Source organism: Trifolium pratense, linkage group LG7, assembly GCF_020283565.1.
Source record: "Trifolium pratense cultivar HEN17-A07 linkage group LG7, ARS_RC_1.1, whole genome shotgun sequence".
In the NCBI taxonomy this organism is placed as follows: Eukaryota; Viridiplantae; Streptophyta; class Magnoliopsida; order Fabales; family Fabaceae; genus Trifolium; species Trifolium pratense.
Window position 1 is genome coordinate 13,628,841 of NC_060065.1, and position 107,962 is coordinate 13,736,802.

Consider the following 107,962-nt stretch of genomic DNA (forward strand, 5'->3'; position numbering starts at 1 on the left):
TCTATTTTTGTTTCCTTAACATGTGTCATTGGTGCACATCTTAGCATTCTCCTTTGTATATACTCCCTCCCTCCATCCCCAATATAATAAAGTTTGTCCTTAAATATAATATTTTTTAAAAATTTTAGACACATTTATTAATATTTTTTCAAACATAACCCTATTTTACATTAGAATCCAAAAAATCAATTATAAATACATTTTTCACCAACGACAATTTAATAATTGTAATATCCAAAAATATACTCCCTCCAGCCTTATTTATAGGCAAAAGTTGCTTTTTAAATTCATTGAAAAATCAATGTATCTAGCCTATATTTAAGCTAGATACATTGATTTTTCAATGAATCTAAAAAGCAATTTTTGCTTATAAATAAGATCGGAGGGAATATTAATTACACTATCAAATTTTCTTAATATATGTAAAAATATCAATAGAGACTTATAATAATGGTGAGACCTACTTTACTCTTTAATAAATTGAGAGCATATGCCCATCAATCAATAAAAACAAGCCGCATGAGTGGATTTACATGTGGTACCCATAAGAAACTTGTAACAAACTTTTGAATTTGCACATGTGAATTGCATATAGTTTGTTCTTATTGGTTGATGGGCATATACCTTCGATTTATGAAAAGGGTAGATTAGAAAAAATGATAATAAAGAAATATATTAGTGTATATACTCCTATATAGTAATAAGAAATGGACGGGTAGATTTTTTTTTTGAACAAAATGGATATTTATAGCTTATAAGGGATTGTCCTTGTCCAAAGTGACTAGGTGTGAGTGCACAAGTAAGTACACATGCCGACATGGGAACAATTAATTATCATGTGAGATTTTTGAATGGAAAGAAAAACGATTATCATGGAATATGGTTCACTATGAAGTCCAATCGTGGACTATGTTTAATTTAATGATAAATCTCGCTTTTGATAAAATGAAAGAGTTGCAGAAGTGGTGCACGGTGTACCAGTTGTCGATAACTTTATAACGAATAATCACAAAAATTATATTAAGCCTAATTTTTTTTATTTAAAATAAACGATATTCATTCATTCAAATTGATAGAATATATCGATGCAATACAAACTCAAAGTCGCTAAAAACAAAAATGATAAATCTGCGAGCAAACTCACAATATTCATCTATTTTTCTATCATATGTAAATGAAATACTAACTTTATATATAATTCTATTATTTTCAAAATCATTTATATATAATACTAATAAGATTAATGGTTATTTTTCTAACCAAAAAAAAAAAAAAAATTAATGGTTATATATGAATAAATATTTATATATTAATTTTGTTATTAATTAAGAACAGAAAAAATCATTCTTCACTAAAAATTATTAAAACAAAAAATTAATGTCATAAAAATTGACGGCACCATTGAGGAATAGAGCTGTCAAAGGGGTCGGCCCGGTCCGGCCTGACCTAGCCCGGGGGGCCCGGTCATATAAAGGGGCCAGTCCGGCCCGGCCCGTTAACTCCATGGTCAGGCCCACTTAGTCCGGCTCGATAAGCAAAAGCCTACATGGCCCAATGGGTCGTCCCACTAATTTTCATAGTATTTTTTTTTGAAAAAAAAACAAATTCTACTAAATTTATGTTATATTTCTCAACTAAATATCTAAGAAGGTAATTCGTATCCCTATATTTTCTCACATAATTTCTCAAACAACAATGTCTTCCTCTTTATCCTCATCAAACAAACAAACAAATCTCTAACAAATATTCTCATTCTAATCAAATAAGGTTTTCGTGTGATCCGCGTTTTCTATTTTGTCTTATGTTATGGTGAGTTTGTTAATAAAAGATTTTTACAGCTGAAAAATGTCTTATATCATGGTGAGTTTGTTAATAAGATATTGTTGCTATTATGAAAAATTCCCACCAAATTTTTGTATCCTCTTTACATATAGGTATAGATTTCCACCTCGTATCTCAGTATTTTATATCTACTTTTAATATAATGAAATTAATTGCTAGCAAAGTTACTAATTTATCCTTAGTAGGTTTAACCATATTCCAAGTTTTATACCAATCGTTAGTTGGTTCAGTGGTAGCGTTGAACTTGGTAGGGAGAGCCACGGTTCGATCCACCGCAACTGCGATCGGGAGGAGACTGGAACCACTTGATGTCAGAACTGACCTCCTAACCAGATTAAATTGGTGGTGAAAACAAAACAAAAATATTCCAAGTTTTGTATCTTTCATTGTAATTTAAGTAAAAAAAAGAAGAATAAAAAGAATATAGAAAGAATATAAAATAAATACTCCATCCGGTCCTTTTTATAAGAAACACTTTGGAATTTTTATTTGGTCCTTTTTATAAGAAACACTTTGACACAATTCCATTTGTACCTTTATTAAATACAATCAAATAATTCATTATAATGCTAGTGCATTAATTAGATAGACCTATTTCTCATGTTAGTCAAAGGTTAGTTTTGGAATATAACATAAAATATTAGAATCATTAATGAGAAAATTTACCTTCCTTGGTCTGTGTGATTTTGTCAAAGTGTTTCTTATAATAAGGACCGGAGGGAGTACAATAAAAAGAGGATATGCTTAAAATAACAATATTCCAAGTTTTATATCATTCATTGTAATTTCACAAAAAATAAAATGTCTAGAAACTATTTACACACATTGTATGTCTGCATTTATTTTCTTAAGCCATGACAAAGAGAGTTCAGATTTGCTCCATTACCTTATCCTCTATTACCTTTCCAATATCTTGTCCAGATCGTGACACGTGGATAAAAGCTAATCGATGGTGCAAATTAGATTGGAATATCAGATTTTTCTTCTTCCTTTCACAAGTAACCATCATACTTCTCTCTTAATTTTCTTCTTCTCCATCAAAACAAAACACCTCTCAATCTCTCCGCCGCATCTGCATCTCTCTATCATAGTGTCTCACACTCACCGTCGCTGACAAGACGTCTTCCTTCCTCGCCGCCTCGCCGCTGCGGTGTCTCCATGCCACTTCCCCCCTTTTCAATTTTGGTTAAAGATGAAACTGAAGATTGTCATAGAAACCGAAGGCTGCTAGGTTGAAATTGAAGATTGTTTGGTTGTAATTAATTTTAGAGTATAATTTTAAGTTGTAATCTTCCCCTTTTTGTTTACGTTGAATCTTCTGCATTTTTTTTTTTTTTTTTGTATTATCAAATCTTGTATCCTGTGTTATCAAAGCATGGCTGCCTTATTGGTCCTCTTCTTATTCTTATTGTTTTGATATATTTGTATAAAATCTACCCTGTTGCGACAAACCTAATGTAGTTATAAGGAACTTGTTGTTTTTATAAGCAACATGTTGTTCAGAGACACAGTATGTATGTAGGGAAGGAAATATAGCAACAATGGAATTTTGATTTTTTAGTGAGTGAGAATTGTGTTCTGCATAAATTTTTTGCAACAAGTAAGAAGATGAACAGTGGAAGAGGAAACGTATACACAGTTTACAAGTTTCTTTTCTCTCATTTTTTGTTTTTTTTTCCTTACATTTTAAATCTGGATCATTGATTAACTTTTATCCACGTGTCACGATCTGGCAATGTACTAGAAAGGTAATGAAGGATAAGGTAATGGAGCAGATCTGAACTCGATAAACGACAAGGCTAAAGTTAAACATATTGCATTTTTTCTTCGTAATTTATTTCCCCTTTTGTTTTTTAATTTCAGTTATTTATTCAATAAAAATCCAAATGCAAACATTCATATGAACTTTCTAGAAAATTATAACCGAAAGAAAAGATATACATAGATAGATAATATTTGATTTAAATCCAAAATCTATTATAATGTCTAAAACATTATTTTTTATTTATATATTAATATTAAGTTTACATGTGAATAATACTATAATGACGTAGAATTAACATCATTTTAATCATTTAATCACTAATAGGCACAAAGGAAGTCAGGTTCCTAAAGTGTTGTGATAACTTATCCAACAAAACAATATTATATTTGCTAGAAGCAGAATTGTCGGTAGCTGTAATGTTGAGGCAATAGATTATCCCATCGACAATCTTTGTCTCACCGCTGATGACTTTCTCCAACTTTAAGTTCACACCAGTTCGTTTGTCATGCTCGTCAACAGCGTAGTTAGCAATTTCGGTCACATATGGATCGTTAATATTTTTGATAGGATTCCAAACACCCAAGGTAGCTTGATTTCTCACAGTCGTAGAGGCCAAGAGAACAGAAATAAGAAGCACAACATATCGAAGATTCATGATGCTCAAATCACAAATGTTATCTTTTGAAGCTTCACAAAATGTGTTGGTGTTGATTGACATTGGCATGTTGGGCTCTTATTAATATTGTACACGTGTGTCATTTCATAATTATTTTTCCATTTGACTCATATAAAGTAGCTTAATCATATATTGACTAAAATAATCTTGACCAAAAAAAATATTGACCAAAAGAATAAAAAAATATTGACCATCTAGAATGAAATATAGATATTCGAAATGGAGTCCCAAAAGTTACATGTATTTGGTCTTAATTTTAGTCTAGTGACTAGACTTACATTTAAATGTACAGAGACGAATGAAACGGTAGTTTTATACAAGTATTTGAATTAGTGAAGTGATCGGAGTGCAAGCCCTTGACAATCCAACATTCTACTGGCAAAAATTAAAGAAATTTTTGGGATTCATTCTCAAATTTCTGCAAATAAAATGTGATGTCATACTAACTAAGTTAGGTGTTTGCTGAAATTAGGTAGGGAGTTTATCAAATCTTATATTCGCATGAGGCTACATCATCATCAGTGGCGGATCTAGGACCCTGGATCAGGGGGTGCAGATTTTACAGTGGAATTTTTTTTCTTTGTCAAATTGTTTAGTACCTTAAGCTAAATACGTGAAGAATTTGAAATTCAAATTTCGATCCCTATATTACAATGTTCATACCAACTGAATTATGTTTGCAAGAACAAATTTTTTACTTCATCAATATTTTTTATAACACACAATATATATTAGAATTAGGAAATTGAGATTAAATAAAATTATTTAAATTTAGATAAAAAGAGATAATTTTAAATAAATAAAAATATAACAAGATAATCTTCGTAGAGAAAAAAAAAACCAATATATATATATATATATATATATATATATATATATATATATATATATATATATATATATATATATATATATATATAGGGGTTTTCTAACTTAGACCCTAGTTAGGTCTAAGTTAGCAAGGTGCACCTTTTCAATTGGACCAAAATACCATTCTTTTAATTTTTGAAAGAATAGAGCAACAGGGGCATTTCTGTAATTTTACATAAAAAAAAAATAATGACACGCGCCCCCACCTTCTTAAAAATTAATAGACGTGGATCCAGTGTCGCGCGCGTACGGAAGGACCATGGTTACAGACCGTTGATTTCCATCAGACAGCCAAGATGTGATCTCATTAAGGCTGTCTGATTGATCAGACAGCCCAGATCATCCTACCATCCTGTCTGCGCCACACTAGATTATAAGCTGGAGAGAGAAAATTTTACTTTTGAAAAAGGCAGCCACGTGTCAGCATATGACTGGGTCTGCCTGATTTTTTCCATTTTATGCTTTAAACTCGATTATTTCGTCGTAAATTAATTTTTTATTTTTTAATTTTTATACCAAAATTCATAATTTTTTTTTCTCTACAAATAGAGACTTGGTTTGTTTGATTTGGACACCGAAAAAAAAAACGCAATTTTTCACTACTTTAAACTCGATTATTTCGTCGTAAATTAATTTTTTTTTAAAATTTTTTATACCAAAATTCATAATTTTTTTTTTCCTACAAATAGAGATTTGGTTCGTTCGATTTGGACACCGAAAAAAAAAACGCAATTTTTCACTACCTTAATCTCATTTTATTGTTTACTAAATACGTTACGTGTGTGTTCTAAACTCAACCAACCCACTGAAACCATTATACCAGGAAAATAGTAGATAATATTCTGGAACTTTTGGTATATTTTATGAAATTTTTGGAGACCTGAAACTATTTTTAGTTAATTAAATGAGATAAAACGATAATTAAAAACTAATGTTTGCTTCTGAAACCATTTATCTGGTACAATGGTTTCAGAGAGTTGTAATCTGAAACCATTTTGCTGGTAGAATGGTTTCAGTAAGTTGATTATTAGTTATTTGCTTCTGAAACCATTTAGCTTGTAGAATGGTTGCACATAGTTGTATTCTGAAACCATTTTACTGGTAGAATGGTTTCAGTGAGTAATTTATTAATTGTGTTTGCTTCTGAAACCATTTATCTGGTACAATGGTTTCAGAGAGTTGTAATCTGAAACCATTTTGCTGGTAGAATGGTTTCAGTAAGTAGATTATTAGTTATTTGCTTCTGAAACCATTTACCTTGTAGAATGGTTGCACATAGTTGTATTCTGAAACCATTTTACTGGTAGAATGGTTTCAGTGAGTAATTATTTAATTGTGTTTGCTTCTGAAACCATTTATCTGGTAGAATGGTTTCAGAGAGTTGTAAACTGAAACCATTTTGCTGGTAAAATGGTTTCAGTAAGTTGATTATTAGTTATTTGATGAGATTAAGGTAGTGAAAAATTGAGTTTTTTGTTTCTGTGTCCAAATCAAACGAACCAAGTCTCTATTTGAAGAGAAAAAAAAATTATGAATTTTGGTATAAAAAATAAAAAATAAAAAATTAATTTACGACGAAATAATCGAGTTTAAAGTAGTGAAAAATTGTGTTTTTTTTTCGGTGTCCAAATCAAACAAACCAAGTCTCTATTTGTAGAGAAAAAAAAATTATGAATTTTGGTATAAAAATTAAAAAATAAAAAATTAATTTACGACGAAATAATCGAGTTTAAAGTATAAAATGGAAAAAAATAGGCGAGCCACCAGGAAGTGACACGTGTCCCATGCAATGCAAAAAAATTTCTCACTCCCCCGCGCGTGTGTTGCACGCGCCTGTTTTTTGTGGCTTACAGCTTGCCACGTGTCCTGGGGGTGGGAAAAGAAATGGGGGTGCGTGTGAAATAGAGGAAAATTACAGAAGTGCCCTTTTTGCTTTATTGTTTCAAAAATTAAAAAAATGGATATTTTTGTCCAACTCAAAAGGTGCACCTTGCTAATTTAGACCCAACTGGGTCTAAATTAGCAGCCCCCATATATATATATATATATATATATATATATATATATATATATATATATATATAATATTTATCATGAATAGCATGTAGTGGTATAACTTTTCCACAGTTTTAATTAATTATCTTTTTGCTCCAAATTGTCCAAAGTCATTTACCGCCTTAAACTCTCTTCGTGACCACCTCTAAACACAAAGTCATATTTAGTTTACGGATCATTTAGTGGCCCAAGCCCATGACACACACACAAAACCCTAATTGTATAATTTCAAAGAAAGGAGCCGTCACATTTTATTTCTCGTCTTCTTCCACTCTTCTTCTTTTCCAGCGACTTCTTCCATTCATCTTCTTTTTCCATCTTTTGTTATACGTTACTTCTTTTTCTGCAATTGTTATTCCTTTGTGATAGCAATAGTGAATCATGGGTGCAAAAAGAAAATTCCAGGGTGTGCAAACAACAAAAATACAAGATTATATGTACAAATTTTAAAATTTCAGGGTGTGCAAACAACAAAAATACAAGATTATATGTACAAATTTTAAAAGTTCAGGGTGTGCAGCTGCACACCCTCAACTGTGTGTAGATCCGACCCTGATCATCATTAACGATGATTTCATCTCAACAAGAAAAGAAGGTGCAAACATGTGTCATAATGATACATGGTAAATTATTTAATATAGAAATAATAATTCAAAAATCGTGTATTTAACTTTTTCAAAAGTCAAATTGTTATATTTTTTAATGGCAAAATTCAACTTTTCAATTTCCTAACATGTGCCATTAGGACACGCATTAGCAACATCCATATAAAGAACCTCTTAAATTAAAAAGGATGGAAAACCCTAAATGTTGCAAAACAAGGACAAAACGATCAATTTAAAAATGTGGAACGTAAAACCTTAGTTTAAATAAAGTAAGGGACCAAAAATACATTTAACGCAAAATAATATTAATACAATGATTATCTGTCAAGTGTTTTTGTTACATTTTTTTGGGTACAATCTTTCAAGTTGTAAAAACTGAAATACTAAAATAAATTTAATATAAGAAAAAGTACAACCATGGTTGTTTATGGATATCATAAACTATATACCAAGAAATTCCATCCTACAATTCTGGCACAGAGAATTTAGTAAAAGCTACTATTAATAAGTATTGAAAACAAGATCAAGTACAATCAATAGCAATGGTGAAAGATTTCAAACTGATAGATAACATAAAATAACGATCCAAAATGATCCACGAGAGAAAAGAGATTTAAGCTAATTTATTCCACATGCACTAACAACCATCTCATGCTTATTTAAAGATATTTGGGATTTGCTTTGTTGATTCTCATTCTTTTTCTTACTTCCACAACTTGTGAAGATCATCTCATCTATCATTTGTCCTTTTCTTCTAGTCCCACGCTCAAAATTGGAATATCCTCATCAATCGTCGGGCTTATGATTAGCTCCCATATGGAATATACATGACAAATAAAAACTTTAGATAAAAGGAGAGTATATGTATTTAAGCCTTTTATAAAAAAGTGTTATTCTCTAAAAGGATAATCGCAAAAAATATATTTAAGCCTTTTAAAAAAAATTACACGGTTAAATAATCTATTTTTCTAAGCCATATAATTCTATTATTTTCAATATAAATTATTTATATATAAAACTAATATGATTAATTGTTATATATGAATAAATATTTATATATTAACTTTGTTATTAACAACAAATGCAGAAAAAATCGTCCTTCACTAAAAATTATTAAAATAAGTAAGTAATATCATAAAAATTGACGGCACCATTGACGACGATGATAAAATAAATTGTCTAAAAACTATTTACACATTGTATGTCTGCGTTTATTTTTTAAGCCATGACAAACGACAAGGCTAAAGTCAAACATATTATCTTTTTTCTTCTTAATTTATTTCACCTTTTGTTTTTTAATTTCAGTTATTTATTCAATAAAAATCCAAATGCAAACATTCTTATGAACTTTCTAGAAAATTATAACCGTAAGAAAAGATTTGCCGTAACATCCCAACTTTGATAAAAGGGAAAATTATTAGTTAGAGTTATAGACTTATGTTTATTAAAGTGCTTCATATATGAAGGTGATTTATGTTAAATGGTAATTGAAGGACAAGTTGGTAATTTGAGCATGAAGAGTATTTAATTGCCTAACCACTCCAAGATCACTCATTTTCTATCCAATTGATTTCTCAGTATCCATTCCAATACTCCCTCTTCTCTCTCACGCCTACTCCCTCACACTCTAACCATTCTCTTCAATTCAAGCTTTGAACTAAGGAAAGGAAGCATGGATTCTTACATGCAATCATGGTAGCAACTTCTCTAGCCATAAGTAAACAAGGTAACAGACTTACCTTTTCCTTTTCTTTAACATAATCCTTGTAATTTCCCTTTTTAATTATTCAACCAAAATCTGATGAGTACTCCATTCCTTTTGAATTGAGAGCTTGTATGTGAGTTATAGTAGCCAAGGAGTCATGGGTTCATGTTTGAAGCTTGAAGTTTTGAGTGGTGACTTTTGAAAGAGATTGTGTTGAATTTCGTTTTTGGATATACTTTCAGAAAAACAGTAAGTACTCCTTCCCTGTAACTCCAATCGAGTTAATTCTTTAAGTTCTGTAAAGCTAACGAATTTACCCTCGTTGGCATATCAAATTTTATCGGATTCGGAGTTACAATGCATTATGTAGGTGATGTTAAAGTTGAAGATAGGAAACAGGATTTCTGCAGAAAATGTGTTTGGACAGTGCTGCACTTAAAGGTTAACTGCGCCCTCTCTATAACTCGGTTTGAGATTCCGTTTGCTTCTATGGATAGCTAACTCGATTACGGTCGGTATGGTTCCGGTTTTGTGAATTTTCAATAAGGGATGAGGTCTGTATGAATTTTTGAAGTTGATACTCCGATGCAGAATTCTGCAGAAAGGTATGGGTACGGGTTTGAAGCATTTCGATTGAAATTATGCATATCGGCGAGCTCTGGAAATGACAATGGTATTGTTCAAGCGTATTTGCAGGTGGGTTCCCTTAGAGCCTTAAACTCTAGTTAGTTTTAGCTCTATTAGTTTCCCCAAATTATGAATCTTGCATGATAACATAAACATTAGGGTGAATTGTGTATGAGAGGAGCTTAATCCCAAAGCTTCTCTCCGTTTTAATTATGTGATATATGTTGTAATGTTCATGGCTAATAAGTAAAGGGATTGTGATAATGATTTTCTGCAAAACGGATGGAAATTGTAAAAACAAAGTAATGAACTGATAGCCTCGCTAAGCGAAATGGTACTTGCTAGGCGAGAATATCAGCTCAGTACTATGTAGAATTTAAAATTATGAACAAACTCACGTTTTTGAATCCCCTACCTTTTTAGTACATTTTCTGTGAATAATACAAGTATAATAATTAATTAAAATGTTAAGTATACGTTAAGTTAAGATAATCAGGATATCAGGACAAGTTAGCTACTCCAGGGAGGGAAATTCATGGGTAGGATAACAATCAGGATTATTAAGTTAAGTTAAGAAAGTCAATCAATTATGGTGGTTACTTATGTACCACGTTATGGGATTCGTTAGAATCCAATCATGTTATGATTGTGAGCTTCAGCCGTGTCGATGTACATTATTATCGCAGACGGACATGTCAGGCCTCTGAGACCGGCTCACCTCAGAGTGTCTTTGTTATGAATAAAACGAACAAGATAAATAATTTGTGTTACACCTTTATGTATTATGTTATGAAATTATGTTATGTAAATCATGTTTAGAGATTGACTATCAAGATCAAAGAACTATTAGTTCGTCAGTTGCCCCGGTGTAGACACCAATAGTAATTGGGTAGTAGGAATCCACTGAGACGAAGTGACTGTCTCATCCCCCACTTATTTGATTTCAGATAAACAGGTTGATCAAGATATCATGGTGTGCAAGCATGAAGTTCAGATACTTGGATTATGCTAGTTGAGCTGACGTCATGTTATCTTATATTTGTATAAGATTTAGTTTCTTTATGTTTTCAGTTGTTAGCTCAATTTAGTATTAATCTCTTGGATTTTGTAATCCTATTTATGTATTCGGACAATATGTAATGAAAATTTAATGTTTCCCGATTCAGTTATGTATACTCTTATCCATATTCTAGATAAATCGATGTGGGGTGTTATATTTACATAGATAGATAATATTTGATTTAGATCCAAAATCTATTATAATGTCTAAAACATTATTTTTTATTTATATATTAATATTAAGTTTACATGTGAATAATACTATAATGACGTAGAATTAACATCATTTTAATCATTTAATCACTAATAGGCACAAAGGAAGTCAAGTTCCTAAAGTGTTGTGATAACTTATCCAACACAGCAATATTATATTTGCTAGAAGCAGAACTGTCGGTAGCTGTAATGTTGAGACAATAGATTATCCCATCGACAATCTTTGTCTCACCGTTGATGACTTTCTCCAACTTTAAGTTCAAACCAGTTCGCTTGTCATGCTCGTCAACAGCGTAGTTAGCGATTTCGGTCACATATGGATCGTTAATATTTTTGATAGGATTCCAAACACCCAAGGTAGCTTGATTTCTCACAGTCGTAGAGGCCAAGAGAACAGAAATAAGAAGCACAACATATTGAAGATTCATGATGCTCAACTCACAAATGTTATCTTTTGAAGCTTCACAAAATGTGTTGGTGTTGATTGACATTGGCATGTTGGGCTCTTATTAATATTGTACACCTGTGTCATTTCATAATTATTTTTCCATTTGACTCATATAAAGTAGCTTAATCATATATTGACTAAAATAATATTGACCAAAAAAAATATTGACCAAAAGAATAAAAATAAGCTAGCAATCAATAATACTTACCATCTAGAATGAAATATAGATATTCGAAATGGAGTCCCAAAAGTTACATGTATTTGGTCTTAATTTTAGTCTAGTGACTAGACTTACATTTAAATGTACAGAGACGAATGAAACGGTAGTTTTATACAAGTATTTGAATTAGTGAAGTGATCGGAGTGCAAGTCCTTGACAATCCAACATTCTACTGGCTAGAATTAAAGAAAGTTTTTGGGATTCATTCTCAAATTTCTGCAAATAACATGTGATGTCATACTAACTAAGTTAGGTGTTTGCTGAAATTAGGTAGGGAGTTTATCAAATCTTATATTCGCATGAGGCTACATCATCATTAACGATGATTTCATCTCAACAAGAAAAGAAGGTGCAAACAAGTGTCATAATAATACATGGTAAATTATTTAATATAGAAATAATAATTCAAAAATCGTGTATTTAACTTTTTCAAAATTCAAATTGTTATATTTTTTAATGGCGAAATTCAACTTTTCAATTTCTTAACATGTGCCGTTAGGACACGCATTAGCAACATCCATATAAAGAACCTCTTAAATTAAAAAGGATGGAAAACCCTAAATGTTGCAAAACAAGGACAAAACGATCAACTTAAAAATGTGGAACGTAAAACCTTAGTTTAAATAAAGTAAGGGACCAAAAATACATTTAACGCAAAATAATATTAATACAATGATTATCTGTCAAGTGTTTTTGTTACATTTTTTTGGGTACAATCTTTCAAGTTGTAAAAACTGAAATACTAAAATAAATTTAATATAAGAAAGACTACAACCGTAGTTGTTTATGGATATCATAAACTATATACCACGAAATTCCATCCTACAATTCTGGCACAGAGAATTTAGTAAAAGCTACTATTAATAAGTATTGAAAACAAGATCAAGTACAATCAATAGCAATGGTGAAAGATTTCAAACTGATAGATAACATAAAATAACGATCCAAAATGATCCACGAGAGAAAAGATATTTCAGCTAATTTATTCCACATGCACTAACAACCATCTCATGCTTATTTAAAGATATTTGGGATTTGCTTTGTTGATTCTCATTCTTTTTCTTACTTCCACAACTTGTGAAGATCGTCTCATCTATCATTTATCCTTTTCTTCTAGTCTCACGCTCAAGATTGGAATATCCTCATCAATCGTCGGGCTTATGATTAGTTCCCATATGGAATATACATAACAAATAAAAACTTTAGATAAAAGAGAGTATATATATTTAAGCCTTTTAAAAAAAATTTCACGGTTAAATAATCTATTTTTCTAAGCCATATAATTCTATTATTTTCAATATAAATTATTTATATATAAAACTAATATGATTAATGGTTATATATGAATAAATATTTATATATTAACTTTGTTATTAAGAACAAATGCAGAAAAAATCGTCCTTCACTAAAAATTATTAAAATAAGTAAGTAATATCACAAAAAATTGACGGCACCATTGACGACAATGATAAAATAAATTTTCTAAAAACTATTTATATATTGTATGTCTACGTTTATTTTCTTAAGCCATGACAAACGACAAGGTTAAAGTCAAACATATTGTCTTTTTTCTTCTTAATTTATTTCCCCTTTTGTTTTCTAATTTCAGTTATTTATTCAATAAAAATCCAAATGCAAACATTCATATGAACTTTCTAGAAAATTATAACGGTAAGAAAAGATATACATAGATAGATAATATTTGATTTAGATCCAAAATCTATTATAATGTCTAAAACATTATTTTTTATTTATATATTAATATTAAGTTTACATGTGAATAATACTATAATGACGTAGAATTATCATCATTTTAATCATTTAATCACTAATAGGCACAAAGGAAGTCAGGTTCCTAAAGTGTTGTGATAACTTATCCAACACAACAATATTATATTTGCTAGAAGCAGAACTGTCGGTAGCTGTAATGTTGAGGCAATAGATTATCGCATCAACAATCTTTGTCTCACCGCTGATGACTTTCTCCAACTTTAGGTTCAAACCAGTTCGTTTGTCATGCTCGTCAACAGCATAGTTAGCGATTTCGGTCACATATGGATCGTTAATATTTTTGATAGGTTTCCAAACCCCCAAGGTAGCTTGATTTCTCACAGTCGTAGAGGCCAATAGAACAAAAATAAGAAGCACAACATATCGAAGATTCATGATGCTCAACTCACAAATGTTATCTTTTGAAGCTTCACAAAATGTGTTGGTGTTGATTGACATTGGCATGTTGGGCTCTTATTTATATTGTACACATGTGTCATTTCATAATTATTTTTCCATTTGACTCATATAAAGTAGCTTAACAAAAAATAACTTTTCCATTTGAATCATATATTGACTAAAATAATCTTGACCAAAAAAAATATTGACCAAAAGAATAAAAATAAGCTAGCAATCAATAATACTTACCATCTAGAATGAAATATAGATATTTGAAATGGAGTCCCAAAAGTTACATGTATTTGGTCTTAATTTTAGTCTAGTGACTAGACTTACATTTAAATGTATAGAGACGAATGAAACAGTAGTTTTATACAAGTATTTGAATTAGTGAAGTAATCAGAGTGCAAGTCCTTGACAATCCAACATTCTACTGGCTAGAATTAAAGAAAGTTTTTGGGATTCAGTCTCAAATTTCTGCAAATAAAATGTGATGTCCATACTAACTAACTTAGGTGTTTGCTGAAATTAGGTAGGGAGTTTAACAAATCTTATATTCGCATGAGGCTACATCATCATTAACGATGATTTCATCTCAACAAGAAAAGAAGGTGCAAACATGTGTCATAATGATACATGGTAAATTATTTAATATAGAAATAATAATTCAAAAATCGTGTACTTAACTTTTTCAAAAGTCAAATTGTTATATTTTTTAATGGCAAAATTCAACTTTTCAATTTCTTAACATGTGCACTTAGGACACGCATTAACAACATCCATATAAAGAACCTCTTAAATTAAAAAGGATGGAAAACCCTAAATGTTGCAAAACAAGGACAAAACGATCAATTTAAAAATGTGGAACGTAAAACCTTAGTTTAAATAAAGTAAGGGACCAAAAATACATTTAACGCAAAATAATATTAATACAATGATTATCTGTCAAGTGTTTTTGTTACATTTTTTTGGGTACAATCTTTCAAGTTGTAAAAACTGAAATACTAAAATAAATTTAATATAAGTACAACCGTGGTTGTTTATGGATATCATAAACTATATACCACGAAATTCCATCCTACAATTCTGGCATAGAGAATTTAGTAAAAGCTACTATTAATAAGTATTGAAACCAAGATCAAGTACAATCAATAGCAATGGTGAAAGATTTCAAACTGATAGATAACATAAAATATCAATCCAAAATGATCCACGAGAGAAAAGAGATTTCAGCTAATTTATTCCACATGCACTAACAACCATCTCATGCTTATTTAAAGATATTTGGGATTTGCTTTGTTGATTCTCATTCTTTTTCTTACTTCCACAACTTGTGAAGATCGTCTCATCTATCATTTGTCCTTTTCTTCTAGTCTCACGCTCAAGATTGGAATATCCTCATCAATCGTCGGGCTTATGATTAGCTCCCATATGGAATATACATGACAAATAAAAACTTTAGATAAAAGAGAGTATATATATTTAAGCCTTTTAAAAAAAAGTGTTATTCTCTAAAAGAATAATCGCAAAAAATATATTTAAGCCTTTTAAAAAAAATTACACGGTTAAATAATCTATTTTTTAAGCCATATAATTCTATTATTTTCAATATAAATTATTTATATATAAAACTAATATGATTAATGGTTATATATGAATAAATATTTATATATTAAATTTGTTATTAAGAACAAATGCAGAAAAAATCGTCCTTCACTAAAAATTATTAAAATAAGTAAGTAATTTCATAAAAATTGACGGCACCATTGCGACAATGATAAAATAAATTGTCTAAAAACTATTTACACATTGTATGTCTGCGTTTATTTTCTTAAGCCATGACAAACGACAAGGCTAAAGTCAAATATATTGTCTTTTTTCTTCTTAATTTATTTCCCCTTTTGTTTTTTAATTTCAGTTATTTATTCAATAAAAATCCAAATGCAAACATTCATATGAACTTTCTAGAAAATTATAACCGTAAGAAAATATATACATAGATAGATAATATTTGATTTAGATCCAAAATCTATTATAATGTCTAAAACATTATTTTTTATTTATATATTAATATTAAGTTTACATGTGAATAATACTATAATGACGTAGAATTATCATCATTTTAATCATTTAATCACTAATAGGCACAAAGGAAGTCAGGTTCCTAAAGTGTTGTGATAACTTATCCAACACAGCAATATTATATTTGCTAGAAGCAGAATTGTCGGTAGCTGTAATGTTGAGGCAATAGATTATCCCATCAACAATCTTTGTCTCACCGCTGATGACTTTCTCCAACTTTAGGTTCAAACCAGTTCGTTTGTCATGCTCGTCAACAGCGTAGTTAGCGATTTCGGTCACATATGGATCGTTAATATTTTTGATAGGATTCCAAACCCCCAAGGTAGCTTGATTTCTCACAGTCGTAGAGGCCAAGAGAACAAAAATAAGAAGCACAACATATCGAAGATTCATGATGCTCAACTCACAAATGTTATCTTTTGAAGCTTCACAAAATGTGTTGGTGTTGATTGACATTGGCATGTTGGGCTCTTATTTATATTGTACACATGTGTCATTTCATAATTATTTTTCCATTTGACTCATATAAATTAGCTTAATCATATATTGACTAAAATAATCTTGACCAAAAAAAATATTGACCAAAAGAATAAAAATAAGCTAGCAATCAATAATACTTACCATCTAGAATGAAATATAGATATTCGAAATGGAGTCCCAAAAGTTACATCTATTTGGTCTTAATTTTAGTCTAGTGACTAGACTTACATTTAAATGTACAGAGACGAATGAAACGGTAGTTTTATACAAGTATTTGAATTAGTGAAGTAATCAGAGTGCAAGTCCTTGACAATCCAACATTTTACTGGCTAGAATTAAAGAAAGTTTTTGGGATTCAGTCTCAAATTTCTGCAAATAAAATGTGATGTCCATACTAACTAACTTAGGTGTTTGCTGAAATTAGGTAGGGAGTTTAACAAATCTTATATTCGCATGAGGCTACATCATCATTAACGATGATTTCATCTCAACAAGAAAAAAAGGTGCAAACATGTGTCATAATGATACATGGTAAATTATTTAATATAGAAATAATAATTCAAAAATCGTGTATTTAACTTTTTCAAAAGTCAAATTGTTATATTTTTTAATGGCAAAATTCAACTTTTCAATTTCTTAACATGTGCCGTTAGGACACGCATTAGCAACATCCATATAAAGAACCTCTTAAATTAAAAAGGATGGAAAACCCTAAATGTTGCAAAACAAGGAGAAAACGATCAATTTAAAAATGTGGAACGTAAAACCTTAGTTTAAATAAAGTAAGGGACCAAAAATACATTTAACGCAAAATAATATTAATACAACGATTATCTGTCAAGTGTTTTTGTTACATTTTTTTGGGTACAATCTTTCAAGTTGTAAAAACTGAAATACTAAAATAAATTTAATATAAGTACAACCGTGGTTGTTTATGGATATCATAAACTATATACCACGAAATTCCATCCTACAATTCTGGCATAGAGAATTTAGTAAAAGCTACTATTAATAAGTATTGAAACCAAGATCAAGTACAATCAATAGCAATGGTGAAAGATTTCAAACTGATAGATAACATAAAATATCAATCCAAAATGATCCACGAGAGAAAAGAGATTTCAGCTAATTTATTCCACATGCACTAACAACCATCTCATGCTTATTTAAAGATATTTGGGATTTGCTTTGTTGATTCTCATTCTTTTTCTTACTTCCACAACTTGTGAAGATCGTCTCATCTATCATTTGTCCTTTTCTTCTAGTCTCACGCTCAAGATTGGAATATCCTCATCAATCGTCGGGCTTATGATTAGCTCCCATATGTAATATACATGACAAATAAAAACTTTAGATAAAAGAGAGTATATATATTTAAGCCTTTTAAAAAAAAAAAGTGTTATTCTCTAAAAGAATAATCGCAAAAAATATATTTAAGCCTTTTAAAAAAAATTACACGGTTAAATAATCTATTTTTTAAGCCATATAATTCTATTATTTTCAATATAAATTATTTATATATAAAACTAATATGATTAATGGTTATATATGAATAAATATTTATATATTAAATTTGTTATTAAGAACAAATGCAGAAAAAATCGTCCTTCACTAAAAATTATTAAAATAAGTAAGTAATTTCATAAAAATTGACGGCACCATTGCGACAATGATAAAATAAATTGTCTAAAAACTATTTACACATTGTATGTCTGCGTTTATTTTCTTAAGCCATGACAAACGACAAGGCTAAAGTCAAATATATTGTCTTTTTTCTTCTTAATTTATTTCCCCTTTTGTTTTTTAATTTCAGTTATTTATTCAATAAAAATCCAAATGCAAACATTCATATGAACTTTCTAGAAAATTATAACCGTAAGAAAAGATATACATAGATAGATAATATTTGATTTAGATCCAAAATCTATTATAATGTCTAAAACATTATTTTTTATTTATATATTAATATTAAGTTTACATGTGAATAATACTATAATGACGTAGAATTATCATCATTTTAATCATTTAATCACTAATAGGCACAAAGGAAGTCAGGTTCCTAAAGTGTTGTGATAACTTATCCAACACAGCAATATTATATTTGCTAGAAGCAGAATTGTCGGTAGCTGTAATGTTGAGGCAATAGATTATCCCATCAACAATCTTTGTCTCACCGCTGATGACTTTCTCCAACTTTAGGTTCAAACCAGTTCGTTTGTCATGCTCGTCAACAGCGTAGTTAGCGATTTCGGTCACATATGGATCGTTAATATTTTTGATAGGATTCCAAACCCCCAAGGTAGCTTGATTTCTCACAGTCGTAGAGGCCAAGAGAACAAAAATAAGAAGCACAACATATCGAAGATTCATGATGCTCAACTCACAAATGTTATCTTTTGAAGCTTCACAAAATGTGTTGGTGTTGATTGACATTGGCATGTTGGGCTCTTATTTATATTGTACACATGTGTCATTTCATAATTATTTTTCCATTTGACTCATATAAAGTAGCTTAATCATATATTGACTAAAATAATCTTGACCAAAAAAAATATTGACCAAAAGAATAAAAATAAGCTAGCAATCAATAATACTTACCATCTAGAATGAAATATAGATATTCGAAATGGAGTCCCAAAAGTTACATCTATTTGGTCTTAATTTTAGTCTAGTGACTAGACTTACATTTAAATGTACAGAGACGAATGAAACGGTAGTTTTATACAAGTATTTGAATTAGTGAAGTAATCAGAGTGCAAGTCCTTGACAATCCAACATTTTACTGGCTAGAATTAAAGAAAGTTTTTGGGATTCAGTCTCAAATTTCTGCAAATAAAATGTGATGTCCATACTAACTAACTTAGGTGTTTGCTGAAATTAGGTAGGGAGTTTAACAAATCTTATATTCGCATGAGGCTACATCATCATTAACGATGATTTCATCTCAACAAGAAAAAAAGGTGCAAACATGTGTCATAATGATACATGGTAAATTATTTAATATAGAAATAATAATTCAAAAATCGTGTATTTAACTTTTTCAAAAGTCAAATTGTTATATTTTTTAATGGCAAAATTCAACTTTTCAATTTCTTAACATGTGCCCTTAGGACACGCATTAGCAACATCCATATAAAGAACCTCTTAAATTAAAAAGGATGGAAAACCCTAAATGTTGCAAAACAAGGAGAAAACGATCAATTTAAAAATGTGGAACGTAAAACCTTAGTTGAAATAAAGTAAGGGACCAAAAATACATTTAACGCAAAATAATATTAATACAACGATTATCTGTCAAGTGTTTTTGTTACATTTTTTTGGGTACAATCTTTCAAGTTGTAAAAACTGAAATACTAAAATAAATTTAATATAAGTACAACCGTGGTTGTTTATGGATATCATAAACTATATACCACGAAATTCCATCCTACAATTCTGGCATAGAGAATTTAGTAAAAGCTACTATTAATAAGTATTGAAACCAAGATCAAGTACAATCAATAGCAATGGTGAAAGATTTCAAACTGATAGATAACATAAAATATCAATCCAAAATGATCCACGAGAGAAAAGAGATTTCAGCTAATTTATTCCACATGCACTAACAACCATCTCATGCTTATTTAAAGATATTTGGGATTTGCTTTGTTGATTCTCATTCTTTTTCTTACTTCCACAACTTGTGAAGATCGTCTCATCTATCATTTGTCCTTTTCTTCTAGTCTCACGCTCAAGATTGGAATATCCTCATCAATCGTCGGGCTTATGATTAGCTCCCATATGGAATATACATGACAAATAAAAACTTTAGATAAAAGAGAGTATATATATTTAAGCCTTTTAAAAAAAAGTGTTATTCTCTAAAAGAATAATCGCAAAAAATATATTTAAGCCTTTTAAAAAAAATTACACGGTTAAATAATCTATTTTTTAAGCCATATAATTCTATTATTTTCAATATAAATTATTTATATATAAAACTAATATGATTAATGGTTATATATGAATAAATATTTATATATTAAATTTGTTATTAAGAACAAATGCAGAAAAAATCGTCCTTCACTAAAAATTATTAAAATAAGTAAGTAATTTCATAAAAATTGACGGCACCATTGCGACAATGATAAAATAAATTGTCTAAAAACTATTTACACATTGTATGTCTGCGTTTATTTTCTTAAGCCATGACAAACGACAAGGCTAAAGTCAAATATATTGTCTTTTTTCTTCTTAATTTATTTCCCCTTTTGTTTTTTAATTTCAGTTATTTATTCAATAAAAATCCAAATGCAAACATTCATATGAACTTTCTAGAAAATTATAACCGTAAGAAAAGATATACATAGATAGATAATATTTGATTTAGATCCAAAATCTATTATAATGTCTAAAACATTATTTTTTATTTATATATTAATATTAAGTTTACATGTGAATAATACTATAATGACGTAGAATTATCATCATTTTAATCATTTAATCACTAATAGGCACAAAGGAAGTCAGGTTCCTAAAGTGTTGTGATAACTTATCCAACACAGCAATATTATATTTGCTAGAAGCAGAATTGTCGGTAGCTGTAATGTTGAGGCAATAGATTATCCCATCAACAATCTTTGTCTCACCGCTGATGACTTTCTCCAACTTTAGGTTCAAACCAGTTCGTTTGTCATGCTCGTCAACAGCGTAGTTAGCGATTTCGGTCACATATGGATCGTTAATATTTTTGATAGGATTCCAAACCCCCAAGGTAGCTTGATTTCTCACAGTCGTAGAGGCCAAGAGAACAAAAATAAGAAGCACAACATATCGAAGATTCATGATGCTCAACTCACAAATGTTATCTTTTGAAGCTTCACAAAATGTGTTGGTGTTGATTGACATTGGCATGTTGGGCTCTTATTTATATTGTACACATGTGTCATTTCATAATTATTTTTCCATTTGACTCATATAAAGTAGCTTAATCATATATTGACTAAAATAATCTTGACCAAAAAAAATATTGACCAAAAGAATAAAAATAAGCTAGCAATCAATAATACTTACCATCTAGAATGAAATATAGATATTCGAAATGGAGTCCCAAAAGTTACATCTATTTGGTCTTAATTTTAGTCTAGTGACTAGACTTACATTTAAATGTACAGAGACGAATGAAACGGTAGTTTTATACAAGTATTTGAATTAGTGAAGTAATCAGAGTGCAAGTCCTTGACAATCCAACATTTTACTGGCTAGAATTAAAGAAAGTTTTTGGGATTCAGTCTCAAATTTCTGCAAATAAAATGTGATGTCCATACTAACTAACTTAGGTGTTTGCTGAAATTAGGTAGGGAGTTTAACAAATCTTATATTCGCATGAGGCTACATCATCATTAACGATGATTTCATCTCAACAAGAAAAAAAGGTGCAAACATGTGTCATAATGATACATGGTAAATTATTTAATATAGAAATAATAATTCAAAAATCGTGTATTTAACTTTTTCAAAAGTCAAATTGTTATATTTTTTAATGGCAAAATTCAACTTTTCAATTTCTTAACATGTGCCCTTAGGACACGCATTAGCAACATCCATATAAAGAACCTCTTAAATTAAAAAGGATGGAAAACCCTAAATGTTGCAAAACAAGGAGAAAACGATCAATTTAAAAATGTGGAACGTAAAACCTTAGTTGAAATAAAGTAAGGGACCAAAAATACATTTAACGCAAAATAATATTAATACAACGATTATCTGTCAAGTGTTTTTGTTACATTTTTTTGGGTACAATCTTTCAAGTTGTAAAAACTGAAATACTAAAATAAATTTAATATAAGTACAACCGTGGTTGTTTATGGATATCATAAACTATATACCACGAAATTCCATCCTACAATTCTGGCATAGAGAATTTAGTAAAAGCTACTATTAATAAGTATTGAAACCAAGATCAAGTACAATCAATAGCAATGGTGAAAGATTTCAAACTGATAGATAACATAAAATATCAATCCAAAATGATCCACGAGAGAAAAGAGATTTCAGCTAATTTATTCCACATGCACTAACAACCATCTCATGCTTATTTAAAGATATTTGGGATTTGCTTTGTTGATTCTCATTCTTTTTCTTACTTCCACAACTTGTGAAGATCGTCTCATCTATCATTTGTCCTTTTCTTCTAGTCTCACGCTCAAGATTGGAATATCCTCATCAATCGTCGGGCTTATGATTAGCTCCCATATGGAATATACATGACAAATAAAAACTTTAGATAAAAGAGAGTATATATATTTAAGCCTTTTAAAAAAAAAAGTGTTATTCTCTAAAAGAATAATCGCAAAAAATATATTTAAGCCTTTTAAAAAAAATTACACGGTTAAATAATCTATTTTTTAAGCCATATAATTCTATTATTTTCAATATAAATTATTTATATATAAAACTAATATGATTAATGGTTATATATGAATAAATATTTATATATTAAATTTGTTATTAAGAACAAATGCAGAAAAAATCGTCCTTCACTAAAAATTATTAAAATAAGTAAGTAATTTCATAAAAATTGACGGCACCATTGCGACAATGATAAAATAAATTGTCTGAAAACTATTTACACATTGTATGTCTGCGTTTATTTTCTTAAGCCATGACAAACGACAAGGCTAAAGTCAAATATATTGTCTTTTTTCTTCTTAATTTATTTCCCCTTTTGTTTTTTAATTTCAGTTATTTATTCAATAAAAATCCAAATGCAAACATTCATATGAACTTTCTAGAAAATTATAACCGTAAGAAAAGATATACATAGATAGATAATATTTGATTTAGATCCAAAATCTATTATAATGTCTAAAACATTATTTTTTATTTATATATTAATATTAAGTTTACATGTGAATAATACTATAATGACGTAGAATTATCATCATTTTAATCATTTAATCACTAATAGGCACAAAGGAAGTCAGGTTCCTAAAGTGTTGTGATAACTTATCCAACACAGCAATATTATATTTGCTAGAAGCAGAATTGTCGGTAGCTGTAATGTTGAGGCAATAGATTATCCCATCAACAATCTTTGTCTCACCGCTGATGACTTTCTCCAACTTTAGGTTCAAACCAGTTCGTTTGTCATGCTCGTCAACAGCGTAGTTAGCGATTTCGGTCACATATGGATCGTTAATATTTTTGATAGGATTCCAAACCCCCAAGGTAGCTTGATTTCTCACAGTCGTAGAGGCCAAGAGAACAAAAATAAGAAGCACAACATATCGAAGATTCATGATGCTCAACTCACAAATGTTATCTTTTGAAGCTTCACAAAATGTGTTGGTGTTGATTGACATTGGCATGTTAGGCTCTTATTTATATTGTACACATGTGTCATTTCATAATTATTTTTCCATTTGACTCATATAAAGTAGCTTAATCATATATTGACTAAAATAATCTTGACCAAAAAAAATATTGACCAAAAGAATAAAAATAAGCTAGCAATCAATAATACTTACCATCTAGAATGAAATATAGATATTCGAAATGGAGTCCCAAAAGTTACATCTATTTGGTCTTAATTTTAGTCTAGTGACTAGACTTACATTTAAATGTACAGAGACGAATGAAACGGTAGTTTTATACAAGTATTTGAATTAGTGAAGTAATCAGAGTGCAAGTCCTTGACAATCCAACATTTTACTGGCTAGAATTAAAGAAAGTTTTTGGGATTCAGTCTCAAATTTCTGCAAATAAAATGTGATGTCCATACTAACTAACTTAGGTGTTTGCTGAAATTAGGTAGGGAGTTTAACAAATCTTATATTCGCATGAGGCTACATCATCATTAACGATGATTTCATCTCAACAAGAAAAAAAGGTGCAAACATGTGTCATAATGATACATGGTAAATTATTTAATATAGAAATAATAATTCAAAAATCGTGTATTTAACTTTTTCAAAAGTCAAATTGTTATATTTTTTAATGGCAAAATTCAACTTTTCAATTTCTTAACATGTGCCCTTAGGACACGCATTAGCAACATCCATATAAAGAACCTCTTAAATTAAAAAGGATGGAAAACCCTAAATGTTGCAAAACAAGGAGAAAACGATCAATTTAAAAATGTGGAACGTAAAACCTTAGTTGAAATAAAGTAAGGGACCAAAAATACATTTAACGCAAAATAATATTAATACAACGATTATCTGTCAAGTGTTTTTGTTACATTTTTTTGGGTACAATCTTTCAAGTTGTAAAAACTGAAATACTAAAATAAATTTAATATAAGTACAACCGTGGTTGTTTATGGATATCATAAACTATATACCACGAAATTCCATCCTACAATTCTGGCATAGAGAATTTAGTAAAAGCTACTATTAATAAGTATTGAAACCAAGATCAAGTACAATCAATAGCAATGGTGAAAGATTTTAAACTGATAGATAACATAAAATATCAATCCAAAATGATCCACGAGAGAAAAGAGATTTCAGCTAATTTATTCCACATGCACTAACAACCATCTCATGCTTATTTAAAGATATTTGGGATTTGCTTTGTTGATTCTCATTCTTTTTCTTACTTCCACAACTTGTGAAGATCGTCTCATCTATCATTTGTCCTTTTCTTCTAGTCTCACGCTCAAGATTGGAATATCCTCATCAATCGTCGGGCTTATGATTAGCTCCCATATGGAATATACATGACAAATAAAAACTTTAGATAAAAGAGAGTATATATATTTAAGCCTTTTAAAAAAAAAAGTGTTATTCTCTAAAAGAATAATCGCAAAAAATATATTTAAGCCTTTTAAAAAAAATTACACGGTTAAATAATCTATTTTTTAAGCCATATAATTCTATTATTTTCAATATAAATTATTTATATATAAAACTAATATGATTAATGGTTATATATGAATAAATATTTATATATTAAATTTGTTATTAAGAACAAATGCAGAAAAAATCGTCCTTCACTAAAAATTATTAAAATAAGTAAGTAATTTCATAAAAATTGACGGCACCATTGCGACAATGATAAAATAAATTGTCTGAAAACTATTTACACATTGTATGTCTGCGTTTATTTTCTTAAGCCATGACAAACGACAAGGCTAAAGTCAAATATATTGTCTTTTTTCTTCTTAATTTATTTCCCCTTTTGTTTTTTAATTTCAGTTATTTATTCAATAAAAATCCAAATGCAAACATTCATATGAACTTTCTAGAAAATTATAACCGTAAGAAAAGATATACATAGATAGATAATATTTGATTTAGATCCAAAATCTATTATAATGTCTAAAACATTATTTTTTATTTATATATTAATATTAAGTTTACATGTGAATAATACTATAATGACGTAGAATTATCATCATTTTAATCATTTAATCACTAATAGGCACAAAGGAAGTCAGGTTCCTAAAGTGTTGTGATAACTTATCCAACACAGCAATATTATATTTGCTAGAAGCAGAATTGTCGGTAGCTGTAATGTTGAGGCAATAGATTATCCCATCAACAATCTTTGTCTCACCGCTGATGACTTTCTCCAACTTTAGGTTCAAACCAGTTCGTTTGTCATGCTCGTCAACAGCGTAGTTAGCGATTTCGGTCACATATGGATCGTTAATATTTTTGATAGGATTCCAAACCCCCAAGGTAGCTTGATTTCTCACAGTCGTAGAGGCCAAGAGAACAAAAATAAGAAGCACAACATATCGAAGATTCATGATGCTCAACTCACAAATGTTATCTTTTGAAGCTTCACAAAATGTGTTGGTGTTGATTGACATTGGCATGTTAGGCTCTTATTTATATTGTACACATGTGTCATTTCATAATTATTTTTCCATTTGACTCATATAAAGTAGCTTAATCATATATTGACTAAAATAATCTTGACCAAAAAAAATATTGACCAAAAGAATAAAAATAAGCTAGCAATCAATAATACTTACCATCTAGAATGAAATATAGATATTCGAAATGGAGTCCCAAAAGTTACATCTATTTGGTCTTAATTTTAGTCTAGTGACTAGACTTACATTTAAATGTACAGAGACGAATGAAACGGTAGTTTTATACAAGTATTTGAATTAGTGAAGTAATCAGAGTGCAAGTCCTTGACAATCCAACATTTTACTGGCTAGAATTAAAGAAAGTTTTTGGGATTCAGTCTCAAATTTCTGCAAATAAAATGTGATGTCCATACTAACTAACTTAGGTGTTTGCTGAAATTAGGTAGGGAGTTTAACAAATCTTATATTCGCATGAGGCTACATCATCATTAACGATGATTTCATCTCAACAAGAAAAAAAGGTGCAAACATGTGTCATAATGATACATGGTAAATTATTTAATATAGAAATAATAATTCAAAAATCGTGTATTTAACTTTTTCAAAAGTCAAATTGTTATATTTTTTAATGGCAAAATTCAACTTTTCAATTTCTTAACATGTGCCCTTAGGACACGCATTAGCAACATCCATATAAAGAACCTCTTAAATTAAAAAGGATGGAAAACCCTAAATGTTGCAAAACAAGGAGAAAACGATCAATTTAAAAATGTGGAACGTAAAACCTTAGTTGAAATAAAGTAAGGGACCAAAAATACATTTAACGCAAAATAATATTAATACAACGATTATCTGTCAAGTGTTTTTGTTACATTTTTTTGGGTACAATCTTTCAAGTTGTAAAAACTGAAATACTAAAATAAATTTAATATAAGTACAACCGTGGTTGTTTATGGATATCATAAACTATATACCACGAAATTCCATCCTACAATTCTGGCATAGAGAATTTAGTAAAAGCTACTATTAATAAGTATTGAAACCAAGATCAAGTACAATCAATAGCAATGGTGAAAGATTTTAAACTGATAGATAACATAAAATATCAATCCAAAATGATCCACGAGAGAAAAGAGATTTCAGCTAATTTATTCCACATGCACTAACAACCATCTCATGCTTATTTAAAGATATTTGGGATTTGCTTTGTTGATTCTCATTCTTTTTCTTACTTCCACAACTTGTGAAGATCGTCTCATCTATCATTTGTCCTTTTCTTCTAGTCTCACGCTCAAGATTGGAATATCCTCATCAATCGTCGGGCTTATGATTAGCTCCCATATGGAATATACATGACAAATAAAAACTTTAGATAAAAGAGAGTATATATATTTAAGCCTTTTAAAAAAAAAGTGTTATTCTCTAAAAGAATAATCGCAAAAAATATATTTAAGCCTTTTAAAAAAAATTACACGGTTAAATAATCTATTTTTTAAGCCATATAATTCTATTATTTTCAATATAAATTATTTATATATAAAACTAATATGATTAATGGTTATATATGAATAAATATTTATATATTAAATTTGTTATTAAGAACAAATGCAGAAAAAATCGTCCTTCACTAAAAATTATTAAAATAAGTAAGTAATTTCATAAAAATTGACGGCACCATTGCGACAATGATAAAATAAATTGTCTGAAAACTATTTACACATTGTATGTCTGCGTTTATTTTCTTAAGCCATGACAAACGACAAGGCTAAAGTCAAATATATTGTCTTTTTTCTTCTTAATTTATTTCCCCTTTTGTTTTTTAATTTCAGTTATTTATTCAATAAAAATCCAAATGCAAACATTCATATGAACTTTCTAGAAAATTATAACCGTAAGAAAAGATATACATAGATAGATAATATTTGATTTAGATCCAAAATCTATTATAATGTCTAAAACATTATTTTTTATTTATATATTAATATTAAGTTTACATGTGAATAATACTATAATGACGTAGAATTATCATCATTTTAATCATTTAATCACTAATAGGCACAAAGGAAGTCAGGTTCCTAAAGTGTTGTGATAACTTATCCAACACAGCAATATTATATTTGCTAGAAGCAGAATTGTCGGTAGCTGTAATGTTGAGGCAATAGATTATCCCATCAACAATCTTTGTCTCACCGCTGATGACTTTCTCCAACTTTAGGTTCAAACCAGTTCGTTTGTCATGCTCGTCAACAGCGTAGTTAGCGATTTCGGTCACATATGGATCGTTAATATTTTTGATAGGATTCCAAACCCCCAAGGTAGCTTGATTTCTCACAGTCGTAGAGGCCAAGAGAACAAAAATAAGAAGCACAACATATCGAAGATTCATGATGCTCAACTCACAAATGTTATCTTTTGAAGCTTCATAAAATGTGTTGGTGTTGATTGACATTGGCATGTTAGGCTCTTATTTATATTGTACACATGTGTCATTTCATAATTATTTTTCCATTTGACTCATATAAAGTAGCTTAATCATATATTGACTAAAATAATCTTGACCAAAAAAAATATTGACCAAAAGAATAAAAATAAGCTAGCAATCAATAATACTTACCATCTAGAATGAAATATAGATATTCGAAATGGAGTCCCAAAAGTTACATCTATTTGGTCTTAATTTTAGTCTAGTGACTAGACTTACATTTAAATGTACAGAGACGAATGAAACGGTAGTTTTATACAAGTATTTGAATTAGTGAAGTAATCAGAGTGCAAGTCCTTGACAATCCAACATTTTACTGGCTAGAATTAAAGAAAGTTTTTGGGATTCAGTCTCAAATTTCTGCAAATAAAATGTGATGTCCATACTAACTAACTTAGGTGTTTGCTGAAATTAGGTAGGGAGTTTAACAAATCTTATATTCGCATGAGGCTACATCATCATTAACGATGATTTCATCTCAACAAGAAAAAAAGGTGCAAACATGTGTCATAATGATACATGGTAAATTATTTAATATAGAAATAATAATTCAAAAATCGTGTATTTAACTTTTTCAAAAGTCAAATTGTTATATTTTTTAATGGCAAAATTCAACTTTTCAATTTCTTAACATGTGCCCTTAGGACACGCATTAGCAACATCCATATAAAGAACCTCTTAAATTAAAAAGGATGGAAAACCCTAAATGTTGCAAAACAAGGACAAAACGATCAATTTAAAAATGTGGAACGTAAAACCTTAGTTTAAATAATGTAAGGGACCAAAAATACATTTAACGCAAAATAATATTAATACAACGATTATCTGTCAAGTGTTTTTGTTACATTTTTTTGGGTACAATCTTTCAAGTTGTAGAAACTGAAATACTAAAATAAATTTAATATAAGTACAACCGTGGTTGTTTATGGATATCATAAACTATATACCACGAAATTCCATCCTACAATTCTGGCATAGAGAATTTAGTAAAAGCTACTATTAATAAGTATTGAAACCAAGATCAAGTACAATCAATAGCAATGGTGAAAGATTTCAAACTGATAGATAACATAAAATATCAATCCAAAATGATCCACGAGAGAAAAGAGATTTCAGCTAATTTATTCCACATGCACTAACAACCATCTCATGCTTATTTAAAGATATTTGGGATTTGCTTTGTTGATTCTCATTCTTTTTCTTACTTCCACAACTTGTGAAGATCGTCTCATCTATCATTTGTCCTTTTCTTCTAGTCTCACGCTCAAGATTGGAATATCCTCATCAATCGTCGGGCTTATGATTAGCTCCCATATGGAATATACATGACAAATAAAAACTTTAGATAAAAGAGAATATATATATTTAAGCCTTTTAAAAAAAAAAGTGTTATTCTCTAAAAGAATAATCGCAAAAAATATATTTAAGCCTTTTAAAAAAAATTACACGGTTAAATAATCTATTTTTTAAGCCATATAATTCTATTATTTTCAATATAAATTATTTATATATAAAACTAATATGATTAATGGTTATATATGAATAAATATTTATATATTAAATTTGTTATTAAGAACAAATGCAGAAAAAATCGTCCTTCACTAAAAATTATTAAAATAAGTAAGTAATTTCATAAAAATTGACGGCACCATTGCGACAATGATAAAATAAATTGTCTGAAAACTATTTACACATTGTATGTCTGCGTTTATTTTCTTAAGCCATGACAAACGACAAGGCTAAAGTCAAATATATTGTCTTTTTTCTTCTTAATTTATTTCCCCTTTTGTTTTTTAATTTCAGTTATTTATTCAATAAAAATCCAAATGCAAACATTCATATGAACTTTCTAGAAAATTATAACCGTAAGAAAAGATATACATAGATAGATAATATTTGATTTAGATCCAAAATCTATTATAATGTCTAAAACATTATTTTTTATTTATATATTAATATTAAGTTTACATGTGAATAATACTATAATGACGTAGAATTATCATCATTTTAATCATTTAATCACTAATAGGCACAAAGGAAGTCAGGTTCCTAAAGTGTTGTGATAACTTATCCAACACAGCAATATTATATTTGCTAGAAGCAGAATTGTCGGTAGCTGTAATGTTGAGGCAATAGATTATCCCATCAACAATTTTTGTCTCACCGCTGATGACTTTCTCCAACTTTAGGTTCAAACCAGTTCGTTTGTCATGCTCGTCAACAGCGTAGTTAGCGATTTCGGTCACATATGGATCGTTAATATTTTTGATAGGATTCCAAACCCCCAAGGTAGCTTGATTTCTCACAGTCGTAGAGGCCAAGAGAACAAAAATAAGAAGCACAACATATCGAAGATTCATGATGCTCAACTCACAAATGTTATCTTTTGAAGCTTCACAAAATGTGTTGGTGTTGATTGACATTGGCATGTTAGGCTCTTATTTATATTGTACACATGTGTCATTTCATAATTATTTTTCCATTTGACTCATATAAAGTAGCTTAATCATATATTGACTAAAATAATCTTGACCAAAAAAAATATTGACCAAAAGAATAAAAATAAGCTAGCAATCAATAATACTTACCATCTAGAATGAAATATAGATATTCGAAATGGAGTCCCAAAAGTTACATCTATTTGGTCTTAATTTTAGTCTAGTGACTAGACTTACATTTAAATGTACAGAGACGAATGAAACGGTAGTTTTATACAAGTATTTGAATTAGTGAAGTAATCAGAGTGCAAGTCCTTGACAATCCAACATTTTACTGGCTAGAATTAAAGAAAGTTTTTGGGATTCAGTCTCAAATTTCTGCAAATAAAATGTGATGTCCATACTAACTAACTTAGGTGTTTGCTGAAATTAGGTAGGGAGTTTAACAAATCTTATATTCGCATGAGGCTACATCATCATTAACGATGATTTCATCTCAACAAGAAAAAAAGGTGCAAACATGTGTCATAATGATACATGGTAAATTATTTAATATAGAAATAATAATTCAAAAATCGTGTATTTAACTTTTTCAAAAGTCAAATTGTTATATTTTTTAATGGCAAAATTCAACTTTTCAATTTCTTAACATGTGCCCTTAGGACACGCATTAACAACATCCATATAAAGAACCTCTTAAATTAAAAAGGATGGAAAACCCTAAATGTTGCAAAACAAGGAGAAAACGATCAATTTAAAAATGTGGAACGTAAAATGTAACACCCAAACCCGTTATTTAATTAACTCTGCCTTTATAAAATCTTTTTCGAAAATACGCAGCGGAAAAATTGAAAATCTGATTTATAAAGCGCTGGTTTGAATATCACAAACTTCATTCAAAGATAATACTAATACATTTATCTAGTAAAATATTCGAATGAACTAAAAACAAAACCTCGCATCGAACGATGCGTTATTAGTTATACAAAACGGATACTTTTCAAATGAAAGCTTAAGACCAACAGAGTATACTAAGAGGACTACATGCATATACATATAAAAACCCCTTTTTTTCCCGTGTCTCAATCAGAGCAGAGCTTCACCATTGCACTCGGACGAGGCTAACACATTACCTGTCAACCTGGACCCCCAAAGGTCCAGCAATTAACACAAAGCAGAGAGTTAGAAAACATAAACATAAATATAAGTGTGAGTAGTACACTACACACTTCACACGCTATCATACATTTCTAACTCACGCACATACATCGTCAAATACGACTACCAATTAATCATTCATTTACAAACACACCAATCATATAGTTTCACGTCTTCTCGGACACTACCAAAGTGTTCATTTTATGGTCATGACGGACTCTACACTTGTTCATTTTATAGTCATGACGGACTCTACACTTGTTCATTTTATAGTCATGACGGACTCTACTCACATACCAAGTCATGGCAACAATCACAGTATTAAACAATTAGTAAATACCAAAGCTTAACACATACGGAAAACACATCACAATCCAATCAGATATTGTCACATAACAATTATCAAATACATGTGCATTTACCCTAATGCATCTAATGCCAATTATCCAATGTCATGTCATCCCTAGACACGACTAGTGTATGTGGTACCATTTCCACGTTGTTCAGATTTCAGTCATGACGGACTGTTCAGATTATAGTCATGTACGGACTGTTCAGATTATAGTCATGCACGGACTGTTCAGATTATAGTCATGCACGGACTCTACATCAGTTTTACATCATGCAGGATGCTGCTATTCACCCCATTTAAGATGAACCCAGTTTTACATCTTGTTGGATGCGTCGGAACTTACCGAACCACCTTATCTCCCTTGGATAAGCTCAATAACAGTTTTATATCATGTAGGATATGGTTATCATCAACCATCTCTCCCATAAAGAGGAGTCACACAGTTTTATATCATGTTTGGATATGGGCTCCAGATCTCGGATAACATAATCCCATCTTCGGCCACTTTTCATAAACATAGTCCATTTTCATCAATTATTGGAATTCACATGATTCCCATAACACAATTATTCATGAATGCATGATTACTTTTAAACACATCAAATACATGACACTATCTAGCTCGAAGCTATTCATTCACTGATGCGGAAACACAATTCCAACATCTAACACATTAGGATAACACAATATCCTATCACTCCAATCATAATTATTCACATGATAATTATCTGCATAACCATTTTTTATACACATAAGGTTTCATTTACACTTATGTCATAAAACACACATCATTTCCTTAACATTGCAAATTAATGCTAAAACATAAACATAGTCACTTGAACTACAAGTCATTGCATACGCGTGCGAATCATATAACGATTAACAATAAGCATTAACAGCATCAACATGTATCAACAATCATGTAAGGATACCCTTAAACCATGTTACAAGTGCCTAATTACACTTATAAACAATTATCAAAAAGTTGCTGTCACAGTGCTGTTCGCTAAGCGAAGCCGTAGCGAACCTGTAGCGAACTACATCAGAGGGTTACAGGTACATGGCGAACAGGTAGCGAGCTTGCAGCGAGCATGTTCGCTGTAGCGAGCAGGTAGCGAACCACACCAGAAAATATCTGTTCTTGAGTTTTCTAAGGCGGTTTAACCTTGAATCAACTCAAAAATTCATCTAGACATGTTATAAATTCTTATAAACAGCTAATTCAAGCATATATGGTACTTATGAACATTAATTAACACTCACAAACACCCACATACATCACACTTACAAATTCATACCAATTTCTTGCATTTTAAGCAAGTTTAACAAAACATGCAAATCATTGATCAAACATCTACATATACCCACTTTCAACTCCCCAAAGTTGTTTACCTCATCTACCATGAGTTCACTACACATGTTAGGATCAAAAGAATCCAATTTCCATTAAGAAAATCACCCACAAAACCCACAAGAAAATAGAGTGGAAAGAGTTTGGGAATGGAGGAATCGACATCCTCCCCTCTTTCGAATCACTCACGAATATGTAATCTAACTCTCGTACCTTAGCTCGACGAATCCACAAGCTTGCTCTTCTCTTTCTCTCCCACGAGCTCTCCCTCTCCCTCATGAGCTCCTCCTCTTGCTCTTTCTCAAGAATTGCAACTTATGAGACTATTCATGGTTTGACTTTCTACTTATAGCTCTCTCTATTCTCATGGATCAAAGCCCACTTGGCTTAGGCCCAATGCCTATTCCACGCCCAAAGGCCCAAACAACATAACTTCTCGCTCATTAACTTACGTTCTCGCTAAATGATCATTCGCCGCTTAATAATTTAATTATAAATCACGCCCTCGCATAATAAAATAATTAAATAACGAATACTAAATTTTGGGTCGTTACATAAAACCTTAGTTGAAATAAAGTAAGGGACCAAAAATACATTTAACGCAAAATAATATTAATACAACGATTATCTGTCAAGTGTTTTTGTTACATTTTTTTGGGTACAATCTTTCAAGTTGTACAAACTGAAATACTAAAATAAATTTAATATAAGTACAACCGTGGTTGTTTATGGATATCATAAACTATATACCACGAAATTCCATCCTACAATTCTGGCATAGAGAATTTAGTAAAAGCTACTATTAATAAGTATTGAAACCAAGATCAAGTACAATCAATAGCAATGGTGAAAGATTTTAAACTGATAGATAACATAAAATATCAATCCAAAATGATCCACGAGAGAAAAGAGATTTCAGCTAATTTATTCCACATGCACTAACAACCATCTCATGCTTATTTAAAGATATTTGGGATTTGCTTTGTTGATTCTCATTCTTTTTCTTACTTCCACAACTTGTGAAGATCGTCTCATCTATCATTTGTCCTTTTCTTCTAGTCTCACGCTCAAGATTGGAATATCCTCATCAATCGTCGGGCTTATGATTAGCTCCCATATGGAATATACATGACAAATAAAAACTTTAGATAAAAGAGAGTATATATATTTAAGCCTTTTAAAAAAAAAGTGTTATTCTCTAAAAGAATAATCGCAAAAAATATATTTAAGCCTTTTAAAAAAAATTACACGGTTAAATAATCTATTTTTTAAGCCATATAATTCTATTATTTTCAATATAAATTATTTATATATAAAACTAATATGATTAATGGTTATATATGAATAAATATTTATATATTAAATTTGTTATTAAGAACAAATGCAGAAAAAATCGTCCTTCACTAAAAATTATTAAAATAAGTAAGTAATTTCATAAAAATTGACGGCACCATTGCGACAATGATAAAATAAATTGTCTGAAAACTATTTACACATTGTATGTCTGCGTTTATTTTCTTAAGCCATGACAAACGACAAGGCTAAAGTCAAATATATTGTCTTTTTTCTTCTTAATTTATTTCCCCTTTTGTTTTTTAATTTCAGTTATTTATTCAATAAAAATCCAAATGCAAACATTCATATGAACTTTCTAGAAAATTATAACCGTAAGAAAAGATATACATAGATAGATAATATTTGATTTAGATCCAAAATCTATTATAATGTCTAAAACATTATTTTTTATTTATATATTAATATTAAGTTTACATGTGAATAATACTATAATGACGTAGAATTATCATCATTTTAATCATTTAATCACTAATAGGCACAAAGGAAGTCAGGTTCCTAAAGTGTTGTGATAACTTATCCAACACAGCAATATTATATTTGCTAGAAGCAGAATTGTCGGTAGCTGTAATGTTGAGGCAATAGATTATCCCATCAACAATCTTTGTCTCACCGCTGATGACTTTCTCCAACTTTAGGTTCAAACCAGTTCGTTTGTCATGCTCGTCAACAGCGTAGTTAGCGATTTCGGTCACATATGGATCGTTAATATTTTTGATAGGATTCCAAACCCCCAAGGTAGCTTGATTTCTCACAGTCGTAGAGGCCAAGAGAACAAAAATAAGAAGCACAACATATCGAAGATTCATGATGCTCAACTCACAAATGTTATCTTTTGAAGCTTCACAAAATGTGTTGGTGTTGATTGACATTGGCATGTTAGGCTCTTATTTATATTGTACACATGTGTCATTTCATAATTATTTTTCCATTTGACTCATATAAAGTAGCTTAATCATATATTGACTAAAATAATCTTGACCAAAAAAAATATTGACCAAAAGAATAAAAATAAGCTAGCAATCAATAATACTTACCATCTAGAATGAAATATAGATATTCGAAATGGAGTCCCAAAAGTTACATCTATTTGGTCTTAATTTTAGTCTAGTGACTAGACTTACATTTAAATGTACAGAGACGAATGAAACGGTAGTTTTATACAAGTATTTGAATTAGTGAAGTAATCAGAGTGCAAGTCCTTGACAATCCAACATTTTACTGGCTAGAATTAAAGAAAGTTTTTGGGATTCAGTCTCAAATTTCTACAAATAAAATGTGATGTCCATACTAACTAACTTAGGTGTTTGCTGAAATTAGGTAGGGAGTTTAACAAATCTTATATTCGCATGAGGCTACATCATCATTAACGATGATTTCATCTCAACAAGAAAAAAAGGTGCAAACATGTGTCATAATGATACATGGTAAATTATTTAATATAGAAATAATAATTCAAAAATCGTGTATTTAACTTTTTCAAAAGTCAAATTGTTATATTTTTTAATGGCAAAATTCAACTTTTCAATTTCTTAACATGTGCCCTTAGGACACGCATTAGCAACATCCATATAAAGAACCTCTTAAATTAAAAAGGATGGAAAACCCTAAATGTTGCAAAACAAGGACAAAACGATCAATTTAAAAATGTGGAACGTAAAACCTTAGTTTAAATAATGTAAGGGACCAAAAATACATTTAACGCAAAATAATATTAATACAACGATTATCTGTCAAGTGTTTTTGTTACATTTTTTTGGGTACAATCTTTCAAGTTGTAAAAACTGAAATACTAAAATAAATTTAATATAAGTACAACCGTGGTTGTTTATGGATATCATAAACTATATACCACGAAATTCCATCCTACAATTCTGGCACAGAGAATTTAGTAAAAGCTACTATTAATAAGTATTGAAACCAAGATCAAGTACAATCAATAGCAATGGTGAAAGATTTCAAACTGATAGATAACATAAAATATCAATCCAAAATGATCCACGAGAGAAAAGAGATTTCAGCTAATTTATTCCACATGCACTAACTACCATCTCATGCTTATTTAAAGATATTTGGGATTTGCTTTGTTGATTCTCATTCTTTTTCTTACTTCCACAACTTGTGAAGATCGTCTCATCTATCATTTGTCCTTTTCTTCTAGTCTCACGCTCAAGATTGGAATATCCTCATCAATCGTCGGGCTTATGATTAGCTCCCATATGGAATATACATGACAAATAAAAACTTTAGATAAAAGAGAGTATATATATTTAAGCCTTTTAAAAAAAAAAAGTGTTATTCTCTAAAAGAATAATCGCAAAAAATATATTTAAGCCTTTTAAAAAAAATTACACGGTTAAATAATCTATTTTTTAAGCCATATAATTCTATTATTTTCAATATAAATTATTTATATATAAAACTAATATGATTAATGGTTATATATGAATAAATATTTATATATTAAATTTGTTATTAAGAACAAATGCAGAAAAAATCGTCCTTCACTAAAAATTATTAAAATAAGTAAGTAATTTCATAAAAATTGACGGCACCATTGCGACAATGATAAAATAAATTGTCTGAAAACTATTTACACATTGTATGTCTGCGTTTATTTTCTTAAGCCATGACAAACGACAAGGCTAAAGTCAAATATATTGTCTTTTTTCTTCTTAATTTATTTCCCCTTTTGTTTTTTAATTTCAGTTATTTATTCAATAAAAATCCAAATGCAAACATTTATATGAACTTTCTAGAAAATTATAACCGTAAGAAAAGATATACATAGATAGATAATATTTGATTTAGATCCAAAATCTATTATAATGTCTAAAACATTATTTTTTATTTATATATTAATATTAAGTTTACATGTGAATAATACTATAATGACGTAGAATTATCATCATTTTAATCATTTAATCACTAATAGGCACAAAGGAAGTCAGGTTCCTAAAGTGTTGTGATAACTTATCCAACACAGCAATATTATATTTGCTAGAAGCAGAATTGTCGGTAGCTGTAATGTTGAGGCAATAGATTATCCCATCAACAATCTTTGTCTCACCGCTAATGACTTTCTCCAACTTTAGGTTCAAACCAGTTCGTTTGTCATGCTCGTCAACAGCGTAGTTAGCGATTTCGGTCACATATGGATCGTTAATATTTTTGATAGGATTCCAAACCCCCAAGGTAGCTTGATTTCTCACAGTCCTAGAGGCCAAGAGAACAAAAATAAGAAGCACAACATATCGAAGATTCATGATGCTCAACTCACAAATGTTATCTTTTGAAGCTTCACAAAATGTGTTGGTGTTGATTGACATTGGCATGTTAGGCTCTTATTTATATTGTACACATGTGTCATTTCATAATTATTTTTCCATTTGACTCATATAAAGTAGCTTAATCATATATTGACTAAAATAATCTTGACCAAAAAAAATATTGACCAAAAGAATAAAAATAAGCTAGTAATCAATAATACTTACCATCTAGAATGAAATATAGATATTTGAAATGGAGTCCCAAAAGTTACATGTATTTGGTCTTAATTTTAGTCTAGTGACTAGACTTACATTTAAATGTATAGAGACGAATGAAACGGTAGTTTTATACAAGTATTTGAATTAGTGAAGTAATCAGAGTGCAAGTCCTTGACAATCCAACATTTTACTGGCTAGAATTAAAGAAAGTTTTCGGGATTCAGTCTCAAATTTCTGCAAATAAAATGTGATGTTCATACAAACTAACTTAGGTGTTTGCTGAAATTATGTATGGAGTTTAACAAATCTTATATTCGCATGAGGCTATATCATCATTAACGATAATTTCATCTCAACAAGAAAAGAAGGTGCAAACATGTGTCATAATGATACATGGTAAATTATTTAATATAGAAATAATAATTCAAAAATCGTGTATTTAACTTTTTCAAAAGTCAAATTGTTATATTTTTTAATGGCAAAATTCAACTTTTCAATTTCTTAACATGTGCCCTTAGGACACGCATTAGCAACATCCATATAAAGAACCTCTTAAATTAAAAAGGATGGAAAACCCTAAATGTTGCAAAACAAGGACAAAACGATCAATTTAAAAATGTGGAACGTAAAACCTTAGTTTAAATAATGTAAGGGACCAAAAATACATTTAACGCAAAATAATATTAATACAATGATTATCTGTCAAGTGTTTTTGTTACATTTTTTGGGTACAATCTTTCAAGTTGTAAAAACTGAAATACTAAAATAAATTTAATATAAGTATAACCGTGGTTGTTTATGGATATTATAAACTATATACCACGAAATTCCATCCTACAATTCTGGCACAGAGAATTTAGTAAAAGCTACTATTAATAAGTATTGAAAACAAGATCAAGTACAATCAATAGCAATGGTGAAAGATTTCAAACTGATAGATAACATAAAATATTAATCCAAAATGATCCACGAGAGAAAAGAGATTTCAGCTAATTTATTCCACATGCACTAACAACCATCTCATGCTTATTTAAAGATATTTGGGATTTGCTTTGTTGATTCTCATTCTTTTTCTTACTTCCACAACTTGTGAAGATCGTCTCATCTATCATTTGTCCTTTTCTTCTAGTCTCACGCTCAAGATTGGAATATCCTCATCAATCGTCGGGCTTATGATTAGCTCCCATATGGAATATACATGACAAATAAAAACTTTAGATAAAAGAGAGTATATATATTTAAGCCTTTTAAAAAAAAGTGTTATTCTCTAAAAGAATAATTGCAAAAAATATATTTAAGCCTTTTAAAAAAAATTACACGGTTAAATAATCTATTTTTCTAAGCCATATAATTCTATTATTTTCAATATAAATTATTTATATATAAAACTAATATGATTAATGGTTATATATGAATAAATATTTCTATATTAAATTTGTTATTAAGAACAAATGCAGAAAAAATCGTCCTTCACTAAAAATTATTAAAATAAGTAAGTAATATCATAAAAAATGACGGCACCATTGCGACAATGATAAAATAAATTGTCTAAAAACTATTTACACATTGTATGTCTGCGTTTATTTTCTTAAGCCATGACAAACGACAAGGCTAAAGTCAAACATATTGTCTTTTTTCTTCTTAATTTATTTCCCCTTTTGTTTTTTAATTTCAGTTATTTATTCAATAAAAATCCAAATGCAAACATTCATATGAACTTTCTAGAAAATTATAACCGTAAGAAAAGATATACATAGATATATAATATTTGATTTAGATCCAAAATCTATTATAATGTCTAAAACATTATTTTTTTATTTATATATTAATATTAAGTTTACATGTGAATAATACTATAATGACGTAGAATTATCATCATTTTAATCATTTAATCACTAATAGGCACAAAGGAAGTCAAGTTCCTAAAGTGTTGTGATAACTTATCCAACACAACAATATTATATTTGCTAGAAGCAGAACTGTCGGTAGCTGTAATGTTGAGGCAATAGATTATCCCATCGACAATCTTTGTCTCACCGCTGATGACTTTCTCCAACTTTAGGTTCAAACCAGTTCGTTTGTCATGCTCGTCAACAGCGTAGTTAGCGATTTCGGTCACATATGGATCGTTAATATTTTTGATAGGATTCCAAACCCCCAAGGTAGCTTGATTTCTCACAGTCGTAGAGGCCAAGAGAACAAAAATAAGAAGCACAACATATCGAAGATTCATGATGCTCAACTCACAAATGTTATCTTTTGAAGATTCACAAAATGTGTTGGTGTTGATTGATATTGGCATGTTGGGCTCTTATTTATATTGTACACATGTGTCATTTCATAATTATTTTTCCATTTGACTCATATAAATTAGCTTAATCATATATTGACTAAAATAATCTTGACCAAAAAAAATATTGACCAAAAGAATAAAAATAAGCTAGCAATCAATAATACTTACCATCTAGAATGAAATATAGATATTCGAAATGGAGTCCCAAAAGTTACATGTATTTGGTCTTAATTTTAGTCTAGTGACTAGACTTACATTTAAATGTACAGAGACGAATGAAACGGTAGTTTTATACAAGTATTTGAATTAGTGAAGAGTTTGGAGTGCAAGCCCCTGACAATCCAACATTCTACTGGCTAGAATTAAAGAAAGTTTTTGGGATTCATTCTCAAATTTTTGCAAATAAAATGTGATGTCATACTAACTAAGTTAGGTGTTTGCTGAAATTAGGTAGGGAGTTTATCAAATCTTATATTCGCATGAGGCTATGTAACACCCCAACTAAATTGTCTAGAATATTTAGTCGAGATATTAATAATTGAATCTGAGTACATTAAAATTACAGAATAATTAATTGCTTTGCAAATTAACACGAGAATAATGTGATAATCAATACAAAACAGCTTAAATGATAACTGAAATCTAAATAACAGATTAACAAAAACAAAGGAGAAGACGAAGGTCTTCTAATCCAATAATCCAAGCTCAGCTTCGATCATCAGTTCCTGCCTGGTCCTTGCTCTGATTAACCTGTTTACCTAAAAAAAATTGAAAGGCGTGGGATGAGACTACTAAGCCTCAGTGAGCTCCTACTACCCAACTAATGGTGACTACACCGAGGCAACTGAACTAATAGTTCTCTCATTCTAATCTGATCCTGAGTCATAATCCTTATAATCAGTCCCTAACATAATTTCATAATTTTATAACATAACATAAAGCATAATAAATAAATGGTGTAACACAGATTAATTATCTTGTTCGTTTTATCCTCACAGGATCACCCCGAGGTAAGCCGGTCCCGGAGTGTCTGGCCTGGTATTACCGATAATAATATACGTCGGAATACAACATGAGCTTACAGTTCTTATTACATGATTTTGGATTCTGACTGAATCCCCTGACATGGTGCTAATGACCAAGCAACCTGGCATTGGTACTAATGACCAAGCATCCAGATAAATACTAATAAATAATTCATAATCCTGATATTTAATCCTGAACCTGATTGTTTTCCTACCCAAAGAAAAGAAGACCTTCCCGGGGCAATTCTAACTATCCTGAATATCCTGATTCAATTCCTATGTCTACTAATTTTACTACATGTACGAAAGTCCGTAATCGTGGAATTTAGTCACTTATTGTGTTTATAAAATAATTTCCATAACGGAGGACTTTTAGTTGAAATAAATAGTCGTTATAACCTCCCGTACATAAGCCAAAAGGTCTTTCAAAGAAGTACTAAGATGTACCGATTCAAATAGCTTTGCACCGATACATTCCAGTCTTAAGTTTCATGAAAATACAAGTTTACACCGATTCAATAACCCTTGCACCGATGCATCAAGCCCAAGTTTTGAAAATACAAGTTCTGGTTCCATGCATCGGTTCAATAGTGATTGCACCGATGCAAAATCCTCACAGATCTCGGTTTGAACTGGTATATTCACGTGTTGTATCGACACATTTTTCCCAGGTTTTTAAGAACATCCTTGGAGTCTATGCACTGATTCATGCTAATTAGCACACACCGGTTCATAAACCCATAAATGCGTATTTTCATATCAAGGGAAGTATGCATCGATTCAAGTAGTGCATGAACCAGTTCAAATCAGTAGACCTGCATAATTTTACAACATTACCAGTACAATTTCAGCTTATATAATTTCATTGTTCGTTCCAAATTCCACAGATTCCAGTCCAATCAAACATGTGAAGGGCTTGTCCATTTAATTATTAAGATGATTTCATGAGTTATTCCTAAAGTAACTTAACTTTCCTAATATTAACATGCATATTTAAATTTGGGGAAAACTAAGGAACTACTCTATTAATGTGAGAGTTTACTTAAAGGAACCCACCTGAATGAGATTAATCTCAGGAGCTTTAAGAAATGAGCTACTCCACAGAATTTCCAATAACTCAAGATGATGACTATGATGCTAATTTCAAACCCAAAATTCTGCATCTGACCTTTGACTTCAAACACGTCTCTAGGATTCGTTATAGCTCCAAATTTCATGAAATGGGCGTCGAAACGACCGAAATTTCGTTATCTAACCATAGAAACAAACCCCGTACGAAACAGAGGTACAGAGAGTGAACAGTCACCGTTTTAGTGAGACCCTGTCCAGATTACGGGTTTCACATACTGCTTCCAATTCTCAATTTCTATTGTACCATAAAATCACTTGTGAGTTTGAAAACCCATACAGGCAAATCAATGGCAGAATTGGGTCTTTGTAGAGGAATATGGAGCACGAATTTGAGCTAATGAATGGAGGATTGTAATGAAGTTTACCTTGATTGCAGCTCTAAGACTCAAAATTATCCTAGCTTTGACCTCTTGATTTCTGTCCTCCAAAATCATAACCTCTATCCAACTTTTTGTTTTTGCATGTGGGTGAGTCTCAAAATATAATAAACATTATTTAGTTAGATAAAATTTGTTTGGGGTTTTATGGCAAAAAAAACATATATCGTTCATTCAAAGAAAAAAATTGAAGAAAGGGTAGCATTGACATTTCATTTGTATCTTCTTTTCATATGTTTATATGATGATTATAATAATATTATTTTATTAAAATTCTGTATGAAAAGACAAAAATGCCCCTCATTTGATAATGTCTAACAAAAAGAAAAAAGTGAAGAAAGAGTAGTATTGACATTTCATTAGTATCATCTTTTCCTATGTTTATTATATGACTATGCAACTTTAATCTCTCTTTTTCTTTGTCTTTATACTTCTCAAGAATCAAAACACAACTTCTTCTTCTTCCTCTAAAATCAAAATAGTAAAAAAATAAGAAAACAATTAAGTCATGATAAAGTTAGATCTACTCTCTCCTTCTTTCTTTCTCATGTTCTTTGTTTCTTCCAAGTTTTTATTTCTTTTTCTATAATTAATGTATCAAGATCTGTTTGTGTGATTTCACTTCTTCTTTCATCTTCTTCTAGTAATCTTAGTACAAAAATCTATAAAAAAAACAAAACGCCGAGACTAGAAAAACTGTCTACCTCCGGTTAAAATGAAAGGATGAGAAGGTTAAATCAATGTCAGCCAGTAGATTAAATAAATGGTTTAGATTTGTTCTTAATTTTAAGTGAGGCACGTGAGTTTGTTTCCATTCAATTCCTTTACGTTTCTTCTTCTAGTCGGCGTCTCTTCTCATTCTTCTGCAACAACAATGCTACAGTGAACACAATCTTCAAGCATACAAGAAACAACTATGCAATGATAGGATGAAACTCTCTTTTAATATAATATTTCAATGAATGAAGGCTTGAACGAGTTTAGTGTTTTAAGGGGTCAAATTAATCAATTCAATACCTTAACATCCTTCTAATTTTATTCATTTGTTTGCTAATAACATCTAATTTCAATTCATTAAATTTCAATATTCAAGCAACAACAATTTAAATCAACAATAGAAAGATATTCTTTTAACAACCCTTTAATTTGTGAACGTTATCATCTTCGATCGGAGATTATTGGGAAAATCGACGGCAACGGAAACATCAGTACATGTTGCCGACTTGCCGTTAACGGCGGAAATAAGAGAGGAGAAAGGATCTGTATGTTTCGGACTTGGGAGTAGATTGAAGGAATAGAGAGGTAACTTATCTTCCAAGAATCCAAAGAGACATGTTGCTGAAGAATTGGAATTCGGAAGAAACAAGATGAGAATGAGAATGAGAAGGAGAACAGGATTAGATGAATGTGGGTGTTTGATATTAAAATTTAATCACAGCCATTTATTTAATCTAGTGGCTGACATTTAACCCTCTCACCCTCCCATTTTAAAATGGAAAATGCTAAACAGTGCCCCCGAGGCACTGGTTAAAGATGCAAAAATAGTAATTTGACATTGGAGTTTGTGCAGTCAACTCCTCAAAAGTTTAAAAAGTGTTCTTTTCATTTCAAAACTTTCTGTTTTTGGTTTCCTTAACCAGTGCCCCGGGGCACCGGTTAGCATGACCCTTTTAAAATTCATCTCACTTGAAAGTTCTATTTTTCTATTATTTTATGTAAACGAAATACTAACTTTATGTGTAATTCTATTATTTTCAATATCACTTATATATAAAACTAAAACGATTAGTGGTTATATACGAATAAATATTTATATATTAATTTTGTTATTAAGAACAAATCGCAGAAAAAATCATTCTTCACTAAAAATTATTAAAACAAGTAATTAATGTCATAAAAAATAACGGCATCATTGACGACAATGATAAAATAAAATGTCTAGAAACTGATTACACATTGTATGTTTGAGTATATTTTCTTAAGCCTGGACAAATGACAAGGCTAAAGTCAAACATACTATCTATTATCTTCTTAATTTATTTCCCCTTTTCTTTTTAAATTTCAGTTATTTATTCAATAAAAGTCCAAATGCAAACATTCATATGAACTTTCTAGAAAATTATAACCATAAGAAAAGCAATACATAGATAGATAATATTTTATTTAGTGGATTGTTCGGAGACACAGATGAAACAGTAGTTTTATAAATGCATTTGAATTACTGGAGTGTTTGGAGTGCAAGCCCGTGACACTCCAACATTCTACTGACTAGAGTTAAGGAAAGTTTTTGGTATTCGATCTCAAATTTCTACAAATAAAATTATCTCTACCAACTAAGTTAGGTATTTGGTGAAATTAAGCATGGAGTGTATCCAATCCTATAATCTCATGAGGCTACATCATCATTAACGATGATGTCATGTCAATAAGAAGAGATGGAGGTAACATGTGTCATAATGACACATGGTAAATAATTTAATATAGAAATAATAATTCAAAAACCGTGTATTTAACTTAATCATATATTGACTAAAATAATTTTGACCAAAAGAATAAAATAAGCTTGGAATTAATAATACTTACTATCTAGAATGAAATATAGATATTCAAAATGGAGTGCCAAAAGTTAAACGTATTTGGTCTAAATTTTAATTCAAATACATTTAGCTTTAAAACAGATTTTAATTTGCTTATATTTCATTCTACCTCCAGTATAATAAAGAGACAAAATGATGAAATAATATTTTTTTTAAAAGTAGTATAGCGATTAGACTCACATTTAAATGTACGAAGACAAATGAAATTGTAGTTTTATACGTGCATTTTAATTAGTGAAGTGTTCGGAATTCAAATCACTGACACTCCAAATGTTTACCGGCTAGAATTAAAGTAAAGTGTTCAGGGTTCGATCTCCGATTTCTGCAAATAAAATGTGATGTCCCTATCAACTAAGTTAAATTGACGGAGACTCAATTGTAGTGATTATGAAATGGTAATGGAGGGATTGCTGAAATTAGTTATGGAGTGTATCTAATCCTATAAAGTATAGCTTGTTCAAAAAAATCCTATAAAGTATAATCGCAAGAGGCTACATCAACATTAGAAATTCTACTAACATTAAAAAAAGTGCTATAACATGTGTAAAATAACACATGATCACAACTTAATATAGAAATTCTACTTTTAAAATTATAAACATATATATACTCTTATGACAAACATTAGCGACACCCATAACTCTTAAATTAAATAGGGTGGAAAACCCTAAATGTTGCAAAACAAGGATAAAAAAAAATCAATTTAAAAATGTGAAATCTAAAACTTTAATTTAGATAAAATAAGATACCAAAAATACATTTAACGAAAAATACTATTAAATACAATGCTTATCTTTCAAGTTTTTTTTGTTAAAATATTATAGAAAGAGTATTATTCTAATTCTTGATGGATATCGTAATCTATATACCACGAAACCCCATCTTACGATTAGATTGCTCCCTCTGAATATACAATACATGGTTCCTTGTAGCCTTTAAATCCTCCAAATCTTTTGTATTAAAGGTACGCATCCACTTATCTTGTTTAAGCTGCATGATACGCTCATAAGTTGCCAAAACATCACCCCAAACAGTTGAATCATCTGTACTTTTGGCTTTCTCCAATTTAAGTTCTGCAAGTTGGTATAATGTTGTGATAAGTTCTTCCATATCCACAAGATTACCTGTTCTAAGGGATTTCTCGAGTTTTTGTTGTGCAATTTGCTTGTATGTGTTGATGCGTCTTTCTAATCCTCCGCTTGTTATTGAGTCCAGCTTTTGTAATATGTCCATTGCAATTTGTTCTACAAGCTCTGACTCATTCCTGTTCATTTTACCAATTAACTTTGTGTGACCAATTTTAGGACTTACTATATATATATATATATATATATATATATATATATATATATATATATATATATATATATATATATATATTTGCTTGTAATTCTTGTACATATAAAACTTAATTGTTTTGCATTATCAAAAAAAAAAAAAAAACTTAATTGTTTTAATCCTTAACAATATTTTGCTCATGGTAAAATCAGTCAGTAACAAAAATTAATATCAATGTTAGTCTTTGACATTTTTAGATAGGTGATAGATTGATCCCTCTCCTAAATTAGATACTACCACCTCCATTCCTAAATATAATATGCCATTGAAAAAATTGTGGAAATTAAAAAAGTGAATTGTAGTATTAAATTTGTTGACAATTGTTATTGTTTTTACAATTTTATCCTACAAGAAAGATAATGAGTTAATATATTTTTTTCCAGAGTATTTATGACTTATTGTAGAAAAAGATGCTATGTAATTAGGGGTATGTTGGTAAAGAAATAATTAATGCCCTTGGAAATTTGAAAGGGGCCTTATAAAAATAGACAAAGAAAAATATGAAATGGTCTTGTATTTAGGAAAGAAAGTAGTATTATTTTTTGGGCAAACAACTATTTTGGTCCTTAAAAGTATAACTCACTGTCATATTAGTCCTTGAATGTTATAAAATTGCAAACAGATCTACAATATTTTTTTTATTAGTCATTTTGATCCTTAAATATGTTTTTAAGGTCGATTTAGTCCAACTTCAAATAGTTGTGCCAAGTATATTTTGTTTTTTTAGGTTTGGATCTTTAGTCAAACTTTTATCATAAATTTCAAAAAAGTTGTGCCAAGTATATGTTTTTTTTTTAAATAGTTCGGTGGCTTAAAAATTTCATTCTTAAGGTGAATCAACATGTCCTAAATCCAAATTTCAATTCTTATTTATAAAATGCGATGTATTTACCAAATGAGCGAGACTAAAATTAATTTGTCAAACGTGCCAAGTATATACTAACATAGAAAATAGTAATACAGGAAAAGGGAAAAAAAATGGAAAATAGTATTGATTAATTACATTTACATCCAATATTCAAATAGGAGTTTGGGATAGTGCAAAATTACCTTGTGCCCAAGCAATCCCAGCCAGAGAAATTAGCTGCTTCTGCCAAAGCTAGACGCCATGTTTGAACCTTATTCATGTCCCTACGTTTTTCATGCTCTGCCAAAGCAATTGCATAGCTACCCGTCTGATTCCTTACATTTGTTGGGTTAACATGGTAGAAAATTGGCACTAAAATTTGTCCATCATTTTTCTTACATTCCAATATTTTCACAAGCTCATCCAAACACCACCTAGAAGATTCATAATTTTCCGAAAAAATGATTACGGATAATTTTGCATCATTGATTGCTTTAAGAAGTGAAGGTGATATTTCATCACCTCTTTCAAGCTCGTTATCGATGTAAGTTTTGACTTGATTTCTGGTTAAGGCCGCGTAAAGATGGCTCGTGAAAGTGTAGCGAGTGTCCTCACCTCTAAAGCTGAGGAAAACGTCGTGGTTTTGTTGAGGAATTTTGGGTGTAAAAGATGGAGGAGGAATAAAGGAGGCCATGAATTTTGAGATCAAAAGCAAGCTATGGTATGATTTATGGAAGTCTATATGTTGTTTTAAACTTAATTTCAACACCTAAATGTAAAGAAGATGGGACCCTTACGAAGGTCTGAATTTCTAGGCTACTTCGTTATTAGGGAATAAAATGAAATTCACTTCCTTATCTTATTGTTGACATTGACAATAACAATAACTTCAAAAAAAAAAAAAAAAGACATTGACAATAACAATATATTTTGTTTTGAAATTAGAAATTTGGATTCTCTTCATTAAAAAATCTTACATTCACTTGTATTTAGTGCAAAAATAGAGAATTGAAAGAGATACTTGATCACTCATTCTCAAAATATAAGCAAAAATGAGTCAAAGAAATTTGATGTATTTGATTAAAAATTTAGACAAAATATATTCACTTTTTTTTTTTGGGATTCAAATATATTCACTTTTATTGACCATTTTTTGTTTATAGTATAGTAAGTTATAATGACAAAATTAACCTTAAAAATAAATTAAATGTTGGTTAATGTAGAATTTTTAAATGTAGAAAATGTAAATCCATAAATTAAATGTCCTCCATGCATAACGGCAGATATTAATTCTTCAAATTTTATGGGACATAAATAGTTGATAAATTTTCTCTAAGAATTTTAAATTAGAAACTAAAATCAAAACCTAAGTAATTATGTTAAAATTTACGATAACAATATTTTATCTACATAGATAGAGTGATTGTTTTATACTTATATTATATGATGAAAATTATGGTGAAAAAGTAGTCAAAATTCTACGCTTGTCTACATGGACGATAAGAAAATAATATTTTTCAAAATTTACATGCCATAGATACAATAGTAGTTATGAAACCGCGTTAAATATTTGCAAGTCAAGCTTATAAAAATAAAAATTTCAAGTCAACGATCCGAAACCTTTTCATTTTTTGCGGCAGGCGTTGGTGTTGGGTCACACACTTGTATTTATTCGGATAATTCATGGCGAAGCCTTTTTTGTGTAAGAAAGAGTTATGATAGGGCGGATTCTAACGTGGGTCGGTGAAACATGTCTCTCACGCCAACCTCATCATCGCCACACCACTGGCAACCTTCGTCTCCACTTCTTCGGCTGCTGTCTAACCCCCATCTTTATAGCTTCTTGTTTTTTATAACTCTGTTTTCATCATCTTCAAGTTTAGTTTTACATCATCATCTTCAAGTCTTGTCCAATTTTAACGCAAAAATGATAAAACCCAATGATGGGTTTTCTAAATTCAGATCCAGTTTCGTTTAGGTGAAATTAGGGTCTCTTTACCTTAAAACTTAGATAAAAAAACAAGTCTCAAAACGAACAACAACAACTTAGTGGCGGAAGGAAAAAACGCAGGTGGAGAATAAGGGGAAGTAATTACTAGAAAATTTAATACTAAGGTTGTTGCGGTTCAATGAAACACTCAAAATAGTTCTGTAAAAAAAATGAAACTCAAAATAGTTGAAACCCAGAAAAGTTATTGTGAAAATCCAGAAGAAACATTAAACTGCATGTGTATATCTTGTAGTTCATAAGGCAAGAGCTTGGGACTGAACTCACAGTCACAGCGATTGTAACAAAATGAGGGAGAAGATTGAAGAGATGAGGCGGTGAATCAAAAGGTTGAAGAAAGTGAAGTTGGGGTGTTGATTAATTGAGAATTTTTTTTTTTATAAATGAATGAATTGCGACTTTTTTAACCAACACATGGTTAATTATTAATTAATAATAATAATAATAATAATAATAATAATAATAATAATAATAATAATAATAATAATTAGTAAACGTACTGTAGCAACAATTTGCAGGTATCACATTGCAGCCGTTCTTTTATTTTTGAACACATCTAATGATTGAAAGTCACTCTTCATAGGTGAGAGATATGACTAGCTATCCCACGCTAGAATCCGCCTTATGATAGTTCGTTAAACATAAGCAAAACATTTACTTTTGTAGATACAGTTTAGCCAATTTTATGACTTATCTTATTATTTTAAGGAAAAGTCCGGCCAAATACAAATTTTAAAAGTTCTAAAAAAAATTAGTATTTTTTTGTTGTCAAGAAAAAATAAGCACTTTTTTTTTGTTACATTTTTATTTTAGTGAAGAAAAATAATGTATAAGGAGCATGAGATAAAGTTTAAAATAATCAACTTTATTTCAATTTGCACCTACTTTTATTGATGGTCTACCCATCGAATCCACACCGCGCCAATTTTTCTATTATTATTATTTTTTTTTTTGCATCGTTTCTCATCACAATTTTTGTGTGCTCATGAGTCATTGTTCACCTGGCTTGCCAATTTTATATTAGAGTTAGATAAATTAAACTACAGAAGCATAAGAAAGAGGATTAGAGGAGGCTCGCATGCATTGCGAGGTGTGCGACGGTATAGGGCCTCAAAATTTTGAGGGTCTCATCTCAAAAATTTGAGGTCCTATAATATTACTTATATATTACCTATAAAATATCATATGTATATTAATAGATTAATTTTTAGGTCATAAAATAATAGTTATATATTGTTAATGTTCATAAATATCATGAGTATATATCAATATATTAGTTATCTATACTTGTAAATATAGTTCTAGTCCATTTTAATCTTTGCATAAAATTTAATCTTAGATTATGATGTTCCTTTTTGACGTTATATTCAAAGATAATTATTTTGTATTTCTTGTTCCATTTAATTTAATGTAAGATTTAATATTGATAATTTATATGTTTACAAGAATTTTTTTTTTATATTATATGCAATTTAAATTGATAATTTTTTTAATTTTTTTTTATTAAGGGGTCACTTTTATATTTTGCACAGAGCCTCCTAAAACTCGGAGACGCCCTGAAGAGGATAGCATAAGCTTAAGCTTATGTGCAGGTTCTGATGGTCAAAATCTTGATTAGAGGTTGTAAGAAGCAAAACTTGTAAGAAAAATTGCTAACTTATCAAACCTTTGAACATAAATCCTTCACACAAAAATTTCATGTTATATTTCCCACATAAAGTACATAGTTTAATCAATCAAGGTTTAAGTTTTCAAAAAAAAAAAAAATTAACAGTCCAAGCAAGGTGGCATTTTATCATTATTGTATGCATAGGTACTAGAAAATAAAGGTATAGAATTGAAATAGATAAAGCGAAAACCCCCCATGCTTAAACTAAACTAAGCATTGTCCCCGGTGTTTGTAAGCAAAGAACAAAATGAAAATCGAAAATAAAATATAAGGGATTATGTACTCTCACTTGAACTTGCCTTTCTTCTTTGATTATCCTTGATGCTTATTGGTTTGGTTGGGGGGGGGGGGGTTGTGATGGTTTGATTTTGTGGAGTGTGGTTTGTGAGGAAGATAAAGGCAAGCTTTTTTTTTTTTTGTTGTTTAATTTTTATTTTTTTTTGGTTGTTTAATTTGATAGGATAGTAGTTGGCGCCGTCTACGGTGCGCACCCTTGATAGGCCGCGCACGGTGCGCATGCAAAAAAAACCGGATATTTCGGGAATATTCCATCACCGCATGTTTTTGTAAATTTAATAATAGTTACACTATTACAGGGTTAATGTCGGTATTTGACATCAATCTCAACTTTACCTTTCCAAAAATAACATGAAAAATTAGCAACAATTCTCACTGAAACTTGCAATTGCAATCGTTCGTTGAAGATCGACCGCAGAACAATGAATAACCAAGTTCGTGGTGAGGTCGTTGGTGACGCTGATGGTGCTGTTAGTGGCGAAGTTCGTGGTGAAGTCGTTGGTGACGCTGATGGTGCTGTTAGTGGCGAAGTTCGTGGTGAAGTCGTTGGTGACGCTGATGGTGCTGTTAGTGGCGAAGTTCGTGGTGAAGTCGTTGGTGACGCTGATGGTGCTGTTAGTGGCGAAGTTCGTGGTGCCGTCGACGGTGGTGTTGCTGGTGTCAGTTCAGCGCGCGATGAAGTAATGGATGCTTACTTTGTAAGTGCTAGTATGTATTTGTGCTTTTAACCGATAGTATATATTTGTTGTATTTTATATTGATGTAGTCATTTATTTATTTTTTAGCAAGCATTGAACGAGTTAACACAAGAGAATCCTTCTTATAGAGAACATTGTAGAGGTGATGAGGATAATATTGGAGACAATGACATTGGGTTTGATGCAGAAGATGACAATGTTGGTCACTCTGCAGATCATGATTATAATGATTATAATGATTATGAGGAAGATGATGAAAGCTTGGGGGGTGAACTTGACGGTGATGAAAGTTATTCTGATACCGACAATGAGTGGGAACATTTGGATGAAAGTGGGAACACGGTTGCCAACGATTTGGATGAAAATTCAGATATCGACAATGAGTGGACACATTTGGATGAAAATGCAGAGCAATTAGTCATAATTGATGGTGAGGAGGATGTTGTAAAGATTGATATGTTTAACTTGCACAATGAAGACGTTTCTAAGTTGCGATTTGGTAATTTGGAAGTTGCATACAAATTTTACTGTTGGTTTGCAAAGATGAACGGTTTTGCTGTTCGCAAAGGGCAAGATGTTAGAAATAAAGATGGAGTTCTTGTTCAAAAAACATTCGTTTGTAACCTAGAAGGCTACAGGAAAGACCGTCGCGATTTAACTGAAGTGACGCGCAAGCGTGGTCCGAAACACGAAACCAGGTGTGGTTGCAGTGCAAGACTTCGAGTGCATATTGATATAATTTCGGGTCTCTGGTACATTACTATTTTCAGTTTTGAGCACAATCATTATATGTTGACGGAGAAGCACTGTGGGCTATTGGTAGCACATAGGAAACTTACAAAATCAGATCAGATTCAAATTAAGAACTATGGTCAAGCTGGGATAAAGGTTGCTCAAATGATCGGTGCGTTTGCCAATGCTGCGGGAGGGTATGATAAGGTAGGGTTTTTGAAGAAGGATTTGCACAATCAAATTCAAAGACAAAGAAAAGAAACGTCTTCTGATGCTAAAGGTGCTGTTAAGTACCTTCTAGGTCTTAGGACTAAAGATCCATTGATGTTCGTTGCACACACGGTCGATGCTTGTGGTAGGTTGCAAAGATTATTTTGGTGTGATGGAGAAAGCCAAAAGAATTATGAGGTTTTTGGTGATGTGTTGGCATTCGATGCTACATATAACAAAAATAAATACAGGTGCCCGTTTGTTGTATTTTCCGGTGTCAACCACCATAATCAGACAATTATCTTTGCCACTGCTGTAGTTTCTAATGAGGTTGAAGGCACATATGTGTGGTTGTTGGAGCAATTTTTGCTTGCGATGAAAGGCAAGGCCCCTGTTTCTGTAATAACAGACGGTGATGTAGCTATGAGGAATGCAATAAGGAGAGTATGTCCTAATAGTTATCATAGGTTATGTGCTTGGCATCTTCTTCGAAATGCCATGTCTAACATTGGTAACCTAGAGTTCATTCCATACTTGAAAAAATGCATGCTTGGCGATAACGATGTTTGGAAATTTGAGAAACTGTGGAATGAAATGATAGATAAGTTTGGGCTTCAAGACAACAGTTGGATCAAAGAATTGTACCAGAAAAAGAAGATGTGGTCAACAGCCCATATTAGGGGGCATTTTTTTGCAGGAATACGAACGACGTCGCGGTGTGAAGCATTTCACAGTCACATGGGTCAGTTTGTCCACTCAAAGATGAATATGACTGATTTTGTGAAGCAGTTTAATAGATGTGTATGTTATTTTCGCTTCAGGGAGGTGGAGGCGGATTTTCATTCACAATATGGAAATGCTGTCTTGCAGACCCCTCTAAGGTCACTCGAGAGGTCTGCATCAAAACAATTCACACATGAGATTTTCTGCTTGGTACGTTCTGTACTAAAAAAGGTTTCCCTGATATCATTATGTGACACTCAAGAGATGGCATCCTTTTCAATTTATTCTGTGACGAAGTATCAAGACGAAGGACATGTTTGCCGTGTATCTCACAGTCCATCAAACAATGAATTTAAATGTTCTTGTCTTAGAATGGAATCAATTGGAATTCCTTGTGAACACATCGTGGCAATTATGGTATATCTTGATACTGTTGAATTCCCGACTAATCTTGTGTTGAATCGATGGTCTAAATTTGCAAAGGACTCAATTCGTGGTAATGTTAACGATGGTTCACATTACTGGGATTCACATTTGGTTGCGAGACATGCCAATTTGGTGCATCTTAGCAAGGAAGTTTCCGATTTGGCTTACAAGGATGTTGATGATTATAAAAACTATTTGGATTATCTAACCAATGAAATCACGAGGCTTAAATCAAAGTACGTTGGTGATAACGGTCCTGTGAATTTAAATGGTCCGGTCGAAGTTGATAACATATTGAACCCTTCCTATGCAAGAAGCAAAGGCGGTGGACCCAGTTCCAACAACACTACAGCTGGGAGAAGCAGGCGTCCAGGAACATGTGGCGGATGCTCCCAAGTTGGACACAACATAAGATCTTGTCCTAACCTGGCTGAAGATGGAGAATTTCCTGCAGCCAGTTCTGTTCAATCAATGTCTGTACGGTTAAGCGGTAACAATTACGAAGGCTACGTCAACACCAGATAGGAGCTCTCTGGATGCAATCTTGTAGGTAATGTGTGTAACTACTATTCCGTGTTGGGTTACCGTTTTGTTATTTATAATTGTTCCTTCCTGTTTGTTAGCACTTGCCGGTTGTTATACATTAGTGTAATTTGTTACCGTGCCGATGCACGGGATTAATTAACAATACTAGTTAGTTAATGAATTTCAACACGCTTATTCGACCGGTAGTAAGAATGATTAATTTTTGTTAGAAATCATTAAAAATTCATAGTTGTTACAGACACATTATGCATAACCATAAATAAATAAACTTCCAAATAAGACCAACTAATTATAAGTTAACAAACACAATGACCCTATGTCAGATTTCATAACAAAGGCATAAAGATGAGATTAATCATCAACAGAGTATATCATAACTTATACTTCTCTTGAGTGGAGGTCTTGTACATAATCATACATATCATGCCCAACATATTGGTATATCCTTTAGGTTCTTTTTGGGGGTCGCCTTTTTTTGGATCACTTAGCTATAAAATCCTATCCAAACTTGAAAAAGTACTAATACAAATCATTAATAATAAATCATAACTACTATAGTTGCCCGACCTAAAAAAGTACTAATACGATAAGATAATCGTCAATATTTAATCATTAATACCAATCAAACAAAACCACGTCTACGATATTCACCGCAATCATGCGAATCTGCCAAATCCATCTCAACAACCTTAATATCAAAGACAATCTTAAATTCCTTTCCTCCAGATCGCTGTCCGATTCTAACGCAATTTTCAAAAATATACGGTGAAACATAATTAGCTAAATCATTACTTATGGGTAAATTTGCCAACCTTTGAAACAAACCGACAGAAAATAATTGCACATTTTTAGTGACAATGAAAAGAGGAAGGCCGAACTTGTATTTATATATTGGGGATACAATAAAATCACTTTCAGTTGGTATAGGTTGGAGTCCAGACAGAGGTTGAACATAAAGTTTATAGAACCCTTGAACATGAAGCTCTATTGTTACTAATTTTTCATGAAAACATTTGTCTGATACTGGTATAGTGGTTTCTGCCATCATTGTGTGGGTATAGGTTTTGCTAGGGATTTTAAGCTTCGATAGATCTAAACGATGAAGTGGATTTGGGTTTGGGGAGTTATTTGAGCTAGATGCCATTGATTGAAACTGAAAATGATAATAAAACCAACCTGGCTATTTTTCACAAGTTTGTTTCTTGCGTATCATCTCAAGTGTGGATAGGAAGCCATTTTATAGGTAATATAAACCAATATTTACTGTTGTTACATCCTGTAGCTGTACAGTTAAAATATGTGTTGGAAATATGTAGTATACTTATTACTTTCTCGAAAAGGAACTAAATCAGGAGACAGGGAATCTTACTATTAGCCATATGTAGTATACAAAAACCTCATAAAATGTGACAATTCATTTCCTGACAAGATTCCCGTTAATACCCTTTTAGTTGTATTAGATTTAATGAATGTAATATATTCTGGCTATGCATCAATATGGAAAGGAAATTTTAAATTGTTTATATATTAGCTCACACAAAATAATGGGCCTATAAAAGTGTTAGTGGCCCATCCAAAAACTCACCCATACCAGGTCTACATCCACACCCAAAATAATGGGTCTCAAAAATTAATGCTAGTACCATTAAACATGAAGTGCCCATCATACTATATATATAGTGCACACAAAATAATGGGCCTATAAAAGTCTTAGTGGCCCATCCAAAAACTCACCCATACCAGGTCTACATCCACATCCAAACTAATGGGTCTCAAAAATTAATGCTAGTACCATACATGAAGTGCCCATCATACTATATATATAGTGCACACAAAATAATGGGCCTATAAAAGTCTTAGTGGCCCGTCCAAAATAATGCTAGTACCATTAAACATGAAGTGCCCTTCAAAATACCATACATAATTACTTTTGCTTCCCACATACCCCTCGTCCTCGTCACTGATCATCTTCTGCAGTTACTTGATGCCAATACATCCTCGCCCGTTGTATCAAACTGTTGCTAACCTCATTGTGGTTGCCAAGCAAGACTCTCATTGTCACAATCATTCTGGTCACATTCTCATCCAGCTAGCATAACACGTTATTTGGTTAGTAATTAAATAACAAGTTCAGGAACAAGTATTTGACAACGCACATTTATTTTAATTCATTATCAGTTTGAATGTGTTTGTTTGTGGAACCAAATAAGAACATTCAGATAGGAACCACATAGCTGTGTTTGACTGTGTTTGCTTGACCTTACTATAATTTTGAGTTTAAGTTTATGGGCGGCATGAAAAACAAATTATATCAAACGCAAATGTGTACTTATTAAAACTGATAACTGACTTTAATTTGTGTGTTGTAAATGCAGCATGGTATACAGGTAGTTAACGTGTGTTAATCCATGGCACCATGTTGTTGCAAAGCATATCTTACAGAGGAATTGGATTGTACTACTTGTTCATACTCAAAGGCATATCATGGTAAACCATAATGATATCAAATGCATATGTTATTCCACGTTCTGAATTAAAGTTTGGTTTTTCAAAACATAACAACTTTACAAGAGAAAGATAATTTACCAATCCAATTGCGTTGCTCGTAAAACTGTTTTGCATATTGAGCCACTCCACAACCCATAGTCCAGAAGCATCACTACATTTTGAACATATAACATTAACACCATAATTATACCAATTTCATTATAATTTTGTACATTTACTGACTAAATACTTGTTCCCAAGGTTAGGCACACCTCTAGCCTCCACGATGTCCCACCTCCCAAAATCTGCCAGTCCACAGAAGGTATAGTAATCGGGATATACTTTGTCAATCAGTTTGGAAAGTGCCTTGCTCTAAACAAAGAAAATATGAAGGTTACACATGTATCTTACATAATCCATATAAAATTTCTGTTAGGTGTTGTGACTCCAAAAGGATACTGCTTAAACTCCAACGAGCACCAGTGCTTTTCACCATTGTTACCAACTAGCCTGACCCGGCCAAGCATTGTGTTCCACAGATAATCTCCCAGATCGTATGGTAATGTCTGAAACGAACGAAACAAACCATTAAAACAAATTTAACAACTATATCTGTTTAATTCATTAAACGTTCTTAGCAAAAATTGAACAATATAACACAAAACTCAGAAACTTACCAAAATCGGATTAACTTCAGGATCCTCTGTGATAGTAACTTTAAATGTCACAGCCTTTCGAAGCGCTCGACTTTTCGAATGCCACGTTGGGAACTGTGCAGGAGTAATCTTTTCGGGTGACACAAAGATCTGAAAGGAACTTGAACCTATGTATTTGAATAATACCGAATGATGACCTTGTAAACCATACATTTCCCTAAGCTCCGTCCACCCTTTTGTAAGCCTGGGAACTTCATCATCATCGTTGAACTCAACGACTTTTTGAACCCCACTTCCGGTTGAATCTAACAGACGCCATTCTTTCCCTAACTCTTGTTTGTATTCTCTGTAAAAATCCGGTTCAACTTCGCCCTTGACCTAACGTTACAACATAAATGGAAACAAATTTAAAATAAAACTTAAATTTAAGTTATTATATCTGGAAAAAAAAAAGACACAACAATGTTAACACATCATCGTTGTGGTTAGTTTTTTAATCGAAGGATTTTGTATTTTTATTACTCCATAATGGTTTTTCTCTTTTAAAACGCATATTAAACATCAGGGTACTTACCTCTCCTTCGACATGCACTGTACTGAAAAAACTTATGGCTGGACGAACAGAAGATTCGGCACGGTGTTCCGCCATTTTTCAAAGGTTTGTTTGCTGGGTTGGTAGACGCCTTAGACTTGTCTGTTGTTGATCAGATGGAAGTGAAGAGAAATTGATTAATTGTGGGAAGTGAAGAGATATCAATGACATATATATGGGGTTAATCACTACCATCAAGGGACGCGTGTTTCTAAGGAATATGGTTGGTTTCGGAGTTAATACCCAACTTCGTCAATCGGTGTAGTGAGTGGGGAAATGGATTTCTTGCTGTTACAGCTAAGGACCGTTCGATCTGAATCAGTGGCTGACATTTAATAGAGAAAGATTAATCACAGACGTTCGATCAAAATTCACTGGCTGTGATTTAAAACAATGGAAAAATGTGTTAATATCAACAGCAGTAAATATGGGTCCGTGAGTGGGGTATGACGCGTCAATTATTGCCTTGCCTCGGTAGACGATGGGTTGGCTTTGTTCAGTGCTTACCCATCGATCTAGGCCATTGATTTATCATCGGACGGTTTGTATTACATAAACATTAAAATAATCATGACCATTGATTGACATCCAACGGCTGCTGCTGTAACTGCGTTGACGCAGTTACAGCAGAAAATCTGCTTCCTACCCACACCGGCCCATCTATAACTGTAGCAAATCCAGATCCGGCCCATCCCATAATCAATTTTGTTAAGTTTTTTTAAAAAAATATAAATATATTTTATCAATAATTTTAAAGTTATATATATATATATATATATATATATATATATATATATATATATATATATATATATATATATATATATATATATCAGGGGCCGGTTCCGATATTTTGGAGGCCCGAACAAATAATCAAAATGGACCCATAATAATAAAAAAAAAAAAAACATTATTTATTTAAAAATTGCAACTTAATTTTATAAATGAATTCGTTTTTTACAAATAAATAATAAAATGTAGTTTTATTTAAAAAGGAAAAAGAAAATAAGGTAGTTAAGTTATATATAAATTATGGTAGATTCTAAGGTGAGGTTTAAACGGAGCAGTTAAGGCTCTTTGACTGTTCATCACGTGTCTTTGTCCGTTATTTTGTTTTCATTTTTATTATTAATTATACTATATATGGAGTAGATAGTAGTAAGTATCACCATATTGTTTTTCCAACACCGTTTTCTTTGATCCAAAACCAACAACTTGATCAACCTCTGATTCTTCATCTTCATAAGTTCATATACCTTTTAAAACATAAACTTCAATTCAACTAGTACAAATTTGGTACCCAGCCTCTAACCCCAAAACTTGATTGTAAAACCTCAACCTAAGAGTCTTCATTACCTCCAGTCTTTCTTCTTAGTTGTTCCTACTACCACGCTACCATATATGTTGCCAGAGATGTTGTCGCTGGAGTTTAACCTACTGCTTTACAAGTCAATCGCTTCTTTTTGTGTTTATCATCGACTGTAATTTCTTTGATTAATGAGGTAACAAACTTCTATCTTAAAATTTCATTATTTGTTAATGTAATATATGTTTCTTATCAAGCAATTGTTTTCAAATAATTTAATATTTATTTTTAAAAATTTAAATATTGAAGTGATTTACATTTTAAAAATTTACATTAAGACTCTGATGTTGGAGTTTTATAGACAAGTTTTGGGGTTAGAGTATTTATTTACATAGTTGTTAATTTAATTTCTTATGAAGACATGCTTACTTTGGGATTTAATGCTCATCAGCAATCTACTGATTAATTTTTGTCTTTTTACACGTTTTTAACATGTGCTATCGATTATATTGAGTATTAATTATTAGCGGCTAGGGCTAGCCGCCAGTAGAGCTGGGTATGCGATCGTAGATATATTTTTAAAAACAATAAATATCTTGATAATCTTAAAAAACAATAAATATCTTTTTTTAAAAATAGTATTTTTAAAAACGATCATTACAATCAAAATTAGATTTTCATATATTTGTTCTTTTATTTTCATAAAAAAAAGGTCATTATGCAAAAACTAATCTAACGGTTAATATATTTGTTCTTAATCGTCATCTCTCTCCTTTAGACATTTGTTTTCTGGCTCTGTCTCTGGTGCGCATGACATATGAGCCTCGCACCGTACGCAGACAATAAAAACCGGATATTAATGGTATATTCTCGCACGTGTATTTCACTTGGTCTTATTTTTTATTTTATGTTACTCATTTTGTATTCTTTCAGTTTTATTTCTATTTTATATTTATGGGTTTGTTGATCGCTGTCGTATGCGGTCAAAAATAATTGAATTTTGTAAAATGTAGTACAAGGTAAGTTAACCTTGGTCGTCTCACAAGGACTCTTAAAATCAGTTTATCAATATTATAATCAAGTAAGAATTGTAAAAAAAAAGGGGTTTAGGTTTGGTTTCAATGATTAGAAACGAAGAAAGTAAGTTGATTTAGAAACAGTTGTGAGAAACAGATTAATCTACTGCTCGGAGATTTCAGACTTATCATCGATCGTTATATTATCAGTCCCTAAGCGGATTTAATTCTCTTTTGATTATAGAAACGATTAACAAGCGTATTCGATTCTATATGAATTATATTCCTTTTGTTAGATACCGAATTAAGCAAACGGTATACCGAATTAAGCAAACGGTTAAGAACACGTGAATTAACGAATAAGCTAAGTTAAACACGATTACCTTAAGAAATAGAAATCAATCAAAACTAACAATCATGTATATGAAACTTGAATTAAGCAAACAAGAACAAGAACATAATTGAAAAGAATTAAATAAAACTGAATAATATAAATAACCTCAAGGTCTTGGAGAAATCCCCTTACAGCAGATCAACCCTAGTGGTTTAGCAAGCCATAGAATACTAGAGGCTACAAGAGGTTCTCAAAAACTGGAATGAATAAAATATGAGAGACTAAGGCTCTATTTATAGGCTTTTTCGACTTAATTTCTAAGCAGCATCGTGGTACGTTGGATTGATCGTGGCGCGATGGGATGGCTGCTTGGTCCTCAAGATTTGCAGATTCTGTGCAGATTTTTTCCATTCTCATCGTGGTACGATATAACCCATCGTGGCACGACGTAAACTTCGGAATTTGAATTTCGCTCCAACATCAAAGTTGTATCTCTTTGTCTTAGCTTTCCAACGCATGCTCGCAAGCCTCAATCCGATACTCGTAGCTCCAGTTATGGCCTGCAGAGTGAGAAGAGGTCAAACTGCTGTTTATTTATGAAATAAGTGTGAAAACAAAATAAAAGCAAAACTATCCTAAACTTAGGAAACTCATTGAAAACGCTAGAAATAAGTGGAGAAATCATATAAATTTTGTATCATAAGATAGAAGAAAGTGCATTATAAATACACTGATCAAATACCCCCACACTTATTCTTTTGCTCTCCTGAGCAAAACTCAAGCTTAAAGGCTCAAATTTTTTTATTTCATTCCCTTTTTTTTTTTTTTTTCTTTTTAGATAGATAATAAGTCATGATACAACGTCACAAGCAATCAACACATTCTAAGATTCAAGTTCAAACTATGGATTGTTTTTCAAAGATTGGCATAACTCCCGTATATCAACCGTCAATGATAATCAAGCGTGTGTGTGTGTACTGCCTATTACTGTCAACCAGAGTCATGACATGATCCTTCTTGAAAACTACACAGTCAGGATACTAAGCTGTCTTTTCTTTCCTACAACTCAGAGTTTGAGTTCGGATTTCAGCTTGGGGGAAGCTACGCTTTTCTTGTTCTCACAGGCTTTTTGATTTTTATACGCAAGGATACTACTTAAGTTCATTTTAGTTATGCTTTAGGTGCTACTCTACCTTTTCACCTGACGGGATCTCACTTGTAATGAGTCCAACCTGTTACTCCGAATAGAGCACCCTACACAGTATTTGTTCCTCCAGTTTCGGGCACAGGAACTTAACATATTCATTATTGTTCCTCCAGTTTCGGGCACAGGAACTTATTCTATAATTAATTTTTTTTTTTATTGTGTAGTATCCCATCATTTAATCTAGCCATGATCCTACAATCAAGTAATCCAGCTTTCCCTCAAACTTAGTCCTAATCATACCTCTTTATCATATTCTATACTCAGACAACTTAGGATAATGACTGTGTATTTTAAAGATTTATCAAGCCACTACTAAGTTTGCATGTTTTTCAGCAGTTGTGCATTAAGGTGCAAAGATCATCATATCAAGCATGAAAACAAGAATTTCCAAAAATTTCACCAATCCTACAGCTATATTGCTCTAGTCTTAAAACATGTAACTACTCATAACAATTGCATGCATGCTAAATTTATTTTTATTTTATTATTGTTATATTTTTTTAATTGACAGAAAAATAAAATAAATAAATGTTCCCCCCACACTTAAAACAGACATTGTCCGCAATGTATAACAATAAGCATAAAGTGAGAAAAGGAAGGAACACACCCGAGGAGCTAAGCTGTAGCAGCTGGAAAGTCCATGTCTGGCGGTTTTGGTGGAGGCCTTTCTGCACTACGAACACATGAAACAAGAAAAAGCAAATACCACGTGAACTTGTATAATAGTACAAAATATGGTTGACCTGCAATAACAAAAACGTGGAAAACAGAGAAGCCAAATTGAGCTTGTGAGTCAGATAAAATAGGTGGGAGAGATGCATAGATTGTGAAGAACAACTGATTGTCGCGTGGCTTAATCAGAGGCTCCACCAACAATTTTTCTACTATAGGCAATAGTTGCTTCCGACTAAAATCCACATTTTTGGTGTCAACTTCAAGAGTTATTGAATTTGTTTGAATTTCTGCACAAGTGGTTGTCAGCATCAAAATGTCTTCACCTAAAATAGCTGCATTGATCTCAAGACAAACATTACAAATACCACATTCACAAGAAAAAATTTCAGCAGATTGATCTATTCCAAGAGCAGCATATAATTCATCTAGATCAGATTGAACTTTGGACTCTTGTGGTATCGTGGAGGAGCCACCAAGAATGTCAATGTTTGCAACAGTGATTGTGTTAGAAGTGCCAGTGTATGTGCTAATAGTGTCAGTGCTATTAGTAGCAACATGATTGTCATTAATTTTAGCATACACAGAACAAATTTCAATATTAGTGCTGTCCTGACCAGTGAAAGTGTCATCAAAACCAACAATAGATGGAAAACCATTAATAAACTCATCAGCGCACTCATTATCTATCAACCCATCAAATAGATCTAATGCAAAGACAGAGTGTTCTTCATGCGGGTGTTTCATAGCATCAAATAAGTTGAAGCGGATAACACGATTCCCAAATGCCATTGAAAGTGTCCCTGCATAAGCATCAATTTTAGCTCTAGCGGTCCTCATGAATGGCCTTCCTAGAATGAGGGTTCCTTTACTGGAACTTGTTTCTCTTTCCATGTCGAGGATGTAGAAATCTGCAGGAAAGATTAGATCATTAACTTTAACAAGCACATCCTCGATAATACCCTTAGGGCGGGTGATGCTTCTATTTGCAAGCTGAATGACAAGACCTGTAGGCTGCAAGGGACCAAGGGAAAGAGAGTTATATATAGATGTAGGCATAACATTTATGGAGGAGCCTAAGTCCAACATGCAACTTCCGAATTCGGTAGTGCCTGTGGTACAAGGGACAGTAAAGACTCCAAGATCTTCACATTTCTCGGGCAAGTCTGTCTGATGTATGATTGCAGAGACATTCCTACTCATATTAACTCTCGAGTTCCCTTTTAGTTTCCTCTTGTTTGTGCACATCTCCTTGAGGAGTTTGGCATATTTCGGGATTTGTTTGATAGCCTCAAGGAGAGGGATGTTTACTTCAACTTTCTTAAAAACATCCAAGATCTCCCTATCCATGTCGAACTGATGCTCCCTTTTGCTTTTGACAGCTCTTTGAGGGAAGGGAAGTGGTATGGACTGCTCCTCATCTTCATCAAGTTCAGGGGTAGGTGTGGGTGCAAGTGTAGGAGTTGACTTATTTTTATTATTTTTATCATTTTTTTCTCCACTGTTATCTACACTTGCTTCTACTGCTGCGTCGACTTCCTTGCCAGACCTAAGAGTGATTGCACTAACATTTGGGTTAGGTACGGTTTGGTCAGGGAGGTTCCTGGAGCTCTGAGTTTGCATTTGGTTCATAGTAGTCACTAGTTGTCCGACCTGTGTTTTCAGATCGTTCATGGATGCATTTGTTGTCTGTATTTGCGCGGCCAATTGCTTGACTATGTCTTCTAGTGAAGATCCAGAAGTAGCCACTGCTGGTGGTGGCATGTTTTGAGCAGGTTGGGGAAGGGGTGACTGTAACTGTTGTTGTGCGGGTGGATTCCCATACTGCAAGTTTGGATGGTTTCTCCAGTTGGGATGATATCTATTAGTGGAAAGGTCAGGAGCATTGTATCTATTTTGGTTGTTGCCTTGATTGTACACATTTGCTGCGTATGCTTGAGGCAACTCAGTTATGGATTCATCTTGTAGGATGGGACATATATCTGTCGGGTGCTCAGGGGAGGTGCAAATGCCACAAACTCTTCCTACAGTCCGGGTCTTTCCTAATGCCAACTGCTTCACTAGAGAGGTAAGCTCGTCAAGTCTGATTTCTATAGCCTTGTTGGGAGGGGAGGCTTGAATTTCATTCACTCCTTTTGTCAGAACCACAGAATTGCTTCTAGTGGTGAATTGTTGGGAGTTGAGAGACATGTTCTCAATGAGAGCCTTCGCTGCAGCGGGTGTCTTATCGACAAGGGCTCCGCCACTAGCAGCATCTAAGATATTCCTATCCATGGGTAATAGTCCTTCGTAGAAGTACTGGATAAGTAGCTGCTCAGATATCTGGTGTTGGGGGCAGCTGGACACTAATTGTTTGAATCGTTCCCAGTATTCAGAAAGTGACTCGCTGTCACATTGTCTGATGCCGCATATATCCTTTCTTATGGATGCGGCCCTAGAAGCAGGGAAGTATTTCTCTAGGAAAAGCTTTTTAAGATCAGTCCAGCTTGCAACAGTGTTTGGCTGAAGGTAGTATAACCAGTCCTTCGCAGCTCCTTGGAGTGAGAAAGGGAAGGCTCTTAGCTTGATATGGTCTTCGGTGATTCCTTCAGGTCTCAAGGGTGTAGAGCACACGACCTGAAATTCCTTCAGATGCCTATGGGGGTCTTCACCGGAAAGACCGCTAAACTTGGGCAACAGGTGTATTAGGCCCGGCTTTAATTCGAAAGCCACAGCAACATTAGGGTATTCAATACAAAGTGAATTATAATTAATGTCAGGTGCTGCAAGCTCCCTTAAAGTCTTTTGGTCAGCCATGGTGTAATTGTTTAAATTAGAATCAGAAGAAGAAATTCAACCGAAAATGGAAATTCGATCGAGACGAGATTAGAAAAATATAAAAATATGACTAAAAATCTAATAAAATCAAATAAAGATTTTTCAAATTTTTTTGGATTTTTTTGAAATTACGAAAATAGTAATAAATTAAAATAAAATAGAAAAACAATGAATTTGAGATTTTTGAGGTGGCGTCTCCTATTTTTTCAAAAAATAGGAGATTCTGATTTATTTATTTTTTTCGATGAGGCAGCACAATGGGAAATTAATTCGGAAACAAATTTCAGAAACTGCCTTTTTTATTTTTTTAGATTTTTTTTGAAAATTTGATTTTTTTTTTTTTGTGTGTGTAAGGGTCAAATTGTCCAGCAAATAGCAACTACAGGGGTTCCCAGGTAAGGGAGGTGGATCGAGGATCGCTTAAGTACCAAGCCTTTCCTAGCCAGAATTCCCGTAGGTACAAGAATGCAAGAACACACGACCAAAACACAAAAATATTAATTTACGAAAATAATATTGATTGAAATCGACAAAGAGTCCCCGGCAACGGCGCCAATTTGATCGCTGTCGTATGCGGTCAAAAATAATTGAATTTTGTAAAATGTAGTACAAGGTAAGTTAACCTTGGTCGTCTCACAAGGACTCTTAAAATCAGTTTATCAATATTATAATCAAGTAAGAATTGTAAAAAAAAAAAGGGGTTTAGGTTTGGTTTCAATGATTAGAAACGAAGAAAGTAAGTTGATTTAGAAACAGTTGTGAGAAACAGATTAATCTACTGCTCGGAGATTTCAGACTTATCATCGATCGTTATATTATCAGTCCCTAAGCGGATTTAATTCTCTTTTGATTATAGAAACGATTAACAAGCGTATTCGATTCTATATGAATTATATTCCTTTTGTTAGATACCGAATTAAGCAAACGGTATACCGAATTAAGCAAACGGTTAAGAACACGTGAATTAACGAATAAGCTAAGTTAAACACGATTACCTTAAGAAATAGAAATCAATCAAAACTAACAATCATGTATATGAAACTTGAATTAAGCAAACAAGAACAAGAACATAATTGAAAAGAATTAAATAAAACTGAATAATATAAATAACCTCAAGGTCTTGGAGAAATCCCCTTACAGCAGATCAACCCTAGTGGTTTAGCAAGCCATAGAATACTAGAGGCTACAAGAGTTTCTCAAAAACTGGAATGAATAAAATATGAGAGACTAAGGCTCTATTTATAGGCTTTTTCGACTTAATTTCTAAGCAGCATCGTGGTACGTTGGATTGATCGTGGCGCGATGGGATGGCTGCTTGGTCCTCAAGATTTGCAGATTCTGTGCAGATTTTTTCCATTCTCATCGTGGTACGATATAACCCATCGTGGCACGACGTAAACTTCGGAATTTGAATTTCGCTCCAACATCAAAGTTGTATCTCTTTGTCTTAGCTTTCCAACGCATGCTCGCAAGCCTCAATCCGATACTTGTAGCTCCAGTTATGGCCTGCAGAGTGAGAAGAGGTCAAACTGCTGTTTATTTATGAAATAAGTGTGAAAACAAAATAAAAGCAAAACTATCCTAAACTTAGGAAACTCATTGAAAACGCTAGAAATAAGTGGAGAAATCATATAAATTTTGTATCATAAGATAGAAGAAAGTGCATTATAAATACACTGATCATTTGTATAAAAAAGAAAGGTAACAGAGAGATTTAAAGTTTTTGGGTTTGATTTTTTGTTTGTTTTGATTTGTTATTTTTTGGGTTTAATTTGTGTTTGAAAATGATAAATAAATGTTTAGGACAAAATTTTGGATTTTGGTTTTAATTTAGGGATTTTTTGGGTGGTTTTTGGTTTTCTGATCGGTGGTCCGCCGCCAGTGTACATGATGAACACGATGAACATTCAATTTGATGAAAGAGTCGTGAACTTTGACTGAAACTACCAATTTTTATCGTAGATTTTGAATTTTATCAATCCGACCATTCAATATCCCCTAGTTGGACAGACAAACAAATGAAAAAAATAATCTTGATGATCGGACTCCGAATGGATAGACAGATTGTAATAACAGTCATATCAAAAATCTAGTTTTCATGAAAGGGCCATGAACTTTGACAGAAACTATCGATTTTGATCGTAGCTTGCAAATTTAATCAATCCGACCGTTCAATACCACCTAATTGGAGAAACAAACGAATGAAAAAAATAATATATGAAGTCAATTACTTCATTCCTTTTATATTCCAGACAATGACACATTTTTCTCTACTTGATAAGTATGAAGTTTAAGAATAATTTTTTTTAAGCATATCAATTTCTCAATTCCACTTTTTTCCAATTCATCCTATAGTATAGTCATTCGAGGAGTTTCCATTATTTTATCAGTGTATTTGTTAAATATCACATGGAAAATTAGACAAATAAAAAAATAATGAGTAAAAAAATAGAGTGCAACATTTATTTATAAATAATAGTAAAAAAACATTTATAAGCATGATTTAAATCCAATAAAAAAGAATATGAACAACAATTCCTTTTTAATAAGTAAACATATGATTAAAAAAAATGACAATAAAATATAAAAAATATAAATAAATACTTAAAATGAAATATTACAATCACAAAATATTAAAATTTTAATAATTTATATTTTTCATTGATTTTTATTTATCGGTGTGGTATTTTAATTGATAAAATGCACCAATTTAGGGAATATATAGATTTGGAACAAAAATATTTTATAAATATTTTCCAATTACCATTGAAATCTGAATCAATGCATCAAAACTCAAAAGAATGCTTATGAAGATCTGGAAAAAAATAAAGAAAATAAATAATGAACAGTAACAATAGCAAATTATCATTCTATTATATTATTATTATTATTGTCAAAGTCAAAATAAAAATAAAGCAAAAACAGAAAAGAAGAACACGCAAGTCGCAACAACAGCAGCAACAGAGCTGCTTGCACAGTGCACGCCCATCCCCTGTTTCTTTTTGTTTCTTTAACCTGTCCCTTTCCTTAACTTTTTCTGCAATGGGATCACCTTTAATTAACAATCAACACCAACAGGCACCCAAACAGATTTGGATTCCATGAATTCAGGAACCATGCAGTCAGGCTGCAGTTAGTAATTTCCAACCGTACGATCAAAATTGAACGGCACAGATCTTATGCAGTTTTATTTTTTAAAATAATAAAAAGTCTGGCTTAAAAACCTGAATCGTCTGATTTCAATCAGACAGTCCAGATCTTGCTGACTGCATGCGGTCATGATTTTTGACTGCACATAATCTGCATCCCAACCACGCGGATTTGGATTCCATGCAGTCAAATAGTGACTGCAGGTAAATCTCAACCACTGATTTTATTTATGGCTTTTATTTATTTGACGAGTTTTGAATCTGGACCATTAAAATGGGATGACTGCATGACTGCATGATTTCCCTGACTGCAGGGAATCCAGGTCCCAACCAAACCTCTTTTGAATTGCAATTTCCCATAAATTCAGGATGAAGAAAGGAAGAGCAAATATTTCAGTTGAGAGAAATAGGGCGCATAATATTTTTATAAGAGTACAAAATATAGGCTAAATTGCAGTTTTGGCCCCCCACGTTTCATAATTGTGCGATTTTGGCCCCCCACGTTGACTATTTTGACAAAAAAATTGATGACATGAAATATTTTTTACATGTGTCTTAATTGTATTGGCCAACCAAAAATTATTATTATTATTTTTTTAAAAAAAAAGGATAGGTCACGTGAAACCAATATAGCATAATCAATTCCTGAATTCATGGAATCCAATTCCTGAAGGGGAAGCCCTTTTTGGAATGTCACGGTGTGGCCCAATTTGGGTGAATGCCTTTTAGAACCCAATAGCCAATTTAACAAAATCCAATAATTGTCCTGAAACAGTGAAACGAATATAAAGCTACCACACAATCTCCTTATCCCCTTTGAATCTCAGTTGGTGGAGTTGTTGCTACAGTGACGTCGCTATTATCTTTTAAATACTGAATCTGGTAACATTTGAACCCCACATCTTGTACACTGTCAACGATGGCTCCTACAAGTACAAGGTAATTTTTGTAGGACAACCGTATTTATTTTAAACGCTACGTCCATTAAACTAGTTTTGGTAGTCTTTCTTTTCTTTTTCAATGTAGTTGTCACCCTGCCCACTCGTTTTGTGTTTTTACTTTATTGTCCTGTAATTAGGTATTGTCGTTGTAGTGCTGGGTCAAATAGAAATGTGATTATGTTAAATTGCTGGTTATATTCACCTGTTTTGCAAGTAATGTTCGTATGATTTTGATACAATTTCAGGCGTTCTGCTGTTAAGAAGGGTAATAGGAAATCCTTTAGGACTGTTGTTTATCCAGACCAGGTATGAAAGTTGTCATTATTTTCAACCATGTTTCAATTGTGTCATTATACCAAGCGTTATGGAAGTGAATGATTGTATGTGTATATGGTAATTGTCAAATTTACTGTGCCAAAATGTAAAAAAATGCAATTATTAAACAGTATAGCCGTAGGGACAACATGCAAATTATGATGAGTTTATATGTTTGTCATTTATAGGACAAGATTGAAATGTGTCCAACATTTCGATCTATTTGGAGTGATAACTTAGAGAAACGCCCATGGGGGTATCTATGGCATCCCAGTGGAAATACAGCCATGCTGGAATTCCACATAGCTGATGGTCAGTGTTACATGACCTCGGGCCGGATGGCAGCTATTTTATACGGTTTAAGACAACCGACTGATGTTGTAGTTGTTTATGAACTCATTGACGATGAAAATTATTTTAAGTTGCATAATATGAATGCGACGGAAGTTATTGACCTCACAAGTGATCGTGAAGATTTTCATGTTTTACCGAATGACGACACTTATACTCTTCCCGAGTTTGAAAACGACCGTCACTATGGTTGGGAAACAATAGTGACTGAATGCAATTCCAGTGACAAAAGGGCGCAAGTTCTGGTGAGTTACCCAAGTTACTATAATTTGAAAGTTAATGATATTTCAGACCGTTATTTAATTTCTTAACGGTTATATTATGCTAGAACCTTCCGTCGCGAACGGCCAAGCATGTGCTCAGAGGCAGGAACAACATTGTACTCAGAACTCGGCACAACATGGACCAAACCATATGCACTATAAAGACTTACACTTTGAAGAACAATCCAGGAAAATTCCGAATGTACCTGACTGATGGTTGGTATCAGTTTAGGCAAGCTAATCAACTACAGGAGGGAGACTTGGTTCAGTTTCAGCTGTCCGATCCACCTGATGTTTTGGTGGTTGACATTGTTCGAGGCAACCGCTTGAACTAATTCACAGTGAGGTTTGTCTGATTGTATGTAATGGTTTTTATGATGCTCTTGGAACTTGGCATGTAACTATAATCTATATTTGAAGTTATTTATGATTTTGAACTCCTCAATGGGCTAGATGTTTTCATACTTGGGATATTTTCATAATGTTATGTGTTTGTTGATGAGTATATTATAATTTATTTATTCATGCACTATGATACCCGTGGGCAGGGCTGATTTTGCTTCCCGTCGTGCCCTGGCGCAGTGGTTGGCCTTTTACTCTTGTAATGTATAGGACTTGGGTTCAACTCTTATGATGCTGTTTATTTTTTTTCCAAAACTAGATATTTCTTCATCAAAAATACAAAAAATATCAACTTTGTTTCCTTTATATATATGGTGAAAATAGTAAAAAAATGCATATGTTATTGTTATTTTATCGAAATACATTTTGGTTATACATACAAATACAATCTAAATGTATTTTCTATGATGATATTTTAAACCGGCAAACGTATATAAAATACATTTTTTGTAATAAAAAATTTTAAAAAATTGATGGATGATCTATACGATATAAACTTTTAATCCAACTGTGAATTTCGCAAAATTCATATTCGGTAGGTCACTTGTCCACCGTGAACCACTTGTGAAGGTGGTCCACCGTAGCATTAGCCATTTAGATAATTGTACCCAAAAAATGCAATATTGTTGGTTGGTTGAAAAGCATATAGCCCTTACCAGTTACCAAGGCGCGCCAGTTACCAATGCATGTTCCTGTAATAATTTCGCCAACAGTGTTACTATCTGGGCTACCCTACTAGACTTTAACAACATGTGGGTTACTGCCAAAAAAAATTATTTTCAACCTTCGAATTGATTGTAGATGTCCACTTTATCCTCTTATATACGTTTCCTATAAAACCAAAGTACAAATGCAGCATCCTTTTGTCAGTAAAACTTAAAGGCATTGCGAAAAAGGAGATGGGAAGAAGAAAGAGGTATGCAGCATCCTTCTATGTATATTCCGCGTTTGTTCAAATGATCATCTGTTTGTTGTGATACTTTTAAGTTTAAGTAATCATATCGTTCAACTTATTAGCAAGGTTAAAGAAAAATGTCATTAGATTATTGTTTAATTGAATCTATTATGATGAAGCTAAATGTGTTTATCGTCACTGAAGGTTGAATGTTTAAGAGTTTTTCATAAGCTTTATGAACCAACTAGAATTAAGATGCAGCTGTTATGATAAGCAATTTATATTGTAGGACTCCTATGGTGAGCTATACCGAAAGTCAAGAATATACGAATGATAGTCACTGCTATTGTGCTCACTGTTCTTCTGGAGGGACCGACGATGTTGATATCAATTTTCACGAAGTTTACACTTGGGATATGGAGGTCACTAATGCACTTGCTTCCAGGAAAAAGATGCAAGTCATGGTAGGTTTTATATGGTCCTAAATTTACAAGCTGTTTTTTTATTCAAAATTTGCTCGCTTTCGACTAAACAATACATTTGATTAACATGTCTTTCAGCATTTCCCCCGTAATGTATCGAAGTTTGCATTCTCTTCAAATCAGACACGAATCGTTCTTGAACCAGAAGACAGCTGGGAGGAATACGCATGCACAATTGCTACTTCAAATCGATGCCCCTACGAGAAGTACTTCACTCGTGGTTGGTATGAATACAAGAAGGATATGAAGATTAGAGCTGGCGATGTTCTTAAGTTTTCAATGCCAAAGTATCCGGGTTTTATCATCGTTGATCTTATTCGTCGCCGTGATCGTGTTTGAGTAGGAAAATGTGTTACTAAGCTGTGCGATTTGCTGGGATATTTCTCGAAAGGATCTATATGCCGTGTTTTGTGATGCTTTGTATAATGATGTTAGGTTATGTTACAAAAGTTCTTAATTTTCAATCCTTTATAATGGGTGTTATGTATAATCAAGTGAATCTAATGTTAATTAAGTGTTGCTGTAACTTATTGCATTATGTGGTTTTATTGCGTTATGTGGTTTATATTTATGTGCCGGAAAGAGTATGAAATAATATGACCAGTTGCAGAACAAATAAATTAAATTCGAAGGTCCGTTGCGAAAATTACATTATATAATAATAAACAAATAGATAATTTTTTTTTTATATTCATTAAAAATAATAAAGAATTAAAACATATCAAATGATTTTCAAAAAATTTTAAAAAAATTTATGGATGATCTATATGATAACCAGGTATACTGTCAGTTGTAATTTAAATTGAGTTTAACTTAAATTTATTATAAAATGTTTTCACAACAAAATTTAATTAATTTTGTTTTCTTTCTTGTAGTCAATTTCACCATTAAAATTACGGAGAAATTGATGCAGATTATGCTGAATTCTTTGACAAATACGGTGAAGATTAATATGATAGATTTCGAATTGAATTCAAACATGTTTATTCCAATGTTGGAAAAGTTTTTAAGGTTACAACTTAATTGAATTCATATATATGCATCGTCAATGTAAAGTTTTTTGATACGTGCGTCCAATAATATACTTGCACATCATGTATTGTGTTTAAAAACACATTATGTGTCACGTTCATTAAATGATGTGTTGATTAGATGCACGTGTACAAAAATTTTACGCTGTCAGTGCACTAAAATTAAAATCTTATCATTTTCGACAAATACGGACGAAACACTAAAAATTAAAACTACATTTTCAATAAAAAATCTTTTAAGCTGATACGAATTGAATATTTCACATGTCACGTGTATTCACTTTAATAATCAACAAATTTTAATCTCATATCAACCTAGGGGTGATCGCGGTGCGGTTTGGTTCGGTTTTGAGCATAAAAGTCATCCTAACCGCGAGATAAAAATGCATGCGGTTCGGTTTGGTTCGGTTGATTTTTAAAAAGTCATCCAAACCAAACCAAACCAATGCGGTTTGGATTGGTTCGGTTGGTGCGGTTTAAAACATAACGATTGTACCGAACAATTTTAAGCATAAAAAAAAATAAAAAATTGAAGTTCCAAAATAACATTGTAGTACCAACAAAAATTATTTATCCAAAATAACATTATAGTAACTTACAATTTTAAATATATAAAAAAATTGAATTTTCAAAATAACACCACGGTACCGATAAAATTTGTTTATTTAAAATAACATTACAACACCAAAATAAATTTTCAGTACAAAAAATAAAAACAACTTGAAGTTCGATTAAATTGGTCGACTGACTTGGTAATTGGGCATGTATATTGGAATATAAATATATTTTCTTTTACGATATTGGAATATAAATATATAATAGTAACTTAATGCGGTTTGCGGTTTTGCGGTTTGCGGTTCAGTAAGAAAGTCATCCAAATACATCCAAACCAAATGCGGTTTTTGCGGTTTTCGGTTTGGTTCGATTTGCGGTTTTACTTTTGGATTGGTTCGGATACGATCACCCCTATATCAACCTGATTTTGGGCCCAATTAGTTTGTTACCAAATATATACTTCTAAATCATTGGTCAATTGATAACACATTAAATAATAAACAACAAAAAAAAATATTTTTACGAAAAATTATTTCAATCATATATACAAAACAAAATTGTCTTTTTCCGGATCAAGATTATCTACAGTAAAATAACACATAGTTTTAACACAGTTTTAATCTTGGCCATTGATTACTGATCGGACGATTCTGATAAATAGATTATAAAATCGTTCAAAATAATCTCAGCCGTACATCTCAGATCGAACGGTCTAAAACTAAACCTGTGTGAAAACTGCAGGAAACTTGACTGCAGGAAACCTAATTCCTTGACATACCCTTTTCACTAAAAGGACATGAAGAATATCTAAAGTTGGATTAACATTATATAAATCGGCTATATAAATCATAAAGAATATCTAAAAGGACAATGAATCAACCTATTAATTAACACTAAAAGCACACGTTTTGTTCCTTCAAGTCCACCATTTACATCGGAAAAAACTCCTTCCTCAACCCACCGCTCGCCTTCCATAACAGCCCAAAACATTATATAAGCTTAAAACTCTAAACACCCACTTTAAACTTTGAATTCACACGCCAACTTTAAACTCTAAATTAATTAAAATAACATTAAAATAAAGCAACAAACAACTTGATTCATTACAGACCTTAAACTAAATTCAACCCAAATCATAAAAATCAAACTAAAACATTCAGCCTTAACATGAATTACATAAAGAAGAACAAACATTCTAACATAATCATCCTCCAAATCTTAAAGAACAAACATGAATAATCAAATTAACTTAAAACTAGCCTAAAATAGTGCATAATTAACAGCCTTCAACAACTTCTCTTTCCAATCTCCATTTTTTCCAGCAACAACAATCCTCCAACTTAATCATCTTTCCCAATTTAGATTTTAAAAACGCGCACAACATTATTACCAGAGTTAACAAGTGAAAAATTAAAGCATAATCCATCACCAGCACGAAACCCATTTTTGCGACAAAAACCAAACCAACCAGGTCCTAAGGCAGTCACCGGGAAAGGATTGTCGTGAATTGCAATTTGAAGATCAGTCTTTGTTCCATTGTCACAGCAAGCAGTTATCACATTCACATTACAATTTCGCACAAAAATTGCAAACAAATCCCATATGCTCTGTTTTGCAAATTAAAAAATCCTCAATATATATCTTCAATAACTGTCAAAATAAACATATTTAGAAAACATAAACATTAAATAAATTATAAAACTTACCAAATATGGATTCCTGATGTTCTCACGCGTGAGTTCCACTTGAAATCTAGCACAATTACCACGAGTATATCGGCTATGATAGTTTGGGATTTGTTCTTCACATTCAAATCTTCTTGAAGCAGTGATACCAAACAGACCTTCACCATGATAGGCAAAATGGATTTCTTCATTCTTATGAAGATCGAACTCCTCTCTCATCTCTTCCCATCCATCTGTGAGAAGAGGATGGATTTCATCTTTGTTGTATGTAACAACATGATGCTCAAATCGATAATCCATTATCCTCCATTGTCCAGGAAGTTCATGTCCAAAATCACGAATGAACTTTGGATCCACCTCTCCAAATTTCTAATTCAATTATCAACAATCAAATAATTACTTAATTTCAACATCTATGAAACATAAAACATTGCAAGATAATAACATAGGTTTCGTTTTACCTGATTTGAGAAAAGCATGGTTACAAAGTTCCCAAGAGGTGTAACATCGATAAGATCACAATAGTAGGTCTCCATGAGTTGTTGGAAGAAAACAGGGGGAATGATAATTTTGTTCACTGATGAGATGAACCGATCTAAATGTAGTATGTCTTTATTTATCTTTTGTTTTACATCAAAAGGATCAATTAAAATAATAAAATATTAAATTACATTGGATAAAATCTTATCTTATCCAACTAGAAATAGTTACTATGACAAGGTCACAATAATTGATACTTCTTTCGTCGTAATTTTATCGACGAAGTTGGATTAATAGTTGTGCGTTATATAAAACTTTTTTTATTTACTAATCAACAACAATAACAATTATCGTATAACAAATTTAGTTCGTGTGTATCGATATATTTTTTTTAAAATAATTTTAGGTTTTACTTTACCTTAACACTTCGAATAAATTGTAACATTTTTCTATACCTGAACACTTTGAATTTTTTTTTACATAACGCCACATTTTTGCTCAGACAGTTTAGTTAAAAAAAAAATTCAAAATTAAACATATTATACATATCTAAACAATTTTTTACAAAAAAAGTAGGTAACAAAATAAATTTTTTTAAAAAAATACATATCTACGAATTTTATTTCAAAGACTTCAGATAACAATATTGCCAGAGGATGTCAACATTGTCAGAGGATGGAAAAATTTCTGGTTTCGGAGAATGTCAAGATAGCTAGATGATGGAGAAATTTCTATTTTGATAACAATATTGCCCAGCAGATAGGTTACTTGCATTTGCATACATACCCGGCCAGTACCGGTTCGACTCCTGCTTGGTTTACTTTTTTTTAAAAAAATTTCTGACATTTTCTTTAAACAAATCATTTTCATTGTGTTATTGTTTTTTTGTTTTTTTTTTCTTTCAATAAATCGATTTCATGCATTGTTGTGTAAAGTGGGTCTCAAACGGATTTGAAATATCACCAATTTTTCCTCATGTTTTCTCTCCATTTGCTTAATCTAATGGTTGTCCGTCTCAAACCTAATAAAAATTAATGCCTCAAGTCACTAAACCAACAACATTATTATTATTGTAAAAGTAACTTTTCACATTTATATTAACAAAGATGTCTTTAATGGACCTATCCAGACCTTTTTTTTCTTTAAGGGACCTATTCGAACCTTTTTTTTCCTTTAAGGGACCAATGTGAAACCAAAAATGTCTTTAAGGGACTATTTTACTAATTAAGCCTATTTTTTATTAATCATACCATTTTTGGTGATACTTAACTTAATATACATAATTGTTACTTGTTTTCTTATTTTGAGTAATTCAAATGTTAATTTTTATCATTATCGATTTTAGTTATATTTATATATTATGCATTTATATATTTAATTTTAAATTTAATTTTTAAATAACGTATCCAGAACGTATCGTATCGGGAATTTTGCAAATTTTCCCGTATCTCCATATCGGTGTCGTATTATATCCGCATCGTGTCACGTATCAGGAGTTCATACTACTTAGTCATATTCAATATAAAATGACATGAGGAGTACAATTTGATACTGTAGTTAAAAAATGTAAGACACATGATATGAATTAATGGTTGAGATATTTTGTGATGTGTAGTTTTAGAATACTCGTGTAAACAAGTCGGTAAAGCTTGTGCAGTACACTTATTACAAACAACAAGTAATAACCTAAACCAACCACCAACAGTAATAGGATTCCATGAACCCTTAAAGATCGAATTGCTACAGTATAGTCACAGTCGAAATTGGTGCCCTGTTTATGAGGTTGTAACCTATTAAATCTGAAATAAGTTTTATTAATCGTATTCATCATGTCAACAAATTCATCAACCTCGACTGCAACTGGTCGATCTGGCTCGCAATCCCGTCGAACTGAATGCTTCTGTGGTCTGCCTTCACCTATGATGACAGCTTGGACGGAAGCAAATCCTGGCCGCCGCTTTAATGGGTGCGGCATGTATAAGGTATTATTTCGTAAATTTAGTTTAAATATTATAGTTCTTTTTGAACAAAACGATATGGTATTTTAATTAATTTTATTAAATTTTAGCTGCGTGGAAGAAAAGAGTGCAGTTATTTTGTTTGGTTTGATGAAGAAATGAACCCAAGGGCCAAAGAGGTCATATTATCCTTGCTGGAGAAAATTAGAGATGAAAAGAAAAAGGTTACTGAATCACAGAAAAGCGCAGATCAGCTGAAAATGAAGATGAAATCGATGAAGGGAATGTGTATTGTTCCTGTGTGTGTGATGTGCATTGCGTTGTTTGTGTTAATTGAATGTTTTGTTATTTGTAAGTAATCGTAAAGTAAGTAGATAACTGTTTAGTTGATGTGTATTGGTCAGAAAAAATTGTAGTTGATGAGTAGGTGTTGTGTTTTTGTGCTGTGGAGACGATCAATTAAACATGTTGTGTTTGTAATGTTTTACTTAATGTGTGACTCCATCTTTCGATTCTTCGTACGAAACTATGAAGTAATAATTTTATTTTCAAAGTGGATGTCGATGTATTTTTAGATCCTTGTTGAATTGGTCGAAGAACTTTTGTAATCAATTGGGGACAATATTATTATTTATTTAAATACTGTAAAACACAATTGTTTTGTAACTGTACAACCAAATGTACCTGTGTTTGAAGCCAAAAGTAATTATGAGCATAACAATTGTCGTTAATTAGTCGACACATTACCACATTCGGCCAAAAACATTTAAGACAAGTTCAAGCTGAAGCTAGTATTGGTTAAAGGTGGGTGATTCAAAACACCAGTTTTTTTATCTTTTAATTTCCGCTCTTCGTTTTCCTTTTTTGGGTTTTGGGTATGCCACCCCTCCTTTTGTTTTTACTTATTTATATGTGGAAAGGGGTTAAAAGAAATAATAGGGGGGGGGGGTGCGATGATAACATTTAACAAGATTATGGCCCATTGAACAAACAAAAACCAGTCTCGGGCCAGGGTAATTTACAACAGAACGAGCCAAAACAAAACTGACCCAAATCGTTATATTTGTCTGAATTGGGTATTTTATGTTAGTATTGGGCCGAACAATCCAACTCAAAATTTTTAACCCGGTCTGTAATAGATAACCCACAAGCGTAAAATTAGGGCAACAACGTCACTTTCACCACCAGATTTGCGGCGCTGCTTGAGAGAGAGATACAGAGGAGGCAGGCAACATTCAATGGATTCAAGGTCGAAGTTGTAAGTTCATTATATAGTAGCGCCAAATTTAGTAGTGTCAGCGTCTTTTTATACTATATTATTCCATGTCTATTTGAAGTTTAATATGTTTCAAAAGGGTTTCAAAAGGGTATGCTTGTTTGTTTCACCAACCCAGAGAATAAACTATGTTTCTGTTTTATTCTTAACATAGCTATTTGGGACCACAAAGTGCGATAATTTCATGTTTTTTCGTGTCGTGTCGGCCATGTTGAGCAAGTGCAATGTAATAAGTGATTGTGTACTGTGTTGTTTAAGTTATGGTACACAGTACACACAACGATAACCATTAAAAAGACCAGGTCACAATATAGGCGCCCACAATATATAATTAGTTTATCTATTATAAATTATTTTATACTACATCTACATGTTAATATATTTTTATAAAACTTCATAGAAATTGTAGAAAAAATTGTTAATGTGCATTTTACAAATATTTTCCAAAATAATATTGTTAATGTATAAAGTAGCAGAGCCTTTTAGAATTATAAACTACTCATAACTAACCGACTAGAGAATGTAATTTATAGACGATTAATTGGGTTTAGTAAAGACATACACTTCTAATGAATATAAAGATACATAACATTATTTATATGGAATGTGTAGGGAAGCTTCTCGGTTGTTTACGACAACAATTCACCCGGACAAGGTATGTTCCATATAGCTAACATCTCAGATCTTACTTTGAATATAATGCAATGATTATATAAGCTGTATCTTGTAATGTTTAGTTTCATTGGTATAGTGCATTTGTTACATGTCGGGTTAATGTGTTCCAATCAATTTAATTGAATTTTATATCTCATTATGTTTGTAGGAAAGGATAAGGATATGTCCATACTTTTTAGCGCATTGGTCAAGTGCCATCAATTTCAACAGACATGGCTTCATAACAAACGAAAAGCAATTGAAGACATTGATTCAATTTAAAAAACGTAACGGGAAAGGTAATTATTATATGACTTGTGGAAAAACGTTGGCAGTGATGAATGGTTATAAGGAACCAATTCAGGTCAACATGTATTATACAGGTGAAAAGAATGAGTTTTTAATGTATGAACTTAAGTATTGCAACCAACCTGATCCTACCCCAGTTATCATTTTATCTGATGAGGAAGAGGAAGACAGTGACTCGACCAGTGACTCGACCAAAGAGGCAGATGCAAAATTGCAAGAATTCATTAATTTTTATGGAGCCCAGTCCACGAGTACAACTGTCTCGAACCCTACTGAACAACACCACCACCAGGAATATCAGTATGAATGGACAAAAATTGTGTCGGAGTCTTTTGTTGCATGCACGACTGTGCTGGTAAGTCAACAATAATATGCATAAGCTGCATTTAGTATCACCGCATCAGTAGTTTGTCAATCCATTGCGTTAATGTCAAGTGTTATGTCTATTTTTGTAGCACTTTCCAACCTCTGTGGCGATAACAGCACCATTTATTGATGGTCAGAAGATAGATGTTATTGATGAACATACCAAGAGTAGAGCAACTTGCTTTGTGAAAAAGGCTGTCTCTCCCATTCCAAAATACCATGTCATTGGGACACAGTGGTATGCATTCCTGAGAAGATTGGGAATTCAAAAGGGGGACAAGCTAAAAATGCGAATGGACAATCCCCCGACTGTACTTAATATTACCAAGCATTGAGGCAAAGTTGATCTTTGAGAAATTTCAAGTGATGTTTTTTGGTTAATATCTGCTATGAACTAGGTCTGTGTTATTTGGGTTTAATTATGGTGTTTGGACATAGTCTGTACTATTGTGATGCACTTGTTTGATGTTGCATGTATAATATATATACTTGGTATGTAATGTTGAAGTATGCATGTGAATCTTTTACGATGTTACGAGGTCCCGACATCGAAATCGGGCCTTTTTTGGCCCTAGCCCAATGGACTAAATGAGTATTGGGCTGGACTGGGCTAGCACGTAAATACAGTATGGCCCATAGTGCGGTGATGCGCCATAACATATGATAACTCTATATTGGTCCGGTTAAAATAGCGATTGATTTTACACCGATTTAAGTAAAACGAAATACAAATAACTTGAGACTTTTATTGAATAGCTTTTAATAAAGTGTATTTTTCATTTTTTTCCTTTGTAATATTAGTTAAAAAATTGCACAAAGATGATATGCTTAGAGATTATAGATATGAACAAAATAAAACAATTTATATAAATAACATGTGTTAGAATAAGTTTACACGAAATGATTAACGCAATTATTCAACTTGTATTTTAATGGTATTATAACAAATTTTTGAATAATGCATTGTTAATTAAATAATGTTTTACATTAATATAGTTGCAAGCTAAATTCTCGAATAAAAGTCATTGGACTAGTGCAAATACAAGTGTTTTTAAAATAGTTAATATAATAACTTTAAAAAAAAAAATAGTTAGGGTGTGTTTGGTAACACAAATAACCTAGCTTATAGCTTATTATATGAGCTTATAAGCTTGTTTCAAAAAATTAGAGGTGTTTGGTAACAAGCTTTTTGTACTAGCTTATAGCTTTTTTTCAGATGCTATTTCAAGTAGCATTTGAGCTTATAGCTTTTTACACTTTATTCCATTTTTACCCTATAATTTAATAACTACCCACTCTAAAAAATAAACTACCCACTATCAATTATGTAATTTTATATTTAATAACCACTTAAAAGCTAATTTTACCAAACACTTTAATTTCAATAAGCTATAAAAAAAAGGAAAAGGTAGCTTATAGCTTATAATTTTACCAAACACTTTAATTTTACCAAACAGACCCTTAATATAATAACTTTAAAACTTTAAACTTTAAAATTAAAATAACATATTAAGGAAAAGGTAAAAAAACGAAAGGGAAAGTTGGTAGTTTGCAATCGTCAGGTGCATTTGTGGCAGATCGAAGGGCAATTCAGAGGTTGCATCCGCCCATCTTCATTTAGGGTTTATCTGCATGCTTGTCTTTCTTAATTTCCTAATCTTTTTCGATTTCTTCGTAAATTTGGATCTTTCATTGGGATCAATCGCTGTCATTATAATAATCTTGTTGTGACGCACCCCACGGCTGAGTTCGATTGACTGTTGCATTGCTTCCATACTGCATTAAGTTGAACAACGAAGGTAAGTAATGTAACTCACTTTTATTTTGGTGTGGTGGGATCTGTCTCATATCGTGTTTGATACTTTGCAATTATGCGTTTTCTTTTAGGGTAAAGGCAGTAATAGCATTTGTTTATGATTTTGTTCTGTAGGCACACATATTGCTATGACTTTTACTGTTGTTTTAAACCACGGGGGATTGTTTGTTAGAGAGTGGGATATACTGTACAAGGATGGGAAAACAAAGGAGGTACAAATAACTGATACACATAAATGGAGTTACTTGGACGCTGTCAGCCATGTGGAAGATATTATTAAAAAAGAGGCATACATTGGAAGGTATAGGTTGTGGTGGAAGCGCGGAGAAAAAGGTAGTTATAAAATGTTAAGGGTCGACAAGGATGCCAATGAGGTTCGCAATTATGCTATCAAGAACCAAGGTATAGTTAATATGTATGTTGAGCATGGTGTGGAACTAGATGATCTTAGTAGCTTTGTTACTATACCGAAATATGTAAATGCTGAGGAATTGGATGCTTCTGATGATGGTGTAGATGTTGATGTGGTGGCTAACAATCAAAATGATAAGGGAAAGGGTGTGATGGTGGAATCTGAGGATTATAGTAGTGTTGATGACTATAACAGTGAACATGAGGACAAAGGTATACCATTTGATGACAGTGAAGATGAGAGAACACTGGGTGGTTTTGGAGAGTTTAGTTTACCGTCTGATGCAACTATTAATGGGTCAAACAGAGCTGATATCGAGGGAAAGTCATATACGGATAATATGGAAGCAGCGAAAAAGACAAAAAAAGATTACTCGAGACCCACTTTTGATTGTGGATATGTCAGTGATGAATTAAATAGCAGTGACCCAGAGGAATGTGGTAAGGAAAAAGGTAACAGCAATCCAAAGTTTAGGAAGGAGGAGCTGAACAAGGATTTTCAGTTCAAGCGTGGAATGGAGTTTAACTCGCTTGCTGAGTTCAGGGAAGCAGTAAGAGATTGGTCAATATATAATAAGCGGGAAATTTTCGTTGCAAAATCCGATAGTACAAGAAGTAGGATTGTATGTAGAGAACGGTGTGGGTTCACAGCAATGTGCAGTAGAGTAGACGACAAACACACTTACGTTATTAAGACTTGGAAAGGAGAGCACACATGTAAAGAGGTAATAAACAATAGATCAGCATACTCTGGGTGGGTAGCTAAAAAGGTGGCGGATAAATTAATGTCTAATGAAATTGTTGAAGTTTCAGACATAATGAGTGACATGTGGATGAACCTAGATGTTGGAGTATCATATAAAAGGGCATTGAGAGCAAAAGCAAGAGCAAGTGAGATTGTTGAAGAAAATGGTGCAAAACAGTACACACTGTTATGGAGGTATGCAGCTGAACTTAAGAAGCATTCTAAAGGTAACACAGCAGAAATAAGTGTTCAGAGGATAGCCCCTACCATCAAACCTAGATTTGGAAGCTTTTATTTTAGCTTTGACGGATGCAAGAAAGGGTTTATGGCTAGCTGCAGACCTTTTATTGGTCTGGAAGGATGTAATTTGAAAACAAAGTTTGGCGGACACCTTCTGATTGCAGCTGGAAGAGATGCTAATGATCAATATTATCCATTAGCATTTGCGGTTGTTGAAAATGAAACACAAGAATCCTGGAGATGGTTTGTAACCTTACTACTAGAAGATATTGGAGCTGACAGGAGATTGGTATTTATTTCTGATCAACAGCAAGTAAGATTAGATGTGGGTTGTCTATTATTGGATATGATTTTTGTTATGCATCTCATTTATTATGTTTGTTTATCATTGCAGGGTTTAATACCTGCTTTTGAAGACATGTCCGACAGAGTGGAGCATAGGCTGTGTTTGAGGTCCTTGTACGATAATTTCAAAAAGAGGTTTAAAGGAGGTGAAGTAATCAGGGATTTGATAATGGGAGCAGCCAAGGCAACCTACCAACAAGAATGGGAGAAGAAAATGAATGAACTCAAGTCTTTGGACAAAAAAGCATGGGAGTGGCTAAGTGCACATGATCCAAAATTATGGTGTAAGCATGCTTTCAGTTTCTATGCTAAATGTGATGTTGTTATGAATAGAATATGTGAAGCTTTTGATGCAACAATGTTGGTAGCTACGGACAAACCAATAGTAACAATGTGTGAATGGATAAGAAAATACATCATGAATAGGATTGCAAGCATTAAATATGAACTCCGGCTTGGTAGTTGGAACAATAGGATCATGCCAATGCCAATGAAGAGGCTGAACAGAGAAATCGCATTAAGTGCGGGATGGTTGCCAATATGGTCTGATGATGATAAATGTGAGGTTGAAAAAATTGGGGGAGGTAATTCATTTGTTGTGGACCTTGCCAACAGGACCTGTTCCTGCAATTTTTGGGAGCTGGTTGGAATTCCATGCAGACATGTTGTGGCTGCAATGACGAGAAGATCGCAGACACCTCAAGATTATGTAGATTATTATTATTCCAGAGATGCTTATGAGAAATGCTATAGTTTTAGTGTGACTCCAATCAATGGTGAAGAAATATGGCCACGTGTAAAACATGAGGAAATGTTACCACCAAGTTGCAACATAGGTCCAGAGAGACCAAAGAAGCGAAAAAAGGTTAGCCGAAGAGTGCCCGACGAAGTCAGAGTCTATGTTGATAGGCCTTCAACATATAAATGCAAAGCTTGTGGAATACGAGGTCACAATGCCAAAGGTTGCAGAAATACTACAAAAGACCCGCTAGCTCCACCAGGGAAGGTAATAAAAATGTTTGTGTTGTTATTGTTTTTAAACTTTTTTTTTTTGTTAACTTAAACCTTTTTTATTATAGAGGAAAGCATCTGAAGAGGGAGGTGCACATGCTTCATTACAAAACACTTCTACTGCAGCAGATCAAAGCACTTCATCTGCACAAGTTGAAACAACTGCAGCTGCACCAATCCAAACCACTACCTCTACACCAGTGAATGTCGGAGTACATCGTGTGAACAAAAAAGCAAGGATTACACAACCAATAACAATCCCACATTCTGCTACATCAGAATCTACTCAATATCACAATCCGACAACCGCTTCTGCAACGGCTTCAAAATCTCGCAGAAAACAGATAAATATTGATTGCAGGCAGCTGAGGAGGAGCGGCAGGATTTGCCGAGGCAATCCAGTTCAAGTTGATCGGGTTGAACCGGAACCAGATGTTGAAATTCAACAAGTAAATGCCGACACGTCGAATTTGAAAGGTCCTTCTGCAACGGCTTCGAAATGTCGCATAAAACAGAAAAATGTTGATTGCAGCCAGCTGAGGAGGAGCGAAAGGCTTTGCCGAGACAATCCGTTTCCGGTGGATCGGCTTGAACCCGAACCACATGTTGAGATTCAAATTGATCACGCTGACACGTCGAATTTGAAAGGTCCTTCTGCAACGGCTTCGAAATGTCGCATAAAAAAGAAAAATGTTGATTGCAGCCAGCTGAGGAGGAGCGGCAGGCTTTGCCGAGACAATCCAGTTGCGGTGGATCATGTTGAACCTCAACCACATGTTGAAATTCAGATTGATGACGTCGAAACATCAAACTTGAAATCTCCATCTAAGGTAAAAGCCACGGCATCTTCAAAAGGTTCGAAATCTAAAAAACCGGTCAAAAAACTTGATTTCACAAAGCTGAGAAGGAGCGGCAGGACATTCTATTCCGGTCCGAAGCTAAAACTTGGTGCACCGGGGACATTGAAAGACAATCCAATTACCATCGATGACATTGAAGAAGGAGATGGTGAAATTAATACGGATGATGTCGACGAACGAGGTGCCGATTTAACTCGAGAGATTCATGATTTGACTCAACAACAGTTTTATGATCCAAGAGTTGGAATATGTTTAGCAGCAATGAGAAAATGGCCATGAGAAAGTTACCCTGATAATGTAATATTGATGTTTTAGTTAATATTGATGTTTTAGTTGAGTAGTTGTACCATTGTTGCGTTATTTTGATTGTATTGAACTAGTTAGTGCATCTGTTGGTTAAACAATTTATCATTTGGATGCTTACCACTGATATGTTTGTTTTGAATGCTACATTTGTAGTACTTTCGTGTCCTTATTTTGTCAAATACTATGATCAAGTGTTATGTCAATTTGTCCAACTTTTATGTCAACAATCTGTGAAGGTGATGCTTAATGTATGTTATACTTGACAAGCATGGATCAAAGCTTGTGTTTATAAGACAACCATAGCAGAGCAGCTTCTAAAAATATTGTAACACCATTGTATTCTGTGTTTATCAAAAATCCATCTAATTTATTAAAAGATTCTAAACAATTGGTGTATTCATGCTGCACTTGGCTAAGCTATCAAGTAACCTGAGAGGAAAATGAGACAATTTTGCAGAAAATCTCAAAAAATTACCTGCATATTCGCTTTTTTCTTAAAAAATTGTGTTTCAATCGTCTCAAAAAAACCATTTCTATTTCATATTCAAATTCAATTGATACATTGAACTTGATACATTGAATAACTCCAACTCAAAAATAACATCATTGTCACTACTATCACTTTGTTCTTGTCGTTAACAAGATCTGCAACATTCTTGCAGTTCCCAAATCCAATCACATCAACATTCTTGCAGTTCCCAAATGCAATCTCAGCAACATTCTTGCAGCCAATTTCTGCAACTTTCAACCAAGCCATGGGTGGATGAAAACACAAACAGAAATTATGTCAATTTTATTCCTTCAATGATTCTTCGATTTGATCATGGCCATGGGTGGATGAAAACACAAACAGAAAAACGATGAAGAAGACGACCCATGTGAAATACCAACATTCTCCCTCGGGTAAATGAATTACGACAATTATTATTTAATATGTGTCACGGGAATATTCGCCCAAGATCCGGTTTTTTTGTCATGCGTACCGTGCGCAGCTGATGATGCATGCGCACCGTAGACGGCGCCATAGTAGTTTGGGTGGGTGTTTGAGGCTTGATGGGAGGTTGTTTTTGAGGTTTTTGACTGATTTTTAATTGTCACATCCGTGCACAACCTTGCACAGGCCGTGACCAGTCTAGGCCAACATAAGATAAGAAATTTGCACATTTTCCTTTTTGTCTTCTCTGTCACAGCCGTGACACTCTCTTGTAGGGGTGTAAGCGGATCAGAAAAATCCAATTGAACTGATGATCCAAACCGAAAAAAATTGATTTTTAGGGTTCAGATAAAAAACTGAACCAAATCGATTTCGGTTCTCGGTTCCAATTTTAAGAACCGATGAATAAACCGAACCAAACCAATATATATTATTGGCAGCCCACATCTATTAAAAAATAAAACAAGCCCAACTACTTATAAAAACCCTAATTTACTTTCTAGTTGAGCCCAATGATGAATCGAATGTGGGGGAAGCGTTGTGAACCAAGTGAAAGCATTTTTTGTGAGGGAATTTGGGAAATATTTCAATCTTAAATTTTTATTATCTGCCAAATTTCATGCTTCAGTAAAAAATCTTGCAACATGCTCCACTGTTGATTCAGTTGTATCCCCAGCAAACTTTGTGAATTTGGGGATCTTCCATCCCCTTGGCAATTCAGTCTGTAGTACGTACTCAGACAAAGGGGAAACGAAGTTAGGCCTATGCAAGCCAACATTGAAACCATTTTGGGTCAATATCGTTTCGACTAAATTTGCCAAGTTATCTTGTTGTGCAAAATTGTTTCGTTGCACATTTCTGACTACTTCGTCAGCATTTTGATTTCTATTAACCAAAACTATCCTTGGGTCTTGAACCTAATTCACCACTTGGACTGGTGGTTCCTCTTGCACCACTTGTGGCACTTGATTGACAGGAACTTCATCATTAATGGGCAAACCCTGGTTCTGAACATGCGTTTGGTTTCGAATGGGTTGAAGGTTTTGGTTAGGCATTGCAGGTGTGCCAAAGAAATCTGCAATTCGCCCCATCTGGTGGGCTAACAACTGATAGTTGTTGTTTGTATTATTGATTAAAGGATTCAAAATAGTTCTTAATTGTGAAGTTAGGGTGATAACCATTTCATGGTTGCTTTCGTCCATTTGTTGTCGAAAAGACATCATGGTTACATTTGTCAAATTTTGTTGGGCAATATCTCTAGCCCTATTTCCCACAACAGAGGCTGATGGGGAAGGCATGGTAGCCCCTTCAGGATTAGAATTAGAATGATGTAAGCCCATCATCAGAGATTCTGGCATACCTAATCCTGATTGATTCAATGCAAATGATCGAATTGGGCTCCTTAAATCGTTAGTACCTGGCTGATTATTTCCCACATTTAACACTAACGAAGATATTGACCCAGATAGAGTCGAACTCGTTGAAGGAACTGTTACTCCTATATTCCCAAAACTCACTGAGGGTCCACTCGAACCAGATGTTCCAGAGCTATTGGCCATGATTGTAGCGTTGCTATTGGACGCTTGTGTTGGCTGTCCCTCAGGATTTAGGACACTGTTATTGTTGTTTTGATTATTATTGGGTGGTCGAACCATTTTTTATCGAGATTTAACACTAGTTAAATTTGGTAAGGATTTACCACTCCTCAAATGCATACAAAATCAAAACATACAACTTTGAATACCAATTGTTTTAGTATTCGATAAAGATTCTTAGAAAAACAAACTTCTTTTAAGAATATAAAACTGCACAAAACAACCCGTCCCACTGGGCGTGCCAATTTGTTTACACTAATTTTTGGTAAACAACCACTAGTTTAAATTAATTACTTGAGAGATCAACTAGTAAATCTCGGGACAATTGTTCCTGCGTTATATTAAAAGAGGTTTGAATATTCATCATTAAATACATTATTAATTTGTAATAACAATGTGTTTAATTCGTAAAATAGAGTTTATGAAACATAAGTGTGAGACATAAATTGAATGAAAGTAAAGAGAAAGTTCACTCGAAATGAGAGAACCATTTAAATGCAGAAATGTAAATACTTTGAAAGTAAAGACTTAGGAAAAGTAAAATTGCATTTAGAATATAAAAGTTGCAAATGAATAAAAGTGGTTCACTGATTCATACATCTTTCTCGAGTAACTCGTTTCTCGCTTTAATATGGGTACTTTGAATGTTTGAGAATTTGTGTAAGTGAATTGTGACCCTTATTTCGACTTACAAACTCCTATTTATAGAAAAACTAAGTAACTGCTACTTTTAACGTTAAACTACTCGTCCTCTGCCACGCGTCCTTCTGCATTTGAAATGAACCAAGGCCTCGAACCGTTGTAAGTGTCGAAATCGAATCATACTTGAAGGATGAAAAATACTCTAAGTCCACAATTTTAAGCACTTCGATTCGTCAACTATAATCGAATCAACCATCTACTCGAAAGGCAGAATTTCTTCATATCTTGTAGACTCACATTAGACAATACAAAGAATACTTTCCATTAGAACTCTCTTGTTCTTAAAGACATTACCCTTAACCTTCATTAAATGAGAAGATAAGAGAGATAATCTCTCTTGTTCTTGAAGACATTTAAAGTCTGATACTATTTAAAGCCTTTTAACAAGCTTTTCAATAATGAATGTCTTTGAAACTAGAGATGAAAACATATTTTAGCTCGAGCTAAAATATGGGATAACAGGGACCAAAACTAAAAAAATAAAAATAAAGAGGCCAAAATATTGGTTTTTAAAATAGGAGATCAAAACTTCAAAAATTAAAGAGATTAAATGATATAAGCAGATAGAGTAAAACAATGTTACACAAACAACCAATAATGTTTTATCTTTCTGCCACACTACCCTACTCATGTATAGTTATTTTGAAACTATTTATATGACATGAAAGGGAGGTAATTTTTCATTAGATGTCTGTGTAAATTTTTATTGCAATGTCCGTTTACCATCTTTAAACTCAATTACAAATAGAATTTAATTTATATGCACCGTCAGTGTAAAGTTATTTTGCACATTCGTCTAATAATATAACGACATATCATGTATGGTAATTAAAAACACATGATGTGTCACATTCATTAAGTGATGTGGCAACGCGTCATTGAATGTATGTGTAAAAAACTTTTACACCGACGGTGCACAACAATTAAACTCTTAAAAATAAGAGAATCAAAAATCAAAAATTACATTTTATTTAAGAGAAAAAGAAAATAATGCATGTGCCATTAGTTTACACGTACACGAACAACTCATCGGTGGCTATGAAAGAAAGAGAATCAAAATCGAAGGGCGAATATTCCACCAACTCAACTCTTGTCCCGATTCTCAAGGCATCACTCCCTCGTCTTCTAAATCAACGGTCACTATTTCATCTTCCCATCTTACGGCTACAGTTCATCCTCTCCCTCCATAATATTAGGGTTTGTCTTTTTCAATAGCACACACCATTTTCACACATTTTCTTCTTTTCTCGCATTTTCCGCTTCACTTTCTCGAGAAAAAAATCATGGTGAAGGGTCCAGGTCTTTACTCCGATATCGGCAAGAGAGCTAGAGGTCACCGATTCATTCTTTTCTTCTTTATTTATTTATTTTTTTTTTAATTTCATTTCTTTTTTATGAATTATTCTCCATGATAAACTAACACTGAGAATTTCAATTTCAGATCTTTTGTTCAAAGATTATCAGAATGACCACAAGTTCACAATCACCACTCAGACTTCAACTGGAGTTGTAAGTTCATCTATATTTTTATTTAATCTTTTTTTTGTTAAAATTTGATCATGTAATTTTTTTTTTGTGATTTTCGTTATTTCCTATGATTTGTTGCATGTTTTACATTTTTGAAGAAAAATAAATTAACTGTGATGATGAAACCTTAAACTATTGTGAAGTAATTTTAATGAATTTGAAAATGATTTAAGTTTTTTATTTTCTGAAACAGAAAAATTTGTTTCCAAATTATTTAAGTTAACTAGTTGAAGTTCTTAGATTTTACTGTGTTTGGGATAGTTGTTATTTAGCTTGAAATTTTTAATATTCGGTTTATTGTAAGAGGTGAGTTTTCAGTGTTTTGATAGTTTCAATGGGTTTATCTGTTCAGGAAATCACTTCATCTGGAGTCAGGAAAGGTGAGATATTTTTGGCTGATGTCAGTACTAAGTTGAGGAACAAGAACATCACCACTGATGTCAAAGTTGACACTAACTCAAATGTGAGTCCAATTTTCTTGTTGCGATAACTTTGATCATAAGCCATTTTGCAACTGTTAAGTTAGTATTATTAGCATTGTTTTCTTTTGAGTTGCTTGATTCTGATTTAATGTAATTCTTTAGTTTTTTAAACTTATGATGGAATTGTTTTTGCCTGGGTTCTTTGCTTTTGTTGTACTATCTCTTTATTTACTTTTTTGCTTTTCAGTTCTGTGATTTTTAATGTACTGTGTAGATAGTTAGTTTGGCTCTGTTTGGATAAATAGTTTAATTTGGAGTGCATAGCATAAGTGCTTATCATGGATTCATAATAACTTGATGCACTTAGTATGAACTATTTCTATAATAAAAGAGAAAATAAAGTTAGATTGTTTTCTTATAGGGTAGGTATAAGCTGTTTTCATAGTTATCTTAGAGACCTTTTTGATAATAAGCAGAAAACAGGTAATGAATATGTCATAAAACATCTTAAGTTGTTTTCCTAAGCAATCTTGGAGAGCTTATGAAAATAAGCTTAAAACATCTTATGAATATATCATAGTTGTTTTCATAGCTTCTCTCAAAAAGTCTAAAATAAGCCAATCGAAGCAGGCCCTTTGTGTCATTGTACATGGCCATTTCTACAATGTAATCCTCCTCCATGATATTGTTATTAAGAATTTGAGCATCCTTCATTTTGTTAACTATTGTATTCATAAGTTTGATACAAGGTCTAGTTTGAACTCATAGTATGTGTCTTATGTCTGACTGAATACTCTTCAGCTACTCACAACCATTACTGTGGATGAACCTGCACCTGGACTCAAGACAATTTTTAGCTTCATTTTTCCAGATCAAAAATCTGGCAAGGTAACAAGCATTTTCCTTTGTTCTATCTTGTAATGTATTTCATTTATTTTTATCGTGTTAAATTATATCCGCTTAATGCCAATAGTATTGAATTGTGGATACTTCCTGAGTTATGATTGAATACTCTATCTCTCTATGGCGTTTAATAGGTGGAACTACAGTACCAGCATGATTATGCTGGGATCAGTACTAGCATTGGTTTGACAGCAAGTCCCATTGTGAACTTCTCTGGTGTGCTTGGGAACAATTTGGTTTCTGTTGGATCAGATGTTTCCTTTGATACTTCAACTGGCGACTTTATCAAGTACAATGCAGGGTTGAATGTCACTCATGCTGACCTTATTGCATCTCTGACTCTGTAAGTAGTTCTCTAATGGCTATATAATTATTATATGTGATGATTGATTTAACGGTGTTATTTATGTTGTGTACTTTTACGTACTTTAATTGATCTCCTGATTTATTTGTTCTGTTTTTTCTTTTTGTTGATGAATGTAGCAATGATAAAGGTGACACCCTTAATGCCTCGTATTACCATGTTGTGAGCCCACTTACAAACACTGCTGTTGGGGCGGAGCTTTCACATACCTTTTCCAGCAATGAGAATATACTGACCATCGGCACACAACATGCTCTTGACCCCATAACCTTGTTGAAAGCTCGGGTGAACAATTATGGCAGGGCAAGTGCTGTGATCCAGCATGACTGGAGTCCAAAAGCACGTTTCTCTCTCGTTAGTGAAGTTGATACTGCAGCTATTGATAAGAGTGCAAAGGTTGGTCTTGCTGTGGCCTTGAAGCCTTAGACTTGATGATGTTGTGATTGATAGGTTGCATATCTGGTGGTGGAGGCAATAAGTTGAGTTGTAGGGTTTAACTTCCCAATGAACCTTTTGTCCTTCATTTTGGAGCTATTAATTTGTTCATGTTTTGGTTGGTTCAGGGTGCAAAATCAATAAGCACAGGACAATATTCAAATTTGTAGTTATTAAACAAATTCACCTGAACCTGATTGATTTAGATGCGCCTTTGAGTAAGTTTGAGTATGGAAGGAGTCTTGCAATGTGAATGATGTTGAGTATATATCGAAAATTTGATTTATGCATTGTGCAACGTATTTGCTTTTATTTGGTTGGAGCTCTCTCTTTGTTTGACTTATCAATATTAAAGCTGAAAATTGTGGTTTTTGAAATGACGCTAAAATTGTTTTCTAATTGTTAGTACTTTTTTAGCTTTATGATTAGAGTCTAGACTTTTTTTTTCTTCTGTTGAACAGCGATTAGAGTCTAGACTGAGTTAAAAAATAAATAAGATTATCAAATGCACTCGTTTACAATCTTTTAGTCAATTAATCAATATGAATATCAATTACTTTGTTTTGGAGAACCTTCTGAAACAATTTATAAAAATGTTATGAAACAATACCACCTATGCATAAAACCGTATGTAAGAGGTACATGCTCTATACATGTTCGATCAACATCCCTCTCCACGTCTCCAACCTCCAAGGCTGATATACCTTATAAATATGCATGATAATGTGATCATTAGCCAACCAAAGGATATGTGCGTGCCTCCCTCTAGTATCATCACACTCTTTTCATCTATATTGCACCTAATGAGTTTGACCAAAGCCACTAGGTTTGGTCTAATCATAATTGATTTGGGGTAGTATGCATGAGGTCTTAGGTTCAAGCTTTATTGTCAACATTGTAAATCAAAAAACCTAATGAGTTTGACCAAAAGGGAGATAATAACCCCAAGACTATTGATGAGCTACCCAATCTGGTATAGTTCGAATTCATGCATCCTAATGAATGTTACCCTCAATTTTAACATAATCAAGAAGCACACATAAGTACACATTTGAGTTTGTACTATAATGTGATTAGAAGAACACTTCAAAAGAAAAGAAAACCATAAATCCTTTGATACCAAAAATGCCAAAATCATAACAAAATGAAAAGAGAGCTTGGAACACAAGAAATTTTAAAACTTGAAGGAACTTTTGGGGGGAAAATTATAAGCAAACGTAGGAACACATGAAATTTTGGGACCAAAATAACCCTAAATGATGGTGGTATATAGTCCCAAAATTAAGAAACCAAGCTTCTCAAATTATCTCCCAACAACTGAAACCCACTCACAGTTGCCATCTTCATCAATTCTTCTAGAAAGAAAAAAAAACAAGAAAAACCATGTTTATGTTTCTTGCTCTACATCACCAACCTTATACATCATTCTCAACACCTCTCTCACCCATATTAGATAGAAAATTATGCGAAAAACAAGAAAAAAATGTAGGGATTTATGCAGCACAAGTTGCTCCACATCCTATCCCACCGCTGTATCAATCAGCTAACAAGGCACCATAACTGCCACCACCGTGCTTGGAACCACATTCCACATCCTCGCCATTGTAGCGCCATCATCGTCTTTGTAATACTGAATGGGTGTATTCACAACTCAATAGTAAAACCAACCGGTGTTACAAAGCTTATAGGAAAAGGAACAATTTTGGCTCAAATTATTTCCATAAGTTATGTTCGAGAGCTTTTTAAGCTCAAAATAGTTTATGGGCAATTCAAATGAACTCCATCTTTCAAACACTTATAAGTACTTATGATATGAGACAATTCAAATGAACTGTAAATAAACTCGTTCAAATACTTCTATCATTAATCATTAATTCTAACAGTAGTAGAAGTACTTCATGTCTATGCAAATAAAAAAGAACCAGCCTTAAGTGAAGCACTTATGCAAACCATTATTACGATTTCTGAAGAAAAAAAATGTGCTATATTTGTCTATTCACAACTCAAGAATGAAAACAACAGGAACAGATAAAGACATTGTGAATGGAAGGACATTTAAGCATCCCAAACTAGTTAAAACTTTAAAGTAATAGGCAAAATCGATACTTTAGGACGTTTAGAATATAAATTTCCAAGGTTTTAATGATGCAATATTATAGATTTCAAAGCCCAGCCCCATTCCCTTGTAGAAGACCATCTCTGACTTGTGAAGCGATGTCTTTTACCGCACCTGGTCCATGTGGAACAAAAACAGAATTGGATTTTGACGATGCACCGATCTCCTTCAATGTGTCGAAGTATTGGGTCACAAGAACCATGTCCATGACATCCTTTGATGATGTCCCAGGGACATTCTCTGCAAATGCTAGAACACTGTCCCTCAGCCCATCCACTATGGCTTGACGCTGACGAGCTATTCCAAGCCCTGCTAGATACTTCGATTCTGCATCTCCTTCTGCTCTTTTGATGTGCAGAACCTTCTCTGCTTCAGCTTTCTCAGTTGCAGCCGCCCTAAATCTTGCAGCTATTTGCAACCATTGAAACACATGGTAAAGAAAACAGAAAAGAAAATATCAAGCCTAAACATGGTTTTGCTCAAAATAAGACTTTAACTAAAGATGTTTCTCGACCTACGAAGCACGGACACAGACATGAACACCAGACACGACACGGAAACTGACATGTCGACAGCGATAATAATTTGAGAAAATGACATAATTCAATGTAATCATAAGTTTTGGTGTCATGTCGGTGTCGGACACCAACATATTCACGACACCGGGACATGCCTAATCCGAGGAGTGTCCGTGCTTCATAGTTCTCAACTGTAGTAAAGTTGTGCATTTGAGAGTGTTACCGTTAAAAGAGAGGATATCCATTCCATACTGATAAAGTTAGTTGTTTACAGTCTAATTTTTTTTTAGTTAATCAGGTTAACTATAGTAACTTGATATTTCTTAGCTCAAATGAAAATATGTGCCAATGTAGAAAGCATACCAGCATTTATCTCATTCATGGCTTTCTTCACATGCTCATCTGGTTCAATATCCACAATGAGAGTCTGAACTATCTCATATCCATAAGCAGACATTGCCTTTCATATGAACAGAGAATGAAAAAACAAAATTTATTGATGCTCACAACTTAGTACCTGATACGGCAATGGAGAAAACGAAATACCTTTTCAAGTTCTTCCTCAACAGCTTTTGCAATTTCATTCTTCTGTTCAAAAGAAGAATCTAATCCCATTTTTGGAACTGTTGCCCGGATAACTGCAATAAGGAAAAGGAATTTATCAGTTTCTTCCATGAGAAGCATTCAAAGAACCCAACTTTGTATCGGAGCTTAGACAACAAATAAATAAAAACCATCAAAGACATAAGCTTGGATCTGTTCTCTGGTATTGGTAAGTCTGTAAAAAGCATCCACTGCCTTTTCCGCCAGTGCTCGATATTGGACAGATGCAACCACTGTCACAAAAACATTATCCTGGTAGGATGTAATATATCAAGATCAGATAAGCAGAGAGCAAATCAGTACAAGTCGTAAGTTATGAAGATCTTTATTTTGGTTAAGCAGTTTAGTTTTAAAGAACAAACCTTTGTCTTGGTTTCACAGCGAACATCTAGCTGCTGTACACGCAAAGAAAGGTAACCAGCTATTTGTCTACCCATGCACCACGGCACGCAGTGGCAACCCGGTTCAAGCACATCTTCATATTTGCCGAAAACTTCTCTGATAGCAATTGTTGACTGTTCCACTTGAAGACAACCCAAAGCTAGTCCCATCTTTAGGAACCCTAAACATAGTTAATGAGAAAATCCAATAAGATGCCTCAGAAGTCCTTTTAAGATTTGAATACATACTACCTATTAGCTGATAGGATCGAAGAAGATACTCGAAAACCGGTAATATGTATCCTGTAGTAGACCCTCCGCCCCGATACCTTAGTACAAATACTCTCATTATTGTAAATAGTCTAAGTAATAAAACCATCAAAGGCGAGACATTATTATCCTTTCACCATAGATATTCATATTACCATAAATTTCTCTGTAAGTCATTCATTCATTCTTAATCCTATGATCCTTTGTAATATTTTTACTTCTCTATCATCAATGAACTTACTTTCTTGATGGTTACAGTTCAACATTTAGTCTCATACAACATTAAGCCGCATAGTTATGTGGTGAAATTGTTCCTTGAGCTTGAGTGAAACTTTTTAATAACAAACTAAACCAGAACCATGCCTTCCTACTAAAATTCGAATATGACTCCTCTAAAGTGAGCAACTCGCATTACACATAAAAATGAATAACAACATCAATTATTGATAAATAAATCAATGGTAGTCAAAATATCAACCTTAAATTTCACATTTTAAAAACCAATCCCTTTAGAGGAGTTAAATCCCTTATGGTTTGAAGGATTACAGACCAAACTAATTGACAAATCCAGGTAAAGGATTACAGACTATGGAGCATAGACACCTAACACTGGTAATAATTTGAGAAAATGAATTAATAGAATGTAATCACATGAATCTGAGTCGGGATACGCATTCGACCACCAGGTGTTGGTGCTACAAATATGGCAGTTAAATGCATGGAATTTGTCATAATAATGAATCCATTCCAAATACAAGCAAATGATTAAAAAAAAAAAAGAGAAATAATAAAAAAATAGCAGAGAGCGAATTGAAGTTTCACCTAAAAGCTAGAGAGAGAGATTGAAGAATTGGTACAAAACGCAAATTTTCGGTTTCTTTCGATTCAGAATGAGAGCAACGACGTTCCACTTCTACGCTTTACCTGTGATTTGCATTTTTTTTATTATTATATACGAGTAGTATTTTGTTAGGCGCATTTTTCCATTTTGAAGAACCGTTTTTTAACACGTAATATTAAGAAGAACCGTTTTTTAACACGTGATATTAATATCCACGTATTTTTCCCACCACTAAGGCTTTGGTAAAATTAAGCTATAAGCTGGCTTATAGCTGATAAGCTAGCTTATAGCTGATAAGCTAGCTTATAGCTGATAGCTGAAAAGCTAGCTGATTGAAATTAAAGTGTTTGGTAAAATTAGTTTTTTAAATGATTGATAAATATAAAAAGACATAAAAGGATATTTATATGTAGTGGGTAGTTTTTGTTTTAGTGGGTAATTTTTTATTTTATAAAAAATAATAAAATTAAATTAAAGGTTAAAAATGGAAAAAACCGTAAAAAGCTATAAGCTATAAGCTCAAACGCTACTTGAAATAGCATCTCAAAAAAAGCTATAAGCTCGTGAGAAAAGCTTTTTACCAAACACTTTTATTTTTTTCAAACAAGCTTATAAGCTAGTTCAATAAGCTATAAGCTAGCTTATTGGACTTACCAAACACACCCTTAGTTGCATAGGGCACCATACATAAATATAAGAGAAAGAGTGAAAAAACTTATCTCTTGCGGTCATCTTTTTTAGATTGTTTTGATGTCTTGTAATATCTTTCATTAATGATCATATGATAGGATGAAATTTTCATCTCCTTTCTTAATACAGTGATAAAATTTTCCTCTCCTTTCTCAATAACCTATCAAGGAGCATTCATATCCTTTGGAGTACCATAAACCATATTCCTATTTACGGTTAAGATTATGGGTGTTTGCGGTGCGGTTTAGTTCAGTTTTAAGCATAAAACTCATCCTAACCGCGAGATAAAAATGCATACGGTTCGGTATGGTTCGATTGATTTTTAAAAAGTCATCCTAACCAAATCAAACCAAACCAATGCGGTTTGGATTGTTTCGGTTGGTGCGGTTTAGAGCATAACATTTCAGTATCAAACAATTTTAAACATCCAAAAAAAAAACTTGAAGTTCCAAATAACATTGTAGCACCAATAAAAATTGTTTATCCAAAATAACATTATAGTATCTTACAATTTTAAATATCTAAAAAAAGAACTTGAATTTCTAAAATAACATCAGAGTACCGATAAAAGTTGTTTATCTAAAATAACATTACAACACTAAAATAATTACGGTACAAAAAATAAAAACAACTTGAAGTTCCATTAATTTAGTCGACTGAATTGGTAATTGAGCTATGTATATTGGAATATAAATATATAATAGTAACTTAATGCGGTTTTTACGGTTTTTGGTTTTTGCGGTTTGCGGTTTACGGTTTAGTAAGAAAGTCATTTAAATACATCCAAATCAAATACGATTTGTGCGGTTTTCGGTTTGTAATTTTACTTTGAATTGGTTAGTTAAGATACCTCAAAATGCGCTTTACGGCTTTTAAATGAGACTCCTTAGAACATGCATTTACACATTTACATATTTCACATGATTGCTTCTTGACCTCCTACTTCAAACTCACCAGATTTCCCCTATTCGTAATTGAGCTCCGATGGTGACTTTTCCATCAAGAAAGCCTATGCAACCTTGAAGTTGATTGATCGAACTACTTTGAGATTCAATCTTTGTGACTTTGGTTTTCGTTTATAAAAAAAATGAATACTATAAAATACCGATTTTGATACGGACATATCGACATCAATAAAATTTGTAAAAACGAATGGCTTAATTAGTATTTTGGTCCCTTAAAGATATTTTTGGTTTTATATTAGTCCCTTAAAGAAAAAAAGTTTCACTTTGGTCCCTTAAAAACATCTCTGTTAGCTAAAAAGGTCCTTTCTGTTAAATGTTAACCCCAAATGTATATGGTGGAATAACACTGTAAATGATCCACCATAGACCTCATTAAATTTTTTAATTATAACCAATGAATCTTTTACTTAAAATCTATACCCTTAGATCTTGCAAACCTATGATAACTAATAATGAACCACCAACATTTGATTTATTTTACTTTTCTTCACTCTTCACTTCTCCTTCTTCATCTTCTTTAAAAACCCAGAATTTTTTCTTCAAAACCTATAAAATCACAATTTTTTCTTGTTACTCTCAAAGCCTCATTCTTCTTCCCACATCACCTCCCTCTTTCTTCTTCCTCCATGCCCTTCTTTCCCTTTCTTCTTCCAACAACACCTCCCTCTTTAAATCCACCCTTACTACCACCATTTTCTATATTTTTTGGTTTAAAATTGAAGATCTAAAACGCAGATCTAATACAGTTATAAAATCAATCCTCTGCAAATTATTAGGAAAGAAAGAGTGTAAAGGTTTTAGAGTTCCAAATCAATTTAGTGTTATCTTTTGAAGCAAAAATAAATTGTTTCCTGTTTCATTTTTTGGGGTACAAATCATTGCATGTTTTCAACAACAACACATAAGGAGCCTGCCATCAAGCTTTCTTTGTTAACTGAATCTCAAGAAGAAAAAAAAGGGTTGCAACCAAGCTTTCAACAACAACAACATAGATGAGGCAAAAAAGCTTTTTTTGTTTTATTTTTAATTAAAAGAAGGTGAGACACATGTCGAAATATGTGTGATTGGATTAATCTGACGGATCAAAATAGTTGAAAGGTACGATGCAGTTCCTGAAAAAAGTAGAGGATCTCTTCCAATTGCCACATGTGCAAAAGTTAACTTTTTTTTATAAAATTAACGGAAGGGACCAATTTGGCTAACAGATATGTCTTTAAGGGACCAAAGCAGAACTTTTTTTCTTTAAGGGACCAATATGAAACCAAAAATATCTTTAAGGGACCAAAATACTAATTAAGCCAAAACGAATTAAGTACATGTTCCAGATAGTAACACATACTAAACACTGGACAGTGACACACATTCAATTAGAAGTGTCGGACTACATAGTTTGAAGTCATGAAATTATTCTAGGAGGTCGAAATCTCAACTTAGGAATGATTCATGGTGGTTTATTAACTAATAAGATTCATACATCGATGCATTTTTGGCATGTCACATAATACTTTATGCATGTTATGAAAGATTGTGATTTTATTAAAGATATTTTTTATTTTATTGAATAAAGTCATGAATCAGGACATTTATTAGCACAATTTTGCTTCCTCTTGATATTTAGAAACATAAATATAAATCTTACTCAGGTTCTTTGGGCTCTTCCTCTTGTGGTGGAATCATCTAAAGAGGAAAATGATTTATTTTATTATTTTATAGGGTTTTATAAAAAGTTTTATTCTAGCAATGCAGTGTGGCAAGAGCTCTGGACCACCAGATTTGGGATTTAAAGTTATGTTTGAATTAGATTCCAAAGGTCACCCCTCTTACCTTGACGAGGCCTTAGTTGATTTTGATTTTCTTTCAATTAGTTTTCTTTTTCACATAATATAAGTGTAAGTTTACCTCATTGAACATTTACAATAAAATTTACGTATAATTTAGCAATTGCAGTAGAATTTCATACTAAAACACCATGTTTCATTTGGTGTAAACAAAAGATCTAATCATTTGTATCAACAACAATTAGTTTATTCTTTCTTTTCTTAAAATTCTTAAAAAATAAAATATGAAATTTGATCCAAACTATTTTCTGTTTGACCAAACCAACCTAATTTTGATTTATCCCATTCTCATTTATTTAATCTTCCATTTTTTTAGGATCAGGTTCTTGATGTTTCATTCCATTAGGATGATGACACTCCTACGTACTACTAGTTTGTTACACTATATTTTAAGGGTAGGATTAATTAAAATTTGTTTCTATAATAATTAAGTATAACACCTCAAATAGGATTGGTGAAAATAAATAAATAACCATAAATAGGCAACCTTTCTTTTTCACCATTTCAATAATTGAAATCAACATGTGAAAATACACACAGATGTGAATTGTGTATTTGTGTATTCTACTCCATTAAATACGTGTACTGAGTGATAAACTATGATGACAATTTAGCTTAGTTTTTTATTTTTTTTGTACATGACTTAAAAGTATAAAAAAGAGATTCAATTATTAAATGAATAATAAAGAATATTATCCATCCCCACATACCCTTAGAAGAGTTGATGGGATCAAGTACCAGTGTTAAATTCACACAACAGACATAAATTAATGCAAATAAAAGCTTCATTCTCATCTTTCCATAAACAAAAGGCATTGATTAATTTAAATAGCCGCACTCTTTGATAGCACAATTAAAGCATACATAAATCACAAGGGCCATTTGAATTTTGAAATCAAATAAAACTTTGAGTTGTTCAATATTTCCAAACAACCTGAAAGAAACATTGGTTGACAATTTGCAAAACACATCACAGTTCATGTTTGGAATTACGGTGAGTTCGGCAAAAGCACAGTGTGCAGCCATGATTTTAACTAAAGCTACAACTTCGAGCTTCAACAAAATCACGGTGCTACTGTAATGTCGTTGAACTCACTGTGATTCCAAACATACACATAGTTAGCTCAATAACTATTCAAAGGGGTCAAGACTCATTAACATAATAGATCATAAAGCAAGCAGCATGCTTCTTTTACCCTCAAGTTGTCCCATGAACAAATGGCTTCACAAGAAGTTGTTACATCTATACTTAGAAAATAAGAAATGATTAAAAAGTAGGGTGATAGAAAATTCATCAACTCTGTGCTTTTCCAGTTGGCTTTGGTGAATTTTGAGGATACCGATGGCGAAATGGAGAAGCATGAGTACCATGTGATATGGAAAGGCTCCTTTGTTGTTGTCCATTTCGGGCGGATCCTCCTTGTGTTCTACCATTTCGAGTATTTGGACTGGCACTAAATCGGTCAGCTTGCATCGTCTGGAAATAGTATGATGAACTAGCCATGTCCTTTAGGTTTGGGAGAGGCATCAAAGCTTCTACAACTTCACTCATTAGTGGTCTTGCTTTTGGATCTCGGCTAAGGCAGTGAGCAGCCAACTGGGCGGCTTTTTGAGCTCCTTTTATCGAGAAGTGGCCTTCCAATCGAGGGTCTATCAACCTGTAGAACCTTCTTCTCTCTCCTAGATGCGGTCTAGCCCATTCTACAAGGTTATGTTCACCATTTGGACGGTTTTTGTCCATGGATCTTCGCCCGGTTATCATCTCAAGTAGTACCACTCCAAAACTATACACATCACTTCTTGATGTAAGATGCCCTAAACCCAATATAGAAAGATATTAGATGATACAATTGTTGGATTGAATTTAAAAGGACCTGAAACAAATTCAATTTAAAATCCGCAGAATATTATCATAGAACAGCAACCTTTGTAAATTGCAAGTTATACACATTACGAGAAAGCAAAACATGGGCAACTCCCGCAAAAACTAGCATCTCGGTCCTAAATATTCCTTACAAGGAAACACCTGACATCACCCAATAAAGGTTAAGAATGTCTCAGGTAGCTCGGTTAGTGGATTAAGGAATGCCAAAGGAGTTTCAAGAAAGAGGTCTAAGTTTCAAACCCTGGAAACTAACTTTTTCTTTTTTTGACAAAAACCCTGGAAACTAGGGGTGCTCAAATCCAAACCAATCCAAATAAAAACCGAAAACCGATCCAAAAAAACATAAAACCGCAAAAAACCGAAGTTTTTTGGATGTGTTTGGATGTTCTTTTGTGAAAACCGCTGGATCGGATCGGATTTCGGATTGATTTCTTAAAACCGATCCAAACCGAACCGAACCGCATACATATATTTTAATGTTTATTTATCTTTTTATTAGTATAAATATATATATTGCATTAACCTTTATTAGTATAAATATATATGTTAGTTTAATTTAATCTATTTTAAATTTTGATAATACTATATGTTAGTTTAATTTAATCTTTTTTTTTTTACTTTTTATATGTTTCGAATATAATTGGTGATTGTCATTCCAAAATATTAATTTTCAATATATTATATGTTATATTTTACATCAAACTTAATATTTATTTTGTCAAAAATGTCAAACGCACAGAATCATTTACAAATTATTTTGGTTCAGGATACAAGATCAGTGATAAAAATTATCCAAATACAACTAAAAGTTGCGCATTTGATTTTGGCTTATAACCAACTAAAACGTACCTGTCATGACATATTCTGGTGCTGCGTAACCATAAGTTCCCATAACTCGGGTAGACACATGAGTTTTATCACCCTCTGGACCATCTTTTGCAAGTCCAAAGTCTGAGAGCTTGGCATTGTACTCCTGAATCAATACATTATTAGAATGATTAAAATAAAGGAAACAACAAAATATAATCATGCCATAACGTTTGACACTTACTGCATCCAATAGTATATTGGAAGTTTTAAAATCCCTATATATAACTGGTCGTTCAGCTTCCTCGTGAAGAAAAGCAAGTCCCTTTGCAGCTCCTAGCGCAATTTTCATCCTTATGGACCACGGAAGTGGCAAGGATCCTACAGCAATATAGTTTTGACATGAGAAAATTAAAAAAATTATATAATCCAGATAGAGTACAAAGCAGAATTAGTAAGAAAAAAAATACTCCATCTCATGTTATAAAAATTTAAAAATGCAATAATTAATCAGAAAATGGTAACTTACTCCTAAACAAGTGGTTTTCCAGGCTTCCTCGAGGCATAAATTCATATACCAGCAACCTTTGATCATCTTCAATACAGTAGCCTATAAGTTTGACAAGGTTTTGATGAACTAAATCACCAAGATAATTTACTTCAGCCTGTAACATGAACCAAACAAGAAATTAAAACCTCAAAGAAAAGACACGACTTTAAGAAAATACAACCGAACTCTGAACGAAGCCAAATCATATTAGGAAAATTACAAACCAGCCATTCTTTATGACCCTGGAGCCCATCATGGTTTAGGGTTTTGACTGCAACAGTAAGGCCTGTGCCAGGTTTCACTGGAGCAGTTCCATTTTCTTCAATCCATCCTTTGAACACACAACCAAACCCACCTTCACCAAGAAGACTCTCGGGCCGAAAATTTCTTGTTGCCAGCTTAAGATCATTGAAAGAGAACTTTCGCAGCCTGGAAGCAATTTTAAGCTCCTCTTCAAGTTTCGAAGTAGATGAGCTGCTTTCAGCATTACTAGTAGTAGTAGTCGTCGAAGAGACTACTGGAACTGATGGCTGGTCTCTACTCGTATCAATAGTTGATTTGCTTTCAGCTAATGAGAAGCCAAAACCAAGAAAATAGAGGAAAATCATGATAAGAACAAGCAAGGAAAAATAGGCACCATTTTAAATCTGATTTAATAAATTAAGAGAAGGAAATGCAAACAACTAAGAAAACCAAGTCCGTCAAAAAAAATAATTAAGAAAACCAATTTCTTCTTTTCACCAAGCACGGCAAACACATATATACACATGGATATATCAGGTGATATACCTAGATTGTCACAAGTTTATAAGTCAAAAATATTATTACAAATTAAAGGAGCACTTCACAATTGTCCTCGAGAGGATTTGAACTTTATTCATTAAGTTTACAAGGTCAAGCTCTTACCACCGAGCCGACACCTCATGGACGAAAACGGTGGACGAGGTGTAACAAAAGTTTACAATTGTACAATTTAAAAACTCAACCCCCAACTCAATGATGTTCTACATAAGGGGATGGTCCAAAAGAATGAAACATAATTGCCGTTTCAAAGTTCTCACAAAATCCTAAACAAAGCAATGCATAAAATTTAATAACACCTATGTTTGTAACAAATTTTGATATGGAATAACAAGAAGCTACAGAACCTCAAATTAGTTAATTAAGAAAAAGTAATTAACACACACAACACACAAATGCATAATAAAAACAATATACTGGTACCACTAACAGAACTATCAACACACACAAATGCACAAATGCACAGAAGAAAAACTTCCAAAAACATAAAAACAGTAATTGTTCAAAGGAAATAGAGGTTACCATAATTATTACTGGTACCACTAACAGAACTATCAACCTTGGATCTTGAAGAAATGCAGTTACCAATGAACCTAAAGCTATGCCAACACCCAGAATCATTTTCTTCATCTTCCATTGCCCCATTTTGTAACTTCTTTTTCTTCCTCCCTTTTGATTTACCCACATCCAAAGACTCTATCACCTTACCATTCACACCACCTA

The 107,962-nt window shown here is 32.3% G+C and overlaps 21 protein-coding genes and 1 long non-coding RNA gene across 24 annotated transcripts in view; 4 read left to right on the plus strand and 18 right to left on the minus strand.

The window, feature by feature from the left end:
* Window positions 1–3,917: 3,917 nt before the first annotated feature.
* LOC123895888 (cysteine proteinase inhibitor 5-like) lies at window positions 3,918–4,331 on the minus strand. The gene has a single exon (XM_045946357.1). The coding sequence runs from the start codon at window positions 4,329–4,331 to the stop codon at window positions 3,918–3,920; it is 414 nt and encodes a 137-aa protein (XP_045802313.1).
* A 4,980-nt stretch (window positions 4,332–9,311) lies between these two features.
* On the plus strand, window positions 9,312–11,328 carry LOC123897120. Of its 2 annotated transcripts, XR_006804832.1 has the most exons (4): window positions 9,312–9,539; window positions 9,643–10,029; window positions 10,110–10,214; window positions 11,093–11,328. It is a non-coding gene; the product is annotated as an uncharacterized LOC123897120 (long non-coding RNA). The 2 variants fall into 2 exon arrangements; XR_006804830.1 differs by having other exon boundaries at window positions 9,643–10,214.
* A 172-nt stretch (window positions 11,329–11,500) lies between these two features.
* On the minus strand, window positions 11,501–11,845 carry LOC123897121 (cysteine proteinase inhibitor 5-like). Its single transcript, XM_045947611.1, has one exon. The coding sequence runs from the start codon at window positions 11,843–11,845 to the stop codon at window positions 11,501–11,503; it is 345 nt and encodes a 114-aa protein (XP_045803567.1).
* A 2,061-nt stretch (window positions 11,846–13,906) lies between these two features.
* Window positions 13,907–14,320, minus strand: LOC123895889 (cysteine proteinase inhibitor 5-like). The gene has a single exon (XM_045946358.1). It carries the CDS (start codon window positions 14,318–14,320, stop codon window positions 13,907–13,909), a length of 414 nt encoding a protein of 137 aa, XP_045802314.1.
* Window positions 14,321–16,384: 2,064 nt separating this feature from the next.
* LOC123895890 (cysteine proteinase inhibitor 5-like) lies at window positions 16,385–16,798 on the minus strand. Its single transcript, XM_045946359.1, has one exon. The coding sequence runs from the start codon at window positions 16,796–16,798 to the stop codon at window positions 16,385–16,387; it is 414 nt and encodes a 137-aa protein (XP_045802315.1).
* A 2,043-nt stretch (window positions 16,799–18,841) lies between these two features.
* On the minus strand, window positions 18,842–19,255 carry LOC123895891 (cysteine proteinase inhibitor 5-like). Its single transcript, XM_045946360.1, has one exon. It carries the CDS (start codon window positions 19,253–19,255, stop codon window positions 18,842–18,844), a length of 414 nt encoding a protein of 137 aa, XP_045802316.1.
* Window positions 19,256–21,295: 2,040 nt separating this feature from the next.
* Window positions 21,296–21,709, minus strand: LOC123895892 (cysteine proteinase inhibitor 5-like). The gene has a single exon (XM_045946361.1). The coding sequence runs from the start codon at window positions 21,707–21,709 to the stop codon at window positions 21,296–21,298; it is 414 nt and encodes a 137-aa protein (XP_045802317.1).
* Window positions 21,710–23,751: 2,042 nt separating this feature from the next.
* LOC123895893 (cysteine proteinase inhibitor 5-like) lies at window positions 23,752–24,165 on the minus strand. Its single transcript, XM_045946362.1, has one exon. It carries the CDS (start codon window positions 24,163–24,165, stop codon window positions 23,752–23,754), a length of 414 nt encoding a protein of 137 aa, XP_045802318.1.
* A 2,042-nt stretch (window positions 24,166–26,207) lies between these two features.
* Window positions 26,208–26,621, minus strand: LOC123895894 (cysteine proteinase inhibitor 5-like). Its single transcript, XM_045946363.1, has one exon. It carries the CDS (start codon window positions 26,619–26,621, stop codon window positions 26,208–26,210), a length of 414 nt encoding a protein of 137 aa, XP_045802319.1.
* Window positions 26,622–28,662: 2,041 nt separating this feature from the next.
* Window positions 28,663–29,076, minus strand: LOC123895895 (cysteine proteinase inhibitor 5-like). The gene has a single exon (XM_045946364.1). The coding sequence runs from the start codon at window positions 29,074–29,076 to the stop codon at window positions 28,663–28,665; it is 414 nt and encodes a 137-aa protein (XP_045802320.1).
* A 2,042-nt stretch (window positions 29,077–31,118) lies between these two features.
* On the minus strand, window positions 31,119–31,532 carry LOC123895896 (cysteine proteinase inhibitor 5-like). The gene has a single exon (XM_045946365.1). It carries the CDS (start codon window positions 31,530–31,532, stop codon window positions 31,119–31,121), a length of 414 nt encoding a protein of 137 aa, XP_045802321.1.
* Window positions 31,533–36,219: 4,687 nt separating this feature from the next.
* LOC123897122 (cysteine proteinase inhibitor 5-like) lies at window positions 36,220–36,564 on the minus strand. The gene has a single exon (XM_045947612.1). The coding sequence runs from the start codon at window positions 36,562–36,564 to the stop codon at window positions 36,220–36,222; it is 345 nt and encodes a 114-aa protein (XP_045803568.1).
* A 2,112-nt stretch (window positions 36,565–38,676) lies between these two features.
* On the minus strand, window positions 38,677–39,090 carry LOC123895897 (cysteine proteinase inhibitor 5-like). The gene has a single exon (XM_045946366.1). The coding sequence runs from the start codon at window positions 39,088–39,090 to the stop codon at window positions 38,677–38,679; it is 414 nt and encodes a 137-aa protein (XP_045802322.1).
* A 2,041-nt stretch (window positions 39,091–41,131) lies between these two features.
* Window positions 41,132–41,545, minus strand: LOC123895898 (cysteine proteinase inhibitor 5-like). Its single transcript, XM_045946367.1, has one exon. The coding sequence runs from the start codon at window positions 41,543–41,545 to the stop codon at window positions 41,132–41,134; it is 414 nt and encodes a 137-aa protein (XP_045802323.1).
* Window positions 41,546–47,171: 5,626 nt separating this feature from the next.
* LOC123899647 (disease resistance protein RPV1-like) lies at window positions 47,172–49,675 on the minus strand. Its single transcript, XM_045950835.1, has 2 exons — window positions 49,055–49,675; window positions 47,172–47,930 (listed from the first exon to the last, which is right to left on the minus strand). Exons 1-2 carry the CDS (start codon window positions 49,543–49,545, stop codon window positions 47,528–47,530), a joined length of 894 nt encoding a protein of 297 aa, XP_045806791.1. The 5' UTR covers window positions 49,546–49,675; the 3' UTR covers window positions 47,172–47,527.
* A 14,698-nt stretch (window positions 49,676–64,373) lies between these two features.
* Window positions 64,374–67,226, minus strand: LOC123895899. Its single transcript, XM_045946368.1, has 2 exons — window positions 66,252–67,226; window positions 64,374–66,176 (listed from the first exon to the last, which is right to left on the minus strand). The coding sequence occupies exons 1-2, from the start codon at window positions 67,224–67,226 to the stop codon at window positions 64,374–64,376; spliced, it is 2,778 nt and encodes a 925-aa protein (XP_045802324.1).
* Window positions 67,227–71,315: 4,089 nt separating this feature from the next.
* On the plus strand, window positions 71,316–72,710 carry LOC123895900. Its single transcript, XM_045946369.1, has 4 exons — window positions 71,316–71,335; window positions 71,583–71,643; window positions 71,841–72,248; window positions 72,332–72,710. Exons 1-4 carry the CDS (start codon window positions 71,316–71,318, stop codon window positions 72,599–72,601), a joined length of 759 nt encoding a protein of 252 aa, XP_045802325.1. The 3' UTR covers window positions 72,602–72,710.
* A 1,149-nt stretch (window positions 72,711–73,859) lies between these two features.
* Window positions 73,860–74,384, plus strand: LOC123895901. Its single transcript, XM_045946370.1, has 2 exons — window positions 73,860–74,027; window positions 74,124–74,384. Exons 1-2 carry the CDS (start codon window positions 73,860–73,862, stop codon window positions 74,382–74,384), a joined length of 429 nt encoding a protein of 142 aa, XP_045802326.1.
* Window positions 74,385–76,937: 2,553 nt separating this feature from the next.
* On the minus strand, window positions 76,938–77,901 carry LOC123899537. Its single transcript, XM_045950700.1, has 3 exons — window positions 77,778–77,901; window positions 77,338–77,685; window positions 76,938–77,238 (listed from the first exon to the last, which is right to left on the minus strand). The coding sequence occupies exons 1-3, from the start codon at window positions 77,850–77,852 to the stop codon at window positions 76,990–76,992; spliced, it is 672 nt and encodes a 223-aa protein (XP_045806656.1). The 5' UTR covers window positions 77,853–77,901; the 3' UTR covers window positions 76,938–76,989.
* A 14,560-nt stretch (window positions 77,902–92,461) lies between these two features.
* On the plus strand, window positions 92,462–95,273 carry LOC123898671 (mitochondrial outer membrane protein porin of 36 kDa-like). Its single transcript, XM_045949684.1, has 6 exons — window positions 92,462–92,656; window positions 92,766–92,833; window positions 93,204–93,314; window positions 94,075–94,161; window positions 94,311–94,519; window positions 94,660–95,273. The coding sequence occupies exons 1-6, from the start codon at window positions 92,608–92,610 to the stop codon at window positions 94,964–94,966; spliced, it is 831 nt and encodes a 276-aa protein (XP_045805640.1). The 5' UTR covers window positions 92,462–92,607; the 3' UTR covers window positions 94,967–95,273.
* A 1,634-nt stretch (window positions 95,274–96,907) lies between these two features.
* On the minus strand, window positions 96,908–99,064 carry LOC123897408 (hypersensitive-induced response protein 1-like). The gene is made up of 5 exons (XM_045948014.1): window positions 98,575–99,064; window positions 98,344–98,464; window positions 98,156–98,247; window positions 97,973–98,069; window positions 96,908–97,499 (listed from the first exon to the last, which is right to left on the minus strand). Exons 1-5 carry the CDS (start codon window positions 98,761–98,763, stop codon window positions 97,138–97,140), a joined length of 861 nt encoding a protein of 286 aa, XP_045803970.1. The 5' UTR covers window positions 98,764–99,064; the 3' UTR covers window positions 96,908–97,137.
* Window positions 99,065–104,057: 4,993 nt separating this feature from the next.
* Window positions 104,058–107,962, minus strand: part of LOC123897405 (serine/threonine-protein kinase PBL34-like) — a 4,312-nt gene continuing 407 nt past the window's right edge. Inside the window, exons 1-6 of one of the 2 annotated variants that reach the window (XM_045948013.1) lie at window positions 107,762–107,962; window positions 106,663–107,006; window positions 106,418–106,553; window positions 106,133–106,269; window positions 105,931–106,054; window positions 104,058–105,011 (exon numbers count right to left, since the gene is read on the minus strand). The exon at window positions 107,762–107,962 is cut by the window's right edge and continues 407 nt beyond it. In XM_045948013.1, coding sequence (XP_045803969.1) covers window positions 104,491–105,011; window positions 105,931–106,054; window positions 106,133–106,269; window positions 106,418–106,553; window positions 106,663–107,006; window positions 107,762–107,962 — 1,463 coding nt within the window. In that variant the 3' untranslated portion in view covers window positions 104,058–104,490. Of the gene's footprint in view, window positions 105,012–105,930; window positions 106,270–106,417; window positions 106,554–106,662; window positions 107,007–107,761 lie in introns of both variants that reach the window. The other variant, XM_045948012.1, reaches the window with a different exon arrangement.

Coding starts and splice junctions, on each gene's coding strand:
- LOC123895891 (XM_045946360.1), bottom strand. CDS start 19,255: ATGCCAATGTCAATCAACACCAACACATTTTGTGAAGCTTCAAAAGAT.
- LOC123899537 (XM_045950700.1), bottom strand. CDS start 77,852: ATGGAGACCTACTATTGTGATCTTATCGATGTTACACCTCTTGGGAAC. Junction 77,686..77,777: donor CCATGCTTTTCTCAAATCAG/GTAAAACGAAAC, acceptor TAATTGAATTAG/AAATTTGGAGAGGTGGATCC. Junction 77,239..77,337: donor ACATCAGGAATCCATATTTG/GTAAGTTTTATA, acceptor TTTGCAAAACAG/AGCATATGGGATTTGTTTGC.
- LOC123895895 (XM_045946364.1), bottom strand. CDS start 29,076: ATGCCAATGTCAATCAACACCAACACATTTTATGAAGCTTCAAAAGAT.
- LOC123895897 (XM_045946366.1), bottom strand. CDS start 39,090: ATGCCAATGTCAATCAACACCAACACATTTTGTGAAGCTTCAAAAGAT.
- LOC123895889 (XM_045946358.1), bottom strand. CDS start 14,320: ATGCCAATGTCAATCAACACCAACACATTTTGTGAAGCTTCAAAAGAT.
- LOC123898671 (XM_045949684.1), top strand. CDS start 92,608: ATGGTGAAGGGTCCAGGTCTTTACTCCGATATCGGCAAGAGAGCTAGA. Junction 92,834..93,203: donor CTCAGACTTCAACTGGAGTT/GTAAGTTCATCT, acceptor TTATCTGTTCAG/GAAATCACTTCATCTGGAGT. Junction 94,520..94,659: donor CTTATTGCATCTCTGACTCT/GTAAGTAGTTCT, acceptor TGATGAATGTAG/CAATGATAAAGGTGACACCC.
- LOC123897122 (XM_045947612.1), bottom strand. CDS start 36,564: ATGAATCTTCGATATGTTGTGCTTCTTATTTTTGTTCTCTTGGCCTCT.
- LOC123895901 (XM_045946370.1), top strand. CDS start 73,860: ATGGTGAGCTATACCGAAAGTCAAGAATATACGAATGATAGTCACTGC. Junction 74,028..74,123: donor GGAAAAAGATGCAAGTCATG/GTAGGTTTTATA, acceptor CATGTCTTTCAG/CATTTCCCCCGTAATGTATC.
- LOC123895896 (XM_045946365.1), bottom strand. CDS start 31,532: ATGCCAATGTCAATCAACACCAACACATTTTGTGAAGCTTCAAAAGAT.
- LOC123895888 (XM_045946357.1), bottom strand. CDS start 4,331: ATGCCAATGTCAATCAACACCAACACATTTTGTGAAGCTTCAAAAGAT.
- LOC123895894 (XM_045946363.1), bottom strand. CDS start 26,621: ATGCCAATGTCAATCAACACCAACACATTTTGTGAAGCTTCAAAAGAT.
- LOC123895899 (XM_045946368.1), bottom strand. CDS start 67,226: ATGGCTGACCAAAAGACTTTAAGGGAGCTTGCAGCACCTGACATTAAT. Junction 66,177..66,251: donor ACCATCCAAACTTGCAGTAT/GGGAATCCACCC, acceptor CCACCAGCAGTG/GCTACTTCTGGATCTTCACT.
- LOC123895900 (XM_045946369.1), top strand. CDS start 71,316: ATGGCTCCTACAAGTACAAG. Junction 71,644..71,840: donor CTGTTGTTTATCCAGACCAG/GTATGAAAGTTG, acceptor TGTCATTTATAG/GACAAGATTGAAATGTGTCC. Junction 72,249..72,331: donor ACAAAAGGGCGCAAGTTCTG/GTGAGTTACCCA, acceptor ATATTATGCTAG/AACCTTCCGTCGCGAACGGC.
- LOC123895892 (XM_045946361.1), bottom strand. CDS start 21,709: ATGCCAATGTCAATCAACACCAACACATTTTGTGAAGCTTCAAAAGAT.
- LOC123899647 (XM_045950835.1), bottom strand. CDS start 49,545: ATGGCCTCCTTTATTCCTCCTCCATCTTTTACACCCAAAATTCCTCAA. Junction 47,931..49,054: donor TGGGATTGCTTGGGCACAAG/GTAATTTTGCAC, acceptor TAAAATGAACAG/GAATGAGTCAGAGCTTGTAG.
- LOC123897121 (XM_045947611.1), bottom strand. CDS start 11,845: ATGAATCTTCAATATGTTGTGCTTCTTATTTCTGTTCTCTTGGCCTCT.
- LOC123897408 (XM_045948014.1), bottom strand. CDS start 98,763: ATGGGACTAGCTTTGGGTTGTCTTCAAGTGGAACAGTCAACAATTGCT. Junction 98,248..98,343: donor CCAAGCTTATGTCTTTGATG/GTTTTTATTTAT, acceptor TCCTTATTGCAG/TTATCCGGGCAACAGTTCCA. Junction 98,070..98,155: donor TTGAGGAAGAACTTGAAAAG/GTATTTCGTTTT, acceptor TTCATATGAAAG/GCAATGTCTGCTTATGGATA.
- LOC123895898 (XM_045946367.1), bottom strand. CDS start 41,545: ATGCCAATATCAATCAACACCAACACATTTTGTGAATCTTCAAAAGAT.
- LOC123895893 (XM_045946362.1), bottom strand. CDS start 24,165: ATGCCAATGTCAATCAACACCAACACATTTTGTGAAGCTTCAAAAGAT.
- LOC123895890 (XM_045946359.1), bottom strand. CDS start 16,798: ATGCCAATGTCAATCAACACCAACACATTTTGTGAAGCTTCAAAAGAT.